The 130,758-nt window shown below is 34.9% G+C and overlaps 1 protein-coding gene across 1 annotated transcript; it reads right to left on the minus strand.

Annotated features, from left to right (window-relative positions):
- Positions 1–6,413: 6,413 nt before the first annotated feature.
- Positions 6,414–69,325, minus strand: LOC101893830 (insulin gene enhancer protein isl-1). The gene is made up of 9 exons (XM_020039331.2): positions 68,346–69,325; positions 19,542–19,731; positions 17,041–17,171; positions 16,772–16,966; positions 11,294–11,414; positions 10,909–11,071; positions 9,625–9,840; positions 8,227–8,407; positions 6,414–8,154 (listed from the first exon to the last, which is right to left on the minus strand). Exons 1-9 carry the CDS (start codon positions 68,476–68,478, stop codon positions 7,841–7,843), a joined length of 1,644 nt encoding a protein of 547 aa, XP_019894890.2. The 5' UTR covers positions 68,479–69,325; the 3' UTR covers positions 6,414–7,840.
- Positions 69,326–130,758: the final 61,433 nt, after the last annotated feature.

Genomic DNA, 130,758 nt, shown 5'->3' on the forward strand with positions numbered 1-130,758 from the left:
TAAAGATGTTATTAATATTATTTATTAACCTAGCTCATTTAAAACCGAAATAGAGTCCTTTGACATGTATTGTTCCAATTTTGAAGAAGTTGAGATTCTAAATAACGAAGGAATAAAAAAGAAAGAACTAGATACACAAACAGTTATATAGCAATTTTATTTGATTTTAAAATACAGATAGTTCTTCAAACAAAGTGTACAATTTAGGTAATGCCTTTTAAGATGGATCTCAAATGAACTATTTCACCACCTACATCACTTCATTTGGCTAATGGTAGTTTTATCGTATAACTTTATTTGGTTGGCTTACGTGATGGCAGCCCACTAGTTAGTTATTCCAGAGTAATATTATTACAGGTCCTTTGACTTTATATCTATTTCGCGATTGTATAAGACAATATTTAAAACTAACCTTTAAACATTTTCTCTCGGAAGGGTTGTTTTACGGGATTTCATTGACAATAGCTGGCCGCATCATATGTTGTGCATACCTTTTGTGTGATCATTAGTATTAGGATATTAAAAATACGAAATCTAGTCCGACCGCTTGTATTCCATAAAGACTTTCGTAGGTCCAGCGTCCAAATTACTTAGACATTCCATGGTAGAAGAATATAGGTAGATGCATCAACGCTTGGGAACATTGATAAGTCAAAATGTTTTGTCAAAAATAAGTAGATTTATATATGTTTTCTTATACGACGCAAATCGGAGGTTGATATAATATGTATTTTTCAACACTTTTTACAAACTTCAATAATTTTTCATTCACGATTTTCAATATCAAAATCGGTTTGACAGTTCATTGTCCCAGCAGCTGTGTCGATGCTACTACCTGTATTCTTCTACCAAGAGACATTCTGTTACTCCCATATACGTTTTTTAAGTTTTGTTGTGCTCTTACTGGCCATTATTTGTTCCAAATTCTTAACCAAAACTTTCGTTTTGTTATTTATTTCTTTTCGTTTTTAATTTTGAAACTAATTGTCAATATGACAATTTAGTTTCTATAAAAACAATGTTGTTCTTGTAATGTGTTAGTTGTTGTAGCTGATGCATACACCTTATAAATACACCTTGGGTACAGCATTTAAGGTGCAAGTACATAAAAAGCTTAAAGTCATGGCTAGGCATATTAATGTCAAATTATAATGGAAAATAATAATTGTTCAACGTCAAAGTTGAACAATTTGAACATTGACAATTGAATAATTTTTTTGTATGCTGAAAATAGAAACAAAAAAGTAAATTCTTGTAATTGGAAAATATAACAATTGGGAGAAAATTGAAAATTATCAATTTATATAACATTTTTAGTTGGTAGATTTTAAGATATGGACATGGCGTATTTGGATTATACGGACGTGCAAAGAAAATTACCATAGCGGGTAGTTGAATATTTGTGAATTGTGGGTATCACTGATACAGCACCGATGATTGTTGGAAAAATGAAACAATTCCGTTATTAAAATCTTTGGTGAAATCAACATACTAATCTTGCTGAAAGACATCTGTTAAACAAAACTATAAATGCTGGAGTGGCAAATTTTTAACAGCACCCTCTAGTAAAACGATATACTAAAATTGTAATAGAATACTTTAAAACTGATACAGGGAATGACATCACTAGATGGCGCACAGTAGTGTCAAATTACTTACTCAGTGACTTTAAGATGGCGTTTAGGTATATTTTTCATTACATCAAATTAATCACAGTGGAGAACTTATCGTAACAAAAGTCGTAAATATTAACAATAAAATATTGAAATAACGTTTCATTTAATGTTTGTATTGATTTGGTTTGACGAGACAATTAATCGATCATTCATCTATTTGACGTAGGTTTGCGTACATCGACATATAAGCTTATAAGTGTAAGTTTGATCGACCTATGGCACAATTACAGAAGGTAGAACAAACCCAGCCAACAATTTTTTTTTCGAGTGCTCTGATGTCCGTTTTTTTGTCGAGATTTTCTGCCGTTGCTTCAGAAACGTATCCGAGTAATCTGCACATACTCGTTTCTTTTGTTTTGTTTAAACAAAACAAAGCAAAAGAGAAAAAAACAGCGAGAGTCAACTCTTTTTTGGCGAGATTTTCTAACGTTTCTCCAGAAAAGTTTCCGAGTAACCGTTTTTTTTTTCATTAAAAAAAAAAAAACAAAAATTCTGAAATCAGCAGAGTTAACTGTTTTCTGTTGAGATTTTTTTACCGTTCCTTTCAAACATTTTCCGAGTACTCTGCAACTGCTGGGTTGAAATTATTTGAAGAATTTTGTGTATACAACTTTTGTTTTGGTTTTTTGATTATGATCAGTTTGTCGTCAGAATTTGAACGGAGCACGTGTGCAGTGTGTTTCAGTGAAAAGTTATAGAATGGAAGCTTCTAATACTAGCAATTTTGGGTCACTATCATTGATAATTCAACAAAATTAGACGCTAATCGAACAAAATACTAAACTAAACACATTATAAGAAGAAAATAAGAATGAAATGGAAGACAAATTGTGAGTCATTAGATAAATATTTCCTTATTTTACAACTGAATTCATTGAATTAAAACGAAGCATTGATAAGATTCTGAAGGAGGTTGAAATCAAAAATAACATATATTCGCTGGAAAAGCTTTGTTCCACTCAAGAAGTTTTAAAAATCGATAAAAAAATTAAAGGAAGATTTGGACCTTCAGAACCTTATGGTAAGTAAGCAACTTTTTACAATTTCTACTTTTATTAATATCTTGAATTGTTTAGCTACGCCGTTTGAAAAATCAACCCCATGAGAATATAAAGACTTTTATATATGCAAATTTAAAACATATTTTACATACTGACGAGGTCATTACAACGTTTTCGTGGCACGATATATACCAAAAATACAGCTGTTAAGGACATTTATTTTATTAGGCTTCTTAAAGGTTTGTGTTCTTGTGTTTTAAACTCTTTGACAATGTAAATAATATTTTTTCATTTTTATTATTTAGATGCGGCATTGGAACATATTCAGGGAACTATGGGAAATACCATAGAAACCCATTTAAAACATTTTTTCAACTCGGCTAAAGAAAGGCTTAACAAACGACTAAAAAATAAACGAAAATAGTGTAATTAAATTATTTTAGAATACAGTTTAAGACCTTAATTATAATGATTTACATTGAATTTTTATACCTTTCCGTATTCCTTATATTTTAAAAAAGGACTGAACAAAAATTATTTATTATTTAATTGAAAAATATAAACAGAAATAATTATCTAAAAATTAGATAAAGTTTTAGTATTTCGGATTTTCGATTACAACTATAGTGTAAATTCAGATTTTTTGCGAATTTCGTATCAAACATTCGAAAAATTTCCGAATTTCGTACCAAAGATCCTATTATTTTCCGATTTTCGAATGAAATATTCGGTTTTTTCCCGATTTTCGGATAAAACTATAGAATAAATTCAGATTTTTTACCGAATTTCGTATCAAACATCCAAAAAATTTCCGAATTTCGTATCAAACTTCCTATAACTCTCCGAATTTTTTTTTCTTTGGAAAAACTCTTACGTTCTTTCCGATTTTTTTCCTGAAAAATCTTTCAGAATCTCGGACAATATCACACAATAAGAGTACATAAAAGGCTTTTTTGACTGGCTTAAGTCATCGGTTGGATTCTTCGTAAAGGAACAAACGAGTTTTAGGTTGACTTAGTTCGAGTTCGGTCTTAAGCTCCTTTGTTCAGCCGATGACTTAAACCAGTCAGAAAAGCGTTTTATGTATTCTCACCTTAATGCTAGGAACACAATTGGAGCGAACGACGAATTTTTTCGCGGCGTATGTTCGTCGTCAAAAATAAAAACCATATGTGTATATGGAAGTGCACACAATCACGGCGCCGGCGAAAATTTCGTCGGTCGCCGCGAACTCAATTAGCTTTATTTCTATTTCATACGCCGGCGAACGGCGACAAAACAGTACAAGGTGGCCATACTTGTACGAATTTTATGTGTTTTAGTAAATAAAGTTACTTTTTACTTAAAAATTTGTTATGGTCACTCTACTATCTGTTATTCGTATAAAAAAAACATAAATAATTTGTTTATTTATTTGTGCACTTGCGCCTGAGTGAAGATGGATATCAGTGAATTTATAATAGAAAAGATGGACATAACTGAAATTATAAAGAATTATGAGTTCTTGTATAATTTTCATTGTAGTCAACAAATGAGCAAAAAGTAAACAACTTCATCAGCTGTTTTATAATTTCGTCGGTATTGTGTTCCATACGACGAATTTTCGCGGCTCATTTTGTCGCCGCGTAGGGCGAAATTCGTCGTTCGCTCCAATTGTGTTCCTAGCATAAGTCATCGAACTAAACCAATTGGAATGTATGACGGAATTCGGGTTAAAAATAAATGTTATCAAATTATATTCAAACTGGTTATTGAGGAACATAGACCTAATAGCATGTTTCCATTGAAAACCGAACAACGTTGTTCGCTCTCAGAATTACGTACACGAATTAACCCGTTCATACGGCACGATTCGTAATTCATAGTAAAATAACTCCTTTTCTCAAAAATTTTATTTGTTGATTTTAATGGAAATTTATACGAAAATACATGAAATTCTCACTAATACGAATAGAAGAAATTATTGTTTTCCTCCCAAAGATTTATTATATCATTAATTTTACAATTTTCATTCACGTTTTCAACTTTTTTTGTAAATGTTGACATTTTGAACATATTTTTGTGTTTTTCCATTTTTAAATTCTGCTGGAGAGACACTTGTCAAACATTTTTTCTGCCGATAGAAACATTTTGAAAATATTGCCTTTTTTGTTTGCAGTTTTCTGTTGAAATTTCAACTCGTGGACCAAATGCGTACCTCGAATGAGAGAGAAAACAAAATTTACTTTCGTTTGAATGTACATACGCCATTCAACATTGTAGTTTTCATTCATAATTTTCAGTCTTCCCAAAAATTTTTAAAATTTCATTAAATTTTTCTATTTTTAATTTTTAAATGTCATAATTTATTTTTTCGATAAATGCTCTCATTTGTTAGGGATGGGACATATTTTTTCGTTGTTCTGAGAGTGATTTGATTTGAACAACGTACAAATATGAGTGTTCGCTCAGAAAATTTTGTGTGAAGAATTAGGTAGTTTTTTCATAGTTAATGTGGCGTTTCCACTGCACTTGATTCGCTCTCTATTCGTTGTTTGACCCTTAACTATGAAAAAACTACCTAATTCTTCACACAAAATTTCCTGAGCGAACACTCATATTTGTACGTTGTTCAATTCAAATCACTCTCAGAACAACGAAAAAATATGTCCCATCCCTAACAAATGAGAGCATTTATCGAAAAAATAAATTATGACATTTAAAAATTAAAAATAGAAAAATTTGATGAAATTTTAAAAATTTTCGGGAAGACTGAAAATTATGAATGAAAACTACAATGTTGAATGACGTATGTACATTCAAACGAAAGTAAATTTTGTTTTCTCTCTCATTCGAAGTACGCATTTGGTCCACGAGATGAAATTTCCACAGAAAACTGCAAACAAAAGAGGCAATATTTTCAAAATGTTTCTATTGGCAGAAAAAATGTTTGACAAGTGTCTCTCCAGTAGAATTTAAAAATGGAAAAACACAAAAATATGTTCAAAATGTCAAGATTTACACAAAAAGTTGAAAACGTGAATGAAAATTATAAAATTATTGATATAATACATATTTGGGAGAAAAACAATCATTTCTTTTATTCATATTAGTGAGAATTTAATGTATTTTAGTATAAATTCCCATTAAAATCAAGAAACAAAATTTTTGAAAAAAGGAATTATTTTACTATGAATTACGAATCGTGCCGTATGAACGGGTTAATTCGTGTACCTAATTCTGAGAGCGAACAACGTTGTTCGGTTTCCAATGGAAACATGCTATAAGGGTCAAACAACGAATAGAGAGCGAATCAAGTGCAGTGGAAACGCCACATAACACGCCTTTGCTATGGTACTAGGCTAACGGGAAAGAGACCACATAACAATTATTACGATACAATTATTATGGCGAAGCATGTAGGCTTATATGTGTTGCTACCTAGAATGCCTCGAATAGCAAAGACAATTACGCTCAACTTTTCTTTACACTTGGCGCTTGGTAATTTTATCCTATTGTTGGCATGCAAAATGGAAAGTACCGCAATGTCAATATAAAACCCCAGTGATGTTTTATGTTAGCATACAGCTTATTCCGCACGGTATTAAAAATAAATCCGGTCGTGAGATATATTTTTGTATGGTAAATAAAGCAATAAATCCCGGTGATGTGGATGATTCCAAGTCGAGTTAGAGTCGAATTTGAATACATTTTGAGGAAAATGAAAAACGCTTTTCATTATGTTATTATAATTTTTTGTTTATTTTTGCTTTAATTTTCAAACATTTTCTATGAATACTAAAATTAAAGTTAAAAATACAATTATTTTTTCTTATTTTTGTTGTGATTTTTTTACATAACTCTATAAGTACGTATGTATATATATAAACATTTTGTGTTAATACATGTTTACTTAGAAGACTATTTATTAAATATTCACTATATACTATATGTGTGTGTTGTTTACTTTATAAATGTGTTGGCATTGATTACACCTAAAATAAATCAAGAGAAAACATAAATTTGAATAACTAAAAAGTATAGAGAGGAAGAGAGATTGAGATGAATGAGGGGGAAACGAGATTTATTTATTTATTTATAATAATATAATACTATTTTACAATTAATATTTTACTTGCAGAGTTTTGTTTGATGATGATTATGAATGAAACCCCAAAAAGTCAGCGAAAGGTTTCGCTTGTTGAGGGGGGTTCAATTTGAAACTTGAAAAAAAAAAATAAGAAATACAAATGGAAAAGAGAACAAAAAGTCAACAAAACATTGAAATAGAAAGAAAAACAAAATCTTCATTTTTTAATATTTACATTACCAAAAATTTGTTGCAATAGTTGTTACAATAACAAATGTGAATTAATTTACAAAACAAAAGTACATCCCTTAGCTTTTTAAAACGAAATAACTTTTAAAGTGAGTGAGCATTTTGTTGTTTTCTTTTTGAAAATTTAATTTAAGAAATTATTGAATACTTTTATTTAAGACGAGCTGTGTGGATGATTTATTTATTCATCGTTCAATAGTTAATATTTGCTTCAATTTATTTTGAAATAAACAATGATGTTGCGTTCTAACTCAAAGGCAGAAATGTTACATCTAGATGGCGCTAGCTTTTGTTATCTCGCCTTATGCTACGTTTACATGGCAATACTTTTCGCTTTTATCATTGTGTGCTACAATTGTATCTTGTATTAAATGGATCATTAAAAAAGCCCAGCTGATTTCATTCGGTCTGTCAAAATACATCGTGACTATGAATTAATTCTTTAAAGGCCATGGTCATTTTGACAGAATAAAGGAGTTTCAACCACTAGCTATGATTTTCCAACTTATTTAATCAAACATTTTAAAAATGTAAAAAGCAGCATAATTTTAGTATTGGACATATATTTTTTGAACTGAGAAATCCTTTCTAATCTTTCGGAAAGGATTGCATTGTATTGCTCATTATAATCGTATCTCATATTTAATATGTCGTAAAACATTTCTGTCCAAGTGTTAGCTAGATCAAAGAATCCCTAATAACTTTTTGTGTAATACATTGCTTTAAGCTCTTTTGTTGGAGCTTTGTGGTAATGGAACTCATAAATTGCACAAGCCCGTGTTTTTTACGGTTTAACATTCCATTATCGGTGGTCTAAACCATCACCATTCTAAAGATCGCAGATTTCATAAAACTCCCATTGAACGAGACACAGATGTTGATGATGATGACGACCCTGCAGATGTTGATGTGGGGGATCCTGTGACTTTTTGAAGCATCTGCATCAATTGCTCTGTTGCCGATGGCATATGTCCTCCATTGTTGGCGAAAACACTGGACGATGTCGGCGACGATGCCGATGCGGTTCCGGCGTTACTAGAATTGTTGTTGTTAAATTGTTGTGGTGTTGATGCTGAGATACCTGCACTGCCAGCAACAGAATAGGATGCTGAGGAACAGGATGATGATGTGGTTGAAGATGGCGTCAGTGTTAGTTTTTCTGTTTGTGAAGCAACAAAAGAAGCAAATTAGATTCGATTGCACTCGTTTATCTACGGACTGCCGGGCATACTGTCATCGCTCTCCAAATAGGTGACATAGGAATCTGTACTGTCCGGATGATGATGTGAGGTAATTCCTGAGTCCATACTGCCACCGGGTGGTCCGTTCATTTGTTGACCCGGTATTTGCGGATGTGGTCCTTGTTGATGGGGCTGCAATGGTGGCATACCATTCAGATCATAACCATGCATCTGTAAAAGAGAGGAGAGAAGAGATAGATATTAGAAATCAATTTGATAAAATGGAATTGGAGTAGTATTTATTTGAGGATTAATGAACTTGAAACCAACACAGAATCAACGATTACCGCGGGCTTTGCGTATCGTGCTGACAAAAAAATTAAATAAAATAAAGTAATAGGTGTGTTCCTGCAAGAATTATACAGCAACTTCTTTCGGAGAGAGTCAAGTAGTTTTATTCTCTCATTTGCAAGAAAAAAAACAAAAAACAAAACAATTAGGCTTGCGATTTTCAAAATAATGATGTTTTTAAGCTGCCTGCTCAAAGAAGAGAAGAAGAAGAGTTGCAAGCGATTGCAAGAAAAAAATTGTCCGGCAAGAATTTGCAAATTCTCAGTGAAAGAATTGTCTAAATGTCTCTCTCAAATCGCTTTCCTGCATAACTTTTGTGTAAAAGACGACTTGCAGTAACAATTTGCAACAATTGTCCCAAATTTTAGGGTAACCAAACACATCAAAGGCCAAGTAACTGAAAAACAACGCCACGTGGTCGTTTTTGCAACACGAAAGGCAGCTTCCTGACAAAGCATTGATTCTGTTTTGACATTTAAAGTGATCTTTATAAGTAAACCTCGGTTTGCAAAAGACAGAACAATTGAGTTAATAAAACATTAAAATTTATCTTTGTGACGTAGGCTTTCCAACAATTGGAAAATGCTCCATAAGAAGATTGATTAGAGCTGCAAGAATTTGAAAATATTCACTACGATAACCGATTTTCCCTTTATGATATCGTAAAAATTGCAAAAATAGTAGGTTCTTGTTTATTTTCACCCCCTTTTTCATTATTTTATTCAGCAATATTTAATGTTTTTTTGCATTTGTTCATAATCTTAAAAATTGTTATCATTTGCTATAAAAATGGCTAGGCAATGACGTTAATAATGGAGTGCGTGTATGTGGTAGTAAAATACAACTCTGATTCAAGACAATTTGTCTTGTGAAAACGTCATCTTAACACTAAGAAGTTTTAAAAGTCAAATTTAATTTAAAAAGTGAGTGCTTCGCGTTAAAATATTTCTGCCAAAAACAAAGGAAACAAACCCATTCACTCTGTACCCAATAAGACTGCCTCTTAAAAATTTTTATATAACTCCAAAACCCTCTACATTTCCTATCAAAAAAAAAAAAAAAAAATATAGACGCTTTTGAATTTTAAGCGAACTTACCTGATTGACTAGTTGTTGAAATGCTGGTGTATGGGTATTTATGGCACCATTACTATCCAAATCAGCGTGCAGTGCGAAATCAGACAAGGCTTTCCATGGTGGCTGATATGTCTGTACATCGATACCCTGCAGATTTAGTGGTGAATCGTGTCTCACGGGTGAACTGGCAATCATGGGTATACCCTGCATTGCTCCATAGCCGAGTTTACGACCCTCCTATAAGAAAAAAAATAAATATTAGATTTTGGAAATACATAATAAAAGGAGAAAAAGTCCAAATTTGAGGTTAAGATTAACGTTAGACATGTGGTCTGCAAGAATGTAAAATTTTTTACTACGATAACCGATTTTCCCTTCGTGATTTCGAATGAAAAAAATGCGAAACTAGAAGATTCTAAATTAAGTAGGATTACCTCGTGAAATCATATGTTAGACAACATTTCATTGTCATGATGTTTCTTCATAAATCCATGGCCTATATAACCTAAGTCCATCTGGCAACTAAGTTTTCTGTCACAAGACATAATTGTAATTTAAATTTGAAAGAGAGTCAAATCGCGATTGTGCAAAACTGATTAAGTTCAATTTTGAAATTGAATATTTTGAATAAAAGACTATTCAAATTCGTTAAAAATATTGAGAAATTCATATCATAACAAAAACCGATTGGCAGCGTATTAGAAAATATATACAAATCCACTTATTTTAGAAAAAAAAAAAACATTTAAATTTTTTGACATATCAATGTTCCCAGGGGTTGATGCATCTACCTGTATTTTTCATGTAGCATGGCATACCTTGTGACATATCATAAATTGATGTCAGAGCCGCACTTGAATCCTGCTGCCGTTTTTTTTCTTACAATTTGACATTAATATGCCTAGTCATGAGGCCAAGCTGTTTATGTACCCACACCTTAATGTCAAATTGTAGTCAAAAATAGTCTTCTTGGCTAACCTTCTATAGGCCTTGTATAAATTCATTCTATACAAAAATCAGAGATGGGAACCAGTTTTCTATTCAGTTTAATTTGACAAGGTAAATTACAGGAAATGCAGAGATGGGTATTATTACTTGAAATGAGGTAACCATGAAAAATTGGTATCATGGATAAAAATCTGATTACATGATTACAATTTGAACTTAATTTAAAAAATTTTTTGCTATAATGCTTGATATAAAAAAGGAATTTTATTATCAGATAGAAACCGATCATAACCTCACTTCCTTTCAAAAAGATATAATTACAAAATTAAATAAATTTCATGAGACATTAACACTTACCTTTTCCTGTTGCATTTGCAATTTCATTTGTATGGTTTTCTTTTTGTCTTTACAACGTTTATTTTGAAACCACACACGTATAACGCGGGGTGATAATCCTGTCATTTCTACCAGTTGCTCTTTCATGAGCGCATCAGGTCGCGGATTAGCATTATAGCAGGTTCTGTAACAAAAGTCGAGGAATACATTATAAAAACCATAAAAAATTTAAATCGGAAATCAGATTCCAGGCACAGAAATTTTCATAAAAAAGTTAGTTGATCAGAAAGATGAACGAGGGAAATCTTAGTTATTATTTCCCTTTCTCTCTCTTTCTCCCAAAAATTCAAAATTAATTTTATTAAACTTTCTGTGCGCAATGTGGATTTTGTTTCTGTTAACTCACCTTAATGTATGTAATTGTTTTTCATTGAGCACCGTTCTTACTCTCGTTGGTTTTCCATCCGATGGTCCCGAAGGCCTTTTATCCCTAATACTTTTGTGTGAGCCAGATTCACTGCCAGAGTCTACAAAGAATCAAAAACCGAAAAAGTCTACATTTTAATCATGCTGTGGCTTTTAATCGAATACTTTTCATTGCAATTCCAACACGAGCAACAACAGCAACAGCCAAAGGCTATTCAAAATTCAAGGGTAAATCAATCAATATCTAAAATTATAATTTTTTGAGCATTGTATTTGCCAAAAAATGTGGAAACTTTACAAATAGTCCGGCTTTTTTTGCTGACGCAAAGAAATAATACGAAATTCTGTTGGTTATATCAACACATGTTGATAAATTGATTGTTTTTTCCAATACAGAGACGCCAAGTACAAAAAAATTCCTTACAAATGTTTCTCAGCCAGGCACAGGCAGCCAGCCAGTCAGCCAACAAGAAAAGAACATCAAAGCAAATTCCCTTTGTCTGACATTGGAAATGTGATCGCAAAAGATCAATTGTTTTGAAACAAGTTGTACGCTAGTTGTTTTTTTTGTTTTACTCGAATTGGGATAAATTCAGGAATTCTTGGTTAGGGGAAAAGAAAATAAAATCAATGGAAGACAAGGCTCGTGTCAGAGGTCATTTTGTTTTGAAGAAGCAAAAAACTGAAGTATTCTTCCCGAAACATATGCTCAGGAGACTATGAAAAACAATATAATTAACTTCTTCCCCCATTATGCTGGGGATGAATTTCGTTTTGTTTTGTCTCTATGTGTGATTATTAAAGATGTCTCTTTTTTCCCTGTTTTTTTTTTTTTTTTTTTCTTTCTATGTCACAATAATATGACAATAACTGATCGTATAAACATTGTCTTTTATGTCAAATCTTTGTCAAAATTTTCATTCATGTTTTGTTTGAGTGAGGTCTTTTGTTTGCTGAATTGCCGTGCTGTCCAAGACTTGAGAAAGTGTGAAGGATATAATAACGTCAAATTACTAAATTTATGGGTAATAACCGAATTAGGCAGATGTTACAGAGTTGAAGTCACGCTCATATAGGCAAAAAATAAACTTTATTTTACGGAGTGAAAATTGAGAACTAATAAACAAACGTTGTTTTTATAAAAACAACAATAAAGGGATAAAACCTGGCCATTTTGCAACAACAAAATTGAGAACTATACACGGTAAGAATGAAATCGGTTTAGGGTTGCATTTTTAGACACATTGTTAAATGTAAACATTAGGTTAATAATCTGGTGGTTATAGCAAGGTCCATTTATAAGGCCACCTAAAAGTATGTTTACATGCAAAACTTGAACGTTGTTAATTCTGATAATTGACCAATCACAAGGTTTTACATGTAAACATGCCAAATACGTCATGGTACATGTTTTATGTGAAAAATGTGTTGTCCAGGCGATGCAAATTTTCCATAGTCTAGAATGTCTTACATTTATAAAGCATTAACATTTATCTTTTAACTTTTATTCCGTCTAGTTTCTTCAAGCAAACGGATTTTTTTCAATTTCCTTACTTCCAAATCGCAGTAATGTATTTTGACATGACATTAGGTAGTCAGCTGGCTTGGAAGGGGGGAGCTTATACTTGGTCCATGTTCACCTGTTGCAATAATATTTTTGACAGGGAGTCTAATGATCAACTGTCGTAAATGGAGTAAATTTTATTTTGTCATATGTTGTAGCATATATTCACGACAACCCGATTAGAGTGACAGATATTTGGTCTGTTTCAGAATCTGTAGTTTTGCAATATTTTTCAATATAGTAAAGGGGGAAGTTTTACAGTTCTGTAACAGAACAATTATCGACTAAAGTTGGCTTTGTTTATTCACTTTTAAGGGCTGGAGCTAGTAAAAGACGAAATGTCAAAGTAACTCTGAAGATAAAGCAATGCTGTTGAATATTTTGCACTAAACCCCTTTCTAAAAAACAACATCAAATCATTACGTACAAAATGAGTTTTGCTATTTCTGGTAAGAGAATGGTTTGGTATAAAAGTACTGTTCCACAACCTGCTGGAATATTTTACTACAATAACCGATTTTTCCTTCATGATATCGAAAAAAATGCAAACGGTGCTAACCAATAAATTTAAACCCTGAAATGATAATTTCGTTTCAATAGGATTGCATAATGTATTTCTCTTTTTTTATCAAATTTGCCTAAAATGAATCTCTCCATAAAAGTGAGAGATAGAAATCTTCATGTTCTCTCTTCTTGTTGTTACCAATCATAATAAAAGATAAATATCGATAACTGATAATTAAAACTTGTATCACAACGTAATTACATGCTGTTATCTAATTTGCGGTGTGATTGAAGTTTTCGACTGATAGAAAAGATCAAAGTGACATAAAAAGAAACATTGTTCCTTGAATACTCTAAGTAAAATGATGTACATTTCGTATGGTTTGATAGCTTTGAAATTTGCATTTTGCAATTTAAACATTTGCCAAGAAAATTATGTGTAAACGGTTGAGGCTTTACATTGATATAATCTTTAACCTCGGGAAATGTTGATAGGTGGGCAAGTAAATTTTATGATTCAAAATCAAATAATAAACATAAACACGTGTTAAGAAATTACGATATTTTTTATTTCTTATAGTACACGGATAAAAAAATATTTTTGTATATACAGAGCATAGAACCAGAACCTGCAAGAATCTACTATTTCTGAAATTTTTGCGATATCATAAAAGCTTTAAAAAATTGCTGTTTAGATACAGATAGGTTATCCAAGAGGGGGTTCATTTATAGGATATTTAAATGTATGTTACTGGCATTTACACAAGACAATTTGTCTGGAGCCACATATTTATACACTTCATAGATTGCGTGTCTTATAGCCTAACATTTCTTAAAGACATTTAATGCTATAATTTTTTATATTGGAGACAATTTTGAAAAGTACCAAATTTGTCGAAAAAAAGATCGCATTAGTTGCTCTGTTCCAGAATTGCAAGAGGGTGAAAGCTTTAACTACAATATCCGATTTCCCGTTATTATATCGAAAAAATTTCAAACTAGTAGATTCTGGCCGGTTCTGAAACAGATGAAGTATAAGTAAGGATTTTTGAACGATCTTAAATCCCTTTAAAATATTCTCATATTCTCTCAGTGCATCAGCCTAAAAATATGCAATATATTTCAAACGAAAAGTGTTTACCCAAATGTAGCTAGCTAGCTTGATCAAATTGATGATCGATTATCAACGAATGTAAACATGCGTCGATCATTGGAGGGCGGCATCGATGTATGTTATCTTAAGTGTGACGTTGATCACGGCTTGTTGCGGAGTTATACGCAACGAACTTTTCTAAGAAGTTGTTGAGCCAATGTTTTTTATGTTGTTTAACAAACCACAAAGCGCTAAACGCTTGAATGCAACAATTAAACATTTACTTTGCACTCATTTGTCGTTTGTTGTCTTTTTTTTTTTTTTTGAAGATCTTCTACGACAGCGTACCATCATGTCGATTGGAGTTCGTTTTAGTGTCGCAGCGCAGCACTTTGAACATTGATTGCATTACATAGAAATGAATATTTACAAACAAACTCACACCTCCTCTCGCGTTTTCCCTGTTTGGTTGTAATTGACAACATAGATAGAGAGTTGCCTAATATGTACAAAAACAATGTAAATATTTGAGGAAAATTCACATATGTCCACATAAAATTGATGACAGTTGTGCAAAAATTCCATCAAACAAGAAAAAAATGGTGCCTAGTTGTATCGCCCGACATTCGGTTTGGCCTTTGTTTTAGTCCAACGCCTTCAGTGCTATTTTTCTGTACGATGTTTGAGGTGATATTTTTAGTTACATTTGTTGTTGTCGTTTTTTTGTCATTGTTCTAGTCAAACAACTAGATTATGTCGTTGATATGATGTGACACGTGCAGCAATATGTCGCTTCATAGCAACACCAACAACTTTGTACTATTATCGAATGCTGTTTGCTTATCGATATATTGTCTTCTCCATAGACCAGACAAAACTGCGGCTTGTTCTCTCTGTAGTTTAACACTATTAGTTCTAAGAATTTTCGAATTTACTTTAAAAAAAGAAAAAAAAAAAAAAAAATTAACAAAAATAGAAAAGGAATCAAACATTTGTGTTCATAATTTGTGGTATTTTTGGAATCAATAATTGTGCAATTTGACATGTGGCACGACCTCATTAAATTTTGGGTTAAATCTCTTTGTAAACCATGGTGGAAGAAGAAGAAGTCGCATCAATACAGCTGCTGCGACAATGAACTGTCAAACAAATTTTGGAATTCAAATTTTTGAATGAAAAATTATTGAAATTTTTAAAAATTCTTGAAAAATGCATATCAGAACAACCTCCTGTTTGTGTCGTATAAGAAAACATCTAAAAATATACTTATTTTTAACAAAACATTTCAAAATTTTTCTCATATCGATGTGCCCAGGCGTTGATGCATCTACCTGTATTCTTCTACCTTAGTGTAAACAAAACCTTAAGGTAGCTTCGCACGGTCACCTACTTTACGCATTTACAAAGATACGCGATTCCCTTGGCGTATAATCGTTACACAAATCAGACGCAATGTCAAAATTTGTTTACGTTTTGTTTATCTTACGTGCTATGATTCCCCTTCCAGTCCAGCTGACTGCCATGTGTAATGTCAAAATACATTATCGTAATTGAATCCATAGAACAAATAGCCAACAAAGTATAAAACATTTTGAGATTTAATCTGGTTTTTAAAATTTGCAGGTATACCTTTAGTATGGCGCCATGGTAGAAGAATATAGGTAGATGCATCAATGCTTGGGAACATTGATATGTCAAAATTTTAAAAATGTTTTATCAAATATAAGTATATTTTTAAATGTTTTCTTATACGGCGCAAATCGGTGGTTGTTATCCTATGAATTTTTCAACAATTGTTATAAATTTCAATAATTTTTCATTCACCATTTTCAATTTCAAAATTAGTTTGACAGTTCATTGTCCCAGCAGCTGTGTCGATGCGACTACCTTTATTCTCCTACCAATGTATGGGGCCATGGAAGACTATCTAAATGACGTGCTTTATTAAAATGCGTTTACATGTAATAGTTAACAAGAAAAGACAACTATTGTAACGTCACTAATCCGCCAAAATGCATTACGAATTACGAGAATGGCAATAAAAATTATGATGGTTTAGAGTTATTACAATAATTATAATACATTCTTTGGACATTTTGTAATTTTATCGTAATTTATATGTAAACAATCGTCATGAATACATTATAAGACTATAATGTAAACTAGCTACTTTGTGCACATTTTTAGCATTGGATAATTATATATTTTCATAACATTTTGCTTTGTTGGAATTAGCATGAAATTTAAGAAATTAAGTTTCAAAATTTATTTTTCAGTTTTACATTAAAAACACTCACCTGACATTGAACCCAATTCGCTGGAATGATTATTATTATTGCTAAGACTTGAATGATTGTTATTATTACTACAGCTATTGTTATTGTTGCTTTCCAATGACGATGAGGTCAAACTGCTTTGGGAGGATTTTTCCAGTACATCATGGTCATCTTTACAATATAAAATGCCACCATCTCTTAACGCAAATTCATCACCTATGAATAATAATAAAAAACACAACAAATTATTATGATATTACTAATTGGATTGTAATCCAATAAACATTTACCTGGCAGTAATTGTCTCGCACAGGCTGAACAACGAAAACATTCTATGTGGAAGATTTTCGTTTTGGCCCGCATCACAAAATCGCTTTTACTAAAGGAATTGCCACATTTATCACATTTGGTGCCGAATAATCTGTAAACAATAAAAACAAAACAAAAAATTACATAAAATATATGCAAATTGCTTAGATTTATTCATTAAAATATTTGCTTTAAACATTTTCAAGTTCAATTTCATGTGCATTTCAAATTATCATGTAAAAAATAGAGAAGCCTATTTGTTTTTCCATTTTTTTTATTTTGTTTTTGCATAAATTATTTATCTCCTCTTTGAGGGTTTGTTAATCAAAAGTTTCATTAGTTTTTTTTTGTTTGTGATTTATTATATTTTGGTTACTTTGTGTCTTTGTTGAACCATCAATCAAACAGGTAAAGTGCTAATTTATTACTTTAACGCTTGAGTTGTTAATAAATTGTTTAAACATTTACATAAATACACATTGTTTTGTTTGATTTATTTTATGAGTTGTACTAAACAAAAAAGTCACAAGTCTACAAACCCAACGACACAATGTCGAGCAAACAGCGAACATTTAAATGTCATAAAAACAACACAAATAACGAACAGTGGCAAACAGCTGATTTTGACATGTTAGAGAGAAATGCTTCTAAACAACTATTTGCAATGAAATAAAATGGTTATAAATCTATTAGTTATATAATGACAACTTTAATGAGCTAAGCTAATTGTGTTTCATTTGAAAATTATTTGACTTGCCAAATATTATTTGGCTGCTGTTCTGTGTAAATCTGTTCTCATTCTATCCTCTACAAATTTTCACAAAATATCTAATAGAATTCACATGTTCACATTTCACATAATGTTAATTATCAAATTATTTCATTATTTAATCAAAAAACGCGCAATGTAAACGTGAATAATAACACAAATTATGTATGTTTATACCTAGCAAATATATGTATGTCAGATTTCGTTTCATTATTGCCGTTAAGCGTTGCCTATTTGAGTAGTTGCTACAAATAAAGTAATTTGTTGCACAAACACGAAATTTTATTTGGGTAAACACGTATATAATATGTGCGTGATATATGCATATATGTATGTGTAGAGATCTCATGACCGGCTGATTAAATGATTGATGATGATACAGCTATTTTTTTGACTTGCAAAGTTTTCGGCAGAAAGTAAATGGTTGAGGGAGAGGGAAAAAAATAGCCTGTACTATGCTAATTAGGTTCGTCTTTTCCCCATTTTCTGGCAACAAGGTTTTTATCACTAGGAACACTGTGAATGAAACAGCTGTTCGATGTTTTTGACATTTAACAGGAATAGACGTCAAAATCTTTTTATATCTAAATTTGATAATGAATCAAAAAATCAGCTGATAGTACTGAAATCACAGGCTACTTTAAATTCACGAAGAGGAAACCTCTTATTTAATTCACTTTCGTTCGGATTTTCAAACTATAGAACCTAAAAGCACGCTTAAATACAAACCTTTATCTAGGTTAACTCTGACATTTGACCAATCACAAACGATTTGATCATGGAAATCATACATTAAATTAATTGTGATTGATCCAGTATCACGGTTAAACTGGACAATGATTTCGGTTGAAGACTACAAGTAGATGCATCAGCGCTTTGGAACAAAAAAATCAAATCAAAAATTTTTAAATGTTTTGTCAAATATAAGTAGACTTTTTTTTTCTTATACAACACAAATCGGAGGTTGTTATGATATACATTTTTCAGCAATTTTTACAAATTTCAATAATTTTTTATTAAAAATTTTCCATTTCAAAATAGGCTTGACAGTTGGTTGTCGATCCGTCTGTCTACCTGTATTCTTCTACCATGATATATCTTATGGCAAAAATACAGAAGTTGCATCAACACATCTGTTGGTAGACTCAACTGTCAAACATTTTTTTAATTCAAAATTTGAATTGAACTCTATTTAATTAAAATTGTTGAAAATCTCATATCAAAACAACCTCTGGACAACATCATAAGAGAGTAAAAAAATATATATATTTTTGAATAAATTTTTCAATATTTTTGACATATGACAATGTTCAGAAGTGCTGATGCATCTATTTGTATTATTCTGTCATGGTATAACCATAGTGCGTTTATATATAAATATTTAACCGGTGTAACCGACATCATTAACCAATCATAATGAATTTATGGTATGTTTCTCATAGACAAATTTATTGTGATTGGTCAATGCTTAGTGTTAAAACGGATAAATATTTAGTGTGTAATCATACTTTTAAATCAAAAATAATATGTTAACATCGAAGAAGATGAAATATAATTATCATTTGTGTTCTGCAATATAATATATACTGTCAAGTTTTTAAAGATATGAAAAAAATAGTTAATAATTCTAGCTGTTGAATATTTGTGTAAGCTGAAAAATTGCGTAGTTTGCTTTTCAATTTGAACATCTTGACCTGTATTGTGTAAACTTACCGTACATAATCGCGTTTGCAATAGGTCTTGCCATCACGCACAAAACACGTACAACTTTCGTCAAGGAATTGCCGACATTCTTGGCATTTTAGGCACGCTGCATGCCATTCTAAATCGGGAGCCACACGCAGGATATATTGATCATGAATTTGCCCACCACAACCCACACATAACGATAGTCGTTGTTTTTCTGTAAAGGAAGAAAGAAAAATTAAAGAGAAGATTAGTTGTTGTTTTAGTGTTGGCGAAGGATATTAATTATATTTGTAGTAAAATTGAAGAATTTGTAAAACAGTGTATTAGACATTTTTTAATTTTAGAAGCCATGTTTCTATGGAAAAATCTTAGAGAGAAAACCATTATCTCTCATTAAAGAGTTCTAAATTGTCGTCCAATTTGTCAACAAACACACCGGCATTAAAGAGATCTGGCCACATATCACATTTGATGTTGTAGTGAGGTTATAATGGTTGAAGAATATAGATAGTCGCATCGACACAGCTGCTGGGACAATGAACTGTCCATGGTAGAAGAATATAAATGCAATATTTGTAATTACAATGTCTTTAATACCTCTTAAATGTTGACTATGCATTTTGAGAGTATAGAGGAAACTTTAAATCGATTTTAGTCTGATTTCAAAGTGAGACGAAACTATTTGTTTATATTTCGTACTGTGAAATAAATTACTATAATTATTTTGACAGTCATTCCACTGAACAGCTGTGAACATGGTCCAAGCCAGCTGACTACCAAATTTAATGTAAAATGTATTATTGTGATTGAACTCACAGAACAAAATATAAATAAATAGCCAACAAGTGTAAACAAATGTTGACATTGAAATTGGGTTTTAATATTTGCAAGAACACCGCCATGGCTGTGTTAACTGGATGCATATTTATTGTGGCAGCAACGATTGGGAACATTGATATGTCAATTTTTTTAATGTTTTTCAAATATAAGTAGATTTTTATATGTTTTCTTTCTTTTTCGAAGGTAATTATAATATGCGTTTTTTACAATTTTTACAAATTCGAATAATTTTTCATTCAAAATTTTCAATTCCAAAATTGGTTAGACAGTTCACTTTGCTGTGCCGATGCGACTACCTGTGTTCTTCTACTATGGCAATTACGAAGAAAAATTAAAGTAATTTTAAATTCAATAATTCTTCGAAAAAATAGCGACTCCGCGTTTCCACATGAGGAACGGACTTAATCCCAAAGTGTATATTTTCCTCAAAGTTCTCTATCATATTTTATTTCATTTGCGTGTGAACGAATATTAAGTTTAAAGAGTACTTAAAGCGAACTGATGCAGCAGTTTTGAAAAAAAAAAAAAAAACTGGAAACATTTGCCATATTTTTTTGTTATTCATTGTACAATTGAAGCAACAACAATTGTGACGGAGAAAAAGATATATTCATGTTTTTGTTCAAGAACAACTTTTCTTCAGAACAAAGTGGAAAAAGTTTTGCAGTTTGTTTGTCTCGTTATGATTCAAGTACATGCTTGAATATTTAAGCATCCAAAATGGGGTGATGGGAGTTGTCGAAGGCCAAAGAGAAAAACGAGGCACAATATTGGATACAAACAAAAAAAACTTTTGTACAATCTCAATTTTCATCCCCCAAGAAAAAGTAGCCAGTACCTGAAGAAAAAGTTTGGTTGACGTATTTAGTGATGTTTAAAAAACGTTTTGCCGAATTTTCTTTTGCAACTTGGGATTTGTTTTTTTTTTTTGTGAAACGAAAAATCATATTTTTTTCCTTTTTGGTTTTACTTCGTAAGAGAAACGCACAAGGGAAAATGCCAGCAAAAACCAATGAAAAGTGTACATGTATATGTGATGGTTTTTTTTTGTATTGGCAGCATAAACCTCGTAACCATATTCATTCATACCCTTAGCCACACTTTTGTCTTTCATTTTGGTGGTATCAACGTTTTTTGTTGCTGTAGATATCATGCATTATTTATAAAGGCGGAGCAGACAAGATTATACGTTTCTTTGCCCCCCCCCCCCCCCCCTCTCTCTTTTCTTTCCCTTATTCTCTGCAAAAATCAAAAGAATCTGGTTTGTATATTAAAAACTTACACTAAAGGCAAAAAGATAGAGCACATTTCACTAATAAACAAACGTTTTTATAAAAACAACAATAAAGGAATAAAGCCTGACCATTTTGCAAAAACAAAATACTACGGTATCCCGAACAAACAAGCCACACTGTTCTAGCACATTTCACTTTAGAAATTGAGGCAAGTATTTTATCTTGCACTTTGGAAAATCAGCCAACTTAAAAATAGAAGACGAAAATGTAACTAGGTCTGAATAAGAGCGGGTTTTAGTCGAAAACAAGCATGGTGAGCTAACCAAAGAACTTAGAAATGATTTTCCAATAGATTTTCATATCATACAACAAATTTTTATTTGCCAAAATCTAGGTTGAGTGTATCCTTTGTTATACCGAACGTGTTTTCATAAAAGTCATTTATTTGACAACATACAATTATCAAAATTTATATTTGCAACACATCAGAGGTGGGAACCTATTTTCTTTTCAGTGCAATTTGACAAGGTAAATTACAGAAAATGAAGAGATGGATATGCTACTTAATGTTACGATGATTAGATCAATACCACTGGACAATACCACTCGCATTGTCAAAATATTTGTTTATGTTTTCATACGTTTAATTCACATTTGTATTCATTGGCAATGCGGGGGGATCATAAATGGTAGAAGAATACAGGTAGTCGGATCGACACAGATAATGGAACAATGAACTGTCAAACCGATTTTGGAATTGAACATTTTGAATGAAAAAAAATGAAATTTGTAAAAATTGTTGAAAATGCATCTCAGAACAACCTACGATTGGTATCGTATAAGAAAACACATAAAATCAAAATATGTTTAAAAAACGTTAAACAAATTTTGACATATCAATGTTCCCAAGCATTGATGCATTTACCTGTATTCTTCTACCATGGGTCATCCGATAAAACCAGCTGATTTCACCCGTATTGTCAAATTACATGTCATTGTGAATTAAACGTATGAAAACGTAAACAAACATTTTGATTGTATGAGGGTTTTTCAATCTCAATGGTAGTTTTTCATTCTGACTTAAAGTACGTTTACATACAAATCTTTATCCAGGTTAACCATTCACAGTACATATGATAAGATTTTGTATGAGAATGACCTGATTATTAGGTCCTACATAAAATATTCCCTCGAAAATAATGCTCATCTCATAATCCCAATTTCAAATCAAATTCAACAGACTTTTTTCAAGCACTGTACGTTTGTAGTAAATCTATATACAAACGTTCATATAACTCTGTATATACATACACACATACATATAGTATGAGTATGCATGTATATTATCTCTGTTATATACAACTGGCTGATGATTATGATGTTGTTGCTGACTTGCTGCTGTGCTTTTTTTTTGTTTTGGTATTGTTGTTGGTAGTCGTGGCTATTAAAACTGTTAAAGCTTTAAGCCTGCTGGTTTTTCTGCAGTTGCTGTTGTTGTTGCTTCTTTCCTCTTCTTCCTCGATATGGGGGTTTTGTATGGTGGTGGGGCCACCATTGCTGTTGCTAAAAACACAAGAACATGATGGCTACGTTTAATAAGATACGAAAGAGTATAGAAGTGGCGGATCAAGCAGCAAATATGCACACACACACACAGAAACCCAGATGGATAGCAGCAGCAGCAACAACCTTCCATCAAACAATAGGTGTGTATGATACTCACTGTGTGTGTTTGTCTTGTGCCAGGGGGAATGGAACACAAAGAATGGGATGGGATGGCCGGTTGGTTGGTTGGTTTGATGGCAGATATTGGATACATCCAGCCAGCCAGCCAGCCATCTATGGATACAGAAGTTAAGTAACTTTTTTGTTTACGTTTTGCTTTGCTTTGTCCATAATGAAGTTCTTGCAGGTTTGATTTTTTCATTGGTTTCTTGTCGGTCGGCTTGTTTGTCAGTCGGTCGTCTCTGTTCCTTTTGTTATTTACGCGCGCACGCAATCTTAAATACTTTGGGGAGGCTGTACTTTATGTGTGTGCGTGTGTTTGTCCGATTTGTTTTGGGACTCCTTTGGTGAACACAATGTGTATCCACACAAAGACCCACACACACATATACATTGAAACATCGGGCCACAATCTCCATTTTGTATCATTTATACCTTTTTGTGGGGACAAACGTAGATAGACCTTTAATTTCAATCTTATTCTTCTTCTTCTGCGTTTTTTTTTTTTTGGAAAACTTGGATGAAGTTTTGTTTTTATCCTCTTTACTTCTGGCACTTTAATATTAGACATTTTCTAAATGGTCGGTCCTGTTCGGTATGAGCTGGTGTTTAGCCAGCCAACCTTGGTCGGTCATAATGTTGATAGCCGCCACTGCAAACAAAACCAGATCCTGCGCAATGTAAACTTCCGTTTGTTGGTCTGTATCACAGTCATGCACTTGTTTTGGGTTTCCATATCATCATGGCACTTCTTGCCCACACCCACTCAAAAATGGTGTTTTCATCATAAATGTAATGGAGATTTAAACACCGAGGACTAGATATTGAATAAGGGATGAATTTGGGTATTCCATTAAATGTATTTGGCTTGAATATGAAAGATATTTAAAGAGGGGAACCTGTTCAAAACCGAAACATATTTAAAACTGAAGCAGCTGATTAATGTAAAAATTAGAAATTCAGAACCCACAAAATTTAAAAAATCAGTTTAAATGACCTAATTTGTTTACTTAAAGCATGGCGCAAGGACAATTTTAAAAACCATATGAAATGTCAAAATTTATTTACAATTTTTGGCTATTTGTTTATCTTTTGCTCTGTGATTTCAATCACAATAATGCATTTTGACATAACATGTGGTAGTCAGCTGGCTTGGAAGGAGGACCTTATACTTGGGCCATGACTTAAAACTAATTTAAGGAAGGTTTATTAAAACTTGTTTGGTATAAATAAGGCTTTATGCTTACTTTTGACCTTCGTACTGTAAATTAAAATAAGTATTTTGACAGCTATTCTATGATAACGTCAAAACTTGTATTTTCACAGTTTGTTATTATTTCGTACTGCGGTTCCAATCCGAATAAATATTTTGAGAAGTCGTTTGGATAATCAGCTGTGTTAAATGTTGCTATTGTGCTATGGTTCAGCCGCTTTTCATGGTAGAAGAATACAGGTAGTCGCATGAACTGTCAAACCAATTTTGAAATTGAAATTTTTTAATGAAAAATTATTAAAATGCGCAAAAATCGTTAAAAAATGCATATTACAACAACGTCCGATTGGTATCGGATAAGAAATCTTATAAAAACCTACTTATTTTTGAAAAATCATTTAAAAATGTTTGACATATGTACCTGTATTCTTCTACCATGTGCTTTTCTTATAAGCTGTCAAAGGCTTTATCTGAATGTCAAATTTTCCATACGTTCAAGTTGAACATACCATGTGATGCATGGGCGACATTTCAGTTGTGAAATACATGAGTAAAGTAAATAGGTATTTTATTTTTCGATTGGAATGGATTTACAAAATAAAAATGTTGTAAAAATATTGGTTCAACTTCAAAAGCTAGTGGAATCTTCATATGACGTCATTTACAGAAAGATGGGATTTCAATCACAATAGTTGTCTTCATTCTCCCTCTATCAGTTATTACTTTTTTCGTAGAAATATTATCCCAGTCAGCTATTAAGGATTTCTTTTCTTTTCTTTTGATGAGCAAAGTTAATCTATTTAACTCCGATACACTATTCCGTGTACAATTTAATATTACAAAACACCTCAAAATGTTTGATAATCACATTTTGTTCTTCATTTCCATCTGAACTAGCTTACAAATTCCGTACTATTCCCCATTCTTGTTTTTTACCACGGGGTAACTTATCATTGCAGGTTTGTTCTTTAAGCTTTGCTTTATGATTTCTTCTTGTTTTTTGCTTTTTTCCTATTCTGGCCTATAGCATGGCGTTGTTGCCTGTCGTTCTGGCTTTTATCAACGCCAAGGCATGATGCCTTCTATAACCAAACACTGGAGGGGGAAAACCTGATCCTATCTTTCGGAGCTTAAATGTTTTTATCTAATTACATGCGTTTCTTCTTGTTTTTCGCATTTATTTTCCTGGTCCTTCAGTGTTTGGTGTGTCTTGTTGTTGTTTGTTTTGTCCAGCTTGTTGTCTAAAGCTTACTTGTATCTGTCTATACCTGCTGCCTTTCGTCGTAGTCGTACATTTGTAGCGTTTTGTTGATATCAACACCAGGGTTGTGGCAATGCGCTTTGGCCCCAATATAATTGTTAACTCCTAGATCAGAGAGAGCGAGTGAGTGAGAGAGAATGAGAAGTTCACTTGACACAACAAGCAAGTATACTTTTGGACTATGAACATCGTTGGACTCTTGTCCAGCTGAATAGCCAGCCAGCCAGTCAGTCAGCCGTTTACAATGATGGATGTTTTGACATACTTTAAATGGCCAAAAACAAACAAATAAACATGACTTGGGAAAAAATAATGTCGCATATCAAGGAAATTATGTAAATTGTTGTCTCTCTTAACATGTGTGAGTAACAGTTTTTTGTTTTTGTCGAGAAGAGTGACATTTGTTTAACAACAAAATAACCTTTTACACACACACATACTATTTGCATGTGTGTATATTAAATGGATACATTTGAGAAAGTTTTGGGACATAAATTATTCATTTGGAAAAAAGAAACTAGGATCATGAAAGGGAACGGCGAAGGTAGAAACACATTTTCGCATCTTAATAGGAAAAAGTAAAACTATATGAAATAAGGACTGCAACACAAATTGGCTGCTGAAAGTGAAATTATTGATACTGGTAGCGTAGCTCGACGTCAAGGAAGTGGACGGAAAAAACCAGCAACATCAGCAGAAATGGTTCGAAAAGTAAAGAAGCGACTTGATCAAAACCCGCGTCACAGTGGCCGAAAAATGGCTCGTGAGCTAAACATATCGCAATATTCCATTCGGCAAATATTGAAAAATGAGCTCGGGGTAAAGACATTGAAATTCCAAATCGTGCAAGAACTTTCACCGCAACAGAAAGAAAATATACTCAAAAGAGCTAAAGAGTTGCTTCGCTTGACCGAAAGTGGTGAACTGTCGAATTTGGTTGTCCAGTAGTTTGTAACAAACAAAATGATCATGTTTACTTGCCAAAGAGGTCAGCTGAAAATGTGCACCTTCGGTTGGCCACCAGAACTCAAGCGCAGGACATAATGATGGTTTGGGCCTCCATAACAGCAGATGGTTGCTCTCCGCTCGTATTAATCGACTGGGGCATCAGAATAAATGCCGAATATTATCGCGAAAATATTCTGGAGGGTGTATTTAAGCCTTGGACACGCAAACATTTTGGCCGCAGACCTAGGACATTCCAACATTACTCAGCACCATCGCACTCAGCACGTGCCACCAAATGTCCAAGAATAGTTACAAAATGAGATTCCTCGCTTCATTGCCAGCGCACAATGGCCACCAAAATCTCCGGATACCAATCCGTTGGGCTATTTTGTCAGGAGTATTTTGGAAAGCAAAGTTGGCACTAAAAAATACCAAATTGTCGATCACCTCAAGCAAGTGCTTCACTGGGAATGGGCCAAAATACCGCAGAGCAACATTCGGGCAGCGTGTGACGGTTTCATTGGCCGTTTGAAGGCCTAATTCGTGCCAAAGGTGACCTATTCGAACAAATCTAAACTTATTATAAAATTTGATGCTATTTCCGACATATTTTGCTTTCAATCAATAAAATTTTAAAAACGAATGTAAAAATTATACCGTTTGACTTTGTGGCAGTTTTTTTTATCTCACCCTGTAAGCATACTTTAATCTTGGCGTGCAATCAAAGAAACAAAATCTGGAATCCTTCAAAATGACTAATCCCTTTTATGATGCTCTGAAAGTTATTGTTTATCACCCAAAACTTGTCATTGCTCCTGGCGCCAAAAATCAATAAAAATTGTTTATAAAAATTCTCCTTTTTATAGGTTTATTTATTTATTTTTTTATCTAGACCATAAATAACTTCGGGCAAAACTGACCGCACCTTTACCTAAAAAAGCCCAGAGCTTTATTGCATTTTCTTGAAGCCAAGACAAAAATCCATTCCTTCATTCATTGCCAAAGATCATGTGACGGACTTGTCGTCTGATGATCATTGTTTGGTCGTTCCTATCAAACAACAAACTCAAACACTTTTGAGTCATTGCTGTTCATTTGAATGCAACGGCTGGGAGAAACAAACAAAGCCAAAGAGAGAGTGAGAGAGGGAGAGTGCAAGAAAACGAAAACATTATCGATGTTGTCATCTGGGTTGTGATGACAACTTCTTGGATTCGAATTGCAAGGAAGCGTTCGTTTATAAAAGCCGAACGATTTGTTTGTAAGAACTTCTCCAGGCAGAGGAGATGGAAAGAACTCAACACACAGGTGATACCCATCAACGGGGACGAACTTTGTTGTGGTTGATATTGATGATGATGCTGCTGATGGTTTCCATTGCTCTGAAGGCGAGCTGCCGCCAGACTTATGTACACACCAAACGAAATACCACTTGGTCTTTGTCATAAGTCTCCATTCCCCCTGCCGCCGATCTCCCTTGCAAAATAAGGTAAAATAAATACAAGATCTTTGCCGAAGAACTCCATTTGTTATACGGCGTTTCGGCTGTTTAGATTTTGCCCGCCAACATAAATTGCTGCACCACCGCCGCCACCTCCCTCCCTCCACATTGCAACGTTGGTGTTGAACGGAGTGCAGTAGCATCAAAAATTAAAGCGACCATCAAAATTACGCTTTGACAGTCTACTATCATCAAGAGTTACGTTTAGCGTTTCGTTGCTTGTCGTGTTGTTGTTTGTTTTCGTTTTCATTTTGCTTTACTTTGCCGCCACACATCTTCTTCTACATCTTCTGCTTGTGGTGATGATCCGGTGTCTTCTTGACCATGGCCAGCCAGCCAAGTGGTCCGATGCTTGTTTTATTCAAATGTGCTCAATAAACACTTGAGAGCGGCTTCTTTATGGTTACTCCGTCGTTCATCGGCTAATGTGACAACAAAGACGGCGACTATTGACATTTGAGTTCTGAGGGAGACAGCCAAATGTAGTTATTGATTTTTGTCGTTGAGGTTTGGGTATTTTGGGCAGAGTCTGACGACCGGCCGGCCAATTTTCACATTCACAAAAGGTTAATTAATTAATGAACTTTATTAAGGATTCCCACAAGGGAGAAGGAGAGAGAGAGGGGGAGAAGCTGAGGTGTGCATTTTTTATTGATTTCGATTCTGGTTCATATCAAAGGAATGTCAAGTATTTCCGTTAGAAGGCAATCGGCAATCTCCTTCCATTATTTTTGTTGTGTTTCATTCTATCAATTCACCTCAATCCCCTTTTAGATCCCCTTGAAAATACCCCAAAATACAAAATCCTTTTTTTTGTGGCTTCTAATCTGCCAAACAGCAGAAAAATAGTTTTACCTTTTTATATCCTACACCACAAGGTGGTCAGGGTATTATGTCTTTGTGCATTTGTTTGTAACAGGCAGAAGGAAACGAGATAGACCCATAGTTCCTTTTGATGATCTGCATAGAATCACATTCTGAGTCGATTTATGCATGTCCGTCCGTCCGTCTGTCCGTCCGTCCGTCCGTCTGTCCGTCCGTCCGTCCGTCCGTCCGTCTGTCCATGTATTTTTGTAAACAAAGTACAGGTCGCATTTATTGCCCGATCCAGATGAAATTTTGCAAAGGTCTTTTGTTTAGCCTAAGGACGAACCCTATTGAAATTGGAGATAATCGGTCAAAATTTGGATATAGCTCCCATATATATCTTCGTCCGATTTGAGTTTTATTGTGCACCAAACGTGTAATATCAGCCCGAATTGTATGGAATTTTGCACATACACCCATATTAGGCCTGAAAATATGTATGCCAAATTTGATCGAAATCGGTTCATATATAGCTATAGCTCCCATATATATTGTTCATCCGATTTGTTATTTTTGTCCACCGCCACCGTAATATGCACTATGCAACAACAATATTTGGGGAAATATATCAAATACAGCTCAGAAATACATTTGCTAAATTTTATCGAGATCGGTTCAGATTTGGATATAGCTCCCATATATAACATCGTCCGATTTACCTTTTATTGTGCACCAAACGTCTAATATTTGTCCAAATGGGATGGAATTTGGCACTTACGACCGAATTGAGTCTAGTAGCTAGTATGTCAAATTTGGTTCAGATCGGTTCAGATATAGTTATAGCTTCCATATATATTATTCATCCGATTTGTTATATTTTGTACCCACAACCGTAATATGCACTCTGTAACAACGATATTCAGGGAAATATATCAAATACAGCTCAGAAATATCGTTGCCAAAGTTTATCGAGATCGGTTCAGATTTGGATATAACTCCCATATATATCTTTATCCGATTTCAAATTAATTGTGCACCAAATGGGCAATACAATTCCGAATTTAGTCCTTTGAACTTTAAATTATAATTATAATCATAGCGTGTATGATTGAATTCTCCCATAGAAACTTTTAATTGTTATGTGGAGCTCTACTTAATTAGCAAAGTGGTGTAGGGTATCATAAAGTCGGCGCCGCCCGACTTTAAGACTTTCTTTACTGGTCTACTTTGCGTATGTGTGAAACTATATCACAAATCCCTGACTGACTGAATGACAGACTGACTGCCTCAACTGGGCTTAATGTGGCGCACATAAACTTCTCGATTGACAGACAAAAGTGTCTCCAGTTTTATCTACAAAATTGATGAGTCTCTGAGTCAAACATACAAACGAACGAACCAAGCGATCGAACAATGTTGGTTGCTGGCTTGTGTATGAGTGTGTGTGTGTGTGCATGGGAGGTAGTGGATGAAATTTAGGCACGTGTTCGGACATCATTACTTTGGATTTTTTATGTGTTTTGGATATGTCGATTCGATTCCCTTCAGCCATTTGGCGACCCAAATTGTTGTGAACATTGTTGGCGGCTTGGAATACCTTTGGTGGAACGTCATTGTCGTTGCCTTTTTTGGTTTGTTTTTGAAAAGAGGAGCCCAGGTAGAAACCAAATCAAAGGTATTAATGGTGTCATCATCATTGTTATGCATGGTATCTGATCTCTGTCGGGTAAATTGGTCTGCTATTGGCTTTCGTACATATTCTGGGAAAATTGTACGATTTTCTTGGAAACAAAATATGAATGCTCAAGTCCAGGGAATCCCATGGTACATGTGATAGTTAGTAGGGTAGGGAATGACATGGCATTCTTTGGAAAAATTATGAAAGTAATAATCGTGAATTTTTGGAGATTGGAGGAATGGGAAGGCGTAGCTGTGCATATGGATATAATATTAAGGGGTATTTTAGGAATCGCATGATAACCTCGATAAGAGTAATAATTTGATTTTTCAGGTGTATCAGAGCAATAATTTTACTTGGGGGAATATAGATTTTAAAGTAATTATTTTTTAAAAATTAGTAATTATAAGAGATTATCGAAACCATGGGAGTTTTTAGACATTGCCACTTCTCGAGAAAAATACTTCCTTTGAGCAAACTAGACTGTTCCAAAATAACTTTAGCTGACGTCAACTAAGGTGTGTTCAAAAGAGGTGAGCGCCTGGTGCTCTTTGAAAACATTCTGGTCTGTATTGGATAGACATTTGGCAGCTTTACTGGAAACAAGACAAGGATGAACTCTGGTCTGTAGTGATCGACACCTGACAAACTGCATAAATTAATGCGGAATAATTTATTAATTGACTCCCCGTCGCAATTACACTTGGAGGGTTTCTGAGTAATGTGGCGTTAGTTCGCGACAGAATAAATGGTAGAAGTCTGAGCTACAAAACAAGAAATTTGGTTTGAAGAGATAAATAATATTCCAACGGGAGCAGAGTTCAGTCCTGTTGGCATGTCAAGGCGATCTGTCAAAGGCTAGTTTGCTAATGGCTTATAAGACGTGGATAAGCCAAAAATTAGAATAGATGCGCTGAACAACAAAACTAAGTCCTTCCTCCAAGATATGTCAATTTTGGAGGCGCGTCGAGTATTAGCTAATCCCAAGACAGGGTTGAACCTCTGCAACAGACGGTAAAAACTAAATACTTTCTAATACTGAGTGGTGGATTCTATCGAGAAATAGTATTTTCAACCAAAAACTCATGTTTTCTTTTCTGTCTTGAGCTGTTAACGTTGGGCGCCACTGTGCTGAGCTTTTTAACATAATTTTTAAGCAATGATTTAAGTGTAATCGTAACGATAATCGTGTATATTTTTTAGGAATATTTTGAGAAGGACTAGATATGTTTCAAGAATTGTTGGAAATCCGCTTTAAAAAATACTTTCTGAAGTATATAAAGCTATGGATTCTTGGCATTTTATCTGTTTTGGAAGCACATATTTTTTCTTAATTTGTATATTTAAGAATTTGTGTTTTTTATATTACCTATCTATTTCTAGTCGAATACAACCATGAAGTACTGGTTTTGCGAAACCCCATTTCATTATTTTTTATTTAATCAAATCCAAAAAAACGTGAATTCCTCAGGGTCTATCAAAAAATACTCAATTTGTCATAAAATTGTAAAATATTTCATTGCTATCTGGCATCTCATGAATACCCCTAATGTGGGTACGTATGTATGAATATCTAAGAATATATTAACAAATATTCGGCGTTAGTTTTTGCTGGTATTACAATTCGCCAGACTAATCCATCCATCCATCCACCGAACCAACCATCCATGCAGCACCCAAAAGAAAAAAAAAAAAAACAAAAACTAAACGGCATCCGTCATACTTTTCGTAGACAAAGATAACAAGTATCTGTGTAAAGATTAAAATTGAGCTTGTATCGTTTTCAGTTGATGTTGTTCATTCGTTCGTTCATTCGTTGGTTTAAATCTTTTCAGTTTTTGCTTGGTGGCTTGGTATGGCTATCTCTTAATAACCGGTAGTGATTCTAACTTAAATGACGTGCACAATTTGGAAGCTACCATGAGTTTGGCAATGTGCATTTTTTTGTTGTGAATTTGGCTTTGGACTGCAGTTGGTCGATTGGTTGGTTGGTTGGTTGGTAGTACATCAACCCAGATGAGGAGCATGGCAAAGTACGGCAAAATACCTAACAAAATATGATGGAGGAGATGAAACAGTTAGCATTGGCTCTGGGGCTAAAATCTTATCTCTTATATTTTTGTGAATTTGAGTTGTTTTGCCCGGTAAACTGGGCAAAAACTGCAGCATGTTGTAAGATTTCGTCTGTGCGGTTTGGGTGCTGGCTGTGTACGTTCGTTGGTTGGATGGCTGATTTGTTCATTCTGTTTCATATTTGTAGAGGGTCCACATCTGTCTGTCCACACAAACAAATATACCAACGTTGCATTCAGTTCATTTTATATATTTTTTCTACTACGGCTTTTGATCGTATTATTGTTGTTGTTGTCGTTGACGTCGTTTCATTGAAATTTATTCACTTTTCCAATGTTTCGATTTTTATACATTTTTGTATTTTTTCCTTTGATAGATTTCCGACCTGATAAACAGCAAACAAACATATTCACTCGCATTCATCTATACATACAAGACACACACACACACATGATTATGATGCTGCTGATGATGATGAAAAGAATGTTGCATGGATAGGGTCCAGAGTATACTACAGATGATGCTGATGAGATTCATCTAGGGATATTGTATGTAAATTATTTTTCTCGTTATACAAACTGAACCGAACTAAAGAAGACCAATAAAGGAGCCCTCACTGCCGACAAAAAATTATCAAAATACATGGAAACTCTATGGGAGGTTTATTGGACTTTAATGAAAGAAAAAAAAACATGCATACAAGCAATGATATTCCAATTAGATTGTAAAATTTACATTGAACAACTTGTCGAAAACTGGAAAAGATTTTCTATGATTCGTAAATGTTATGCAACAGTAGTCGGTATTTGAGTTAATTTTTTGAAAAACAAAATCCCATAATTTAAAATAATTTTTATGAGTTTAAATAACTGTGGCTTGTGATTTTACTAATTACACTTCAAGAAAACCGGTTTTGGGTGTCATTGGGTCAACGTTTTTTTATATAAACAGTTTGGATTTTATGGCCAAGAAAGTCCAGCGAAACAAGCACTAATCATTGATTTCAGATCATGTTGTTTTTCTGTTAGGAAAAGGTGTTCCCCAACAAATGTTTAAGTTTTTAAAGCTCTCTTATCTACGGATCAAATAAACTTGTTAAAATAAAAATAAACTTGGTTTACATTTCCATCAAAAAGTTTCGGCGAAACTTAACACTTTCTTATCAGTAGTGCAAGATCATATGAACATGGATCGACGATTTGTTAGGGAAATTAAAAAATAATGTTAAACTGAATTTCTATTATAGTTGTACAGGGTGAGATGAAAAAAACTGCAACCAACTTCAGATTGCTGTAATTTCTAAGCCTCTCGTCCGACAGCTTTATGATTATTATTGTTTACAAGCATACAAAAGCATTTTGGTAAGAATTTTCCAGAAAAAAAAGTTAATCGTGATGGAATTCAAGCGTGATTTATTTATATTTGGCTGGAAAACCACAAGTGGCTATCGTTAGAGCACTCCAGCAACCATCGCTCGTTACCGTGATGCTGGTAGCGTAGACCGACGTCAAGGAAATGGACGGAAGGAAACAGAAGTAAACAAACAAAATGAGGTCAGCTGAAAATGTGCACCTTCGGTTGGCCACCAGAACTCAAGCGCCGGCCATGGTGATGGTGTGGGCCGCTATACGAGGCGATGGTCGCTCTCCGCTCGTATTAATCGACCGTGGCATCAGAATAAATGCCGAATATTATCGCGAAAATATTCTGGATAATATTTGGCCGCAGACCTTGGACATTCCAACAGGACTCAGCACCATTGCACTCAGCACGCGCCAACCAAGAATGGTTACAAAATGAGGTTCCTCGCTTCATTTCCAGTGCACAATGGCCACCAAAATCTCCGGATACCAATCCGTTGGACTATTGTGTCTGGATTATTTTGGAAAGCAAGGTTGGCACTAAAAAATACCAAATTGTCGATCACCTCAAGCAAGCCCTTCGCCGGGAATGGGTAAAATGCCGCACATTCTTTTAAGTTAAAGGTGTTTGTGATTGGCGCCCAACATGAGGAAAAGCGAATTATTTCTAGAAATTCAAATATTATTGATACAATATCAACTGCAGGGAGGGGACAACAACACCAAAGGCCAAAAAAGATCCAACGTCTCGTTTGACGTCGACGTGAAAAATACAACACTGTCCCCAATATTTGAAACAAAAGCCATGAAAACGCAACAATGTTGCCTGCCAAAAGTGGCAAGAGTGTTGTATTTTTTACATCGACATCAACCGAAAAAATGAATCTGTATAAGCCCTAAATGCTGTTCTGAGATGTCATACGAGGTTAAATATTATCTAACTTTTTGCTCATTGTGTATCCAAATTTAAATCGTTCCCGGGGTTTTGGCTTTTATAAACACTGTGACTTGCCATTCCACAAATACGGCCACCTTTGTCTAGTGTTTCCAACTATTTGTCATGCAGTTCATTGCGTGGGTTGGACAAACGTCAACTCAAAACAAATTTCTTTCCAATTTCAATCATTTGTCCAGCAATTTTCTGCCAGTTACCGCACACAAAAACCATGTTCAGACAAATAATTTCATGTTGGTGGTCAACTACTTTCGATCGAAAGAAATCCAATACAACATTGTTGTTGCTGTTGGCGGTGTGTTGTCAAAAGGAAAAAAACACCGAAACCCCCAATATTGAAATGCTGATATTTGACAGCTTTTTAGATAATTATATAAACAATTTGTTATTGTTGTAGTTGTTGTACACGTTACTGTTTGCCTGCACCTGATCGACCGACCGACCGTTCGACCATAAAATAAGCACAAGATCCGATTATTTTTTGTGCAAATATTTAAACGTTTTGTTAAACTGTAGGTGGTAGTTAAACAAATTTTGGAAAAAAGAAAGAAAATGAATACTTTTTATTGGCGTTTTGTTTTTGTGGTTCATTTCACATGTTTGTATTATAAATAAATAAAGAAACTCATATTGCGTCTTGGGGGTGGAGGAGGATAATTCATGAATTTTGATAGGCCGATTTTTGCGCAATAATTTTTGCCAGTGTTGTTTTAAGAAATGAGAAGAAAAAAACATTTTTGCCATATTCCTGTAAAGTTCAATAAAAACCGCTTCATGTTAGAATATCTGTTATGTATGAAAGAGCAGCAATAACAACAACACCAACAAAAAATTCTTACAAAAATTCCGACATAAAATGTTTGCCTTGGATTCCATAGCCGTTATCCTGTGCCACCGCCCTCTCTATTGCTCTCCAAAAAAACTTGAACACTGCCAACAACTTGGTGTGATGCAAAAGGTGATGTTGTCCGCCACATCAACACCACCAGATGTGAAGACCCTCCTGTAAGCCGTACTGGGCCATGCCATGGCATACAACTTTGTTCTGTTTTTTTTTTTGCTGTGCAAATAACTACAATTCCGAAAATTGTATGCCTTGCAGGGACGACTGTGTTTTTGCAAAACTTTTGCATCATTTTTCTTGAAGGCTTAAAGTTTTAATGCCCGGACTGCCGAAATGCCTAACTGGCTGGTTGGTTGCCTTGGCAAGAAAACAAGCAAGCGAGCGAGTCTTGCTGTCTACCGTTGCTTGACTATGTCTGTGGGATGCTGAGCTAAGCTGCCGCCACCGCCGTTCTGCAGTGCCCCACAAAAGAGAGAAAAAAGAAATCCCCAGACCTGTGAAAACAAGGTGCGATATTTGCTGTTGCAAGGGAAGAATACAAAAAAGACAACAACAACAAAAACATTACAAAAAAACATAAAAGCGACGAACTTTTTTTCTCCATACATATGTTGAGACCTATTTAAATGTTACATCACTGAAGGTTTCTGTTCTTTGGCGTTCTTCTATGTAGGTTGACTGGTCGTCGCTGGTGGAAAGTAGAGAGTGAAGTTCATGTATACAGCAAAGAGTATTTGTTCACAATTAGTTGTTCTAATCGAGATTTTTTGGAGATTGCTTGATCTAAATAGAAGAAGGAAAACTATTTATCCGTAATCGTAAAAGTTGTTTTGCGAAATGCTTCGGATATCGGTGATGAAATTAGAGAGCCGGAAATGCTCGTTCGAATTCGAGTGGAGAGCGGAGGGATTATTTCTGGGAGTAGAAAAAATAAATAGTATATACTCTATTTTTTTATGATACCCGAATAAGGGCGAGCATTTTCTGCTCGTTTTCGAGTATCCTTCAGAGTATCCTTTTAGTTTTGTCATGCATTTGTTTTACTTCTTGGAGAGCATTTTTGCCAATATATACCAACAAAGCATATAGATTGTGGTTGCGTTAGTTTTTCTTTGTATACCCTCCACCATACATAATATGGAGGGTATATTAAGTTCGTCATTCCGATTGCAACTCATCGAAATAATAATTTTAGACCTAACAAAGTGCAAATATTCTTGATCAGCGTGAAATTCTAGGACGATTTAGCCCTGTTCGTCCGTTGTGATCACGCTAGAGTCAAAACGAATAAAGATAGGAAGCTAAAATTTTGCACAGATCGGTCTTTTGTCTGCAGGTACGATATTCGGTATTTTGATTATTGTAGGCAAATTTGTCAATGAAATTGTCTGAAAATCCACAAAAGGAGTTCCTTCTGAGTACTTTACCCTCTGGAAGAGAAACGTCCAAATAGGTCCACGATACCGTATAGCCTACATACAAGGTACCCCCGATATTCGTATTTAGAGTTCGTAAGTGGAACTACAATCTATGACAAAAAATTGTCTATGCAGGTCCAGGTCTTCGTATATGGCCCGCGATTGTAGGTATAATATTCACCGAAATTGTTTGAAATTCCGTATTTGAAGTTCCCTAATAGGTACTACAGCCTGTCCAGGTCTTCGTGTGTTCGGTATTTTGATGATTTTAGCTACATTGTTCACCCGTTTCATTTCAAGTTTCGTATTTGAATATTGTAATGGTATAGACCTTAATACAACGGCTATATTCGGAATTTTTAAGATTTTAACAGAATTTGTAACGGATTTTATTTTTTTGAAAATTACCAAATTCCACCACAAAATCCACCACTTTCTTGGAATACATTATACTTTTTTTCTTTTCTAGGCTTTTGTACACCATCCTTTAATTAAGAGGAACATTTAAAACCGCGGTTGCTAATACACCCATACACAAATCAGGAAAAAACACCCTTATTCAATATACTCGATATAACTCTTCCCCTATTTCGAAGATTTTGCAAAGTCGCAACATAAAACAAAAGAGTGGAGATTAAACTTGTCATAAAACTCGTCTTCTTTGAGCATATGCATACTCCCACTCGTGAGCACATTTTACTCACGAGTAAAATCGAGAAATGTGGATAAATTAATGGAATTATCAAAAGACAAATACAATAGAGTGGTTTTTTTAATTTTCCGAAATTTCCAATAATATTTTATTCAAAATATGTAGCGGAGAACGATGTAACAATTGTTGCAGTGCTTATCGTTTCATGGATCAAAGTGGTTGGTAAATCAGTTTGTTTTTAATCAAGGACTCATCCTAGCTCCTAAAAGGCGACCATAACAGAATAATTTGGATATTCATAGGTTGTCCGTCAACATACCAATAAAATTCCTTTGTAAAATCCAATTCCAATTCATTCGAACGCAGTGAAGAACACTTCATTCTCTTTTTTTTCAATTAAAAACTCATATAATTTTTATAACGCATTGCGAGAATTTCATCATAAAACATCAAAATGAATATCCTTATGCATGACACCTTCAGCCGCACAGACGTATTAGATAGACTTATTACTCATTACAAAAAGAGAAAAAAATTTAAAATTCTTCTCTCTTGCCTTGAAGATGGGCTGCGTGTAGTCGGATGGTCCTGCGATGGACGATTGCCTACACGCACGCACAACGGTTTGTCCTCCAATGATGCCAATGAAAATGTTTATTGTACTAATGAATTTCTTCTTCCTCCTTCTTCTTTGTTGGCGGCAGCTATTGCCGCTGTTAAATAAAAGTCAAATAGCCGGCCAGCCAGCCAGCTTTATGCCCTTTCCTTGTTTTTATTTGTGTAGTGGTGGTGATGGCCCCTCTCATACCCATATTTAGTCCTTGACACGCAAAGCCGGATTATAACAAAGAAATGCAAATTTTTTACGATTGCACACCTCATCTTCGTACTCTTTGTCGTGTGCAACCGACAAACCGGCAAAAAAGACTTGGGTGCATTGAGTTTGTTTCAAAATTTGCCGGTTTGGGTTAATTAATTTATATTATTTTATTGGAGCGTCAATGTTTGGCCCAAAACAATACCAAACGGAGGAGACCGCAGCAAAGGGGGACACACAAGGAGACCTGTGTCGTTGAAGCTGATCTGACAATGAGGATGGTGATGATGCACTTGCCGTACCCTAGACCCACACACTTGGTAAATACAGCCTAGCCGTTTGGAGTCGAACCGAACCAAGTCAACCATCCAACATACGCTTATAATAAACGACAAATTTATATTTAATGAGCTTCCATAAAATTTGAATTTCAAGAGGAAAACACCGCCGCCGCAGAGCACATTGCAATCGGATGCAAAAAAAAAAAAATGAAGAGAAAAAGATGCACAAAAAATCCCAACGAAAAACAGTTGGCGTGGACTACAAGCAACATGAACATTTTGCGGTTCTCCTACCACCATTCTCTTAGAGTTCAGTACCGCCAACCTGAAGTGTGGTTTGAGCTATGCAGTGGTTTTTTTCTGTATTTCGTTTTTGTTTCGTTTCTCCATTGAATGACAAAAAAATTACAAGGAGAAGGATGGCAATGAAATAAAATCTTTGTTTTATGGCAACTTAAGTATGTTGAAGTTTATATCATTGATAGCTCTTTAGAAATGGTGTGCTAAGAAGACTTTTATAGTTCTAAAAAGAGTTCTAAAGGAGTTGGTTTATCTCCTTCGGTTTGTCCTTTTTGGGAAAGATATTATTGCAATTTTTTGTGTGCGTGTTTTTTTACTGAAGTGGGAAGTTGTGAGTTATAGAAAGCCACACAAGTTGCTAGTACAAATGGAGGGGAGGTTGTGGATCGAATTAATTTTTTAAGATGAATTAAGTGAATCCAAATTCTAACAATTTACCGGTTTCAAAGTAAAAATAATACAGGCATTGATGTTTCCCATAATGATAAATTATGCAAAGCTTTAATTTGGTTTACGTACATTTTGGCTTTAGCTGTCAAAACAAACTCAATTGAGCACATTTTAACGAATTGAATTAAAATCTAAATTAGGTTTTACCTGCCCTGGATGTGTTAATTTTCGTCTAAACCAAAATAAAAACAAAATTCAACAAATCAGATTTCCTATATGCGGATAACGTGAAACTAAAGTATTTAATTAATCCAGAGTATATTTTATTTTATCTACGCTTTAGAAATAACAACAATGTTTTTCCAGATTGTTCCAGAGCACAGATTTGCTCCTTTTCGCTCGGGAGCGAAATTTGCTCGCGAGCATCATTGTTGGAGTTTTTAAAGGAGCATATTCGTCCCTCGTTTGTTTTGTTTAGGCAAACAGGTTTTGATGTTGCTGCGTACTGTAGAAGACTGAGGGATGTGATTTTGTATAGAAAAATAAACATGCATAGAATTACGACAACGGTATGACAAGAACTAGAAGAGTGCTCGGCAAGAGTAGAATCCGCTTTTGAATGAAATTTGGTCCCACTCAAAACTGGAGGAAAATAGACTCACTCATATTCGAACGACATCGAATAATTGAGTTTGCTCTTCATTTTTTCTGCTCCTAGGAAAACACTCGCTCGAATTCGAGTGGGTTTCACTCTTTATACGAATTCGAGCGAGTTTTTCGGAGGTCTGGATTATTTAACGTTAACGGCAACACTTCATCAATGACATTCAAATAATAATATTTGAAACAAATTATCTAGAAAATGTTGATATTCCAGATAAATGTAATATTTTTGAGTGTTTATCGGGATTATGGTTATTTAATACAAACTATCCAAACTAATATAGGTATTTTATCCAGATTATGAACTACATTTTATACTCGGTTATTCTTGAAATTATCTAAATAATGTAGATCTTAAAATTTGTTAATTTTTTTATATTTTATACGGCCTATCCAGACAACGTGGATATTTTATTCAAACTATCCAAATTTAGAGGATATTTAAAGCAGACTATCTGTGCCAAGAGAGTGAAATTCGCTCAAATTCGAAAAACAAAACTTTCACGAGTAAAACAAAGATACAGAGTAAAACAAAGATACTCTATATTTCTGTCTCTCGAATAGAAAGGAGCTTGTTTCCTTGCTTCCAGTCGGAGTAAAATTCGCTCGAGCGAGAGTAACATCGAGCAGATTCCACTACTAAATAGGGTGGTTACATTTGTTTCTTCTGCACACAAAATCCACCGACCCCTTGCTTTTGCCATTCGCGACCCCTTGCTTTTACCATTCGCGTACGCGATCTCCTCCAGTCGACAGCAACATCAGAATACTTTTGCTACTAAACACACACATAGTATAATTTCCCCCCTCGATTTCACGCTCACAGTAAACTCTTACTCTAATTCGAGCATTTCGACTCCCACTCTTATTTTATTCAACAGGAGTAACTCGTGATCGCTCCCAGAGAAAAGAAAATAGTGGAGAGTAAACTTCAAATAAATCTCGAACTCTTCGAGCATCCCCGTTTGTGAGTGTATTTTAGTTGCGATTTAAAATGAGCAAATCTGACAATGAGCTGCCAAAACATTTTTGGAATTAAAAATTTTGTTTGAAAAAATATTTAAATTAGTGAAATTTGTTGAAAAAGTTTAAATATTTGTTGATATATTAGTTGTGGTATGTGTATTATCCAAAACTGAGATGGCAATTATCCAAATGAGATGTATACAAATCATAGGGGAAAGTACTTATTTAAATATTACTGATAATTGTATCCGCCAATATTTCCTAGTGAGAGTATCAAATATATGGAGGAAAAATAATAAATGTATCCTAAAACCAAGAAAAAAAAAAAAAAACAAATGAAATGACTATTTATCCAAATGAATTTCTTTCTTTGTTTTGCAAAATATCTCTAACAAATAATTTGCCACTGATTAATGTTTTTCTTTCAAATCTTACAGCTAGCTAGCCAACTCTGGGCAATAAATTTTCCACAATGTTCAAATAAGTTAAATCAAGATCTTAATCCGAAGAATCTTCGGGCCACGTGTAGGGAAGATAGAATTAACTACAATTTCAAATTACTACAAAACGTTTCAATTTACTGACACGGTTAACCGGCATGGCTTTGCAGTTGCATTTTCTGCGACTCGAAATCGCCGGTCATTTTGTTGTTGTTGCTGCAGTGTTGCTTTGGGGTGTTGCTGTCGTTGCTTTGTGGCATGCTGTCGTCCATTTATTTACTGCAACATTTCAATTTGTGACATAATGAGTTACATTCTTCGGCTATGGCAAATGTAAAATAGTCCACATACGATATATGGATATGCATTTGAGGTCTTCCCTTGCCATGCACACACATATACGTACATATGTAGGAATATATGTGTGTCTTAGGTGGGGGAATTTTCTGACTCTTCTTATGGGGTAATCTTTTGAAGTCCTCTTTGGTATTAATTACCCACAGAAAATGAAATAAACCCGGAGGGGGAAAAAAACAAACAAATAAATAAAATGGGCAAACAAAACTTAAAGTCAGCCAAGTGTTGGCCAAGACAGACAAAAGCTATTCCTAGGTTCTGCGATCTTATTTTCGTGTTTTTATACCCTACACCGCATAGTGGTAAGGGTATTATGTCTTTGTGCATTTGTTTGTAACATGGAAAAGGAAACGAGATAGACCCATAGTTACTTTTGAGAACCTTCATAGAATCACTTTCTGAGTCGATTTATGCATGTCAGTCCGTCTGTCCGTCCGTCCGTCCGTCCGTCCGTCTGTCCATGTATTCTTGTGAACAAAATGCAGGTCGCATTTATTATCCGATTGAGATGAAATTTTCCAAACAATATTTTTTTGGCCCAAGGACGAACCCTAGTGAAATTGGTGAGAATCGGATCAAATTTAGATATAGCTCCCATATATATCTTCATCCGATTTCGGGTTAAATGTGCACCAAATGTCCACTATCAGTCCAAATTACCTGAATTTTGGCACACCCAACCGAGTTCGGCCTAGAAGCAAGTATATCAAATTTGGAGAAAATCGGTTCAGATATAGCTATAGCTCCCATAGTATCTTTCATCCGATTTAAACTTTAAGTCCCTCACATTCCTACTATGCACTCCACAACCGTGATATTTGGTACCAGGTATTAGATGGAGCACAGAAATAGCTGATTTAAATTTTATCGAAATCGGTTCAGATTTGGATATAGCTCCCATATATATCTTCATCCGATTTCGAGTTAATTGACCACCAAATGGCCAATATCAGCCCAAATGGCCCGAATTTTGGCACATGTGACCGAGATTAGCCTTAAAGCAAATACAACAAATTTGGAGAAAATCGGTTCAGAAACAGCTATAGCTCCCATATATATGTTTCATCCGATTTGGTGTTTAAGCCTCTCACATTCGTTATATGCACTCCACAAGAATGATATTTGGTACCAGATATAAGATATAGCCCAAAAATAGTTGATTTTAATTTTATTAAAATCTGTTCCGATTTGGATATGCCTCTCATATATATCTTCATCCGATTTCGTGTTAATTGTGCATCAAATGGCCAATATCAGCCCAAATGGCATGAATTTTCGTACATACGACCGAATTTAGTCTAGAAGCTAATACGTCAAATTTGGAGAAACCCGGTTCAGAGATAGCTATAGGTCGTAAAATGCACGATAGAATTAGATAGATTTTGATTTTGTACCAAATATCTCATAGAGCTCTGAAATGCCCTGTATAAACCTTTTTACGAGAGCTCTACTAAATATGCATAGTGGTGTAGGGTATCATATAGTCGGCCCCGCCCGACTTTTGAGCTTTCCTTACTGGTTTTTTCTTCGCTTCGAAGTTGGAATTATAGCAAGTTGTCTAGCTTATGGCATACTTGTCGTTGACTTTAGTCTATGCAGCGATACAGGTCCTGGTTATGGCGGCAAAAAGTTTTGTTGTTTCTGTTTCTGCTCTTAACCAACTTTGCTTGGTCAATTCGTGGCAAACATGTTTTATGTTTATTTTTTTATTTGTATTATTTTGCGATTACCAAGCCCGGTATGCAAAATATTATCTGTGTAGCATGTTTTGTTGCTGTGATGCAGGAGTGAGTGTGTGTGTGTGTGTGTTTGTTTGCAATGTTGGCATACGGTCAAAATGTTGGGGCGGTTTGATTATAAATTACATGGGCTAACTCGGTGATATGGGAGAGGGGGGAGGAAGTCTGGTTACTGTGGTGGGTCTGGATATATTTAGAACATGATCTTTTTTTGTGAAACTGTCATATTTGTTAAACGTGAACATGATTTTAGTTTAAAATAAGGAATTTGAATATAAAGTTCGGGCACAAATTGGCAAGGGGTTGTGGGTCGTAGATGTGAGGCACTTGTAAGAAGAATTGTTAGAATGCATATTATGAGGGATTATACGAGTACACATCAATAATTCTGTTAGTATTCTAACTTTCCTGTACGGTAAAGGATGAAACATATAAAACCTCAAAACGTGACTTCGGCGTGAGAATACAACTCTGTTATCAACTACAAGTGGCAGCAGTGTTGTATTCTCACAACAAAGTCACGATTTAAGCTTTGCTCTGTTTTAGCCTTAATAGCCTGTTGAATGCAACCTGAATGGCAAAACTTTCTCAACAGCAGTAGGGATCACAATAACGCATTTTAGCATTTAATATGGTTATTAGCTGGTCTTACTGGAGAATCTTCCGATTGAATAATGGATGAGAACATTCCATATGACTGCGGGGAAAATTCTCCGTTGTCTTTATTTTGCTAACGTGATTTTGTAGTTTTAAAATAATTTCTCGACTTTTTACATTTTAAGTTTGGCTTGTCTCGATTTTTTCGGATTTTTGCAGTTCAGCTGATTTTTTAGTAATTTTTTATTGAGTGTTCCAATTAAACTTTCTAAAATAGTTTCACATGAGAGAGTTCAACAACTCTTATTCTCCATAAAAAATTAACATAGTAACTGAGAAAGTAAAAACAAGCTATTTAATAATATTTGAAATCTTCAACCTTTTGTTTTTGATATCTACGAACATTTTGTCTCAACATAATGAGCCCCCGCAATGTCAGGTGTTCCGTCCGACAAAAAAATATTAAATTTTTACGAATTTTTTAGTTCACATGACCCACAATAGAAATGTCTGACAATCATTTCACATCTCTTTTGTATTTTTTGACATTTAAACAATAGGAAACTATTGACGTTTCTTCAAATGTGTATGGACAGCGATGTTTTTTCTACTCACTTTTAAAAATTACAACAAAGCCAACAAAAGAATTTTATTTTTATATGTATGACAGACAGATGATTGGTCTAAACATGACGTAAATTTGACACATTGAATAGTTGTTATTGTCTCGGTTTTTTTTGCTGTGGTTGTTGTTGCTTTGGATGGCTAAAATCATTATTACCCAAGGCCTTTATTTGTTGGGGGATTGTGGATAGATTTGAAGAATAGATGGATGGATGGATGCATATATAAAAAAATAATTGATAAAACAACAAAAGTTACAAAAAACAAAAGAAGATGTCAAAGGTGAAAAAGAGCGGGAAAGGTATTCGAAGGTATGTATGTTAATATGTAAATAGCATTATGTTCCATCTTTATTTTGCAATAAAGAACAAAATGTGTCTCTTTTTGATTACACATATGAATAGGTAATCAAATAGGTCTCTCTAATGAGGGTTTGACGTGAGGTCCGTACGAAAATGTGCCAGAATCTAGTACTTCTACTATTTCTTTAAGTGTTTACTAAAAATCGTTCTGTACCTGAAAATCTAATAAAACTTATAGGAAAGTTTAAGAGAAAACAAGTTTAAGTTTAAGGGAAAACAAAATAGCGGCGAATGACATGATCCTTAACTAAAAAGTGTTTTTACTAAAAATATTTGTCGGAGTAAAAAATAGAAGCATCACTGTCAACTTCTGAGTGGCTGAAATATGGATTTTGAAGGATTGTCATTTATTTTTAAATTGGTTATTCAATAATTTTCAATACCTTTAGAGCAGTACCGTTCTCTGAGAGCGATTTGCACCTTTCTCTCTTTTATTAGTTTCATAGTATTTAAAAAGTATGGCAACACAACATTGATATGACCGTCAAAGGAATTTATTTTTAAAATTTTTGGTGTGTTCTCCTTAAAATTCTAAAATAAAAAAAAATGTGAAAAAATGAAATAACAACACAGTTAAACATAAAACAGCTGATCCAAGCAATCAGCTGTTTCTCTCAGTTTTTTTTTGTGCACTATTTTCTCTTGAGAGAGAGAGAGAAAGAGTAAAATGACTTTTGATCTCATATAAACATACATATAATCCCATATTTGTACCGAACATGTCTTAATAAAAAACGTTATCTAGATTGTCAATTTCAAATGATTATATCTCAATTAAACGGCATATCTTCGTAAAACGCGTAATTTAAGTGTCGATGTAATTTATTTTTAAGACGAGATGTGAAAGTTTTTCTTCAAGTTTTTGGTAATTAATTTTTTCAAACACGAAATTCCTCTAAATTAGTGCAAAAACTATAACACATGTTATAGTACGTTTATATATATGAGGGTTAACCCACTGGATTTGGATTTAAATTGACATATCCATTACTTTTACTTCAAATAAATCCCCTCAAAATATGTTAACCGTACAAAAACTTCTAACGTAAACATGGCATTAAAGTCCGAGTCTGATATAATACCCGAAAACTTAGTTACACAATCCTTATGGAGAATAGGGTGTGTTCAAATACTTTTTTGACGATAAAGGTAAAAAGTTCGAAATGTCAAAATCGCTGTGAGATAACTGAATATATATTAGATTAGTTTATTTGTTGCTAGTCTCGGATTTGTAGGAGAAATTTCTAATTTGAGTAAATATATTTCCATATTGATAATAATCCAAACAAATATAGACAATCATCCCAACGAACCAAATTTCGGACCGCCGACACGTCTGTTAACGGTCTGAAGTTTTGTCTGACGCGTCTGACCGAACTATGTTCGAATTCTGTGAAATTTGTCTGATGAACTTTTTTCTTGTTGTGGACTTTTTTCTCTTCTGTTTGTAGGAGAGAGAGAGAAAATGGATTGATTTTCTCTATTTTTCAGAGATTTTTGTGCTAATACAATGTGGATAAAATAAACGCGTAATTGTCGGAGCGCATAACAATTCGAAAACGGAAGTTTCATTCGTTTTAAAGTTTTTAAGGCGGATCAAACTCGGACAGCTTGGTTAGCTGGGATATTACTACTTTTTAACTAATTAATTTTGTCCCGGAAATATTTCTAAAGAGAGTATCGCTTTTGAATTGTTTCTCTTAAATGTTAAATATTACAAGCTTGTTACTTTCAGAAACGGGATTTAGGAAAAAAAATTAAAAAATATACATTCCAGTGCTGCAACAGAGCTCACATTGGAAAAAAATTGAAAATACTGAAAATTCCATAGAACTAATTTTTTTGCTCTCCATTCTTGGCCTTTATAGAATCCTAAATTTCCCAAGAATTCCAACTGTTAAATTTTATAAAAAAAATTAAATATGATGACTTACAAAAATTACAACTTTTTGAGTTTTAATTTCTTTTCATTACTCTCAGATAGCAAATCAGTTGTAGTTATTGTTACTGTTGCTATAAAAAAAGATATTTCAAAATTTAATTCACATCTCACTCTCAACACGGACTGTTGTTAAGAACTTTAAAATACGACGTTTTAATGAACGATTAAGACAATAAACCAACCATCCAGCCAGCCAACAAAAACAAAAAATACAAAACACAAAATAAATTGTTATAGTCAAAACGAAGCGATTTATTATGGCTAATTAGGTAGGTGGCCAGCATTTGACTGGGGTCTGGAATGGCTTCGAAATGACTGTTAAAAATTTTAGGAATTTTTTGTGGTTTTTATGACACCTTAAATAACCCACAAATACCCATTGCTGCCTATCCCTGAGTCCGTAATATTATTCTTTTTATGGCAATTTTTTTTGTCCCAGACTTTTATTTATTTTTTATTATTTTTTCGTTGGGGAAACAAAAACAAATATTGCAACTGCCGTATGTATGGATGCATGTTTTTGTTGACAACAATCAGTAAGTGGCGAGTGGATTTATTTTCAAAAGAAAAACAAACAAATAAAATACTCCGAGGGAACAAAGCAAATGTTTCAATGAAATCACAGCTCAGGTGTGGTGTGTGTTTGTCTCAAGCTAAAAACCGGCCGACGGCAACGGCAGCCTAAATAAATCTTTAGCGAATGAAGAGTCTATCTTGGCGAAGTTGGTGACTTTTGAGGCTGCTAAAGAGTAGTCATCATCGACATCGACATCATCATAGCCAAGGTGGTCTCAAATGACATTTACACACACTGGTCAGCCAATCAAGTCGGGGTTTTCAGATGTCATGTAATGCTCATTTGAGGCGGTGCATCAAATGAAAACCACAACACATATTAAGACTCAACAACAAGTTGGGGTCATAAAAAATCTCAACACTTGAATTAAATGCCTCATGCAAAGGGCAGACAAACCGATCAACAGGCAAACATACATGCAACGCGATGACACACCAATTTCAAAAAAGACAAGCAGAAACCCTCCTAGATCCCATAAAGTGCTTAATGTCTTATAAGACATGTAGACAAACAGAAAAAGAGTGGAGATGAGACGAAAGAGAAGTACTTCTAAAGCCGCTTAGACGCAAACTACTCCACACAAAGCCCGTTTTGAGCTGAGTTCGCTCCGTTTTTTTCAAGAGGCGTCAAGAAAAGGTCATTTGAATTCTAAGTCACCGTCGTCTATGGTTTGAAATGGCGCTATCCATTGTCAAGAGATAAGTGTGATTTTTTATTATTTTCCCGAGTTTTTTGTTAATTCCCAGCGTTTTTGTTGTGGTTTTGTTTTATTGTCCCTTTTTAGATTTATTGCCGCCGCCATCCCAATTGTGTCCCCAAAAATCATAAAGGTTGGGTTTAAGGTTAGGTTTAAGGTTGTGTTTTGCTGATAAGGTTTTCTTCTTCTTTTTGTTGATGGGGATGGAGTTAATCTTGGTTTTGAAGTCATCCTAGCTCGCTAGAAATAAATATTAGGATCTATGTGATCATTGTAAAATAGTTTGGAATTGAAGCTATTTTAGAAAAAAAAAAAAAAACAAGTAAGAAACACTTTGAATACCCTCCACAATTTGGAACGAATGTGGAAATTTTCAAAAAAAAAAAAAATTAAATCGGTTAAAAATTTTATTAAAATTTTAAAAATACCGAATATAGCCGTTATACTTCAAATACAACACAATTCCGGTGAATTGTATCGCTAAAATCATCAAAATACTGAATATCAGGAATATCGGGGCTATACGAAGACGTGAACCGAAATTGCACATTTGCAAAATACACATGTGAGCAAATTTTTAGCCTTCTATTTCACTTCTTTCGAAAGATAGCAGCAATACAACATACACACACAGGAAGATAGACGGAATTCGCAAATCTAGAATATATGTACTTTGTAGGTTCTAACATGAATATTTACAGGAGTTACAAACGGAATGACAAAGCTAATATACCCTCCATAGGATGGTGGAGATAATTATACTGGCAATGTAGAAAATGGTTTGTTTACATTAAATTTCCATTTTAATGTAAAGGGGTAAGTAATTTGGTTTGTATGTAGTTACTCATTATTTGGTAATGAGATTTTTTGCAGAGACATTTTTCTTCAAAGATTTTTACTTCAAATATCTAAAATTATATGCGCTCGAATAAGTGAGAGACCAAAAAAAGAAGGAAATGTTTGAAGTTTGATAGGACAGGTTTGAAAACCAATTGAACATTTCAAATCTATCTGAGCTCGGTACGAATCCTGAGTTATTTGACCAAACTTGAAAAGAGTTCCCAACTGAGTTTTCTTTATGAAAATGTATCTTTCTAAGATGAGAGCAAATAGCGATTTGCTTAAAATCTCCACCATAAATATCAGCTGTTTCGCAAATATACGTCGTGACAGTAAGCAGAAGCAGTTGGCAGAATTTCTGAATAGTTTACCTGACATACCACATCCGATGAGAAGCTTTTTTTAAAGAAAGTCCTCTGATTTATTTTCCAAAGTGGTAACAACTGTCGATTTTATATTGAATTCTGACCGATTTGAGAAAAATTAAATCCAATAATCAAGAATGCATTCGATTGTCTCTGGAAACTGTTTTTTCGTGTTGAATACATGTCCCCTAAAAAGGATCTAAAAAATATTTCATTGCCTTTCATTCTCATAGTGTTATTGAGTCCGAAAAATGGTACACATTTCTAATTGGGTTCCAAATTTAAATTATATTCCAATTATACAAAAATTAGTATTATCCCCTTTCACACTGACTTATTAGTGACTAATTGAGCCATAAACAAATTAAATATTATTTATAATATATTTACAAACCCATTGTCCGTCCTCAACTAATTGGAATTTAATACAATACAAAATATTTACCTTTTAGTCTCGTGACAGGTAGGGAATTAACAAAAACCCGAAAATCAAGGTAATTAAAAACTCATACGCCCACTTTTCAGTGCTCGGCCGTTCTATGAACACTTTCTCACAAAAAACAACAACAAAAGGAAGTAGACATCGAACAAGGATATGTTTCTGTTTGCCAATAAGTAAACAAATACTGGGATATCCATAGCAAATCAATGAAAATTTTATGGTGGCGAGACAGGACCAAAGTACAGAGTAATGTGTGTATGAATGTGTGTCGGGTGTCGTCATCAAGTTCAATGCCTGGCTGGCTGACTGGCTGGTCATTTAGGATTAAGTATCCTAAATATGAAGACGATGACGGCGACGACGACAACAATTGCAAGACAACAAAACATTAAGGAAAGTTAAATATGACTGTCTGTAAATCTTTTAAGAGCAAATAAAAACACACACACACACACACGCAAACACATACACTCAGCCAACTGTCTGTAGCCATTCAATTGGTTTTGTTGTGACGCTAAGCCGTAATTATACGGCTCGAGCTAAACTAAAAGCCATTCACTCATCATTCAGACTCTTTGTCCGTCCGACCCGCCAGTTCACGTGTAGGTGTTTGTTTACTTTTTAAGGGGTTTAGGTAGCTGCCAGACTTCATGAATGAAACTTCCCGCTGTGTGTAACTCTAGAAGGGCGATTTCAGTTGTTTTGTATCGAGTTTTGTAAAACTCCACGGGATATCATAATCTTTTTGAGCGTTTACAGGAGCCCATAGCAGATCATGCTGGGAAATGAAGATCAATTGAGGAAAACACACAGAGATTACTTGGAGTGCCATTAGAGACGGTTGCATAATCGAGTTGAAGTTAATGATAATTGGAGTACTTGTGGCAGACAGAAGGTATTCTCAAAATGCCATCCAATACAATTGTCAAGTCTCTTTAGAAAAATGTCTTTGCACTTCAAAATATTGGGTAGCTCTTGATTTAAATAGTGTTGTTAGTTTAAAGGACTTTTGTGTTTTAGGCGCGCCTAAGTGCCACTTTGGATCTTAGCATCAATTTTATTTTGAAACACTTATTTCTGTCTTTGGCTTCCTGCGAGATTTTTTTAGTATACCCTCTCCCAGAGAATTTATTAACCTGTCCAAAAACTATTTGGTTTATTTTATTTGCCACATCCGGTGTTTTCTGGTCTCAAACATAAAATCTCATCAAACCAAAAAAATCGTACCCCTAGACTGTTTCGTATAGCTCAGCAAATTCTTCAATAAAGATATTCAAGCGCACCTCATAAATTCTTTGGCTGCCGATGCTTGTCTGATTTTGCACCTTTTGTTTAAAGAAAAAATCCCAATGGGTTTGGATTCTGTTTTTGTTTTTCAATTCCCAAAGACCAAACATAGAAAGGAATGAATGAAACAATAATGAGTGACCCAAGAACCCACATAAATTTCATTTGACCAAGGCTAAACATTTCGATGGCAGCCAGTCAGTCATTCTATGAGAAATTATCTTGTAGATAGCTATTTTTGTTGTCTGGGATTTTTTTGTTTTATTTTGAGATAATGAGGTGATTTTATTTTTTTTTTTCGAGTCATTCATAAAAATAAAATTCAAGAATATTTTTGTTCAATATTAAATCCTAAAAATTCGGAATTAATTTAATAATGTCCCTCTTATGTATATGTAGATTTGAAAAGTAGCAAATGAGTTTGTATTATTTCTGGAATGATGGGTATTGAACATTTTATTTGGCGTTCCGGATTTCCTTGGGTTTTAAACACTCTCTAAAAAAGATTTTCAATATTTGTTTCATTATTTTATATGGTTTCAACTAATATTCGGTATTCAAAACTTGAGGATATTTCAGATCTTTTGCTAAGTCGCTTGCCTATTACCTTATAGTTTATAGGAAAGTAATTGGAAAGTTCAGTTATATTCGAAACAAATCCGAAAAAATTGTTCACCTTAATGAAATTCCAATTTTCCATTAAATATCTATTGTCTTATGTAAAAAGAAATACGACACATATGAAACTGATATATTTTATATTTCGTACTGCAATTTGCATTAAAATTTTGTTGCACAACATCAGTTGCCATGTTGTAAGTTATTCCTTCCTGTGGCTTCAGATGACTACATTAGTTGATAGTTATCTGATATAAATTACAATACAACATCAATATGACATAATGTTAAATAAATTAAATTTTGACACTAAATTACCTGACATGACCACAAAAAGTTTGAACCATGACACACAAACACAGCCGCTTACATTCAAATTACCATCTAAAAATGAGAAAAGTTTTGTCGTAGCATCTTCAATTTTGTCGTCTTCTTTCTGGCAGACGTAAATATTCTCAAAGGACATGGCAACAAAACTGACATATATAGTTCGGATCGAAATTTGTTACAAGGTAAAGGAATTTGAAAAACGAGCAAAGTGGTTCGAAAAGAAAATCTGAACACATACATGAATATGGGCTGGAGGGGGGAGTAGGGTTCATATGGCATGTAAACGTGTTGGCAATGCAGTAATAATGATTTATTCACCAGAGAGAATATCTCTTAAAACATGTAACAATTGGTTGGCTTCTTTGTCTTGTAAAAGTTGCTACCACGACAACGACACTTGCAATATTTTGTTGCAACATGTAACGGTGCCGATGCCGCAGCCACAGCCACAGCCGTTGCCGTCACTATCGTATTTTTACTGCCATGACAGTAGAATGAAAGAGTCAGAAGTTTGAGAAAATATGTGGGCGTTGTTTTGACTTGCCGACGAAGTGGGTGGGTGGATGTGTGATAGAACACTCACACACATGATGGCTGCATCAGTATGTGTGTGAGTATCCCAGTTTTACCTCATCACAGCAGCCTTCAGAGTACTTAGCTCAGCATTGTTGCAATGTTGCAATCAAACCGCATGTTTTATGCAAACAACAGCCAACACACATGATGTACTCGTTTTTTGTTGTTGTTTGTGTTATTTTGCTTTTGCAAGATTTCTCTCTACCTTGTTTGCCGATGATGTGAGTGTCGTACATTGAGAACTGGAGAAAAGTCGCATGTTGTATTCACATTGAATACATGAGTGCTGACATAAATATCTTGAGGCATGATTTACGATTGCCATAAACCAGACCAAAAATTCGAAACCAAACGACTCCATTTCATGTCTCACTTTTCCACAGATTTGTGGATTCTCGGCGAAATGCTGGTGTGGAAAACTAGACTGCCGGCTGCCGTTTAAAATATTGTTCATGGTTGTTTTTCGTTGGTAAAAACTCAGATTGCATGTGACATGCAGTTCTCCAAAAAAAGACTAACGCCAAAAATTGTTCCCTCTCTCCGAAGTAGTGTGCCATTTTTCCAATGAATCCCGTTCTTGTTTAACAAGGACCAAACTTTAACTTTCAACTTGTTTTACCGGTATTGCACAAAGGGACTTTGCACAAACCACACAAATAAAAATAGGCGTATCTGCCTGTGAATGGCCTTCAATTTAATGGCGAAGTGCGTTCTGAAGCCGGGTCTCGTTAACCTGTCCATGCATGTCTGAGTGCCAGTAAAATGGCCATCATAAATGGCAATGGGAATCCCTTTTTGGAATTTCTCACGCTCACATGCCAACACCAAAGCAATCATTTGTTCTTTGAGGCTCCATGGCGCATTTCCGAGGCATCCCGCTGGGAGCATGCATTTAATAAGCGCTTTGGGCTCTCTCTCACACACATATGAAAAATAGCAGCTACAGTTACAATGTTATTATTTTCTTCGGTTGTCGGTAGTTGTGAATATTGGCGGTTTTCGAAATGAAAAAAGTGAAGTGTTTGGATGCACGCAATATGCGGGCGTGGCATAACATCGCATGGCAATATCGCGGCGCTCCACAACAACGAGTCAACAGGAGGCAACTCAAAAAGGAGGCAAAATAAAAAGCTGTGTTTTTTATGAATATAAATTATATATTAACTTGCAAACTGCAATTACACTGAGAGGAAAATACGAACAGAAATAGATATAAAAACAAAAATACCAAAACTTCTCCGGAATTACAATGTCTCTGAAAGTTTTTTAAAATTTTTTATTTTTCTACTTGCACTGCTTGCATATAGCATATGTTTATTATTTATGTTTGTTGATGCTATTGCTGATATATTCGCTAACTCTTAAAAGTATGCACCAGATATTGAAATAGAAAAATCGAATGATTTAGTAGAAAATAAAACACGGTGGCATGTATAAATAAGGACAATAGATAAAAGGGTTTCTATGATACCCTTGTTCATATATTCGCTAACTCCTAAAGTATGAATCAGATATTGAAAAAATGGTTATATTTTAATATGTATATATTTAAAAATAATGACATTTTCCGCCCTTTTTGTAGGCGGGTTCACAGAAGAAATGGAAAAAGATGAATGTCTCAGCGGACTATAGATGGCACTCTGCACATCTTCTATTCTATTTTCTATTCAATTTACGCCAACTGCATTATGGACTCTTTCGTAACAAATCGCCCCAATTAGAAAGGGAAGAAAACAGTACGAGCTGCTGCAACAACGACTGCATCGTATTCTTGAATAGATTTTTGACACATTTACTGAACTTTGCCAGATATTCTAAGAATTTTTGACAATTAAACAATATTTCCGTATTGTATAATAGAAATAATGTTTAAAGGCTCCTAAAAGTATGCATCAGACATTGAATAATACGCTTTAGCAAAGAAAATTATTTTTCAATGATTGATTTTGAAATATTAACCAAACCTGGGCAAAATTATGTCTTTAAATGTCCAGAAATTAATATTAAAATGTATTTTTGAAACTATTTCCGGTTTGAGATACCTAAAAAAATGCCATAAAAATTTAGAAAAAATGTCTGAAAAATTGCTTATTATGCACAACCGAAAAAAAATTGCAGCATATACATTGCACTGCTAACTCATATGTTTGTATTAAAACGGTTTATATACACCTAAAACTCTTCATATTTTAACCGTGATCCAATAAGATGTTTTAAGTTTTAAAAAAATATTATTTTTGGTGTATTTCTTCTTCGAGATGAGCTTAATGTTCTGAAATTTGTAGTGAAACTATGCAACGCCACCATGCAACGCGTTCCGCCTTTTGATAATGGCTTACTGAACCGTTCTTTGGATGGAAGTATTTATTTCAAAGTAATTGCGATTAAATACCAGAAACCTTCCAAGTTCGACTCACTAGCATTTTTTTAATAGTAATTTAAAAAAAATAATAATCTGACTGCAAGTAAATATTTTTTTTCACATTTTTTTTATAACAAAAAAACACTTTTTTGTGGTTTTCACATTTGCATTCAAATCACATTAAACAATTTAAAAATTTAATTAGATAATCAGCTGGTTTGTTGTGCCCCTAAAAGCATGCAGCACACATGTGATACAAGACATATTAATAACATTTCATAATTCGAATTCTATATGTTTTTTTTTTCTTCTAATAAATTTTCCTCGGTGTATGCATTTGCATGTTTCCTTTCCATAGCGGTGAAAACACACACCGCATATGGTTGCTCCTTTTTTGCTAATGCCTGTTGTATTTATATATATATGTGTGTGTGAGCAAATGTGGCCATTTTTTCTCCCCATTTTAATGACTTTGTGTGTCTGTGTAGGGTTTTTTCTGTATATTTGAGTTTGTTTGAAGTACTCTCTGTTCGGTGGTTTATATTATTTTGGTTGCGGCTTTTGAAATATCAGCGCCAACGTTGATTTATTCATGGCTGTGTGCAGTGGCGGCGGTAAGCTGTTGTTATTTTTTCATTCATTTTGTTTCCTCTTCATTTTTTTTTCCTGTAACAGAAATTAAATATTTTTTCCACATGGCTTATGTGGTTGTTGTATGGCTGGCTGGTTGGCTGACTGGCCCAACCTTGCATGATTTGTTGATGATAGTTAATATTAAACATACGATATATCACATGGTTAATTTATCATATGAGTCTGTGTGTGTCTGTGTCTGTGAGCTCATGATTATGGTGTTTATAAATTAATGGGAATGAAGGAATATCAAGTCCAAAAAAACCAAATTAAAACGGTAGCCTAACATGTGGCAACTGCTGACACTTTAATTTGCCACTCCAAAATTCAGCGCCAATTTAAACAGCTGCCAAGCCACCACAACAGCAACAATTTGGTTGCCAAAAAAAACTGATAACAGTAAATTTGTGCGGCTGGCACATACTTGTGTACGTACACTGAGCTATGAAAAATAAATACCCCAATTCTAATCATTTATCGCCTCAAGCGGCTACTGTTCTTTGTTCTTCGAAGCGAGGCGTTGTGCATGCAACATTAATCCAGTTGGCAGGAGTTGTTTTTTTTTTTGTTGTTTTTCTCTAAGATTTTTCTTGAAAGTGGAAGTGTAATTTAGTTTTGGGGCAAGTACATAAACATTTCTGCTTGGAGGTTAAGCAACAACTACAAATTGCATATCTTGAGATTAGAATTTGAATAATTATAAATAACAACTCTGTCAAGTTTTTTGATTCATGGTAACTATGAATATACAGGGTAGCCCATTTTGGTATTGCTTATATACATTTTTGTTATATAAATTACAGGGTGAAATGAAAAAACTGCAAATAACTTCAGAAAGAAAATAGACTCAAAAGAGCTAAAGAGTTGCTTCGCTTGGCCGAAAGGGGTGAACTGTCGAATTTTGTTTTCTCCGATGAGGAAAAAATTCGTTTTCCAACAGCATGTAAACAAACAAAATTATCGTGTTTACTTGCTAAAAGAGTCAGCTGAAAATGTGCACCTTCGGTTGGCCACCAGAACTCAAGCGCCGGCCATGGTGATGATGATGGTGTGGGCCGCCATAACAGCCGATGGTTTTTCTCCGCTCGTATTAATCGACCATGGCATCAGAATAAATGCCGATTATTATCGCGAAAATATTCTGGAGGGTGTATTAAAGCCTTGGGCACGCAAACATTTTGGCCGCAGACATTGGACATTCCAGCAGGACTCAGCACCATCGCACTTAGCACGCGCCACCCAAGAAAGGTTACAAAATGAGGTTCCTCGCTTCATTTTTAGCGCTCAATGGCCACCAAAATCTCCGGATACCAATCCGTTGGACTAGTAGTATTTTGGAAAGCAAGGATGGCACTAAAAAAATACCAAAGTGTTGATCACCTCGAGCAAGCGCTTCGCCGGGAATGGGTCATAATACCGCAGAGCAACATTCGGATAGCGTGTGACCGTTTCATTGGCCGTTTGAAGGCAATAATTCGTGCCATAGGTGACCAATCCGAACAAATCTAAACTTATTCTAAAATTTGGGTCTATTTCCGACATTTTTTGCTATCATTCAATAAACGTATTATGGCGTTTGACTTTGTTGCGGTTGTTTTATCTCACCCTGTATAGCGAGCGCCTAAAAGTATGCTATAAAAATGCTAAATAGAACGTTTGAAAAATTTACTTTTTTTAAGACTCTAACATGATATATAGATTAGCTTTGAAGATTTTTTACTGTGAATGTAGTCCTAGTTCTTGAACAGTATTTTTATTAAGTTTTGAAAACTTTTGACTTTAAGAGAAAAATGAAAACTAATTCAATAGAATTTGCGTTAAGTTTCTCCTGGTAAATATGCCTTTTCTCAGGTACTGAACTTTGCAGTGATTATACCCCAAACGTAAACCAAACGAAATAGTTAAATAAACTATTTAAAACTATTATTGTTTATTATTAAAGTTTTGCTATTCTATTTGCAATAGTTTTGGTTTTTCAAATTTGTTTTTCCCTAAATAAAAAATAACGCCACAACGATGAAGACGACAATGAGACCGTAAGCAAGTCAATGAAAAGAAAACAAAAACAATGCAAAGGAGAGAGGAAGAGAGACAGACGTAAAGTTTTGTATGTCAGTAAACATTTTTTAATGTATTTTTCATGTAAATTGTTTTCGCAACAAAACGCTGGAATACAAACTCTCAAATACTCACTCACACACACATACATGCACACACTTGCCTTGCATAAGTACAATACAGGGTTACATTGCTTGGCTTCAAATGGCTCATTCGTGGACAATTCCATCCGTCCATGAAAAACTAAAGTTAACTTTTTGTTGGTCCACTAATTCTCTATTCGCTCAGCATTTTTTTTTCGAAATTACCAAAGGGCACAAACAAAAGGCAAAGCGATTCAAGCGTCACTGAATGTTTGACTTGAGCAAATTTGTTGGCATTTGTACTTGGCCGATGAGAGAGCTATGTTTAGAATTGTTTTGCTTATTTGGCATTACAAGTTACACATTAACTTGAAAAGTAGTTTTGTTTTCTATAATTTTTTATTTATTTAAATTAAATAAATAAAATGTTTTAGAAAAATGGAAGAGAGTGGGAGAGAGTTTGAGGGAATGTTTGAGATTTGAACGGATATGTTGCAGAATATGTTTCCATGGACTAATAGCGCTACAATTAAAAAAAAATTTAAATTAAAATTTCTGGACTTAATGTAATTTCAGGGAAGAAAATAGCGTCGTCTGAAAAAAGATATATTACAACTCAACATTTCTCTATGAGATTTAAACAGGTGTCTAGTTACACAGTGGGTTATTACAAAAAATTTCTTGAACACTTTGATTTGAATTTAAAAAAATTACCTCCTCCAACCCCCCCGCTGGTGGTATTGGGCTAATAAACCATTTCAATTGTATATTAATTATATTTCTTTTCCTCTTCTTATTTGCATTCAAGGTGGCTGCGAACAAAACGCATTATTAAGAGAATTTATGAGCCAATTAATAATTCATCATTTTTAAACAAATAAAGAAACAAACACAACAACAAAGGAATAACAAAACAAAAGAATATTATATTATTTGCATTTGCTTAAGCTTTAGCAGTGTGAATTTCCCATGTGTGTGTGTGAGTTTTAAATTATAATGTTCTTAACTTAATTTATGTTGCTTCTTACGACACACATCATCTTACATACATACATAATGAACATTTACCTACGCATCTCTATAGAAATTTCCTGTTTGCAAGTTCGTAGAACCAAATCAACATCGAATATTTACCATTATTAGAATGATAATGCACCAAAATACCTAAATGCACGTTGGTTTCCACCATAGACTAGTTATTAGATATTTATGTGATTAAAGGAGTAAAGTTTTTTGCTTTTCGCAAAATTTTTAAATAAATTTTAATTAAGTTTTATACATTTATAAATAATGCTAATGCACTTTTCGATAATAATAATTAAATCGTTATAAATCATTATACATATATGTATGTTGTTGCATGTTGTTGGTGCAGTCGCACTACAATGCCATGTATATTTATGCATTTTATATTTGTTTGTATCCAGCTATAAGCAGTTATATTAAATTATGTAAATATTTTCAGTTTATGAAATAAAAATGCGTAGTTTGAACAGATTTGTATAAATTTATAACAAACAATGGCAAAGTGAATAGAAGAAGTGGAATTTATTTGAATTTAAACAAACAAAAAAAGACATTAAAAGATTTATGCATTTTGGGTTTGGAACACAAAAACCAAAGGCATAAAACAATGGAAATTGAAGAAAATACATACTGTCATTTAATGTTTCGATCAGGCTATGGATGGCCGACGACATGACAAAAATGTATTAAAAACATTACAGAATTATGTTATTTCAGAATCGCGAAAAAATGGCGGAAGCCCAAACAAAAGGCTCAAAAATGGTAGATACAGACTCAAAAATCTCAAATCAATAATTCTTTCACAAATTTGTTGCGTTTAACACCCGAGTTAACATTTGAAAGATTTTAGCCTAAATGTCGGCAGCGATTACTGATAGTTTTGAAGGTCTTGCTCTGAATGTGAAATTTAAATCCAAATCAAGTTCCTCAAAACAGGCATTGGTTTACTCAATATAATACAATTTTGATTATATTGAGAATTTAAATTATTATATTAAATTATTTTTAAGAACTTAGGTCTGGATTTTAATTGTGATTTTTTGAGATTTATATCGAAGTAATTTCTTCATAAATTTTGCTGAGTCTAACTCCCGATTTTGCATTTTGAAGGTTTTAGCCTAAAAGTAGGCAATGATTATTTAACGTTTTGAAGGTATTACTCTTGATTTAAAATTTAAATCCAAACCTATGTTCCTAAAAATATGCAATGTTTTATTCAATATAATACAATTTTGTTTACATTGAAAAAGCCATCACCTGTTCCATATTCTTAAATATTGTTGATACATACATTGAGGGATATTTAAATGTGCATAATTAAATAATAACTTTATTTGGTTAGAAAATGAACACAGATTTAATAAAGGGTGATTTTTTTAGATGTAATTTTTTTGACAACGCTCACGTTTCATGTTTTCTTGCACTGTCAAGCATCTTCAGTGTGGTCCAAAATTTGACTACGGATCGTCTTATAAACGAACAACGCTTGCAAATCATTGAATACAGCTGGTGCAAGGATTGAAGTCGAGAGACCTATAGCAACACAGGATTTTTGGTAAAATAGGCTCTTGGAAAGTTGACCGAAGATCCACTTTTTTTATTTACGAAAAATTGTGTTTAGCGACGAAGATCATTATTGTCTTTGTTAACATGTTTTTTAACGCTCCCGAAAACTGTAAACCTTTATTATATTTATACTGTAAATATATTAGATAGTGGAATGCCTAAAAGTATGCTATAGCAATTCTAAATATAGATGTATTCAAAGCCACTTTACATCTGAGTCCAACATAATGTTTAGACTAGCCTTTAGCCCATACCATTCTACACACAAAACAAGTTTTTGATGCATACTTTTAGGAGAAGCTTATCCGAGTAATAAAATGAAAGGCCTCTCTATCCATCATAGTATAAATTTCTTCAATAAAAATCCACAATCTTGTATTTTTCATTGAAACATTGTAGTGTGAAAATTGATTTAATGGTTCTTTTAAAGTTTTGAAATTGGGAATCAGAAGAATATTTTAGAGCAAACAACCAATGAAGATTTTTCTATATATATATATATATACATTGCTCAATTCTCCCTAAAGTAAAAACTATAATTTATTAATTGTTATTAATTCGAAAAAAAGCACCGTTAAATTTTGTATATTTTGCCGCTTTTACCAAAAAAAAATTAAAATTTACCTTGACCTTTTTGGGTTTATCTTTTTCATCTATTTTCCACTGATGTCCCGACAAATGTATGGAATTAAATGCTATTAATAGAAACGAATAGAAATTGCTAGTAGACCGTAAAAAATGTATTTTATTTCGAAACAAAAAGAACCCATTTAATTCCCATTATTCGATTGTAAAATTAGTAATGAAGCGTCGAACAAAAAAACCGAAAACTTTACAAATTGTGATTGCAGCAATTTTTGTGTGATATTGAAGCTAATTATTTAAAAATAAATTGCATAGATGTTTAAATTGCAAATAAAATGCCAATTTTATTTAAATCCAACAAAAACGAATGGTGGTGTTTTTTTTTTGGGCGATACGATGACTATTTAATAATAATTATATGTGGTGGCAGAACAAAACAATAACAATTGATTTTTATTTTCTAATTCAACCGCATAATCATTAAAAATCATTTAACCAACGTCGGTGAATAAATGGGACAGACGGCCAGGTGGGATATTTAAACAAATAGTTTGACAACAAAAAGTCAAATTGTACTAATTAAAATAAATTTTTGCAACATATTTTTTCAATGGCTAGGTATGTAAAGGTGGAAAGTGACCATATTCTACATGTTACTAGTTGTGACACTAGTTAGTTTTAAGTTTTATAGGAGCCAAAAAGTATGCAATGTTTCTATTTTCTAATTGTTTTTATGTATAACGATATGAAATTGAAAGCAAAGAAAAAGCACCGTTCCAAATGTGTTTCACATGAAATTTAAAGAATAACAGTCATTCCTTAGCTGGTCAGACAATTTGGGTTGTTCGAAAGACAATTTTTTGTCATATCCTAAAACACATATATAATTCATTGTGAAACATCAATATTTTTGTATATTTTTATATTATATTCTTTTTATAATTATTTTTTCTTGTAAGTATGTAACTAATATCTCTAAAGCATTTCCAATGTAATTTTGTTTTCCGTTTTTCCAAGTAGTTCCACGTACAACCGGGCATATTTAATGGTAATTTACATTGTAAGTCAATAAAATTAGTCAAACGATTTATTAATTAGATATTTTGATGCCAACATTGGATCGATTATATGCACGGGGTGACACAGACACTCACACCTCTTACAATTCAATTTAGCATTTAATTTGTAAAAATATTCCATTGTGTTTAGTTTTTTTTTTACAAATCATTTGCCACTGTTCGGTGGGTGTTTCTGCCAAATGTTACAATGGAGGTGTAAAACCGAGTTTTTGTTGTCTTTGTATTTTGTTATAAATTGTTTAAATAGCATTTTAATTATTTATTAAATATTTACATAATTTTCAAACGCATGTAATTATTAATTATTCAGAAAATGTAGGTGTGGAATGGATTGATTTTTGTGAAAATTTTTTGGAAATGCTAAAAACGAATAATCATTGTTGCCAGGTGAGAATTGTGTTAAAAAAATATTAGGAGATATAAGGTGTTTAAACAAATTCCATGAAAAAATAGGCTTTCAACAGATATGTGTAGCCTTTTTTCGAGAAAATATATTTAGTTGTCAATTTTCTATAATTTACCAAATTTAACTAGATATAGATTTTTGGGTATATCTAATGGATTAATGAATATATTGTAATATTACGAGTATATTGTAAAGATGGCGCGAGGTTGCCTTTTTAATTCTATTATTACTCCATCAGGTCATAATAACTTTAGAACCCTGTTGTAATAATTTTTTCGGTTCATTATTATAGCTATGTTAGTTGATTTTCAATACGTTTTGTATGAGGCTTGAAGTAGACGTGTGGCAATTTCTGTGAAAAATTAAAATAAGACTTTTAAACATTGTTGTTTAATATTATTTTAGGTCTGAAGTCGGGAGTTTTTAAAAGAGCTGTTTAAAATTCCTTTTTAGTTAATGTAGCTAAACTGACCAGACTATTATTTTTCGAGAAAGACAAAATATCTACCTCTAAAAAGTGAGGTTCGGTCATCTTGCAAGAGTTCGATGAAATTTTTAGATTTTTGGGTACCGACATAGTTTGTATCTAGAGTACTTCCAAATCCATAGTTATTTGTGTTATAAAAATTATTAAAAAGGCAGGACATTTAAGAGATTTTTAGACCAATTGAATTTTTAAAATATTTGTTGAAAAAAATGTAGTTTTAAGTTGCAAAAATTTTGTGTAAAACCAGTTTTAATTAAATTGAAGTTGAATTGGAAAACTTTTGCTTATTTTATTTTTTTTATTTTCAGAGAAAAAAAATATTTTGAGAGATGGTTTTCCGGAAGACTGGGATCTTTTTAAATTCGATTTTCTGAGTTTGGTTCGAGCTTTTTCCTTCAAAAATCTTACATATGACTATTAAAGTTTCATTCATTCAAAAAAAGAGCCACCAGATAACTATAGATTTATAAGCATTTTTGAAGAGATATTCAAACTTGATATTGGTTTGTACATTTTGAAAATTAAACGACTTGGAGGTTTAATTTTTATTTTTTTTTTTCAAAAATTTTCAAAAATTTTCATTAATGTCATATGTAAAACGATATTTTTTACATATAACTTTTGCAATTTTATTGCATATAGCAGTTAGATGCTCGGAATATTTAGAAGATTTTACGGCATTTTTGAGAAGAAACTCAATTTAAAATTGGCCATTCTTTGTCATCGGTCAGGGATAGGATTCCATTGCGGAATTAGTAATTATAGACAAATTTTGGCAAATTTTTTTATACACTTCTGGTCAGATTGGTGTTCAGGGTGGGAGCCCGGGCCCTCCCCTGGCTACCCACTTTGTGCCATATTTTGTATTTTTAGAATGGAAGTTTATTTTTTTTTTGGCTGTGTTCATTCCTTCTTTTGGCGACTCGTATTCTAGGCCATAAATTTTCAATTTTTAAGTTAAAATACAAAAACACAATTTTTTTTATTCGGTTTCTCTTACCAAAATTGCATCAGAGTCGAATTTCAATAAATATTTTTAAACTGATTATTTGCATAATGACACCAAAATTAAAGTTTGTTTTTACAAATTTGACAGCAAAATTAGCAAATCTTTCTTTTCTTCATTTTTTTTTTTTTTTGCAACTGGTTCCAGCAACCAAAAAAAGAATATTTCATTTCAAGGCATGAATCAAACGCAAAACTCATTATTTATTCATGTTATTAAACGATGTACGTCAGAGGTGATCTTTAGCATTTCTAATTATTGTTGTTGTTGTTTTGCATTTTGTTTTTATTTTGTAATTATTAACTAATTAGTTTGGCTCGACTCGCATAAAAATGTCATTCAACTTTTGACGCAATGAAAAAACAAAACCAACAAATTTTGCCAACAAAACCGAGCAACAATGTCTGGCCAAAAACAAAACAACAGCAGCACACTTTCCAAATGACTACCGCCGACGACAACCCGTGGTCGGGTATCAATTTTTTAATGTCACCAAATCAAGAGTAATTTAAATGATCTTCAAAATTGTGCGATCATCATTGTGGACAAACTCACTCACTCACTCGCACACACGCACATATGGCCGAACACACACACGCACACACGTTAGATGTAAAATAAACGAATTTATCATTGAACATTTAAAACATTTGCTGCAATTAACTACGAAAATTAACCGGTAAACATTTTTTTATTATTTATGTTTATTTATTTTTATATTTACAATCAGGTTAATCTGTGGCGATCGGTCGGTCGTTGCATGGATGGATGGAGCAAGGTAACCAAGCAAATCATGATATGCCTTGGCAAAATTTTATTAAGCCACAATTTGCGAATTTACGATTTCTTTTGAAATCCAAGAAGTAATTCAGTTGAAGGGTATGAAGAAGGAGGTTGAATTAAAAATAACCCATTAAATTTATATGACAATTTGTTTTTTTTTTTTTGAGAATTTATTGCCAATGGAAAATTTGTGTCCAAGGAATAGTGGGAATCACTTGTACCAAATGCACTCCCAGTCCAGTATTGTTTCCTTGTCTCCAGATGTTCATTGTTCAAACACTTTTTTGTTTGTTTGTTTGTTTTGAAATTGAATATTCATAAATTCATTTCATTATTCAAATGAAAACTACAACAAACGATCCATAGAAATAAATTGAAATATTTTCTAGACGTTTTGTTATATGCCAAAATATTTATAACCGAAATATTTTAAAATTTTAAAAAGATGTATGTATATGTGTTCAGCAGGTTTGTGTGTGTATTTAATTTTATGCATATTTTCACATATAGGAAGTCAAATTTAAAATTTCAATATGAAATCTCTGGCAGAAGTCAGCGAAATGACAGAGAAGCCATAAATATGTACATTTGTAGGTGAATATTTGTAAAAATCTGTAAAATTTTCATGTCCGACAAATTTCATCACGGAAATGTAAAAGAAAATATTCAGTAAAAGAAAATGCATCAATAACTTAAAAGACTGCTTGATGATCTAGCGCTGTTCAAAAGAGCAGTCATAGGTCCTTCTCAATGTTTAAGAAACATTTCTTAACTTCCCCATGTGCCGAATAAATAAATGTAAAAAGTCTGATAAGTAAGTATTCCGGAGGGAGCGGGTCCCCGAGAGCCACCTGCGCATGGGTTCCGGGTATGTGATATTCAGAAACAAGAAATCATAGATTTGTAGAGTAAAACACACAGTTTACCAGAACTATTTAATCTTTATTTTTTACATTTTTAAATCACAAGAGAGCCAAGTATGGAAGTCATATATTTCTTAAAGTTTGAAGAGCTACACAGCTGATTGTTCTTCCTCCCTGTAAATATGTAAAAAAAAAATCCGCCATAAAATCCAGAGCCACTTTCAGTACATGATTTTTATATTGACAAATTGACAGATACTGCCAGATTCCGACCTCAAAATATTGAGAGTTAAGTTAAATCAAGTATTTATTTCATCAGATCAGAAGTAGGAACAGGGTCCTCAAGGCAGTGACCAGCGGCACTTGAGGCGCTGATAGGTTAAAGGCTGTGTAGCTACATTTTAAATTGTAGCTAACGTTTGGTCCAATGTGGTAAGGAAACCTTGTTGATCTTTTAAAAAGCTAAATTCTTGTTAGTGGCTAGTTATGCGGTATGCAGTCAGAGTAGCGCCCAATGAATCGGAAAAAAGTCGTGACACAAGGGGAAATTGAGACCGGCTTGGTTGCTTTCGGTAGAAGCATCCTTATGACAAGAATCCCCAGATCTGACTAGTCAGAAGGTATATTCGTGATTCAAGTCATAGGTATGTCGTGAAAAAATTTTTTGACTTGGTAGGATGGCGCCCAGTGAACTAGACTAGGTTACGACACGAGTGTTTGGGAGCTTTGATTGAGAACAAAAAGTATATTCATGATTTAAATGACAGGTATCCCAGAATGGCGCCCAACGAAATTGACTTGGATATGGACTATGGATATGACACAAGAATTGACAGATCTGAGGGATCCATCCTTATGGACCGAATTCCAAGACCTGACAAATCAGAAAGAACTTTCATGAATTAACGATAGATAGAAGAATATTACGATTTGTCAGAATGGCGCCCAACGAACTAGACTAGGGCCACGACACAAGTGCTTGGGAGCTTTGATTGAAAACAGAAAGTATTTTCATGATTTAATCGCGAGTATGTCAGAATGACGCCCGACGAACTGCACTTGGGTTATGACATAAGCGGAATGGGAGATCTGAGAGATCGCTACGACTATCCTTATGGGCAATTTCCCAAGGTCAGATAAGTCCGAAAGTACTTTTATGATTTAGCGATAGGTAGGTGAAGTTTCGATTTGTCAGAATGGTGCCCAATGACTAGACTAGGGTCATGACATAAGTAGACTGTGGCACCTGTTTGGGTGCTATTGCTAGGATCATCCGTATGACTAGGTTTCCCTGGCCTGTGAAAGGTATGCCGTAAAATAATATTTTGTTTTGAAAGAAATGAAGAATGTTTTGAAAGAATGGCATCACAAGTGAATTGAGGGACCAGTTTGGGTCCAATGAAAAGGAGCGCCCTTGTGATTTGCCAGAATGGCGTCCAACGAATTGGAATAGTCATGTCACAAGTAAATTGAGGGACTGGCTTGGGTACCATACTAGAAGCGCCCTCATGTTATGCAGCGAAAGAATATTTCGACTTATCCCACTCTATACTGGAAATGTATATAGAATGGAATAAGGGGGAAGGTCAATAAAATATATAATAAGGAATCAGAACGAAATTTAGAATCTAGAAGAATGTGAAATACTCTTAAGAGGGCTACGCTCTTCACGTTTGTTCATTTACACCGATTTCATAGAGGAAAAAAATGAAAAACATTTTCCTTATAAAATTTTTTTAATTTGACAATTCCCTTACATTTTCATTTGAAAATCTTTGTTGAAACTACCCACGTAGTTTACATTTTCCTGAAATTATTATTATTATTATTATTATTATTATTATTTTTTTTTTTTTGAGGAAGCGGATATCAACAACCTCTATTCTCTACCTAATCGTCCGCCAACTCTGTTTTCCATTAAGAAAATTTCCAGTGTTTATCAGAGTTAAAAAATTGATAGCATTTCCCCATTGGCTCTACTTTATACTACTTCCAACGAGAGAGTAATGATTTCGTAACAGAAGTATCAGTTTTGCAATATTTGCTAAACGATATTCAGGCACTGCAAAAATTGCCGACGGCAAATCAGACCCTTCAGCCACATTAAAGTATTGAATATTGATAATCAATTTTTCCTCACAAAACTTAATCCTTTTTTTATAATACTTACTTATCACATCATGTCCATGACAATCCAAATCCAGGTGATGATTCATCACCAACGATGGTTGTAATCCAGTTTGATTGTGATTGTGCAGGGGAAGCTGGTGAGCCAAATGGCCACCAATCTCTGCCATTACCATATATTATGTTTAAGACAAGCGTTTGTTGACAAATGAAAATTTGGGAATTTTCTTCGAGGCTTTCGCAAATCTTTCACTTTTTCTTCCAAGATTCACAGAAAAACAAAACCGAAAAGTTTCAATGGAAATTTCCGTTTTTACGATTTTTATGATTATTTTTTTGTTTTGGTTTCAATTCATTTGGGTTTGAGCTAAGTATTTTTATTTGCTTTTGGGTTGTTTGTTTTGTTATCCTTTACAAGATTTTTGTTTGTTTGTTTTAAGGCACTGACGACAATGGTTTTGAGAGGGGGAGAAATCAAGGGGGCTTTTCGTTTTATGTTTGTTGTTTCCAACTTTTTGTTGATGCTGTTGTTTATTTTTAATTAATTTTTATTTTTCTTGCTTTGTCAAGTTGCGGATTGCATTAATTTTTCAACAATTTTCTTCCACAGACACATCTGTCACTTTTGTTTGCCAAATTTCGCATACCTGGCTAACTTCGTCGCGTTTTTTTTTTTCTTGTGTTTGAAAAATTAAAATAAAAACTGAAAATGATAATTTTGAAAATTTATTTTGGTCGTTGGGTTATTTATTTTTCTTTTGCGATTTCTTTCTTTAATCCACATGAGAATGTACCTATGTAGAGGTGGTGATGTCGATGAAACGCGCGTTCACGGAATTTCTTTTGCGGTATTCACAACTACAGCAGGATCGATCGATATGGGTACTCAGAGTTATGCGAATGTGTTTGTGTGTGTCTGTAGTTCATAAGACGAATTTTTTAGCGGTCTGCAGCCCAGCACAGAGCAACGTTAGCGCGCAGCAAAGTCTCACGTACAACTAAACCGGACTGGCAAGTTACATTGTACGCGGTGTGTATCCACACATTGGTGGTGTTTGTTGGGCCGTGCGAGTTATTGCTGGTTTCGGCGTACATATTTGCTGGTCTTCTCACCCTTACTGAAACGCAAAGGCAAACGTTTCTAGGGCATCACAAAGCCCTAAGAGAGAAAGGGAGAGATACAACCCACAATCATATTGCTTCTCTTCTTATTGGTGGTGGGTTAACACCTTTTTTCGAAAATGACTATTTCTCTCCTTGTTGCTCTCTTGCAAATGTTACCATAGAAAAGATTTGCTTTACTTTGTTGTTCGAATGTAAACAGGGGAAGTTAGGTCTTTAGCAGTTGTTCGAAAATGCAAAACATAGAAATGCATCTCTTTTCTCCCTGTAGCCATCTCTTTCTCTTCAATGTATTGAATTGGTATTTTTTCTTCATGCACTTGTCACAGAGAGTCAGAGCAACAAGAATTCTCCCCACATACTTATGCTCAGCCAAGCAGAGAGCAAGACATTCGCCAGAGAAGTGGTTTGTTGTGTTTTCGTTTTTATTTTTTGCTTTGCTTCGTTTCTTGTAAATGGCGTCTTTGTGGACCAATCGTCAGAGCATGCGCTCATTATTCAAGTTTCTCCAACAAATTGCCCCACCTTCCAATTAGCCGCAAATATTCGTGGTGGATGTTGCTGTTGTTGTTGTTGCTGGCCTGCGTTTGGCTGTTGGTTTGCCTCAGCAATTTTTCGAATTTTTCCCATTAATCTGCATCGTTTGTTCGTGTATGGCTGCTCTGTTTAGTTTTCTTTTGGAATACCACCGTTAGCCAGCTTGCCTAAATAACGTCGCGTTCATTTAAGTGGAATTTAAATACTTTTGGCTGGTTGATGCCAGTTGAAAAATTCATGTCGGTAGGTATCTCCAGCTATACCTACTGCATGGCAGACAGAGGTTCAATACGATTTTAAACGCTTATGGATTTGCGGAAACACATAAGTACACGCAATCGGCTATGGAGAATAACATGGAGCAACTAACTTGAGGATTCTCCCTGAATCTCTTGGCGAGCAAAATACAAAAAAAAAGAAACGATAATACTAAAAAGAAGAAGAAAGAAGCAAAACTTGTGGCATTAATTGTTGTTCGTATGTATGTGGCTATGTTGGCATGGCTTTGTTGAGAGGGACCATGGCAGTTAGTGGAGCGCCCCACCTTTCTTTCTCACTTGAATGCAATTTTTGCTTGTTCGCTTGCTTGCCTTCTTTTATTTGTCTCAACTTGGGAGCTGAGTGGCGACAGCAACAACAACAACAAACCTACCAATACAATTTGCCATTTTCTGCAACAGCAAGAAGAAGAGTAACAAAACAAAAAGAGGAGGGGAATGCAAAAAATATGGATGTCATACAAAATGGTTGCACTTGTTTGGATTTGGGTGCTGCAAACATAATTACTCTCAAACACAAACACGCTCACACACACACACGGGTACACCCATAGCGAATACTGGTGTCTGGCGTTTGTTGTTTTCTATTACTGTTCTTTGCCACTAAATTGTGGGTTGTTCTCTTTCTGCAAAACATGCAACAGTCAGCCATCCATCCGATCAAACAGTGAACAAGTCAAACAATCAGAAACGTGTTGTTGTAGGGCCTAACAAAATTGTTGTTGCCAACTTGTCCCAAGTCCCTTGCAAGTAGTAGCTTTAGAAGTTTGAAATCTCTTTAATTTAAATTAGAAGAGAATAGGAGTTTAAAGTCACCAATAGTTTTATTTATTTAAAAAACATATTTGAAGAGATTTTTCGTGCTGAAATTTATCAATATTACATACCAATATGTGATTTGGTTTTATACCAAAAACTTTGCAAAAAAATAACAGTTTTTGAATTATTTTAAAGAAATTCTATTAATAGATTATAGCTATATACCTTCGAAAAATATGGGTAGCTATGTTGTGGAATTTGTTATACCTACTTAGTGGGGAGCAACTTATATCCCACATGCTTCGTTTCTTGTGAGTTTTCTTTGACTGAATTGAAACGTGATGGATACAATTGTTTTTTTTTTTAATTTTTTTAACAAACTTGACAAAAGTAATATAGGCTATGGATTTACCAAAAATATGTAAAACTATCATTTTTTTGGACTGAGATCCAACATTTGGTAAGAGTTGCGAAGCAAATATGTAATTTTTGTGAGTATCTAAGTGCCTTACTAACTGAATTTGATATGTTAAAAAGAGCCGGCTTTTAAAAATAATCGACTTGTTAAACATTTTTTACACTTCTGTTCAAGAAAATCAACCGGACATCGATTAAGATGTGAATGTCATAGAATGTGAGATATCTGTATGTCATTATCAATGCAATGTCTTAATTAATTCTTCAATAATTAAATCTGAATTTCATAATAATGTGTTGCTAGCTGTTAGGCGACTTTGCACACTCGTAGTTAAAATATAATTCTATTTTTAAAAATTTACTAAGGTATCTCTTATTCGGTTATATCTGTATCATTAATTTAAGGCAGAATACGAAAAATGTATGACGTCATCGTATATTCTCCAATATTTTTGAAACACAGAAAGATTTCTAAAATCATAGCTTTTTTGGCTATAAATTAAAATAAAAAATACAGTTTTGAATTAAATTTGAATTTCTGGGTTACAAGCAGTGGTCAGAGAGTGTGTCCGGGGATTTTTTCAAGATTTACACATAACTGCCGTATCATAACTGACCTTTGTTCCAACCTAACCGAAGAAAAATGTATTTTTTATCACTTCTTCACGTGGTGTGCAAAGCTCCAGTCTCAAAACAAATGATTTACTGGTACACCGCCCAAAAAAGGTCAACATTTTCAAAGAAAATAATTTATAATAGAAATATTGTCTGCAAATCCCAATAATTTTTTCAGTGCTAGGTCTGGTGCGAAAAGTACCTCCTCCACGTAACAATATTTGGAATAATTAAAACTCTTATAAAATATGAAATAAGAGTCTGATTGTCCGATTGTCTCATCCCAATATTTATACTAACAGAAGTTCTAGTGTGAGAATCGAATACATCGAGTTGCTCCCTGTAATACCTTTCTCACAAAGGTTCAACATTTTGAATAAAACAGGATTGTTTGAGATCGAACGCACCATTAAATCTAATCGAAATCCTAATGCAATTTCTAACAAAATACATTATATATTATTAGATGTTTAACTGAATTCGGCTCCAGCGTTACCTTTTTAAATAAACATTATTTTTCTCTTTGAATATATTCGTTTTGTTGCTGTCATATTCAAATTATAAGGCCAATCTTAATTGTTTGGAATTCATAATAACATAGCCAAAAACACATAGTCTGGATTCTGAAGCTTTTTTTTAAAATTATTTTTTTTTAAGTTTATACTCACGTTCGCTGTGATTTTTTTCCAGAAACCAAACTTTGTCTATTCCAGAACTGCAAGAATGTAAAAGTTTTTACTACGATAACCGAATTTCCCCTCTATGATATCGAAGAAAATTGCAAAACTAGCAGATTCTTGCGGATCCTGGAACAGAGTATTTATTTGTTATTTTTATTTTAATGTTTCGTGATTAAAAAAATACTTTTCAAAAATATTATGTGTAAAATATAGTTAATATTTTCTAAATAGTTTAACCTATTGTACCAGATAACGTTATTTTTTCTTTATAAAATAATAATTGCCGTTGTAACAGTTTAACGCAAGGTAATTCTAGCGAGTTCGAAAAGAATGAGAATAAGTCTTTTTTGATAAGTTCGGGAAAAGTCTCATATATTATAAGCTTTAATTTGGTACAGCATATAAATGGCGTTACCACTTGATATCTGGTATGTCGAACTATTCAGCTCCAATTTTTACCAGAATTGGCTGTTACACTGTACTTTGGATACTCATTGAATGAAAATTCGAATTTCAGGAATTTTTAGAATTTGCTTCATATTTGTACCATATAGCGGTCTTGGTTTGTAACCAGCTGGAAACTGTTTACAGAATATATTCAGTATACAGGCTTATTGGGACATCGACCATTTAAAATTATCTCAAAGTTTTGAAGGTTGCAAAGATAAACTATTTAAAAATAACACTGTGCAAAACCAGAAAAAAATAAGATGGGTTCGGGTGAGAAAAGAAGCCTATTGTTTTTTGGTGTGATAACAACATCTTTAGGAGTTGAAATGGACCAAAAACAGAAAATGTCCCTGATTTTGCTGTTGCTCTTAGGAATTTTGCTTGGAGTTAAATTTTAGGACTGAGCAGAAGCCTACCAATTTGGAGGTCATCGGACGATATTAAGCGGATAAAATAAACCATATCTTTTATGTAAAAAAAAAAAAAATACGAAAATTTCCAGTAAACCGCTAACATTTTTAATACCGGCCAAATCAGAAATACATTAAAAGTTCACTTCTGACCATTACTGTGATGCTGATAGCCAAAAATGTGGGATATATTGCAAAATAGGTACAATCTATTTGTAAAAGCAATCGATTTTAGTTATTCCGTTTATAAGTCAAGAACCGCAGGGCTAATTTTCACAATTCTCATAAATTCGGAATGGTATCTTGCCAGAAAAGAATAAAAAAGGTGAATATTTTTTTGTTAAATTTTTTCAGTTTTTTTTGCGTGCGATTTTTTTTTTAATTTGGCTTCAAATATTGAATATACATTTTCTAAAGTTTTTCTACAACTTGCAACGCTACAGGTGGCAATTATCGTCCTATCCTTACGATTTTTTTTTTTCGGGATGATGATGAAATCAAATTTCCTTGGTTTTGCATTCGCTCTACAGGTCACTATTGAAAACCATTTGACACGAAATTTTGCATGAGAAGAGAGTTCAAGACAGGGAAAAAGTCTAGCATTTTGGATGACTATTGGATTTAGCTGTAAAATGGTGTGAAATTGTTTTGAAGACCTAAAAACACGAAGGAGTGCGTAAATATTGGGCAAATGACCCCGATAAAATCTTAAGGGCAACATATGGACAGGGCTCTATGACATAATTTCAAAAAACGAAATCTTCCAAATGAATTTGGAAATATGAGGGCTTCCAACATATTGTAGTGTTGTTGGGTATCGCATTGCTAGCCCAGCACGACAAAAGCCTTTGCTTAATTATTTTTTATGTCAATGATTGGTGCTGCAATATTTTTTTATTAATATCATGTCGTTTTAGTCAGTAGTCCAAAATGTTCAAGGTCATTCCAACATTACATTTCAGTTCTTTTCTCAAATATTTTCTATTTACATCCTTTAACATTTTGATTTTATTTAAAAACGCGATTGTTGATAACGACGAACAATTTACTCGTGCCATTCAAAATTCCAAACAACCATTTCCTTAAACATTTTAAATATTTGAAAAATCAGCTGCTGTTCATGCGCTTCAAAACAAAATGTAATTAGCTTTCTCTTTGACTTCAGTTTCACAGTCGCTTTTTGTTGTCATCGTCGTCGTCATTATCCTGTTTCTTTTCTCTTTCGTCATGTCTATTATGTTGGCATGGAAAGTACGTTCGTGTGTGTGTGCTTCCAGCCAGTATGCCAATGACACCGTTACTATTTTCTTTTCACGTTACGTTTTTCATTCAAAGCCATTCATTAATTGGGTTAATTGAGTCCTGACGGTGTTGTTGTGTTTGTTTGTTAATGTCGGTCGTTTGGCCGGTCGGTGTATTGGCCGTTCACTCGTTTCGCCATTTGCTGAGCAAAATAATACGAATTTTAGTTATTCGACTAATTGTGCAGGTATTCACAAAATTTGAGATCTAAGTATGTTCTTGCGGCAATAACATAATTTTCGAATTCAGAACAAAAGTAATTTTGAATTATGGATAGAATCTACAGATTTTTTTATAGTTTAAATTTAATTGTAATTTATTTTTTGATGGATAAATCTTGAAACATTGCGTTTCTTTTTATTGGAAGCCTTTAATTTAATGATTTGAAATACTTCTAATTGAAAAAAGTCTTTTTTCCAAATCCATAATGGTAGATTAGAGACTATTTTCCGAATTTTCATACCAAACACTGGTTTTTTTTTTAATATTTGCTCCAGGCAAATACCATGAATTTTTTTATTATTTTTTTAAAAATTAAATATATGAACTTTTGTTCTACAATCGCGAATTTCTCAAAAAAAAAAAAAAATAAATAAAAAAAAAAATAGGATTTCTAGGCAGTCTTAATATAAAATATATATTTTGGGGATTTTCAGACCCAAAATGGTGGATTAGAAAAAACTTTTAAGGATTTTCAGACCAAAGCGCGTGATTTTTTTAATTCTTAAAATTTATATATTTTTAAGGATTTTCTGATTTAAGTGATTTCTATACCGTGGGTTGCAAAAAAAAAAAACTAAAAAATTCTTCATGATTTGCAGATCAAAGTTGTGGAATCAAAAAGCAAAAATATCGGTTTTAGAAATTTTAGTTAAAAAAAGGAATATCCATGCGGAAACGTGGATTTTTAAGGTGAGGGTCACTTTTGGTCCGAACTGGTCAGATAAGGCTGGGTTTTTGGAAATTCGTACTAGAACGGTACGAAAAGTATTAAAAGCTACTAAATATAGTACTTTTTACATTTGTGGAAGCAGTCTAGCTAGAATGAGGGTAACTGATGTGTAGATGTGTACGAAAAGTACTAAAATAGACTACAATTGGTACCATTTAGTATCATGTGAGCGGTTCGAACTAAAAACTTGAAATTAGGAATGGAAATCAAAGTTGAAAAGTAGAGTCGATGTCAGGTGGTAGTTTTGGAAATGTGTACTCATGTACGCGAAAAGTACTAAACGGTACTAAATTTCGTACAATTTGAATTTGGGGGAATTAAAGGAGCTGGAGTCCTGAAATTTGAAATTAACATTACTGGCGAGTCTTGGATTGTGATATGGAGGAAGTGTTCCAAATTTGTACTTGAGTGCACGAAAAGTACTAAATTGTACTAAATTTGATACAATTTCGATTGGCGTAAACCGCTAGAGCTGGAATTTTGAAATTTAGAAATACTACTACTATTGCATTTTAGAACTGAGGAATGTAGGTAGTTTTGGAAATTCGTACTTGTGCGTACTGAATGGTACCTAATTTGGTACAACTTAAATTTTGGGTGAATCGGTAGAGTTGTAATCCCGAATTTTGAAAATTAGATTTCTATTGGACTGTATGACTGAGGTAGATATGAACATTTGTAATTTTGGTACAATTTGGATTTGGGTGAACCAATGGAGCTGGTATCCTCAAAATTGGAAATAAGATTACTGTCGGAGTGTAGGATTAAGATATGTAGGTAGTTTTCAAATTATTAAATTTCAAATTAAGATTACTGTGGGAATGTAGGCTTGGGTTTTGTAGGAAGTGGATATTCCTACTTATCTGTGCTATATGGTACTAAAGTTGGTACAATTTGTACTTGGGCGGACCGATTAGGTTGGAATGCTGAACTTTGGAATTTGGGATTACTGTGGGAGTGTAGGAATGTGGTATGTAGGAAGCTTTGGAAATGCGTACTTATGTGTACCAAAAAGCACTACATTTGGAACAATCAGGATGTGGGTGAACCGATAGGGCTGGAATCCTGATATTGGAAAATACGATTTCTATTGGATTGTATGATGCAGTTTGTTATGGAAATGTGTACTAAATGGTACTAAAATGTGTACAAATTGGAATTGTAACATATCTATGGAATTGTAACATATCTATGTAATTGTATGATTGAAGTTTGGATGTAGTTTTGGAGATTTTGTGTGTAGATTGAGGTATGTAAAAACTTTGGAAATGCGTCCTTATGTGTAATAAATTTTGTACAATTTGGATTTATTGAAACCCATAGGTCTGGCATCCTGAAATTTGGAATTAGTGTCACTGTTGAAGTTTAGGAATTGTTATGTACTAAATAGTACTATATTTGCTACAATATGTATTTGATGGAGTGTAGGAATGGGGTATGTAGGCAGATTTGGAAATTCATACTAGTGTGCACTAAATGCTCGTACTAGTCGGGGTGAGACAAATTTTTGTTTTTGGATTATACATAAATTCACTTAATTTAAATCCATTTTCCGCATATGAAGTAGCGGGTATTTGCTAGTGTTTAATACAGCTTTTGCAATATTTTTTTTGTATTTTTATTTTTTTTATCGAATTCCTTTCCAAAAAATCACGGATTTTTATCAATGACTCCTTCTAAAAATTCTGCCAAAAACACGTATTTGGAAAATGAACTGGACTTTGTTTATTATACCATACCGGTTTGGGCGGAACATAGACAGAGACTATGTATCTCTTGACACACCTACTAATAATTTCTAACATGTTTAAATTTTTTTAAATTTTTAAATTTATATTTTTAATTCAAATTTTTTTAAAAGGTAACCTGTAGGATTTTAGGTGGTCCTTTTAAATCTTTTACCATACCTCATCTTATTGAATCCTTGGAACCAAAAGCACGAGTTGAATTATATAAAACCATGAATGAAATAGTCCAAAGAAGTAAAATTTGCGTACTTTAATTCAAATTTTCCCAATAAAAAATTGCCATTTAATTTAAAAAAAATATATTATTTTCAATTTTTCCCCTTTGTATATTTGTCAAGTAAGGGCTGATGTTTAATCTTGTCACTTTGTTGTATTTGTTTTTCGAAAGCATTTATATTTAATTGAAAAACAAATATTCATGCTATAAAATGCCGTTTATGTTTAACAAGATTTAAAGGCATACATATGCACATACTCATATGATACTATGATCCCCGTAGTTTTTGCTTCTGCATCGCCATCAAATGATAATTGGCCAGATTTAGTTGGCCATCATCCGAACAATGCAAATTTTCCAATTGATGGATTAGAAACTATTGGTAGAAGTTTTGGATTTATCAAAATGGCTGACACATTACACCGAGAAACATTGGCATTTTAATGGTGGCTTGACGTCGAATTTGAAATCATGAAACAGCGGATACCAAACGAGCGAGTTACGGTGATGAATGTGCCGAGTATGAATACGGCGAATGATTTAAATTTGTTTGCCGTCAAACAGTGACTACAACAAATGATTGTTGTCTGCAGGATGATGGATAGAGAGAGCGAGAAGGGGTTAATACTGAGTGATATAAAAATGATGGTCTCAACATGTATGATATTGTATGAAGGTGAACTGATGACGGCGAAATGAACAAGATAAAGCCGCTGCAAGGCAAAAACGAGAAAAAAACAATAGAAGATTAAAAGAGAAAACAAACACAAAAAACAATCAACAAAACCAAAATGAAAGATGAAATTGTCTGGCATAACAACAAACAAAAAACCTAACAGACTTACGTTCTGTGGCAAAAGGTAGAGAGGCAAACCCCGAAACGAATACACTTTGCATAGAAGTGATGATTTGAGTGGAGTATACAACAATGTAAAATCAAAATGATTTCAGTTAACAATATTTTAATAAAATCAACAGCAAAACATGAATTTAAAATATATACACTGGTATTTTAAACCTACAAACATATGCGTTTTATTGGGTAGGGATATTTTGAAAAAAAAAAAAAAAAATGAAGGAAGTTAGAGTGGTGGCAGAACTAAACAAAATCTGAGAATTTTTATTAAAATAAAGTAGTGGATATTGCTGAATTATATACAGATAGTAACATGAATAATGGTTGAAGGTCGTAACATTTCAAAAGATTTACTAATAAAATAAGTAAATTGTGCAAATGTTATATTTATTGATAACGTGCCAAGAGGATAGTAATGTTCAAAGAATGCACATTGCAAAATGTTCTGCTAAAAATACAGCTAGAGCCTTCTAAGTACTCATATTCGAAAATACTCCCAAAGGATACATTTTTACAACGACGTTATAGACCGTCCAAAGTAAAAATGTCTCATACATTATCTTTAAAGGCAATCTATCGATACTTATGCTTCACATTTTTTCTTCCAAATAGCTGCAAACAATTTTGAGTTTTCGAAAATAACCGATTTGAAGAATTACTACTTAAATATAACAGAAAACTTATAAATCCGTAAATTTACGAAGAGAAAATGTACAAATTTCCCCCTGCTCTCATTTTGCATTTTAAATGGGCGCCCCTTTCCGAAGCGGTTTCTGTAAAAATTTCTGCCACGAATTGCAAACATACTTCCTTGATAGAGGGGGCAGTTTCGAAGGAGTGGACGAATATTGTCCATTTCGTATACCTCCTAAGTTTGATATAAATAGAGTATTAACATTATAAGTTTTGAAAAATGTTGAAATGCTCATGAGGTATCAGGTGCACCGAAATATTCTCTATTCTAAAAAACTTAAATTTTCTTCCAATTTTATGCCAATAATTTTAACCTTTTGTGGGGTAGGTACGAGAAGGAGCTTGTCGATAAATTCCATATTCTCATTAGATCTCTGGCTGAGAGAAATATTTAGATATACCAAGTTTCAAAAGAATCGCTGACTTGTTTCGAAAGTTATGAGAGATATAAGTATTGAAAATTGTCACCCTTTGTAGGGCAGGTACTATAAGGGCTGGGCCGATATCTTCCATCTTAACATCAAATTCTGTATTAGTAGAAATATTGGAATGTGTAATGTTTAGAAATAATCAGAAGCTTTTTTCACATGTTATGAGCATTTTTATTATTATTCAAATTGTTGACCTCTTTGTGGGGAAGGTACCAGAAGATGGGGTACGTGTGGGAGGAACTTGATGAGGTGGCCCGATATCGTAAATTTTCGCACCTGACCAAGCACTGATACAATTATTAGAATATTATAAATTTAGTTGATGCAATTAATAAAGTTGGATGATCCTATTTTTATGAAGCAAACTATATTCTTTTTGTGGTCTCCGAACTACATTTAAGTTTCATAATATTACGATGTACCAAGTTTGGACCAAATCGGAGCAGCCAGACAGACGGACTGTCGAACGGACGAATACCCTAGATCGACTCCAAATGTCCGGAAACGGATTTGCACATGGTAATATTTAAATAACTCTCGCAAGCCTCGTTACATGGGGCTATACGAAGACGTGGTCCTGCATAAGTAACATTTTGTCATAGACTGTAGTACCGATTCCGATCTTCAAATACGAAATTTGAAACAATTTCGGTGAAAATATCCCTAAACATACCGAATATTGGGAGGTACAGTTATTTGTGGGCTATTCGTTCAAAAGATAGCCTGGTAATAATAAATCGATGGACATCGCTAAATCGACTTAGAATTTAACGCTGATCAAGAATATATATACTTTGTTGGGTCTAACATAAGTATTTCCAGGAGTTACAAACCGAATGACAAAGTTAATATATCCTCCATGGAATGGCGGAGGGTAAAAAAATAGTTAGATTACGTTTTGGTTAGGTGCGAAAATAACCAATATATTCTTGTATCTTTTATTTGGTTGTTCTACTTCTCGATAATATCGACATTTTGAAGGCAAGCTATATTGGACATCGAATATTTTGCTATCTCCACGACACTATGGACACCAATTGTTAGACTAGGTCCTAAGATTTGTCGCTACGGATATCTGTAGTTTTTAGTCTCTTAAGCAAGATCAGTTGCTACTTAAAGGGTGCCGGAATTGGTGGTCCCCACCTATATAATTATGTCGTCTAGGGATCTACGCAGAAATGCTTTCGAAAATAATTCGGGGTGTCCACTTCTATAACTTTTTCGGAAGTTATCGACAAAAATGGTAGCGTTCAAACGCAAAATTTGGATTTTAGAAGGTTAATTTAAATTGACTGCGTTGCTTCTATCGGTAGGTTTTAGTGACTACTTTATTTTTGTTGTATTTTTGTTTATCGAAAAATGTCGTTAATTGCTGAAATTAAAAAAAATGTTTTATAGATAATTGTCGGTAACTCTGTCGTCAACTATTTTCAGAATCGCACTACAGGTGGTAAAAAGAAGTACAAAAAATGTCAAAATGGTAGCAATTTCGGGCCGGCCTCCAGAGACCCCCCAGTAGGCACTCACCCACGACACTGGCAATTTTTTATATATTTTCAAAGTTCTCCTCCTCCTCGAATAAGAAAAAAATGTGGCATTAAAGTCAAATAACAATTGTCCAAAATAAAAGGTAAACATTACCTGCATGTGACCGCGCACAACACACGTACATACACATACGTGTATACATGATATGTATGATGAACTATGTGCTTGCCATGAATGAACGTGTATGGGTCTGTATGTCATTCAATGTTGCGTCGTCGACGTCGTCTCCTTTTTGTGTTCTTTTTTATTCGGATGAATTGTTTTGTTGCCGTGTTGCCACTTGCTATTCATTCGTTTATTGACGAGTCGTCGGCATTTGTTATTGTTGCTCACATCTATGGGCGAGAGCACCAAAAAGAAGGGGGTGTACGTAGATAGGTAGGTATGTGTGTGTGTATGTGAATACATGTGGATTCGTGCGACTGAGCAATACAATGGCGGACGTTTCCGTTTTACGTTCATTGCCTCTGCCACAATTTTAATTTTCCTAATGGATATCGATCCTTCCGACAAAATAAAAAAAAGAAAGAAAGGAATGAAACGAAAGAGGACAAATACACGGCACAAGAACAACAAAAACAGTCGGGGCAGACAAAAAAACGGCAGTGGTAACTTCGTATGGCAACAAAGGCAATGACAACAATAATGAACAAACTCACACAAATAAACGAAAAAACGACAACAAGAACAAATTGTACTAACGACAACAATAACAACAGCAGCAGCAACAACAACAACAGCAAGAAATGTACGGGGATAATGCAAAAGGATAATAGACTCCTTTTTATTGTGATTGCGACTCTATAAAAGTCAACTTGTGCGCGACTGAATTTGTATGATGATAAATGCACATGTGTGTATTGTATGCCGAGTTGGTGTGTGTATGTGTGTGTGTGTGTGCGTGCCTGTACGTGTGGGTGAACAAGTGTCTGTGAATGGCCGCGTGTCTATGGGTCTCTTTTGGCAAAGCTACGCCAGAATGATTACAGTCCGCATTTTCGGTTGTCATTGTTGTGCTTGGCTTACCTTTGCCTTTTGTTGTTTTTGTTGTTGACTCCTAGTGGGCGGAGGGGAGGGAAATGTTGTACGACTGACACACTTGAATACATTGAAAGTTCTCCAAAACGCCGACACACACAGGCACATCCACAAGTACATGCTTTCATGTCATGCAATGTCAGACATGGTAGAGATGTAAGGATATCGCCAAACACCACAATAATGATTTGTATATGCCGCATTTACATTTGATACTGTTCTTGTTGTTGCTGTTTTGGATCCGTTCTCATTCCATCCATACATCCAACTATCCTTTTTGATGATAATCATCATGATTGTCACTAAGTACTGACGTCGATATTGGACGCCGTGGTCCTCTACAATGACGATGGCATTTAATGATGACGTTCCTGTCGAAGGGTTACAATCTGAAAATGAGGATATCGACCGAGTCACAGCGAAAGGACACCACCAGTGTTACATAAACAACAACGGAACGTGTACACGCATACTTACGCATACAATGACGGCGGTAGTGCCCCTTTGTTGTGTGGGGGCTTTGTTTGTTGTTGGCCTGCAGCAATTTCAGCTTTTTGTTGGCTCGACATTGTTTTTAATCCATTTTTAAGCACCTTTGTTCACAGGTGCTGTCGCTGTCGCCATGCCAATAATACGAGCCGAGCGTGTCCCTCCGCATCGATGTACCCCTTTTTTTAATCACAAACACATTTGGAAACATATGTCCACCAAACTGGTGACAATTTTGACATGCTGTACACGAAAAGAAGAACATGGATAAGGTATTCCTTGAGGTGTTAGGTTGGGTGGGCAACACTCACCTGGTAGTATTTGAAAACATCGAATCGAATGAAAAGGGTTGGTCTGCAAGAGGATTACCCGCAACACTGGGAGATATGTATGGATATTGTAGCAAGAAGATATTTTTGTAGTTATACAATTTAAGGACAAGAAGATTATTAAAATAAAGAAAAAAAAATAATGATGACAAACATTTATTTTTGCGAAATGTCTCTGAATATTGACATATATCCCAAAGCATCTGAGCTTGCAAATTTCCAAATAATTTAGTAAAAACCATGGTACAATAAGGAGGTAGAACGGCTTCGTAAATCTACAGAAATACAGCCCTGAGGCTATGCCCGCTTCCTGTCAGAATCATTAAAAATTATATACTACAAGTTGTTTTCGTTTTTTTTTTTAAATTCTTCCTCAGTTTTGAAATGAGTACAATAGCGTGAAAAATTAATGAAATGCCTGTATTTTCTCTCAAAAATATGGTCCAAACTGGCTAAATTTGTTAATAGCTTTAATGCGTGAGCCGCAATGTACGTGTCTTCCAATCATTGGTTTTGAAACTTAGAAAAAAAATTGTAATCAGCTGGTTACCTTTTTATTGTACAATGGTAAAAACGACCAACAAAGTAAAATATAACTTTCTCAGAGCAAATAAGTACTTTAATAGCTCCTCTGGAATCAAAGTAAGAATGAGTTCGAAGGTGGGTAATACCAGTCCATTTTAAGAGCTACAAATTTTTTCTTTACAAAAAAAACAACACTCCACTCTTTGGAAAATAATGATAAAAATTCCGAATCTAGCCCTTATATTAGAGTCTATACGACGACATGGACCTGCATAGACAACATTTGTCAGAAGCTATTACAATATTCAAATGCAAAACTTGCAAAAAATCGTTGTGTATAAAATCATCAAAATACGGAACATAGGAAGGTACCATTATATGGGGACTATACCAAAACGTGGACCTATATGGCCCATTATCAATACCAAAAGTCCTGCAGACATAATATACAATTGAGTACAATTATATCAACCTACTTCATTTCAATCGAAAGCTAAAGGGATTTGCACAAACGAACGGACATCGCTAAATCGAGATAGAATTTTATGCTGATCAAGAATAAATATAATTTGTTGGGTCTAAAATATATATTTCAAGGTGTTACAAACTATTATCGTTTTTCAATACGCATAAAGCAGAAATAATTTAAAGCTGAAAGGAACTAATATGCGGAAGGCATATACTCCTCTGAAATCGAAGAGGCTGAACTGATATTAACCAAAATTCTGTTCCCATCCTATTTGAGCTGATATTATACTTTTTAGGCACCATAAACTTGAAATCGGATGAAGATATATATAGAAGCTATATCCAAATTTGAACCGACCTTTCTAAAATGTATTTATATGCAGTATCTGTTACGCGTTTGAGCGACTTCTATACAAAATCGGATGAAACATATATATTGGACTTATAGCTATATCTTAACCCATTTTCACTAAATTTAATATATATTCTTAAAGCCTGTATGTGCCAAAAATCCATTCAATTCGGGCTTATATAAACCATTTGGTGCACAATAAACTTGAAATCATGTAAAGATATATATTATCCATATCTGAACCGATCACGATGAAATTTGGCAAAACTATTTCTGAGCAGTATTTGATATATTTTCCCAAATACCGCGGCTACGGAGTGCACATTACGGCTTTGGAGGGCAAAGCTGAAGAATCGGATGAACAATTTTTATAAGATCTATAAGATAAAATCGATTTCAGAAACAAATTTCACTTACTTGTTTCTAGGCTCAATTAGGACTAATATTACACATTTGGCACATAATAAAAAGTAAACCGGACAATGATATATATGGAAGGACAATATTATATACCGATTATCTCCGATTTCAATAGGGGTCGTCTTTGGGCCAAACGAATTATTTTGTGGAATTTCAATCAGACAATAAATCCGACCTGTACTTTGTTTACAAAAATACATGGACAGACTGACGGATATACATATACCGACTGAGAATGTGATTCCATGCAGATCATCAAAAGGAACTATGGTTCTATCTCGCTTCCTTCTCTATGTTACAAACAAATGCACAAAGGCATAATACCGTCTATATCGTTCAATGTTTGACGATTATTTCATGTATAGACATGAGCTTTAAAAAAATAGTCTAAAGGCATTAAATCGCACTGTCGCGAACATGAAATGAAATGTTCACCGAACTCCTCGAAGTGAGTACTTCCTCACAACGGGTTAAAATTTCAAAAATCAATGAACATATATAAAGCGAGCGGAGTTTATTTTGTCATTCCGTTTGTAAGACCTCGAAATATATATTCTAGACCCCACAAAGTATATAAATTCTTGATCAGCATAAAGTTATATGTCGATTTAGCGATGTCCGTCCATCTATCTGTCCGTCTGTGGAAATCACTCTATATTCCGAATGAATTGGAGTAGATTGATACAATTTTACTTAAATCTATATTATGTCTGCAGGACTTTTGGTATTGAAAATAGGTCATGTAGATCCGCGTTTTGGTATAGCCCCATTATAACGGTACCTCCCGATATTCGGTATTTTGATAATTTAAGCGGCATTATTTACCGGCATTTTTTCAAATTTGGTATTTTAAGTTCGTAATGGATAATACAGCCTAAGACAGAAAATTGTCTGTGCAGGTCCACGTCTTCGTATAGCCCCCATATAACGGTACTTCCCGATATTCGGTATTTTAATAATATTAGCTACATTATTCACCGAGTTTTTTAAGTTTCGAATTTGAATATTGTAATGGCTTATGACAAAATTTACCTATGCAGGTCCATGTCGTCGTATAGACCCTAATGTAACAGCTACATTCGGTATTTTTAAGATTTTAACAGAATTTTTAACGGATTTTATTGTTTTTGAGAATTGCCAAATTCATTCCAAATGGTGGAGGGTATTCAAAGTTCGGCTCGGCCGAACTTACAGCTGTTTTAATTGTTTATATTATTTCTTCACCAATGGTAAAAAAATTTAAAAAAAAATGTAGAAAAGCAATTAAGTTAAATGGGCCGAACTTTTTATACAATCCACCAGTAGGGCTCGGTAATCGAGATCTATATAGTTTCCGAGAGCAAAGTATGCGTTAAAACAGCAAATTTTGGATATATATCCCCCATAGATCTATTATTTCAGATATATTCTACTTCGCTAAAAGATGTGATGCAAATCGTCCTAATACCCATATGGGGATCTATATATAGAAAACAGTTGTGTAATAACTGAGAGAATCCACGCCCACACGAAACGGCTGAAGCTAGAATCTTGAAATTTTGCAAGAGGATCCGTATTGTTGCGGAGGTGTGAGATATGGCTGGGAAAAGGGGTACGAAAGGTACTAAAATGCACTAAAAATTGAATACTTTGTATTGGGCAAACGTATGGAGCTAGAATTATATTTGGAAAGATGGAATGCAGGATGGATGTACCAAAGGAATTTTGAACATTGGATTTAAGTTGTGAAAAGATCTAAAATGTTTCGGAAATTTACATATACTGAGTGTGCGAACTGTACTAAGTGGTACTAATTTTGGAACAGTTGGTTTAGAGTGACCGGTTGAAGCTAGAATTAGGTTCACATGAATCCAGGCTACACATGGAGGTGATTTTGGAAATGTGTACTATAATTGTAATAAATGTTACTAAATATGCTAGTGGGGAAAATTAAAGAGCTGAAAGCCTGAAATTTGATATTAGGTCACTGTTAGTATCATAGGTTGAGATATGTAGATGGTTTTGAAAATGTTTAATATATTTGTTTAGTAAGTACTTAGTGGTAACAAATTTGGCATTGAGTGAATGTATAGAGCTGGAATCCCGAAATTTGACATTGAAGTCTCTATTGGTGTCTGTGGTTGCTGGCTATGGATATGCGTATTTGTTCGAAAAGTAAAAAAAAATTAAGCTAGGTGAAGGTATTGTGTGAAGGTATGGAGGTTGTTTTGGAAATCTGTACCATAATTGTACGGTAAGTACTTTATAATAAATAAGATCTTGTCAAAAGTATTCGTTTCGAAAAATTGCTAACATATGATAGCATGACGTTACCTTCTTAGTTTAACCATGGTTTTTTTGTCGTTCGTTTGGATCTCTTTTTGAAAATGTAATTTCGACACTAAAGTTATTCTGAAAAAAAATTTGTACCCAATATTAACTGACCAATAAAGATATTTATTTGAAATCTGTTTTTGGATTCCTAATACACTTTACAGTTAGTTATCTTCTTATATATGATAATATGTATATATACCAAAATATTCGACATTATATTTGTAATAAATTCTTGAATTCAGTATTATTCTTTTTAATCATAGAATACAAGTTTGAAAATTAAATATATTCTCATGTATGTTGTGTGTGTGTGTGTGTGTGGAAGGTAAGCATGTGAATACACACCCACCATAACGTGAAATATAACATAGATGACTGGGGCGACTGGTATTGTTATATTCATCCTGGCTGGCGAGTGGGTGGTGTGAGGCTGTGAAAGATCCTGGGGACCACTAAAATCAACCACATGACATCCTTTTTTTTCAAATTGAAACCCTTTTTTAGTTCGCCATGTTTTACATGGCAACCCTTTGTTGTTGTCAGCATAAAGTTCCCTCCCTCACTCCCTTGTTTTATTTCTTCGCGTCGTGTTTGTATGGGTGAGTGTTATGCTTGTTATATGCTTTTCTATATTGAACAGGCGTTTGTGTGAGTATGAGTTGTACCGTTACAAAGGCATAAAATGCAAAATACATAATAGAAAAAAGTCTGTCCTGTTTTTAAGGTTTTCTTTTCCATTGCTCTGCAGCTATTATTATTGTTCTTCATATTGTTGGTGTTTCTTGGTTCTTTTTGTTTATGCAAAGTGTTACTTGTTTTTGTTGTTGTTGTATTTATGCTAGTATGATGCGAGGGCAATATGATAGGTTTTGGTATGATTTGTCATCGTCATATGAATTTTCAAAATTATATCTAATTTTTTACTATTAGTGAAGGCACGCAGAAGATAGATCTATACATATACAAGACGAAGCGGCTGAAGCTAGAATTTTGAAATTTTGTCCGAGGGTCAGTCTTGGTGTGATAGTGGCTGGATTTTGGAAATTCATACTAAAAGGTATTATGTATTAAAATGACTAACAATTTAATACTTTGTATTGGGCGAAACGGAATACGCTAGAAATTTGGGATAACAGTCAATGATGGAGTGCAGGATAGATGTACAACAAGGTGTTCGGAAATTCCAATTCTAACATGTTAAAAAGCAGTAAGTTCGCCCGGGCCGAACTTTGAATACCCTCCACCACTTGGAATGAATTTGGAAATTTTCAAAAAATAAAATGCTTAAAAATTCTGTTAAAATTTTAAAAATACCGAATATAGCCGTTATATTGGGGTCTATACGACGTGGACCTACATAGGCAGTGTTTGTCATAAGCCATTACCATATTCAAATTCGAAACTTGAAATAAGTGGTGAATAATGTAGCTAAAATCATCAAAATATCGTATATAGGGAGATACCGTTATATCGGTGCTGTGCGAAGACCTGGACCTGCATAGACAATTTTCTGTCACAGGCTGTAGCATCCATTACGAACTTCAAATTCGACATCTCAAACAATTTTGGTGGGTATTGTACCTAACTCGTCAAAATACCGAATATAGGGAGGTACTGATGTATGGGGCCTATACGAAGACCTGGACCTGTACAGACAATTTTCTGTCATAGGCTGTAGTATCTATTACGAATCTCAAATACCAAATTTGAAACAATTCTGGTGAAAATGCCCCTAAAATCATTGAAGTACCGAATATCGGAAGGTAACCTTACATGGGGGCTCTGCGAAGAAATTCAAGGCAATTTTCTGTCTTAGGCTGTAGTATCCATTGCGAACTTCAAATACCAAATTTGAAACAATTCCGGTGAATGATGTCGCTAAAATTATCAAAATACCGAATATCGGAAGTACCGTTATATAGGGGCTATACCAAAACGTGGACCTACATGGCCCTGCAGACATACTATACATCTGAGTAAAATTTTATCAATCTACTTCAATCTGTTGGAAGCTAGAGTGATTTCCACAGACTAAAAGACAGATAGTCGGACAAACGGACGGACATCGCTAAATCGACATAGAATTTTATGCTGATCAGGAATATATATACTAAAATGTGTATTTCGAGGTGTTACAAACGGAATGACAAACTTAATATACCCTCCATACTATAAAAACTGACCAGCCAAGGTAAATATGTCTACAAGTGTCAAAGTTCAATATTCAAACGATACTACATTTCGAAAAATTTCGTTGAAAACATGAATAAAATCAACAAAATTCTTAATACCGGAAGGTGCCATTATATGAGGGCCACATATACAAATATCCTGAATATTTGAAGGACTCGTTATGTACTAGTGTTGTTGTTGCCTTGTATAAACTCCAAATATAAATTTTGAAATAATATCAATTTAGAAAAATTGCTAAAACTATCCGAATACCGAAAATCGGGGGCTATTTATATGGAGGATATACAAAGATGTGGGCCCTCAAAGGTAATTTTCTGTCCATTCCAAACTCGTAATACTAAATTTGAAACATTTCCGTCGAAAAATGTGGCATAAATGCCATATATCTGTAGGAACAGTTTTATGGGGCTATATGAAAATGTAGGCTCATATAGATAATTTTCTGCCAGAGGATGTAGTAGCAACGGTTAAGACCAAATGCCAACTTTTGAATAAATCCGCTGAATACAAGGCAAAATCGGGAGGGCATAACTAACAGTAACTAAACTGCCAGAGAAGGCATTCAAAATTTCAACAGTCTAACTCATCTGTTCCCATCGCATGGTTAGATAAAATTGGGTTGGTGGAAATTCGAATTAAAGTAGTACGAAAAGAGCTAGTAATACTTCAGTTCAAATTTCCACGAACTCAATTTAATCAAACCCCTTCACATTAGGGAGATTTGAGGTTTTTCAAGCATAGACCGGCTTCCCTAAGGGATCTATCTTTGTTCTAAAGACATATCTTCAAGAAGATTTCTCAATCTATAACATTCCCAACTTTGCATAATCCCCTCGTATATAATAGCTGTTGACTGTGTTATACAGAATGCTTTGTGTTTTTTAACCCGAACTTTTGTATTGTGGAGTCGTTGCGAATGGGGCTTTTTGTTGTTGTTGTCGTTGTTTTCTATTCATCTTGTTTTCCCTGCCGCACATGCACCTTCTTATGTGCACATTTACATAAAAATTGTAAAAGGACATGTTCGTAAATGTGTGTATAGGTGAAAGTCCTACTCATAACACTCACACACACATGCATATACATACCCACAAAAGCGTGCACCGGCATAAATATGCACACATACATACTCACTCACACAAGCACACAGGGCTGATATTCATTTACATTTTTTTACTGTTATAAAAACACACTTTGCCACTGACAAATGGCTTTGCCTTTTGCACAAATATAGCCAAGGCATAAACTCACACACACACAAACATACGCATACATTAACATAGTAAAAAAGTAAAGGCAAAATGGGAGAATTGAATGAAACACACATACTCGTACACCCACTTCGCTCGAGCCCTCCACATAGGATAAGGATATTTACGTATGTCTGTATGTATGTATATGCAAATATACCAACCACTTTCTTTCCAGCTCTGTGAGTTGCCAGTGATGAGGGTAAAAAAAATCCAGTTGCCCCCCATACCCCACCATTTGAGTGGCGGTGTGTGTGTGTGAGTGTAAGCCACACATAACTTTTCAATTGATATGCAAACTTAAAAGGGACCGCAAAAATTATGCTCAAGTGAATTCGAAATGTGATAGAAAAACAGAAAACTGAAAACAGCTCTGTGGGTTCTTGACTACAGATGATGGGTACGTGGTGGGGCGAGGCTGTCAGGGTGCAAGTTCGCCTTTTCATCGCACATAGCAATGGCAGACATTTGTATTCATTTCAGTTTCAACTGCTGTAGCAGTTCCTAGAGGAGTAGCCGTAGTAGTTGTGGCCAAGATGCTAGGTGATGGCAGTGGTGGTGGTGTTTGCCAGCGGCTTGTGGTCCTCCATGCTGGTGAAGGAAGGTATTAAGCTCATATTTATTCCTAGTTTCCATTCGTGTATTTTCATCTCCATATTTTATGTGCGACTTGAAATGTTGGTTTTCCATATTTTTCCTATGTATTTATGCATTTATTTATTACGTTACGAGTGTGTGGGTGTGCGTCTGTGTGTGTACGATTGTGGGAAGGTGTGTGCGTGTGCCAGGTCCTTTGATAAATCCATAAATGTTAAATTTTGAAGTGTTGAAGATAAATGTCTGCATAGAAAATAAGCTTAAATTTCTTAACATATTTAAAGGGCACTTTTACATGGTATGAAGTAGATTTCGGAATCGCAATTTATGGAACTTCAAAATGAGTAAATTCCATTTTACTGCATAGATGCTGGTTCTAAGAGGTCTAGATAGAAAAGTACAATTTCTAGACGAATTTATTAAAAGAAGTTTTGAATCCCTTTGAAGTCTACTTTTTACACTGATCAGCATATCCCAAAAAGGTTCCACTAGAATCATTGGTTAGAAACTAACATTGTTGCCATATAGTAAGATATTAATATTGAACAAGTGAAAAAGCGATAATACCCTCCACAATTTAGAACGAATTTGGAAATTTTCAAAAGAAAAAATAAATTCCGTTAAAGATTCTTTTAAAATCTTAAAAATACCGAATATAGTCGTTATATTGGGGTCTATACGAAGACGTGGACCAACATAGGCATAGGATTTTGTCAAAAGCCATTACAATATTCAAATACGAAACTTGAAAAAATCTGGTGAATAATGCAGCTTAAATCATCAAAATACAGAATGTAGGGAAGTACAGTTATATCGGGGCTATGCGAAGACCTGGACATGCATAGACAACTTTCTGTCACAGGCTGTAGTACATATTAGGGACCTAAAATAAGAAATTTCAAGCAATGTCGGTGAATATTGTACTTAAAATCGTCGAAATATCGAATATAGCGAGGTACTGAAGACCTGGTCTTAGGTCTTTGTATGCATGTTTAGTAGAGCTTCCATAACCAAAAAATCATTGTTTTATGTTGTCACATTAACACCCAATCGGGTAAAACATACATATATATGGGAGCCAAAGCTATATCTGTTTCTACGCTTATTAGGATCGGATGTGAAAAAAAATATGTTATTAGACCAATATAACACATTCGGCGATTTAAGACTGAACTACTTGCTTTTAGACTGAATTCGGTCGGGAGTGCCAAAATTTACTCAATGTGGGCTGATATTAACAATTTGCTGCACAGTAAACCTGAACTCAGTCGAAGATAGTTATGGGAGTTATATACAGGGTGATATAAAAAAATCTGCAACCAACTTCAGATTTCTGTCATTTCTAAGCAACTCGACCGACAGCTGTTAAAATTATTCCAGTGACAGCCCATTATATTGTTTACAAGCGGACAAAAGCATTTTTGTGAGAATTTTTTAGAAAAAAAGTTATTCGTGATGGAATTCAAGCGTGATAGTGAGATTTCTTTATATTTGGCTGGGAAACCACAAGTGGCTATCGTTGGAGCACTCGAGTATTTAAATCCGAATAAATCTTTATTGTCTCGTACCATCGCTCGTTACCGTGATACTGGTAGCGTGGCCCGACGTTAAGGAAGTGGACGGAAGAAAACAGCAACATCAGCAGAAATGGTTCGAAAAGTAAAGAAGCGACTTGATCGAAACCCGCGTTGCAGTGGCCGAAAAATGGCTCGTGAGCTGAACATATCGCAATATTCCCTTTGGCAAATATTGAAAAATGAGCTCGGGGTAAATCCATTGAAAAAGTCATTCCAAAAAGTGCAAGAACTTACACCGCAATAGAAAGAAAATAGAGTAAAAGAGCTAAAGAGTTGCTTCGATTGGCCGAAAGTGGTGAACTGCCGAATTTGGTTTTCTCCGATAAGAAAACATTCGTTGTCCAGCAGTTTGTAAACAAACAAAATGATTGTGTTTACTTGCCAAAGAGGTCAGCTGAAAATATGCATCCTCGGTTGGCCACCAGAACTCAAGCACCGACCATGGTGATGGTGTGGGCCGCCATAGCAGCCGATGGTCGATCTCCCCTCGTATTAATCGACCGTGGCATCACAATAAATGCCGAATATCATCGCGAAAATATTCTGAAGGGTGTATTAAAGCCTTGGGCACTCAAACATTTTGGCCGCAGACCTTGGACATTCCAACAGGACTCAGCACCATCGCACTCAGCACGCGCCACCCAAGAATGGTTACAAAATGAGGTACCTCGCTTCATTTCCAGCGCACAGTGGTCACCAAAATCTCCGGATACCAATACGTTGGATTATGGTGTCTGGAGTATTTTGGAAAGCAAGGTTGGTACTAAAAAATACCAAGGTGTCGATTACCTCAAGCAAGCGCTTCGCCGGGAATGGGCCAAAATACCGCAGAGCAACATTCGGGCAGCGGTTGTCGGTTTCATTGGCCGTTTGAAGGCCATAATTCATGCCAAAGGTGACCAATTTGAACAAATCTAAACTTATTCTCAATTTTGATGCTATTTCCGACCTTTTTTGTTTTCATATATTATTTTTTTTTAATGTAAAAATTATGGCGTTTGACTTTGTTGCATTTTTTTTATTTTACCCTGTACATATCCAAATCTGATCCAATCTCGATAAATTTTGACAGAGGTGTTTCTGGGCTGTATCTGTTATCTGGTACCCAATATCATTCTCGTGGAGTGCATTGTCAAACGTGAGAGACTTAAACCCGAAATCGGATAAAACATATATATGGGAGCAATAGCCATATCTGAACCGATTGTTATCAAATTTGACGTTCCTACTTCTAGACTGAATTCGGTAGGATGTGTCAAAATTCAGATAATTTGGACTGATATTGGCCATTGGGTGCACCCTACCCTACCACTATGTGGTGTAGGGTATAAAAATGTATAATTTTGAACCGAATATTTTTACCAACACTAGAATTCACGTCGTAACTAATCACTTCTCTTACAAGCAGTCAAAATTTTCAAGAATATTACATTCACACAATTGGGGAAATCTATAAAATATTAAATTTTTCAATATTATTTATCGGTAGGTTGTAAGATATGTGCAAGGAATCTTTGGTTAATATAGCTGCATAAATAATTTTTCCATGGTGGGAAGTTAGAGTTCATGGTATGCAACGTCAAATTTTAGTTAGCCTTCAGTTAGTCAAATTTAGTTAGCCAAAAATGTTTTAAATCCGAAACGTTATTTTTTTGGCTATTGGCACACATTATACAATCACAGCCACACACAGGGTTTCATCGACAGTTGCTGTTTGGTGGCATAGAGCATGGAGGCTATAAGAACATTTTGCTTGACGACTTCATCGACTTCAGAAAATTCCAAATTTATCTTTTCCGGTTGAAAAGACTTTAAAATTGCCGACCTTATTTTAAAATTTCTAGAATGACCAAAGAATGGAAAAAGCAATCACAAATTTGTATTATATTTTGTACACCTTTTGGCAATAAGAGATTAATATCAACTGCATAATTTTGTATGCCTTACTACATTGGTTTTGATGTTTCCCAAATGTGGTATTCAGAAATTTTCAGAATATGTATACGGCTATGAAGATTTATAATGTCCAACATTAATATTGTTGCAATAATTCTCTTGGCTAAATACAACTCTTATAAATCTATTAACATTTATTTTATATTTAGAGAAACAAGAAAAGGTTACACCCCTTACCGCTCTTGCATTTACCAACTGCCACTGTCCATTATTAGATTCTAATACGAATATACACTTTTCACTTAATTTTTTTTTTTGCTTGTTCTTCCATAGGAAAATACGATATTTTGTGCCATGTGTTACGGACAACGATAACATCAATGAAATCTTAGCCCCGTCAAAGATATCCAGTCACTAATACCAGAGCCCATATCGAATGGAAAAATCTTCAAAGTAAATTTAGTCGAGGCAAAGTGGATTATTGAACCTGTAATAAACATAATGACACGATGAGGCTGTGCTCGGCGATTTTCATGTGTTTCGCTGATGAGGACACAAAACACCCCAATCCAACCCACACCCCACCACACTTTTTCCAAAATGTTTAGATGTCAGATTTAAAATAATTTCACCCACACTCCAGAGAGTCTGAGTCAGAGCCGTAACAGATTCCTGCAATGCATTTAGCCATAAAACCAACAAAAAGGCCAACCAACACATAACGACATGGAACGGAATGCGGGGGAAAAAGCTGGAAACGAAAAATGCACAAAATATTACGCGTTAAATTCAATTTCTGGGCCATAAAATAGATTACACCCGAATAACAATGTTCGCCTGCGAGTAAAAGTTCCTTCCCCCCAAAGGAAACATACCAAAATTGGAAAAATATGTGCAAATCTGCGACAGCAATTTATAAAGAGGGAGAGCGAGGCAGGCGGAATGGTTTTCCATGGAATAAGGGATGCTGCGATGTTCGCTGTGGTGTGCAACAGAAGTGACAATCCCTGTTGTTTTGGAACAGAAAAAAACATAACATGAGCCTTATTAGTTGATTACAGGACACATTATCATGATTATCGGCTATGTGACAGAGGCTATAAAAATCTGAATACACAAAGTCAACCATATCCGACAGTAGAGAAAAAGCAGCGCGCCATTGAAAAGTGGTTGGTTGTGGAAAATAGCAACAGTGACAAGTGGTTGGGTTGGCACAGTGTGTCGTGGTATAGAAAATAAATCAGGTGGTTAGAAAAATTGTTAAATATTTTTACAATAAAGTAAGGATATGGAACCACGGACCTAAAATAACATTGCAGTACAAAAGTGAACCAAACTACATCCAACACAAACAGGACCAAAAAGGGAGGAATAGTAGAAACTGAATGTATTAGCGAAGGGTACGAATATTCCAAGCCAAGGTATTGCAAAATCAAATCAATGTAGAGTGAATGAGAATTATTTCTCCATACTCTGAAATTAGTTCTTTCTGATATCCATCAAATCAACTTCGAAGAAGTTGTTGTATAGATCCCGACATGTAGTATTTAAAAGGGTTGTGCCACATATTTCAGCGGAATTGTAAGTAATTTTATTTTTCAAGTTTCTATTGAGTTCTACTCTGAACGAAAACTGTCAAAATTGGGAAATTGTATATCCACTATATATATGGATCTCTCTCTATTATGCATATTTTCCTACCCGGCATCATATTATGGAGGATATAATTAATTTGTCATTTCGTTTATAAGTACTCAAAATAAGCATAAAATTCTATGTCGATTTTGCCATGTCTGTCAGTTTATGAAAATCCATTTATCTGCCGAGCGAAATGAAGTAGTTGAAATGTAACTTTTAGCTCCATAGAAAATGGGACAATGGCTGACTAGAGCCACCCAGTAACGGTACAACCCGAATTAATTGGGGTACTAGTCATAGTTTTCAACCGAATTATCTATATATGTCGGTATGAATTACTTTGTGTTCGCGGCGCACAAAAAACATCCCTGCAAAGATCTGTCGAGCTAAGTACCCAATATGTATATAACTGTACCTTCCGATAGTCGGTATCTTGGCTGAAGCTAGGGGTTGAAAGGATGGCTTTTTTAAAATTCATTCGTTTATGCAGATAGTGCTTGAAATCTGAAATTGGTATTGGGGTCGCTGTTCATGTGTAGCCTGGACATGACATTTTTCGGAAATGTGTGCTGTAATTGTACAAAAAGAATTAAATGGTACTATATTTGTACGAATAGTACTAAATTGTACTAAATTTAATATTGGGTGAAGTAATTTTATATTGAGGTTTCTGTTGATATCTGGAATTGCGAAATGGAGGTGGTTTTGGAAATGTGTACTATAATTATACGAAATGTACTAAATTTTACTATATTTTGTATTTGGTCAAGAAATAGAGCTGAAATCCTGAAATTTGATATAGATTTCACTGTTGTGGTTATGATGGTGGTCTTAGAAATTTGTATTATAATTGTCCGAAAAGTACTAAATAGTACTAATTTGGTCTTGGTTGAAGGGACGGAGATAAAATTTTGAAATTTTATATTTAGATAACTGTTGGTGTGGGGTGAATGAATTGAGCTGAAATCCTGAAATTTGATATTGAGGTTTCTGTTGGTATCTGGGATTGAGATATGATATAATTTAGCTACATTTTTATAGAATTAGTTGAAGGTTAGGTATTTGAACTTCCTAAAGGTTATAATTTCCTCTGGAACAAATTTATTAATACGGTCCCAGGCATATATGTATTTTCATGACATTAGCCATGTATATCAAATTATTCGTTTTTATTTTTGTATGGACATATTTTAAATAAGGTAACTACCTTTTTACACCCACCACCATACATAGTATAGAGGGTATATTAAGTTCGTCGTTCCGTTTGTAACTGATCGAAATGATAATTTTAGACCCAACAAAGTATATATATTCTTGATCAGCGTAGAATTATTAGACGATTTAGCTGTGACCGTCCGTCCGTCTGTTGTAATCACGGAATGGAATGGAATTTTGATGGAATTGTCTGAAAATTCACACAAGCAGTTCCCCTGAGTGCTTTATTCCCTGGAAGAGAATTGTCATTTTAGTATAGCACTAGATACCCCCAGATATTCGGTATTTCCATGATTTTAGCGACATTATTCACCGGAATTTCGTATTTGAAGTTCGTAATGGGTACTACAACCTATGACGGAATTTTTTTACGGTACCTCACTTTATTTGGTATTTTGAAGTTATTTGAATTTCAGAATCGTAGCTACAGCCAATGATAAAAAATTACTTACTTTGAGCGGCATTTTTCGGCAAGATTTTTTTGAAAATTGCAGGAAGAATTGTGTCAAGTGCATACCAGGGATTTAGAAATCTGTCATCACTTTGCTGATATTTACTTTTTTTACTTTATGTTTTACACCGAGGCTTGGCTCAGATTAAAACCACTTTTTTACTTACCATTTAGTCACTTTCACCGCACTGTGCGTGATGTACTCTAGGCCTTTTGTCAACTCATAAATATGTTCATGAATTCAATTTTAGCGGTCTTTCGGACAAGTACATTATGGATGAGCTCTGCAAGAGTGAGTGGTTTTGGGCCCATAAATGCGAGACTTGCAGTAGCAGCGGCAAACATTATGTTTATATATTCCAGAGGGGCCGTAAAGTTCAATAAATGCGTACCGAGCGAAACAAAAAACCGAAAAAATAACAACAATCGTAAAATAACCCTCCGAGTAGCGAAAAAAAAAAAAAACAAAAGTAGCAATGATGATAATTACACTGTTCGACAATAACAACAACAAAATTGAAATGCATTTTATTATGACCCTTCGGCTGAGGGGAGTTCTAAATGGTGACAATGGTTACAGTGGCAAATGGAGAGAAAGAAGAAAACAACATCTAGCATTAGGAGGATGTGGTTGTTCAGGGGGTGTGTCATGCTGACAAAGCTGACAAATATAAATTGTAAGAAATCCTATCCACCCATCTTTGCTTCTTGCCAAGCGCTAATAGTTTGATTAATGGCTTATGTTGCGTTGTTGCTGTTGTGTTGGCTAGGAGGCATCCAGTCGTTGTCCCACACGTCCTGTTGCTGTTAAATGAGCAGCGACTACCAAGCAAAGGTTACAAGGCTAACAACTTGGAGTGTATATGCGTGTCAGAGTATATCGGTTAAGAAGCTTAAGGATGTGATTGAATTTAAGTCATAATTCGTCACAGAGGATATGTACGAAAGGGAAAGAGAGTGGACGAAGTGGAGAAGAAACAAAGAAAGGAAAATAAACCATCATTATCATTGGTTTTCCCAATATGATTTGTGGTATATCATTTGGGAGACATTTGATTTTAAGAGATGGCATAAACATTGGGTTGTAATGGAAATTTATGACAAAGATAAGGTAGACGCAAGGATGGCGAGTCATGGCAGAAGAACTTGGGGGAAACATAAAACATATCTCATATTGGTGGTTCAATTGAATAATTCACTTAGAGTTCAATAAAATATGATTACTGGTCAAGCTTAGACCACTCGAAAAATATTTGCCTTACTATAAATCTGAATAGCATTGACTTGCTAGATTTGTTGGACAATCGAACAAATGCAAAGCAAAGAGAGTGCTTTTAAGGATAGAAGGACACCTTTTAAGGTTATCGAGGACCGAGGTAGTATAATTCACTTTGCAAATAATTCTCATTGCCGTTTAAACACCAGATGGATAAGATGTTCAATTTTTCATTCCTGAGGTAATCGAGGACCAGAGTGGGCGAAAAGAGCAATTGAAGTAGACGTGTGCGCACTCTTAGTAGCTTGTTCTTAGCAGACTAAAGTGTTTCGGCCCTGCGCTTTGCTCGCTCCCGCTCATACCAAGGTCCCTGCTCATAGTTAGCTCCCCGCTCATAGCCAGCTCCCCGCTGGTAGCTTGTACTTTATTTAGTACATATAGTACAAGTTTCCAAAACTACCTATATATCCAAATCTTACACTTCGACAGTAATTTTATTTCCAATACTAGCTGAACCCGGTGCGCTTCGCTACCCCGTTTGATTTTATATGCATACAAAATTTTATATACGAATATTTTGTGGTAAAAAAAAGTAAAACAAATTCCAAAATATAAAAAAACGTATTTATTGTAAGACTTGATTACATAAACAAACAATTCTCTCGGTCTACAAACGCGTGAACATGCCAGGCACAGAAATCCTTAAGAAAAGCAGGAACATGCCAAATTTAGTCCGCATATAAGAAGAGTTTGTCCTTCGGATTTATTAATTTCATAGCAAGCGTGCAGGAAACTGGAATCTTTTGAAGTTGAATGGAATTTCTGTTGCTATTAGAGAATTCCTCATAATAATCGTATCCTCAATTAAATTTTTTGTGTAGTTTTTTACTGTTAACCTAATACCATAACAAAGGCGTTGTGGGACACAATCATATCCCAAACTAAACCGATTTCAATACAATTTGACAAAATGTATTTTTGGACCAAAGTACGTCACACCATCCTTTTTTTGATAATATATACGAAATCGACCAAAAATATGTATGGGATGTATATCCAAACCTCAAACAATTTCAATATAATTTGTAAAATTTATTTTTATTCCATAACACATTCTCATATTCACTTATTCCTAATCGTGTTTGCTGCATCAAATATGTGAAGTCAGCCGAAAATATATATAGGATCTATATCCAAATCTTAACCGATTTCAACATAGTTTGGAATTTTTCTTGTAGTAAATTACGTCACTTCTGCCACACATTCTGAATTTTTTAAATCGGACATACATATCGTATTTGATTCATAAAATACATGAAATCGGTCGAAATATATATGTGGAACCTATATCCAAAACTGAACCGATTTCATTATAATTCGACAATTTTTTGTAATCAATTCCGTCCTTTATTCCAAATTTCATTGCAATTAGACATACATATGGTGTTTGGAGCATCAAATATGTGAAATCGGACGAAACTACATATGGGAGCAATAGTTAAATCTGAATAATATCGCGTTGGGTGCATCAAAAATGTAACATCGGCCGAAAATGTATATGGGAGCCATATCCAAATCTGAACCGATTTGAATATAATTAGACAAATTTATTTTTGTATCAAATTTAGTCACTCTTGCCGAATTTCATTGGAATCGGACGTACATATCGTGTTTGGTGCATCAAAAATGTAAAATCGGCCGAAAATATATATGGGAGCTATAATTAAATCTTAACCGATTTAAAAATATTTTGCAACATTTATTTCTGTACCATATTCCGCCACACATTTTGAATTTTATTGGAATCGGACATTCATATCGTGTTGGGTGCATCTAATATGTAAAATCGGCCGAAAATATATATGAGAGCTATATCCAAATCCGAACCGATTTCAATATAATTTGACTAATTTATTTTCTGATCAAAATCCCGTCACACATTCCATATTTCATTGGGATCAAACATACAAACCGTATTTGGTGTATCAAATAAACGAAATCGGTCGAAAATATATATGGGAGCTATATCCAAATCTGAACCGATTTCAATACAAATTTGTTAGACAAATTCCATCACACATTCCAAATTTCATTGAAATATGGAGTACACAGCGTATTTAACGCATCAAATACATGAAATCGGCCGAAACTACATATGGGAGCTATATCTAAATCTGAACGGATTTCAATATAATTTGCCAAATTTATTGTTATTTCAAATTCCGTCACGCATTCAATTTAGAGGCTGTATCTGTAATCTATCAATAGATATTTGCATATAAAATCCAAATTTTTGGGAGGTACCTCGGATCTGATGCTATATTTCCAGTTCCAAGTGGAATTTCAAAAATGTATATAGCCTATGTTACTTTCAGGCGATGTTGTAGTATACTTGGAAATTTTCTGGAAAATCTGTTCAGCGGTTTTCGAGTCCATAAATTACAAACAAACAAACATACATACAAACATTTTCCTCTTTTATATATATAGAAGATTCAGGATATATCCAATTTTCATAATACCAGCTCTATTGGCGATCGCTCCATAAATGCGTTCCGGAATTTTGTTACAATTTATAATGAACAGAAGTATACACATATCTAGATCGACTTAGTTCTTCGAGGTATGTTGATGGGAATACCGATTCTGGGACAAATATTTCTATGCATTACAAACTTCTCGGAACAAGAATACTTAAAATATTCCGTTGTTGCAAAATGGTCAGGGAATACCCAGGACTATGACAAAAAAAAACTTTTTTACCCAAGGGACGAGATCGTAAGTTCAATAGAAGAAGAACCAAAGAATTGAATAAAACTAAAATTCTTTTGGAAAATCTTCTAAACCTTACAACCGCACTTATATTTGTCATAGAAGTTATTCTTAAAATAACTTCTGGGGAGAATATCCCAGACAAAAAACAAGGGAACTGATTGGTGCCTTTTTCCGAAACCTAGGCATTCCCTGCTTTACCCCCTGGTAAACATTACCATCGTTCTCCACTAATAAATAAACGTTGTTTTATAAAAAACAACATTAAAGGGATTAACCTGACCATTTTGCAACAATAAAATACTATGGTATTCCGAACAAACAAGCCCACACTGTTCTTAAAATATTCCTCCACATATTTTGTCTAAATATGAGGATAAATTGCCTATATTAACCACTGTATTAAGGATTTTGATCTGACCACCCTTTTTGCCCTCAAAAAGCAACTGTATGACATTAAGGCAAAGATGTTTGAGACAAATGTATAAGGCGTTTCATTTGCCATTATGCTTGTCTCAGCTACTAGCCATGTAATCGCCTACGCTCAGTCCAGACCTCTTCTATTGCAAATTCAGTAACATGTGCATCAGTCAATATCGGGGGTGTTATCCGCCGATGCGACAACATTCAACTGCGCGCCAGCTATGACCGCTTTAGTTCGTGGTCAACCGATGATGTTGCATTTACACGATCATAATGAATATTTATTGCCATTACAACTCGCACTCAGACCTCACTCTTTTGTGTCACTCCATTCCCGGGTGGGATGGAAGCAATGTGGTTGGTTGGCTGCTCTGTTGCTGATGCTTATTACTTCCATAAACATCATGATGATGATGATGGTGATTATGACAACGATGAGGATGATTGATAAAACCATGGCATGAAATTAATTTGGGGGTGTTGACGGAGTGTGTGTGTGTGTGTATGTGTGCGTAAGCGTGTTTAGATTTATGCTGTCCTAAACACAGCGGCAAGTGACATTAGGACTCAATAGCAACATATTGTACATTAGATTGTGTAAAGAGATTATGAATAAATTACAATTGCATGTGACAGTGTAAAATCTGTGGACTTTTGATCGCACACATGGTGAATTATGATAAAATCCAAATAGCCGAGTATTAGGCCATCCATATTACAGCAAAGGATGTGAGCATTGGCAAATGTGAAGATTTTAAGCATTTGTTTTTATTTTTTTTTTTCAGCTTCATACACAACAGTTTTTCAACATAGATAATCTATATTTTTGCATTTTAAATCATTTGGAAACAATAAATATTAGTACCTACATATTTCAGTTGCTGAGTGTGATTGACGTAGTGAATCGTCGGAACCTGCGGAACCTCGAAACCTGCCTAAACTATGGTGATGATAATGTAAATTAAGGATTACTCGTTTTAATTTTTTTTTTTAATATTTTGAAAGCTTTCGCCCATTTCCGAAAAGCTTTGACAGGTCAGTGTTTCCATAATCAATATTTTTGACTTCTGGTAATTAGGAACTGTTCGACATATTTGGGACAAATATTGATACAAACATCAGGTTCTAGCACAACATTCTTGTTAAGCTATAGGGGGAGAGCTAGAACCAATCATTGTGAAGAAGGTTGAGATAAAGAAGAATTTGTGGAAATACTGTCGACGAAGCTACTGTCTAGTATTAAAGGTAAAATATTGTACCACATTGTTATTGAGCTAACTGACTTTGCATGAGAGTTACTCTAAGTGCAGATCGGTGAGAAAAGGCGGATTTTTATACCCTACACCACAAGGTGGTCAGGGTATTATGCCTTTGTGCATTTGTTTGTAACATGGATAAGGAAGCGAGATAGACCCATAGTTCCTTTTGATGATCTGCATAGAATCACTTTCTGAGTTGATTTATGCATGTCAGTCCCTCTGTCCGTCCGTCCGTCTGTCCATGTATTCTTGTGAACAAAATGCAGGTCGCATTTATTATCCGATAAAGATGAAATTTTGCACAAGTCATTTGTTTGGCCCAAGGACGAACCCTATTGAAATTGGAGATAATCGGTAAAAATTTAGATATAGCTCCCATATATATCTTCGTCCGATTTACTTTTTATTGTGCACCAAACGTGTAATATCAACCCGAATAGAATGGAATTTTGCACATACAACCAAATTAAGCCTGAAAATAAGTATGCCAAATTTGATCGAAATCGGTTCAGATATAGCTATAGCTCCCATATATATTGTTTATCCGATTTGTTATTTTTGTCCTCCGCAGCCGTCATATGCTTTCTGTAACAATAATATTTGGGGAAATATATCAAATGCAGCTCAGAAATATCTTTGCTAAATTTTATGGAGATCGTTTCAGATTTGGATATATCTCCCATATATATCTTTATGCGATTTCAAATTAATTGTGCACCAAATGGGCAATACAAGTCCGAATTTAAAAGATACAAATGCTTCGGCATATATAGTCCTTTGAACATTAAATTATAATTATAATCATAGCGTGTATGATTGAATTCTCCCATAAAAACTTTTAAATGTTATGTGGAGCTCTACTAAATGAGCAAAGTGATGTAGGGTATCAAAAAGTTGGCCCGATCGGCTTTAGGACTTTCTTTACTGGTTTGAATATACGTAACTTTTAGGTACAAAAAGTACTGAAAAGGTACAATGTGGCACAACAACATGAATGCCAATATCGGAGTAGTATGGTAAGACAAGGCGTTTTTTTCGAAAACTTGTACTTTTTTTGTACGAAAAGTAAAAAAGTTACAGACAGACACAATATTTTTATTGATCTAAAAAAGCTAGATATTAAAATGGTTAATGGGAGTCACTCTTGCGGTAAGTGGCTAAAGCTAGTAGAATTTTTAGAACTCCGTAAAAAATGTCACAAACGTGTTTTGAACGAGCTATAAAAGCTAGCACTTTGAAATGTTGCATTAGGGTCAATCTTGCAATATAGGGGTAAGATACGACGGGCTTTTTTTAAATTCGTACATTAAAGGTATGAAATGGCAAAACATTATTACCAAACGATCGAAACATTCTAGAGTTTTATGAAATTTAAGTGAAGTAAGGCCGGATTTGTGAAAATTTTGGCGTTGAGTGAAAACAGGTACAAAATGGTATAACATTTTTAGTGAGCGATCAGGAAAAGCTTGATCTTTAAAACTTATTATTACACCCAATTTTGGTTTGAAGGGGTAAGATCATCAGGAATTTTTGAAATTTTGAACTTAAAACATTTGAAAATACTACGGTTATTAACCGAGTTACAACCTTAAAGCGATAAATGAGAATCACTCTCGGTGAAGTTATGACGGGATGTTGGAAATTCATAATTTTTTACTAAACTATCGACAATAGCTAGAACTTTGAAATTTATCATGAGAGCCAACTTTCGGTGAAGTAAGGCCGAATTTTAGGAGATTTCTACATTAAAAGTGCGACGAATAATGAAAGGTACAAAATGGTGCAACATTGCTATTGAGCGATCGGGAAGAGTCAGATTTAAACAGTAATAGTTTGTCAGGTTATATATTGGCTAGGATTTTTGCAGGAGCGGTACACACTTAAAGAACAATATCTAGAAAAATAAAGATTTGCACCTGTAGAAGGGTCTGATGTAAGACGGAATTTTTTACTTGCTTGTGCGACGTATTAATATTAATATTTTGATGTTTTGCACGAAGGCCACCCTTGGCTAAGATTTGGACAGATTATTAGAAATTCGTACTTTAAGGAGAGCAAAAAAAAAAACACGAAGGGATATAAGATAGCACAACATTTTTTCTGAACTCCAACTCCAACAAACTCTCAACATCGTATTCAACCTTACTAAAACTGTGCAGTATTTAGAAATCTCTTACTTAATGGTACCAACAATGTACTGATAGAGCATGAATTTTAATATTAATACTAGCAAGTGTCCATTACTTCGTCAACGAAAAGTCCACCTTAAAATTTTAGATTTGTTCCAACCAGTCGTTTTAGGCCTTTTTGGTACACAAAATGCACCATTTGTTCAGTATGAGAGATTTTGGTACCAACTTTTCAGACTTTCAAAGTTTTTTATATCATACAAATTTGCGGTTTTCGTAAAGGATAATAGGAAAATGTTTACCGTTTACAACAAAAAGTCTTCAAAATTTTTTATTTTTAAGTTTTTGAAGTTTACCCACATCCAATTATTCTGGCCAATACTGTTTCAAGATCACCTTATGTAAACACTAGACACCAACAGTGGCCTCAATATCAAATTTCAGAATTTCAGCTCTATCCTTTCACGCTATACCTACTTTAGTACCACTTACTACTTTTCGAGCAATTATAATACACAGTGACATCTGAATCTAATTTCGGCATTTTAGCTCTATTCCATCATCCAATACAAAATTTAGTACTATTTAGTACTTTTCGATCAATTATAGTACGCATTTGCAAAATCACCACCAGATACCAAAAAAACTCAATATCAAATTTTAGAATTGCAGCCCTATCATTTCCCCCAATATCGAACGTAGTTCGACTTAGTACTTTTCGAACAATTATGGTACACACTTACAAACCACCGCCAAATCTCAAACACAGATGCTATTACCATACCATTTTATCTCTATCCCTCCACCCAAAATCAAAATGTTGTACATTTCAGTAATTTTCGTACAATTATAGCACAAATTTCCGAAACCACCTCCATATGTCCCGGCTACACCTGAACAGGAACCCTATTACAAATATTTCACCCTTAACCAAACTGTTCCCAATTGTTAGAATTCTGAAGTTTCGTCTAACGAATCTGAAATATTCTACGAAAGTCAATTTAGAAATTCGAACGTCTTAGGTTCGAACTTACTGAAAAATACTAAAACAAGTTAAATAGTATAAGTCGGTTTTGGTAGCCTTGAGTTATGATTGCTCGAACTTTTTAACCTTTATGAGGACGTTCCGAAGCAGTTGGCCAATATTTTCACCCTTTGTGGGGTAGGTACCAGAAGGGCCAGAAGGGCCAATATTCCGTCTTCACACCAGACCTTGGACTAAATTTTGACCCTTTGTGGGGAGGTACTTGATGGAGTGGAGCGATATCGTCAATTTTCGCACTTGACCTAGCACTGATGCATATATTATGATATGAAAAGTTGAAAGAAAATGTTGAAATTTTGTGGTGGAGGTACCAGAAGGAGTGGACCGATATTGTCCATCTCCGAACTCGATTTAAGTTTGACAATGCTATTGCACTACTTTTGATCCAAAAATCGGATACTCCCTTCTAGAGTTATCGTGCGCACCAGCCAGACGGCCATCGCTAAATCGACTCTAAATGTGCTGAAACGGATTTCGTCCAAAGAGATCTAGGCCCACTCAATTTTCGGTCATAGGTTGAAGTGCCCATTAAGATATTCCAATAAGAAATTTGAAAGAATTCTGGTCTATAATGTCGTTAAAATCATCAAAATACCGAATATTGAGAGTTACCGTTATATGGTACCGAACTTATCCTGCCTACTCGCAAAATACACATGTGTGCCTGAATTCGTTCAAAATATAGCGTGGTTACAACAGGAGACTGACAGACTGCTATAGCTAAATCGATTTACAATTTTACGCTGATCAAGAATATATATACTTTGTTGGATATGACATAAGTATTTCGAGGAGTTACAAACGAAATGACAAAGTTAATATACACTCCATAGTTTGATAGAGGGTATTAAAATTGTTCTACAATTTTCCGAACACACTAACTTCAAATTATTAGAGTAAATATGGATAGAAGTACCAACCGGACATTTCAACAACAATCTGGTGCATGTAGATGGTACAGCGGGACATATCAAACGGTCCACCTCTGGTAGTGTATTATATTTATGCAATGCACATTATAAATATTTCACATTTTCTCGGCAATATAGCTCTCTTCAATGGTATTGTATGCACATAAGACTACACACATATGTGTACATGCATCCCCCCACTCATAAATTCTCCATTTAGGATTAAAAGTCAAAATAATATCCATTTAGAATAAAATCTTAAAAGCCAAAGAGTTAAAGCAGCTTCACATCTTTTCAATAAGTTTTGTTTTTTGTTCTGCCATAGCTGTTGTTTCTGTAGCTGGTAGGGAAAATATGGTTTGCTTCTTTCTCAACTTTTGTCATTTCAAAGGATACGTTTAATATTTTTTTACGATTATTGTTGTGGCATATATGCGGAGGAAAACACATTTTTTATATGAAATGTCAATTCGAAGAGCAGCTCGCTCAGCCATCGCAAATGGAAATGACTGGCGGAGAAGACGACGGAGAACTCTTTGAGAATAATAATAAAAAATGTGGAGAATGGAATAACAACAACACAAAAGTCTATAAAAATGTTGTAATAAAAACTGAAAATAATCGTAATAACGATAAAGATGGCACCAACCAGCGGTCGGAAATAAATGCCAGTGCCACCAACACCACCATTACCGATGGAAGGTAGGTCGGTCGACAGATGAGACTATTTCGGGCCCTCCACTTTATGATGTGTGCTTATCAGCCAAGAAAACACTGTAACCGATAACAGCTTTCGATGGATCCGTGTGACCGTCCATGTGTGTGAGTCTGTGGTATGTGGAGGATTAGGATAGCCCACTTTTAGGGAGCCGAACACGTTATAGGTTTGACAATTCATTTTCAGCGTTTGGTGTGGTACTTTCATGCTTTTATTTATTCGTTTGTTTGTTTGTCTGTTTCGGTACGGTTCGGTTTCATAAGACGAGATGGCCACGATTATCAGTCTGTCCTTACAAAAGTTACAAATTTGTTTTTTATTGTAATGACACCGTTGGCGATAGCTTCGGCAATGAAAACCTAAAACCTGAATTTTATTCAAGAAAATAAAAAGAAGAATACAATCGAAAATGTAGTTACGAATTTAAATGAGGATGAAGATGGTGCCAGTAGAGTATGCCAACGGTAGAGGGACGAACAGGAAGGGATGTGTGTTTTTTTTTTTTGTTTATCACACAAGAAATTAGGAACATTTTAAGATAAAAAGTTTCTAATAAACCCCCCAAAACCAATGGCTTGCATACGTTTATGATAATATGGAGCTCGCTTCCTTTTCGTTTTGAAATTGGGTTCAATAGAATGCTAGAATTTACAGATGCAAAAACATCAAATCAATAACCAAACTAATGCAGCTGTTTGGTATTGAGCGAGTTAAGTCATTGCCAGTTATGCCAATAGAATCCATTAAGTGATAGTTTTGCATTATGGAATAGAAAATCTAATAATCACGATGGCTTATGTTCTGTACTACACGTCTAAGTCATAAATGTTTAACCGCTGTTTTATTTAATAATGATTGTTAATTTGTTACAAATGTTTTGATAATTTCAGGATAATTTTTCAGACCCAAACAATATATTTTAGAAACTTACTTCATTTTGTTCGGAAGCTAGAGTGATTTGCACAGATGAACAGAGAGATTGTCAGACGGTCAGAGAATTTTATGCTGACCACTTTGTGTGACCAACTTATATACCCTATACAGAGTGAGATGAAAAAACTGCAACCAACTTCAGACTGCTGTCATTTCTAAGCAACTCGTCCGACAGAAATGGTTCGAAAAGTAAAGGAGGGACTTGATCAAAACCCGCATCGCATTGGCCGAAAATGGCTCGTGAGCTGAATATATCAAAATATTGCATTCGGCAAATATTGAAAAATGAGCTAGGGGTAAAGCCATTGAAATTCCAAAAAGTGCAAGAACTTACACCTCAACAGAAAAAAAAATAGACTCAAAAGAGCTAAATAGTTGTTTCGCTTGGTCGAAAGTGATGAACTGCCGAATTTGGTTTTCTCCGATGAGAAAACATTCGTTGTCCAGCAAAATGATCGTGTTTACTTGCCAAAGAGGTCAGTTGAAAATGTGCACCTTCGGTTTGCCACCAGAACTCAAGCGCCGGCCATGGTAATGGTGTTGGTCGCCATAACAGCCGCTGGTTGTTCTCCGCTCGTATTAATCGACCGTGGCATCAGAATAAATGTCGAATATTATCGCGAAAATATTCTAGAAGGTGTATTAAAGCTTTGGGTTCGTAAACATTTTGGCCGCAGACCTTGGACATTCCAACAGGACTCAGCACCAACGCACTCAGCACGCGCCACCCAAGAATGGTGTCGATCACCTTCACCAAGCGTTTCGACGGGAATGGGCCAAAATACCACAGAGCAACATTTGGGCAGCGTGTGACGGTTTCATTGGACGTTTGGAGACCATAATTCGTGCCAAAAGTGACCAATTCGAACAAATCTAAACTTATTCTAAAATTTGATGCTATTACCGACATTTCTTGCTTTCATTCAAGAAAATTTATAAAAAAATGTAAATATTATGGCGTTTTTAAAAAATTACGCAGTTTTTATACCCTCCACCTTGGAAAGGAGGGTATATTAACTTTGTCATTCCGTTTGTAACATCCCTAAATATTCGTTTTAGACCCCATAAAGTATATATATTCATAATCAGCATAAAATTCTAAGTCGATTTAACGATGTCCGTCTGTCTGTCTGACTGTCCGTCTGTCTGTCTGTCTGTCCGTCTGTCTGTCTGTCTGTTGAAATCACGATACAGCCCACATTATTTGACGTAGAGCTCCAAAATTGAACAGAGCTATTTGCATTGTGTCTAGGATGGTTGGTATTGAAAATGAGATATATCGGTCCACGTTCTGGTATAGTCCCCATATAACGGTACCTCCCGATATTCGGTATTTTGATGATTTATGCCACATTTTTTCACAGATTTGTCTTAAAATTGGTATTTGTAGGTCATAGCGGGTCCCTGAGCGTGTGGCAAAACATTGCATGTATAGGTCCACGTTGTGGTATAGCCCCCATATAAAGGTACCTCCCGATATTTAGTATTTTAGTTTTTTTTTACCACATTTTTTCACGGATTTGTCTGAAAATTGGTATTTGTAGGTCATAATGGGTTCCAGCTCCGGTGGCGAAACATTGTAATTATAGGTCCACGTTTTGGTATAGCCCCCATATAACGGTACCTCCCGATATTCGGTAATTTGATGATTTTTGCCACATTTTTTCAGGGATTTGTACGAAAATTTGTATTTGTTGGTCATAATTGGTTCCAGCTTCGGTGGCGAAACATTGCATGCATGGGTCCATGATTTGATATAGCCCCCATATAACGGTACCTCCCGATATTCGGTATTTTAGTTTTTTTTTTGCTCAGGGACCCGTTGTGACCTACAAATACCAATTTCCAGACAAATCCGTAAAAAAATGTGGCACAAATCATCAAAATACCGAATATCGGGAGGTATCGTTATATGGGGACTATACCAGAACGTGGACCGATATATTTCATTTTCAATACCAACCATCCTAGACACAATGCAAATAGCTCTGCTAAATTTTGGTGCTCTACGTCAAATAATGTGGGCTGCATCGTGATTTCAACAGACAGACAGACGGACAGACAGACAGACTTAGAAAGACAGTTAAATCGACATAGAATTTTATGCTGATTATGAATATATATACTTTATGGGGTCTAAGACGAATATTTAAGGATGTTACAAACGGAATGACAAAGTTAATATACCCTCCTTTCCAAGGTGGAGGGTATAATAAAAAAAAACGGTAAAGAGAGTCTTAAAGTCGGACGGAGCCGACTTTATGATTCTCTACACCACTTTGCACATTTAGTAGAGCTTCACATAACAAATAATTTGTGAGAATTTGTGAGAATTAAATCATACCAACTATGACTATAGTAATAATTAAAAGTCCAAAGGAACTAATATATGGGAGGAATATCCTCCTCTGAATCGATTTTTACTAAATTTGTCGAAGCATTTGCGACTTTTCAATTCGGGCTTGTATTATCCATTTGGTGCACAATTAACTTGAAATCTAATAGATATTTGATATATTTCCCGAATATCGTTACTACGGGGTCCATATTACGGCTATGCAGGGCAAATTCAACAAATCGGATGAACAATATGTATGGGAGCTATAGCTATATCTAAACCGATTTCCGCCAAATTTAACATACTGCTTTCTAGACTCAATTTGGTACGAAATTCCATTCCTTATGGGCCAATATTACACGTTTGGTGCACAATAAAAGGAAAATTGAACGAAGATATATATGGGAGCTATATCCAAATATTAACCGATCTCGATAAAATTTAGCAAGTGCATTTCTGAGTTATATTTGATATATTTCCCCAAATACCGTTGTTACAAAGTGCATATTACGGCTGCGGAGGACAAAAAATTCGGATAAACAACATTTATGGGAGCTATATCTATATCGGAGCCGATTTCGATCAAATTTGACATACTTATTTTCAGGTTCAATCTGGTTGTATGTGCTGGTATTACAAGTTTGGTGCACAGTATAAGGCAAATTGGACGAAAATATATATGGGAGCTGTACCTAAATTTTGAGCGATTATCTCAGATTTCAACCTTGACAACCTTGTAGTGTAGGGTATAAAAAATAGATAATCCATATTATTTGGCGTTATATCGCCAGAAACCAAAAGAGATTTAAATCGGTACGCACGTAAGGACCAATCCAAAGTTTTAATATGTTTTTTATACTCTACTTACGTTACTAAAAACACATTGAAGTTTTCACTCAAATTTTTAAAGAAATTTTGTTTATTGGCATTTTGGTTCTAATTGCTAATGTTTTGGTGGAAAATAACCATCATCTAAATTTTCATCATAGAACACGTTCTTATTTAGCAATTGAACTCAGCTTCATCGGCAAAAATTACTCCAGAAATTTTATTGTCTTTGAATTGTTGAAATTTTGTGTCGCCGTGTTAAAGAGTCTGGTTTATTTCAATGGCCACCTATTGTAAGTTTATTTGAAACGCATAAGCCGGTATGTGTGTACGAATGTAGCCATGCGTCCGTCTGTATGTTTAACCATAATGATATATAAACGTGAGCATATTGCGCGATTGCTCTGGCGCCATCTTTATCTAATTTGGGGACATTATGCATGACATTCCACGCGGTTGTTTATAGTTTCGGTTAAACCTGCACTGATAACACCAAGCAAACAACCAACAACATTGCACACCCAAACGAAAGCAAAGCGAACCAGCAAACACCACACACACAGGCACACACACCAAAGTCTTAGCCATGTTGGTTGGTCCTCAGCTATGGGCCAGCGGCCTCTTGGCAGCCAAAAAAAGAAATGAACTTGCATCCCTTTGTTGTTGCTAGTTTTTCTTTGCATTTGTTGTTCGTTTTTATCGTGGAGAACAATGTCATTCGAAAAAACAGTCGTAAAGGTTGTTTTTTTTCTGGTCTTGGGATGACTCAGAAATGCCTAAGAAAAATGGTAATACCCATTAAAAACAGATATGGCCAACCTAAAGGTTGGAAATATCATTAAGGAGGGAAATTAATACAAATTAGTATCCTCTCTGTACTATTTTTTTTAGTTTTCTACCTTAATCAAGGGCGTGCGACATGAAGTTACTTATTATATTTTGGGCACCAAATGCAGGATGTTTTTCCTCATTCGTAGATTTCAAGTTATCACTTATTTCGTGTGACTTTGTCGTAGCTAAAATGATGGTTTTTGCTTAACCCAATTGATGATTATAGTGAGGCATAAGAGGGACTTCATCAACGTTTGAGTCTGTGGAGTATAAAAATCCGCAACAGTCTCCTGAACAACAGCCGCTGGAGGAATAGCGTTTCCGTTTAGACTTATATTGTTTGAGCTAGTCTTTAGAGGTCCATACATGGACCCATGTACACATGGAATTTATGCAGTAATGTCTGTGGAGTATAAAAATCCGCAACAGTCTCCTGAACAACAGCCGCTGGAGAAATAGCGTTTCCGTTTTCACTTATCTTGTTTGAGCTAGTCTTTAGAGGTCCATACATGGGCCCATGTACACATGAAATTTATGCAGTAATGTCCAATGGATGTCAACACTGACGAGCCACAAGAAAGTTTCCAAGGTTTTGCATGAAAAATGACGAAGCCCTAACCGCAATAAGGGGTGAGTGCCACAGCTTCCTTCAAGCGGTGTACTTTTTTAATCACAAATTATCGAAATAAATTAATTCAGAAAGATTTTGGATGAGATTGTAACGTAGAGCTCAGCTGTACCCAGGGTCTCCCTAAGGACTCACTAAACCTTATGAAATAATAAGAGTAGTTTCCTCCCTTTCCTGGGGGTCAAAGCCGGGTGTTTTATTGATTTTAATAGTAAACAAGTAAAAAAGCTGTAAGTTCGGCTGGGCCGAACTTTGAATATCCTCCACCATTTAGGACAAATTTGGCAATTCTCAACAACAATAAAATCAGTTAAAAATTCTGTTAAAATCTTAAAAATACCGAAAGTAGCTGTTAAATTAGGATCTATACGACGACATGGACCTGCATAGATAAATTTTGTCATAATCCATTACAATATTCAAATGCGAAACTTAAAAAAATCGGTGAATAATGTAGCTAAAAGCACCAAAATACCGAATATCTGGAGGTATCATTATATGTGCGCTAAACGAAGACGTGGACCTGCACAGACAATTTTCTGTCTTAGGGCTGTATAATCCATTACGAACTTCAAACACCAAATTTGAATCAATTCCGGTGAATAATGTTGCTAAAATGATTAAAATAACGAATATCGGGAGGTACCGTTATATGGGGGCTATACCAAAACGTGGACATACATGGCCCATTTTCAATACCAAAAGTCCTTCAAAAATAGTATACATTTGAGTAAAATTTTATCGATCAACTTCATTTCGTTCGGAAGCTAGAGGGATTTCCACAGACGGATAGATGGACGGACATCGCTAAATCGACATAGAATTTGTGGGGTCTAAAATGTATATTTCGAGGTGTTACAAACGGAATGACAAACTTAATATACCCTCCATAATATGGTGGAGGGTATAATTACAATCTACTCTGGTTGAAATATGATAAGATAAATATGGAATACAGGATGTCGAATGGGCTTCGGAGTTTTTCAGGAAGTCAAAGTAGCGTTGTTTAATTGATGATCGGGAATTCGACGTTTACTCGCCTCGTAGGCAAGAAGGTGGACGACTTGTGGACGATTGGGAACGATGATCTCGGGTTGTTCGATGTGAATTGTGATTAGCTGACAATTCGGAGGTGATCGGGTACTAGTGGTTGACTGTCGGATGTTGATTGGTGATGAAGATCGGGAATTAATATGTTTCGTTCGGGTGACGCTGGTGTTGACTATTTGAACTTGTGGTCCTCGGCCGTCGACGGTTTGACTTTTGCCAGGAATTACGATGTTTGCGTTCGGGTGATGCGGGATGTTGGCAATTTGAAAGTAATCGGGAATTTGTGGTCGTTGGTTTGACTGTTATTAGGAATTACGATGTTTGTGTTCGAGCGATGCTGAATGTTGACGATTGAAGGTAATCGGGGCTTCATTGCATTGACGAGCGGTGAACAATCGGGGTATACGATGTAGGTGGTTGGGAAGTTGATGTGCAGGTCTTCGGAGGCGGATTTGGGGGACCTGTGGTAGAAACGTTAGCAATTTACTGTGGAGACACTTGGGAGCAGCTGCCCATGTCTTGGTAGACGGATTGAGATTCGTCCGGGTTTGGCAGCTCACTGAGTGTAGCTCGATGGCTAGGCCTTGTATAGGAATAGGAACTCGTTCGGGTTCTCGTTGAGGGTAGGTTCGGTAACCGATGGCTAGGCCTTTACAATATAGATCTACTTTCATGATCTACTAATGTTATCCTGTAATCATTATACCCTACAACACTATGTGTTGGGGGTATTATAAGTTTGATTGGGCCAAAAATTATGTAACACCACGAAATATTGATTTCCCACATAGGAAAGTATATATGGATCTTCCTAGCTCGCCGAGCTGAGTCGATCTAGCTATGTATGTCCGTCCGTCCGTCTGTCCGTCTGTCCGTTAATTTGTAATCACTCTACAGGTCGCAATTATGGCCCGATCTTCACGAAATTTAGAATGGAGGTGGGGCTAGGGTCAGAATAGAACCCTATTTCTTTTGGAGATGATCGCCAAATGTTTAGGGGTTGAAATGGACCAAATACTGAAAAAATGTCGGATTTTGCAATAGCTATACAGATCGCAATTATTGACCAATCGACGCGGAATTTCGCATGTAGCTAGAGTTTAGGGCGGGGAAGAAGCCTACCAATTTGGGTGGTCATCGGATAATATTTAGCAAAATAGACCATATCTTTTTTGTTGAAAAAAATTAAAATTTTTCATTAAACCGCGAATATTTTAAATCCCGGCGAGATCTCAAAGCCATGACAAGGTTACTTCTGATCTTTATATTGATGGTAAGATCCAAAAAATCGAATATATAGCAAAATATGTGCGATATATATGTCTATCAAAGAAAATATGCTTGAAAGATCTCATATATGTCGAGAACGGCTGAACTGATTTCGACAGTTCTCATTAATTCAGAATGGCCTCTTGGCAGGAAAGAAAAAACGTCTAAAAAATCGCATAAAAATATCTCTCTAAAGATGAAAATATCGATTTTTTAAAATTTTCCCATATTTTTTCAATTTTGTCATATTTTTGGCATATTTTAATTTTGAATCAAACATTTGGTAATATTTCTACAGCTAACAAAACTAAGTAGTTAGGATATCATATACAGATCGCATTTATCGCCCGATCCTTACGAAATTTTGCATGGTGATAAGATGAGGGTTAGAATAGAAGCCTACTCTTTTTGGGGATGATCGCCATATATTTAGGGGTTGAAATGGACCAACAAAACTGCAAAATTGTCAGCAGGCCGTAATTATCGCCCGATCCTCAAGCACATTTGAATGGGTGTTACCGGACATTGCAAAAGCCAAACAGTGTGATGAAATAGTTTGCCAACTTTTGTAGACAAAATACGAAAATGTCCATTCCAGAGACTTTTTGGAGAATTCAAAAATACAGGAAAGACGCACTTCTGACTATTTCGTTAACGCTGATTTCGTTGAAGAATATTGTCAAATGTCTGTATCTCATATAGATGCGTTTCAGTCAAAAACCAATAATAAATGTTAATCTTTTGCCACTTCTGAGAGATTATAGGTCTTTGGGAAATATTGGTTCCAGATCTAGGAAGACCATTTACGTGCAACATCTTCCAATAAATTGGAAATGAGCAAATTAGTTAAAGTTGCTATTATTCGAAAATTAGAGAACGAAACCTGATGGTCTTCTTTTATTATTTGTCACAATATCTTGTGGAATTCTTTCGAGTATCTCGCCTATATAAACTGTATCGTTTATTATAGTGTTGTAGGGTATTCAACGGTCGGCCCCGCTCGACTGTAGCCTTTGCTTACTTGTTTTTATTGGCATTGCATAGCGTAATAGTAAATTGTGGGCCACGGTTAAACCTATATTGAACCCTCGTAAATGGTAGAATCCCCGTCTTACTACTCTGTGAGCGATGAGCATGGAGATCTGTCTTCACCGAGAAGGTACCATTACAGTTTACGATAGTGAATGGAAAATGCCATCCGAAGCGCTGAGTCACTCATTGTGGCGGACCCATTTTTTACCACCCACGTCATTCTAGAAGCCTGGAAAATGAGTGGTGTAACAATACAGATACGACATTATTGACACCTTTTGGCCCAAATACTCCAGAACCATTGCTGGAAAATTTAATTCATGTGGTTGGAAGCAATAGATAATTGATAGATATTTTGAAGACTACATTTTAAATCCCTTATTTCTGTGTCTGTGTTCTACCGGTTCGCCCAACTTTCTTCTAAAGTCTGGCCATACCTGAAACTACCAACCATTCGAAGATGTCACCAAATATGGTAAATCAGTTGTGATTTATGAAAATGTGAATACGCTACGTCTTTGGCATTTAATTGATGGACTGGTCAAAAAATCAATGTGATAAGAATGCGTTGTGTTGTGTGTGTGTGTTTGTGTGCAAACGAATCAAAGGGTGACTAACTAAACGAGGGAGACAATACGGGTGACTGAAGGTGCGGGCATTGCAGTAGTCATTTATTTGACTGCGATTATTTATTTCGAAAATATTTAAATTAAATATTCTTTCAGAAATCGAACAATCGTTATTGTTGTCTCAACTTCAACGTAAAAGACAACAGAATTGAGTTTAAAGTTGGTACTAATTTGAAAATTTAATTTCCACTGGGGCTAAAAGGTCTTCGTTTAAATTTCATTTTTATATTAGACTTTTATTTTCGTTTGTTTGCCATTAGAGGTGGCACTCGGAACCGTCATAATTTGTTCAAAGTATTAATTTTTAATTTTTCCAACACAAGCCTTTGGCATTCTTTTTAAAGGAAATCTTACACCATCTTATTATCTACCATTTCATCATTTATCATTAATTAAGGACATACATGCCAATGACATACAGTGGCTCAGAAAACAATCAATAGATAATAAATGCACGTTGGAGGGTTATGCGAAACCGAAACGACCTAAACCAACAGCGCATAACAGTTTTGTCCACTGATCCGTGTCCGGGTTGAACTGAATGTGGGACTATGGTTATTTTCTTTTTTGTCAAGACGCCTTCCACTACAGATCTGAACCAGCGCGTTGCGTGCAGAGAATGGGTGTATTTTAGGATATATTTTGGAAAAACTCGCTAACAATACCACGTCTTCGGCTCCTCACATAATTTTTTCAATCCAATTGCATAAATATGGTTGAGATTTCTGATTTTATGAATCGAAAAAATATTATTAGCGGCAGCGGTGCAGGATTCCAAACTCAATGTCAACAACTGTGTTATAGTAACAACGTAATGAAAGGAACCCATCTGAAGGGGAGTGAAACATTGCTTGAGAATCCGTCATTTCTCTTGGTCCAGACTTCCTTTCTATAATCGTCTTCATATGTAAATTGCACAAATCTCCTGCAGAGGCTTGACGGTCTTTGTAGTTCCAATTCGATTGTTAATAGAGTCAGTGAACTGACACTGGAGGCGAACTGGTTGGTACAGAAGAACGAGAGGAAAAAGTTTCTAGACCATCGGAAGTGTTGCAACATTTGAACCCTGGAAAAAAGAGAGGACAGGACCTTAGTTACAGTAAAAATTGTCGTACACCGTATTAGATACATCACAGTTTATGGCGGATTATGTTGAAACCTCAATTGCAATTTTGAAACGAATGTATACGCCAGGTTATGATTATCTCTACAAAGTCCTCTATCCTTCACTTGCCGCCCACATAGTTTTCATAGCCTGGAAATGAGTCGACTGATCTTGCTGCTGAGTCCGGTTAAGGATGCTAGCATAGCCGAGTCATACAGGATAATTCGGCTTAAAACGTTGGGCGCCAGTGGCACGTTGAATTTCAAAACAATGAGTCAAAACCGTATACAATGAAACAGGGATTTCCACAGAGTGAGGTATGTCTCAGGAACTTTTCAGGCTATTCCTGTGCGAAATTCCGGTCGGATGGATGGATGGTGGATTATTGTTCGAACAAAGTGCCGGTTTCTATCATTGATTACATATGTGTTAGGTTAAACTTCTATCTCTATCGCTAACTTCAAACGCGGAATATTTGCTATCCAATAAATCTAGGGTTCTCACTTGAGCTATTAGCGATAAATTGAAAAGTATGTACACGGACTTCGGACACTATGTGGCACCTAGTGAACGGACAAGTTTCTGTTAACTTTTTTCATAAAGAGACTAAGGTTCTTGGGTTGCGGAGGGAGTAATCCTAAGCATCATATGGCGGATGAAACTCCCTCACCTAGGCGTTTCAGAAAGGACCTTACCAATCTAGAGAGGAAGGTCCAATGAAACGAGAGAGAAAGAGCACTTTGGACCTGGAAGCCTACCAGGCAAGTCTGATTTGTACTCTTCAGTGCTCGCAAACATATTCCCGATCGGGAGTGGTTAAAGAGTAAGAGTTTTAGAAGAAGTGCGTTCCGGGTGCCCTGACGAAATATGAGTGAGAGTCGAAATGCTAGAATTACTCTACGTGTGAAATCAAGTGTATCTTTAGTAGCAAACAGGTGTTGATGTTGCTGTCGACTGAGAGAGGTCGTGTTCAAAAGCCAGTTAAAGAGAAAAGAGAAGAAGCACATTCTGTGTTGGTGGATACTGGCGGTAATGCTCTTCAACATATTGTTTCGTTTTCAGCTGTGGGTTGTGCAAATGCATATCAAAAAGTAAAAGAGTGTTCTGCAGAAGTTAAGTCCCATCAATTTCAAGCGAATTTTACTCCCTATCGGCAATGGGCAAGTGATACTCGAATTTCTGAGCTCTAGTATTCACGCTGATGCAGTCACTGAGTTTATTAATTAATACAATATTAATACCGTGCAAATGGATGAGAATATGCGGAAGACAAAAAAAGGTTTTATCAAGCAAAATGTTCTGATAACATGACCCGGCCCCAAAACCATCTCCTGACTACATCGGTGCAACCATATATATCAACATTTTAAATTTAAATATTATTTAATGAACATCGAGAATGAAATCCTGTATATTAGAAATTCCACTACACGTTATAACTTCGCATTTAGATTACTGATTTAACTTGATTGCAACATCGAACATCCTAGACATAATATTTTCATTTGTGGCAAAGTTCTAGTTAGTTCGGATACGTATAAATCGTCTTAAAATTTATCCGGATCTAGAATGAACAATAAATATTTTGTTGTAGAAATTAAAAACATTGAGCCACTGTAAAATTAATTTAAATTGACAGAGTGAGGATATCTGTTACTGCAAAATGAAATAAGTAACTCCAATGACTGACATATTGCCTTTCCGTGTATTGATATAAGACCGAATGGTTTTTCTAAGCAGTGTACAAAAAGGTTCCTTGTAAGCCTGGTTATCATTTTTCGTTGAGACAGACGCAGCTAATTATATCAGAAACATTCACATAACAGAAGAAGAACAAGAAGGCTAAGAAGTAGAATCATCGACTACTCTTTCGTTTAATTTTGTTTTCTGTTTATCTTGCTAGGTGTTTGTTCGCTGCGATTCTACAGCCAGGATGGAGTTTCCTCATTAAAAGTTGGCTAAAAGTAAACTTGTGCCCGGCACGTGTGCCTCATTTACGCATAGCGTTCGAAGCCGTCACTGTGTTGTATTAAGTTCGAAGTACCTATGTATGTTTGTTTTCTTGTCGTCCTGAATAATTTGATATCTGTCACAGATATTGATTACACATCTTAAGTGGGGCTAATAATCTTGTTCCATCCTTTGAATCCATTGATGCTGTTGTTATTGGTGTTAAACTCTTCGGTAGTTGTTTGTTGTTTTTGTTTTCCAACTACAATCGTTGCTATGAAATTGCCGTGTTTGTTGTTAGTGTTGATTGAAGCTGTTTTCATTGCAGATTTCATTTGAAGTTTACTTTGTTTTCAATCACATCTGCCTATTACCATTGGATGGGGTTTCCTACTGCAATCAAAGTCTGAAATTAGGGAGAAACCTTTGTAGGATAAATTTTTCGGTAGCTTTCCATAGGCCGAGAGTACTTCATAGTTTTGCTTTATTGCTTAATTCTAATAAAATTAGTATTCTCCTGTGCTTTTTGTTGACTTTAAATTGCATAGACAAGTCGTTGCTTTTAATGTGTCGGTTTCAATTTTTGGACAAAATGAATTTAGTATGAAAACATTTTTATGTTATGCAAAATTCGAAAGTCTCCTGGTTGATGTTTTTGGATCCTAGCGAATACTCTCCTGTACCACGTGAATAATATCAAACGTGTGGACAATTCGTAGTCTGCCGGACGGTTTATTGTTGACTGCGTGGGTGCAACTCGTACATTAAGTTAAATTTAGAAAAAAAATAAAATCCTTAAAAAATTCTGTTGGAATTTTAAAAATACCAACATAGTCGTTATTTTGGGGTCTATGCGACGTGGACCTACATAGGCATTGTTTGTCATATACCATTACCATATTCAAATTCGAAACTTGAAATACAACATCTCAAACAATTTCGGTGGGTACTGTACCTAAACTCGTCAAAATACCGAATATAGAGAGGATCTGATATATGTGGCCTATAAGAAGATCGGACCTGCATAGACAATTTTCTGTCACAGACTGTAGTTCCCATTACGAGCTCTAAATACTTAATTTGAAACAATTCCGGTGAATAATGTCGCTAAAATCATCAAAATACCAAATTTTGAGAGGTACCGTTATATGGGGGCTATACGAAGACGTGGACCTGCACAGACAATTTTCTGTTATAGGCTGTAGTATCCATTACGAATCTCAAATACCAAATTTGAAACAATTCCGGTGAATAATGTCGCTAAAATCATCAAAATACGGAATATCGGGAGGTACCGTTATAAGGGGGCTATATGAAAACATAGACCTACCTGGCCCATTTACGAACTTAACCAGCCTACTGGAAAATTAAACACTTGTTCAAAATTTTAGCCTTCTATCTCAATTCGTTCGAAAGATAGCGTGATTACAACAGACAGACAGACGGACAGACAGGCAGACGGATATGACTAAATCGACTTAGAATTTTACGCTGATCAAGAATATATATACTTTGTTGGGTCTGACATGAGTATCTCGAGGAGTTACAAACGGAATGACAAAGTTAATATACCCTCCATAGTATGGTGGAGGGTATAAAAAAAAGTATAATAAAATAGTTATAAGGAATTCACACCCCTACCGTTTTCTGGGCCACCCTGTATAATGATTTAGCCTCATTAAATTTTAACGAAATCGTTGCAAACTTGGTATTGAAACCCGCAATAGATACCAACCCCTGCCCCAGACAATTGTCTATGTTTTTCCACGTTTTAGTATAGGTCAACTTTTAATATCTTGAGAACTTTAACAGCATTCTCTCAAGCCGCCATATAATTTTGAAGATTTTTTCACCGATTTATCTAAAATTTGGTATTTGTAGGTCGTAATAGGTTCTAACACCTGTGGCGAAATATTGTATATATAGGTATACGTGGTCGTATAGCCCCCATATTAGGGTTCCTCCAGAGATTCGGTAGTTTGATGATTTTTGCCACAAATAATGGGTTCTAGCGCCGGTGACAGAACATTGAATATCTACGTCCATGTTTCCTATAGCGCACATGGCTATAGGCTTTTGTTAGAGAACTCCAGAATTTAAATGTGAATAAATCTTTTGTTTCTCGTACCATCGCTCGTTACCGTGATACTGGTAGCTTAGCCCGACGTCAAGGAAGTGGACGGAAGAAAACAGCAACATCAGCAGAAAGGTTCGAAAAGTAAAGAAGCGATTTGATCGAAACCCGCGTCGCAGTGACAGAAAAATGGCTCGTGAGCTGAACATATCGCAATATTCCATTCGGCAAATATTGAGAACTGAGCTCGGGGTAAAGCCATTGAAATTCCAAAAAGTACAAGAACTTACACCGCAACAGAAAGAAAATAGACTCAAAAGAGCTAAAGAGTTGCTTCGTTTGGCCGAAAGTGGTGAACTGCCGAATTTGGTTTTCTCCGATGAGAAAACAGTCGTTGTCCAGCAGTTTTTAAACAAACAAAATGATCGTGTTTACTTGCCAAAGAGGTCAGCTGAAAATGTGCACCTTCGGTAGGGCACCAGAACTCAAGCGCCTGGCATGGTGATGGCGTGGGCCGCCATGTCAGCCGATGGTCGATCTCCGCTCGTATTAATCGACCGTGGCATCAGAATAAATGTCCAATATTATCGCGAAAACATCCTGGAAGGTGTCTTGGGCATGCAAACAGACCGCAGACCTTGGATATTCCAACAGGACTCAGCACCATGGCACTCAGCACGCGCCACCTAAGAATGGTTGAAAAATGAGGTTCCTCGCTTCATTTCCAGCGCACAATGGCTACCAAAATCTCCGGATAACAATCCGTTGGACTATTGTGTCTGGAGTATTTTGGAAAGCAAGGTTGGCACTTAAAAATACCAAAGTGTCGATCACCCCCAGCAAGCGCTTTGCCGGATATGGGTCATAATACCGCAGAGCAACATTCTGGCAGCGTGTGACGATTTCATTGGCCGTTTGAAGGCCATAATTCCTGCCAATGGTGACCAATTCGAACAAATCTAAACTTATTCTAAAATTTGATGCTATTTCCGGCATTTTTGCCTTCATTCAATAAAATTGAAAAAGAAAATGTGCAAATCATGGCATTTGACTTTGTTGCAGTTTTATTTATCTCACCCTGTATAACGGCCTCACCCACTTCATGGTTTTTTTGATAAGTTTAACTGCATTATCCAAACGGTCTTACTGGTATATGAAGTTTAAAGTGGAACACATTTGAATAAAGATACTTTTATATAAAGTGTTTTCTTTACCCAAAGGTGGAAGGTATTAAAAATTCGGCCCCACCGAACCTTATGTTCTTTACTTGTTTTCGTTACAAGGAATTATTCATAGCGATACATGTTAATTTTAAAGATCGAGCCATACAGATAAAATAATAACGAGTGGAAGTCCATTAATTTATCAATATATTTTTGCATTGAGCCAGTATAAAATGTTTTTCCAAGATTTTGAAACATTTTTAATAAAAATTAATTGGTAAACATACCTCAACGTATAGTTGGCAAAATTATCCAAAAAAAATTTGAAGCCAAATTACAAATTTTTAGTTTTTATATTGCTCAATGGCCTATCTATATACTTATTATCAATATAATCTATGACTTTCTACTGCAATCAGAGCAAATCCGGAAACGCTGCCTAAGTAAGGAATCTAATCTAAATGGAATTTGCTTATCTTATTATGATTTCCTTCCGCCTGCTCACTATAACTAAGGTTTTCTACCTGTTATTCGTGCCAGACAATTTCCTATTGCCTTGCACAGCAGGTAGCAATATATACCAATGACATTTATAAAATTTTCTTATGGTTCACGCTGATGTAACCTAATTTGAGACAGACGATGATTGGAAAATAAGTATCTGTCAAATGTTCATCATAATCGCCGTCGTCCTCGTCATATTTTTCCTTCAATGATTCCCTTTGCTTAAACAGACTAAAAGAGTAAATGCGATATTAACGTGGCAGCATAGCGCCATAAACCTACCTACTTAGCGGTGATTGTGGTTGACACGACTCGCCTCGCAACCACTGGCCGGCCCAAGACCGAAGACTAACGACAATGCAATGCGATCCTCATCAGTGCTAAACGCCAGGTATTAAAGGCTCATTTTCCAGTTTGTGCGCAGAGTGTCAATGAAATGAAAAAGGTGCCCAAGTCGCGTCTCTGAAATGAGTCCAAACTGCAGTGATCGGTCAAAAGAACACGACAAAAACATAACCGATTAAGGCTTCTGGTATTGCCTGTCGACTGGCATATACCTGGCGCGCCATACACCAAGTTGCCAAGTTGTATCATTTACCGGCCCATCTCAATGTTGAATAATTTTGAAATTTGAGTAGGATCATAAAGTGGTGGCTAACGATCCTTCGATCATTTGCAATTCATTCCTGTTGGAGGTTCATAACGCTTGCCAGGCATATGTGCCATGGAGTGAATATTAATACCAGCCTGACCAGGCAGTTGGCGATGCGACACTCTTTTGTTTGCTGCAACATTCTTATTTGGACAACAACAAATGCTATCTGATTGTCGTTGTCGAGGACACTGGGCAAGGACGAGGACGTTAAGCACCGTGCACATGCGTATCGTCATTTGACATTTTACGCTGTCTCGTTTGTCTTATTGCCAATGTTATGATTTATGTGGTGTGGCGACATCCGTCGTTCGCTAAATGCGGCCAATTCGAATTGGTCTGTCTGTGACAGTCATCGGTATTTCGGACTAAAACTTCAGACAAATGTCTGCTTTCTTTGGTCTTAACTGATATGACATTTTGTTGTTGTTGTTGTTGCGTTTGTGTGTCGTTGTGTTTGATATGGAATATGTTTAATGATGGAATTCAATGGCTACTTAACATAGTTTCATTATGGACAGTCCAGTCTTATCGGATGATTTACTGTTTGTCATTTCCCAAAACAATGTACACATGGAGAAATTTTGCTGTTTTTTAAAGTTTGAGAGGAATATTTATTTTATATCAATTGATGGGTTTAAGCAATTTTGCGCAATAAATTTAATAATTAGTTAAATATTTTATTAAAACCATCCAAAAATCAAAAAGGTTTTAAGTTTTTTATACTCGACCTTAACTGATTTTTTCACTGGTTTTCCTGGATGTGATTCCATGTGATGTTGATCTTGTATAAAGATCAACATTACAGGGAATCACTTTTGCCAAAAAGATCGAAATTTTCAAAAAAAATATATTTTGCTGCACAGAAAGAGAAGGTGTGAAAATGGACAATATTGGCTCACTCCATCAAGCTCATCCATGAAGCTCATAAAACGCGAAATTAACATTTGATTCCATTTAGACTTGGTACATCGCTTTACAAATTCGGCATTTTGACGATTTTTGCGACATTATTCAATATTTACCTTTTACACCAGAAGTCTTCAAAATCTTTCACTTTTAACGTTACCGGGGAAGATATTAGTAAAACCATTGAACAATAGATCCAATTTTTCTGACCGAAACTATTTCAGCGTTTCCATATATAAACACTGGATACTAACAGTGACCTCGTTATTAAATTTTAGAATTTTAGCTCCATCCTTCACCCAATACCGAATTTAGTACGCATATCCGAAACAATCTACATCTCTCCATTCTAGCCACCAACATTGATCCAAAATTAGTACCATTTAGTACTTTATGATCAATTTAAGAATGCATTTCCAAAACCAAAACCCGATCTCAACACCATATACCAACAGAGATCTCATTATCAAATTTCGGTATTTCAGCACTATACACTCATTCAATACCAAATTTAGTAACATATGAAGCTTTTGATTTTAGTACACATTTCCGAAACCACCTCCATTTCTCAATGGTGAAAACTCAATATCACATTTCAGGATAACAACCCTATGCCTTATCCTAATACCAAATTTAGTACTTTTCGTCCAAATATAGGACACATTTCTAAATGCACCTCAGTCATTTGGATACAGAGGGTATATATCATTTGATAGGCCAAAACGTGCCTCATCGAAAAAACGGTTTTAGACCCTAGACTTCTTTGGACCATATCCGTTTCAGGACATTTGTAGTCGATCAACCTATGTCCGTCCATCCACCGGACAATGTATGTCCTCCCCATCAAGGTCAACATTATAAAATGTAATGTAAGGGTCCGATTGTCTTCAAAATACACACATCACAATATATTTACAGGTTGAGATGAAACAACTGCCACCAAATTCAGACTGCTGTCATTTCTAAGCCACTCGTCCGACAGCTGTTGAAATTATTCCAGTGACCGCAACAGAAAGAAAATAGACCAAAAGAGCTAAAGAATTGCTTCGCTTGGCCAAAAGTTGTAAATTGCCGAATTTGGTTTTCTCCGATGAGAAAACATTCGTTGTCCAGCAGTTTGTAAACAAACAAAATGATCGTGTTTACTTGCCAAAGAGGTCAGCTGAAAATGTGCAACCTCGGTTAGTCACCAGAACTCAAGCGCCGGCCATGGTGATGGTGTGGGCCGTCATAACTGCCGATAGTCACTCTCCGCTCGTATTAATCGACCGTGGCGTCAGAATAAATGACGAATATTATAGCGAAAACATTCTGGAGGGTGTATTAAAGCCTTGGGCATGCAAACATTTTGGCCGCAGACCTTGGACATTTCGACAGGACTCAGTACCATCGCACTCAGAACGCGTCACTCAAGAATGGTTACAAAAATAGGTTCCTCGCTTTATTTCCAGCGCACAATGGCCACCAAAAACCAATCCGTTGGACTATTGTATCTGTAGCATTTTGTAAAGCAAGATTGGCAGTAAAAAATACCAAAGTCGACCACCTCAAGCAAGCGCTTCGCCGGGAATGGGCCAATATATCTCAGAGCAACATTCGGGCAGTTTTCGACTGTTGCATTGGCCGTTTGATGGCCGTAATTCGTGCCAATTCGAACAAATCTAAACTTATTTTAAAATTTGATGCTATTTCCGACATATTCTGCTTTCATTCAAAAAAATTAAAAAAAATGTAAAAATTATGGCGTTTAACTTTGTTGCAGTTTCTTATCTCACCCTGTATAAACCCAAGGTCTGATGTGAAGATGGAGTATATCGGTCTACTCCTTCTAGTATATCCCCCACAAAGGGTCAACATTTGGAATAGCCATGCAGGTCGTAAAGAGCGAAATGAACATCTGATTCTTTTGAAATTTCATACATACCAATACTTCTATTTAAGCTAGACCAGGTGTAAAGATAATGTGTAGATATCGGGCCACTTCTTATAGTACCTTCCCCACAAAGGGTCAAAATGTTGAATAATTATAAAATTTTAATCAAGAGTCCGATTATTTTTAAATTTCGCACATTTCAATATTTCCACTAACACAGGCCTGGAATGAAGAACGAAGAACGGACCACTCCTCCTCCGCAAAGGTTCAGAATTTGGAATAACCATTAAGCTCATAAAACGCGAAAAGAGCATCCGATTACTTTCAAACTCGGCACATCCCAATACTTCTATCAACAGAAGATGTGTTGTGAAGTTGGACAATATTGGTCAGCTCATTCTGGTACCTCCCTCACAACGGTCAAATTCAGCTGTCGGCAATGCCGACTGATTCCATTTAAATTGTTTGAATATCAAATTTCAGAATTGTGTCTTCATCCCTTCCCAAATATCCCAAATATAGTACCATTCAGAACTTTTCGAAAGCCCTTCCAAATGTCCAGTCTTCACATGAACAGCGACCCTAATCCTACATTTCAGATTTTAAGTTGTATCTGCTCACTCAATACCAAATGGTACCAAATGTAGTACTATTTCAAACTTTTCATGTACTTATAGTACACATATAAAAAACAACTCTTTATCACAGACCTGTCACTAATAAAACATATCAAAATTTCAGCTTCATTCGTTCACCCTAAACCAAAATGTTGGTACCAGTTAGTTCTGTTCGCTAACTTAATATACATATCCAAAAACACCTTCATATATCACTTTGATTTTCATACCAAATTTCAAGTACCATTAGAAGTTAAGTACCACTCTACCAGTGACTCTTATTTCTAATTTCAAAATGCTGGTTCATTCCTCATTATCAGTTTTTAGTACTTTTCGTACGAATGTCCAGAAACGTTGACTATGGATCAGTCATTACATTATTTGGTTCATATCTCTCATATATAAGTTTCATTGGATTTAATATTATTAAAAGCTCGAAGAAAACTCTAAGAATGTGTTGCCTAGGTATCAGCGGGGCAATGGGGCCTACACCAACAGGGGCTTTTGAGGTTATTCTTTATATAGATCCAATGGAAATACAGATTATGTTTTTTTAAGTGTTTTTAGTTTGAAGATATTCGGATTCTTACATCACACTTTATAAGAGTTATAATTATTCCAAAGGTTGACCTTTGGGGGGAGGTACTTGGACCGATATTGTCCATTTTTGTACCCTCCACCATAGTATGGAGAGTATATTAAGTTTGTCATTCCGTTTGTAACACCTCTTGATCAGCAAAAAATTCTATGTCGATTAAACAATGTCCGTCCGTCTGTGGAAATCACTTTAGCTTCCGTACGAAATGAAGTAAATTTATAGAAATTTACTCAAATGTGTATTATGTCTGCAGGACTTTTGGTATTGAAAATGGGCCATGTAGGTCCACGTCTTCGTATAGCCCCCACATAACGGTACCTCCCGATATTTTGATGATTTTAGCGACATTATTTACCAGAATTGATTCAATTTTGGTACTCGAAGCTCGTAATGGATACTACAGCATAAGACAGAAAATTGTCTGCGCAGGTCCACGTCTTCGTATAGCCCCCATATAACGGTACCCCCCGATATTCTGTATTTTGATGATTTTAGCGACCTTATTTACCGGAATTATTTCAAATTTTGTATTTGAAGTTCGTAATGGATGTCCACGTTTTATAACCCCCATGGTACCTCCCTATATTCGGTATTTTGATGGTTTTACTACATTATAAACATTTGTTTTCAAGTTTCGCATTTCAATATTATAATAGTTTATGACAACAGTTGCCTATGCAGGTCCACGTCGTCGTATATACCCTAATGGTGAGGGTATTCAAAGTTCGACTCTTCGGAACTTATAACTTTTTTACTTGTTCCACCTAACTTAGCACTAATGCAAATATTAGGATTTGCAAATTTGGAGGAAAATCGGATTATTATTTCTTGTTCTGTGCAGCAAATTATTTTCTTTGAACAAATTTTCCTTTTTTGGGGAGGTACCAGAAGGAGTGGACCGATATTGCCCATCTCCGAACTCGATCTAAGTTTGATAATAATATTACGATGTGCCTCCAATCGTGAGGTATCGTGCGCACCAGCCAGACAGAGAGACGGGCGGACATCGCTAGATCGACTCCAAATGTCCTGAAGCAGATTTGGTCCAAATAGACCTATGGCCTAAAACCGTTATATCTGGCTGTTCGTGTTGTGCTTCTTTAGTGATTCACATTGTTAACCCTTTAACTCTCCCTACAATTAGAATTTTGTTTCCACAACTCTCTTTAATTTACCAAATAAGTTTAACATTTCGCAAAAAATAAACATCTCATCGTAAAGATGCAAAAAG

This window comes from Musca domestica, unplaced genomic scaffold (assembly GCF_030504385.1).
Source record: "Musca domestica strain aabys unplaced genomic scaffold, Musca_domestica.polishedcontigs.V.1.1 11, whole genome shotgun sequence".
Lineage (NCBI taxonomy): Eukaryota > Metazoa > Arthropoda > Insecta > Diptera > Muscidae > Musca > Musca domestica.

Excerpts from the sequence above, each read along its gene's own strand:
- LOC101893830 (XM_020039331.2), bottom strand. The coding sequence starts at position 68,478 with ATGGTAATGGCAGAGATTGGTGGCCATTTGGCTCACCAGCTTCCCCTG. Across the intron at positions 17,172-19,541 it reads TGCAAACGCGATTATGTACG|ATTATTCGGCACCAAATGTG; the intron begins GTAAGTTTACAC and ends TATTGTTTACAG. Across the intron at positions 8,408-9,624 it reads TTCAACAACTAGTCAATCAG|ATGCATGGTTATGATCTGAA; the intron begins GTAAGTTCGCTT and ends TCTCTTTTACAG.